This window comes from Lepus europaeus, chromosome 5 (assembly GCF_033115175.1).
Source record: "Lepus europaeus isolate LE1 chromosome 5, mLepTim1.pri, whole genome shotgun sequence".
Classification (NCBI taxonomy): domain Eukaryota; kingdom Metazoa; phylum Chordata; class Mammalia; order Lagomorpha; family Leporidae; genus Lepus; species Lepus europaeus.
Window position 1 is genome coordinate 110,865,873 of NC_084831.1, and position 110,865 is coordinate 110,976,737.

At 46.7% G+C, this 110,865-nt stretch overlaps 2 protein-coding genes and 1 pseudogene across 5 annotated transcripts; 2 read left to right on the forward strand and 1 right to left on the reverse strand.

Moving 5' to 3' along the window:
• The first annotated feature begins 23,825 nt into the window (after positions 1–23,825).
• TTF2 (transcription termination factor 2) lies at positions 23,826–69,278 on the forward strand. 2 transcript variants are annotated; one of them, XM_062192048.1, is made up of 23 exons: positions 23,826–23,872; positions 23,953–24,055; positions 27,333–27,419; positions 39,255–39,321; positions 40,106–41,080; positions 41,966–42,080; positions 42,412–42,564; positions 44,443–44,570; positions 46,104–46,185; positions 48,019–48,138; positions 49,253–49,403; positions 52,279–52,384; positions 54,242–54,423; positions 55,062–55,215; positions 55,518–55,609; positions 56,281–56,363; positions 56,726–56,859; positions 57,593–57,763; positions 61,349–61,407; positions 62,193–62,343; positions 62,916–62,998; positions 64,636–64,710; positions 67,954–69,278. In XM_062192048.1, exons 1-23 carry the CDS (start codon positions 23,845–23,847, stop codon positions 68,096–68,098), a joined length of 3,444 nt encoding a protein of 1,147 aa, XP_062048032.1. In that variant the 5' UTR covers positions 23,826–23,844; the 3' UTR covers positions 68,099–69,278. The 2 variants fall into 2 exon arrangements, with proteins under 2 accessions (XP_062048032.1, XP_062048031.1); XM_062192047.1 differs by having other exon boundaries at positions 42,412–42,579; positions 67,954–69,277.
• Positions 36,252–36,362, forward strand: LOC133761345 (small nucleolar RNA SNORA40; annotated as a pseudogene).
• Positions 69,279–76,455: 7,177 nt separating the features above from the next.
• Positions 76,456–86,065, reverse strand: TRIM45 (tripartite motif containing 45). 3 transcript variants are annotated; one of them, XM_062192050.1, is made up of 7 exons: positions 85,254–86,065; positions 82,945–83,678; positions 81,520–81,649; positions 80,817–80,931; positions 78,295–78,421; positions 77,325–77,392; positions 76,868–76,956 (listed from the first exon to the last, which is right to left on the reverse strand). In XM_062192050.1, the coding sequence occupies exons 1-6, from the start codon at positions 85,763–85,765 to the stop codon at positions 77,370–77,372; spliced, it is 1,641 nt and encodes a 546-aa protein (XP_062048034.1). In that variant the 5' UTR covers positions 85,766–86,065; the 3' UTR covers positions 76,868–76,956; positions 77,325–77,369. The 3 variants fall into 3 exon arrangements, with proteins under 3 accessions (XP_062048033.1, XP_062048034.1, XP_062048035.1); XM_062192051.1 differs by lacking the exon at positions 76,868–76,956 and adding an exon at positions 76,965–77,148; XM_062192049.1 differs by lacking the exon at positions 77,325–77,392 and having other exon boundaries at positions 76,456–76,956.
• Positions 86,066–110,865: the final 24,800 nt, after the last annotated feature.

Here is a 110,865-nt window from a genome sequence, read left to right on the forward strand (position 1 = left end):
TATTGAGCCGCAGCGCCGGCTTCTGCTTCTTAAATATAAGTTATAGAACAGTCACTCCTATTGCTCACATACTGTCTGTGACTGTTTTCATTATCAAATGACAGAGTTCAGCAGTTGTCCTGGAGACCGTATGACCTGCAAGGCCTAAAATGTTTACCATCTAGGGGCCGGCACTGTGGCATAGTGGGTAAAGCCACCGCCTACAGTGCCGGTATCCCATATGGGCGCTGATTCAAGTTCCAGCTGCTCCACTTCCAATCCTGCTCTCTGCTATGGCCTGGGAAAGCAGTAGAAGATGGCTCAAGTCCTTGGACTCCTGCACCCACGTGGGAGACCCGGAAGAAGCTCCTGGTACGTAGCTTTGGATCAGTGCAGCTCTGTCACTTGTGGCCATTTGGGGAGTGAACCAGTGGATGGAAGACACCTCCCACACCCCCCGCCTCTGGCTTTCTGTAACTCTGCCTTTCAAATACTAAATAAATAAATCTTTAAATAAACAAATAAAAATAGGGGCCGGCACTGTGGCGCAGTGCGTTAACACCCTGGCCTGAAGTGCCGGCATCACATATGGGCGCCGGTTCGAGACTCAGCTGCTCCACTTCCGATCCAGCTCTCGACTATGGCCTGGGAAAGCAGTAGAAGATGTTTGGGCCCCTGCACCCATGTGGGAGACCTGGAGGAAGCTCCTGGCTCCTGGCTTCAGATCGGCGCAGCTCCAACCATTGCGGCCAATTTGGGGGTGAACCATCGGATGGAAGACCTCTCTCTCTCTATCTCTGTCTCTCCTCTCTCTGTGTAACTCTTTCAAATAAATAAATAAATATTTTCAAAAAATAAATAAAAATAATATGTTTACCATCTGGCCCTTTCCGGGGAAGGTTTGCCAGCTCCTGTTCGCTCTTGCTTATTCTCCCTCTCTCTCTATCAAAAGATTTATTTTATTTGAAAGGCAGAGCAAAAGAAAGAGAGAGATTGGAAATGAAAGAAAAATCATTCATCTCGGGGTTCACTCCCCATATGCCTGCAACAGCCAGAACTGGGCCAGGATGCAACCAGGAGCCAGGAACTCCATCCAAATATCCCACATGAGTTGCAGGGCTCAAAGCACTTGGGCTATCTCCTGCTGCCTTGCTAGGAGCATTAGCAGGACACCAGACCCGAAGGGGAGCTGCCAGGACTTGAACCAGCACTTTAATACGGAAGGCTGGCATCCCAGGGAGCAGCTTAACCCACAGAGCTACAATGCCAGCCCCCTTGCTCTTTTTTAACGGTTGTATTTAGTCGGTTTGTTCTTAGCAAAACGAAAATACTGGAAACAGGCTAACTTATAAAGGAAAGCTGCTTATTTAGCTCTTATTTAGTTTTGGAGGCTGGAAGTCCGAACAGCATGGCACAAGCCCCCCGTGAGGGCAGTGGGTTGCAAGCAGCCGTGGCTGGAGCAGGTGATCACATCTCCACTCAGGAAGAAGAGAGCAAAGGAGGGGCTGGGCTTGCTCCTTTAGGACAAAGCTCTTACGAGAACCACCAAGGGGTCACAGAAAGCTCTGACTCTGGAGGGCAGGGCCTCCAAGGATCCAGGGACCACCCAGTAGGCTCCGCCTCCCAAAGACTCTTATCACTTCCTAATCCTGCCAGCAGGGGACCAAGCCTCCAACACAGGGGGACCCTTGGGGGACACTCAAACCATGTCCAAACCATAGCAATTGTTCATTTCTGCCAGTCTTGGCCATGTATTACATTCCTGGGAAACTTGATCTGACCTATTGTATTTGATGGTGTTATATACCTGATTACCTTAATAAATGACCTTGCTCTCTTGGGATTGGTGTCTAGTCCAAGCCATTCTGTGGTTTGAACCCTGTTTCATCGCCCCTGTGGCTTTCTGCGCCATCATATTGAGTTCCTACTCCGTGCAAGGCAAGTTGACACAGACAGATGAGGCATGGTTGTTCCTTCATTATTTCTAGTCTATTGAGACATATATGAGAATAACTGACTTACAGCAGGAGATGAATGTAGTGGTAGAAAGTCATGTGCCGTAATAATTTCTCACACTTGTGCAGGGTTTGTTTGTCATTTCAGGGTCACATGGCATCCCTGCGCAGAAGGGGTTGTTATTCCTATTCTACAGGTAAGGAATCAAAGCTGAGGGATTATGATTTATCCATGCTCCTGTAGCCACATGAAGAAGAATTAGAGCTCAAACTGAGAGCTGCCGACAAGTCCGGGAGTCTTTCCACCATAGACACTATGCTCACATCCATCGATGTGGGGAGGATCTGCCAGTAATACCCACCTCACGTGGTTGATACGCTGATCAAATCAGACGTTATTTGGAGATAGGCTTTAAACGATTCCAGGTTGTAAATGAATGTCGATGTAACCCAAATTTCTCCCAGCCTTCATCTTCTGTGCACATAAAAGAAACCAAATCAGCAGTAATAATCCAAATTCTACAGAATTTTTGGCCCTGATTGCTTATATAAGGTCTTGGCCATCTACAACGTCCTGCACATATTCCTGGGAATTCATATGAGCTCACAGGCAAGTCCATCCTCACCTGATTCCCTGCTGCTCTGTCTGCCACACGGGCTCCCACCACAGCTGGAGGATGGAGCACACAAGATGCCAGGCTGGACAGGGCTCAGTGGTAGCAAGACCACACTCTCCCCCTGCCTCTGCACTGTACTCTGATTTAAGGGTACAAACCCAAGCTCATGTGTGTCCCTCTGTCTCTCTAAAGAATCCCTTGTGAAAACAGCTTTCTCTGCTTTTGCTCAACTTCTGTCTCCGTAGAGTCCAGACCCCAGCCTGTCTGTGACCCGCCGGGAGACAGTCTTCATGCTATTTTCCTCATTGTCCATCCTCTGCTCCCAGGAACCTCTGCAGCGACCTCTTCATCACACCGTCCCCCTTCCTTCCAATAGGTGATGTCATGCAGTTGTGCTGTGGGAGGCTCCACCCCTCGACAGGCAGGTCCAGCGAAGTCTGCATTTTGTGTAAGCTCAGGTGGGACTTCTGTTATACTGGTTATTGATTTTTTTAAAAGATTTCTTTTATTTGAAAAGCGGAGAAAGAAAGAGAATGAGCACACACTTTTTGCTGATTTACACCCCAGATGCCTGCAACAGACTAGGCAGGCCTGGAGCCAACGCCAGGAAACAGGAATGGCATCCAGGTCTCCCACGTGGATGGCAGGAGCCTAATTACTTGAGCCAGCACCACTTCTTACCAGAAGCTGAGTTAGTAGGAAGCTTGAGTCAGGAGTTGGAGCTGGGAATAGAACGCAGGTACTCTAACATGGGACACCAGCATCCAACCTGCTAGGCTAAATATCTACTCCCGGGGCTGGTGCTGTGGCACAGTAGGTTAAAACCCTGGCCTGAAGCGCTGGCATCCTATATGGATGCCAGTTCTAGTCCCGGCTGCTCCTCTTCCGATCCAGCTCTCTGCTATGGCCTGGGAAAGCAGTAGAAGATGGCCCAAGTCCTTGGGACCCTGCCCCTGCATGGGAGACCCAGAAGAAGCTCCTGGCTCTTGGCTTTAGATCGGCGCAGCTCCGGCCATTGTGTCCATCTGGGGAGTGAACCAGTGGATGGAAGACCTCTCTCTCTGTCTCTACCTCTCTCTGTAACTCTATCTTTCAAATAAATAAAATAAATCTTTAAAAAATAAATAAATAAATATCTACTCCCTAGCTATTAACTTTTTCCTTCCTAATGAAGGAGAGTGGTATGGACAATAAGAAAGAAGAGAAAAATTCAAGACAGAAATGTCATTTGCATTGGGCTTTAAACAGAACGTGTTTTGACAGGAGAATTTGGGGTGAGCAGCAGTCTGGGCGGAGGGGCCCGGCGTAAAGTACTGTGCAGAGAGGAGCTTCGGTTTGATTCCAGTGTCAGGTTTACAGAGGAGAGCAATGGAGATAAATCTGGAAAGGCAGTTAGAGCAAGATTCTGGGGCGGAGAGAGGCAGTAGAACAACCCTGGACATGCATAGGAACCTGGACTTCATTTGCTTGACAAGGGTGAGCCGTGGGCTGTTATTTAGTAGGGAGGCAGCAGCTCGGCTTCAGGAGACTTGAAAAGCAATCAGCACGGTTGATGGATGGGGTTGAGGTGATACCAAGGTGAGGCAGGTCAGCCAGCTGGAAAATGATCTTCGCTTTCCTGATTTGCATAACACTTGTGAGTATTTCAAGTATAAAATGAAATTATCAGAAAATTCTGAGTCTCACACCTAGTGCTTAGAGATTGTTAATAGATATTTGAGAGATTGCTAATATATATTTGTTAAATACAATGACACACGTTGTGAGAGTCTTCTTCTTGTGTCTTGTTAACTTGTTTTCTACTGTTGAGTGTAAGATAGGAGCGAGTTACATCCAGCACTATCTTAGCTGGCTTTCTGTTCATCTTTTCAATACTTGCTTTATATTTAATTGCATTTGGAGTTTCCTTCATGTGACCTCTGAATTCGAGACTCCTTCCAGGCCAGCTCTGATTGCTAAATAGTGGTGTTTTGGCAACAGTGTAATTATTACATTAAACCATTTGCTGGGACAAAAGACCACACTGGATAAGGACACTGATTAACAAGTTCATATATTATAAGTGACCTATGTATGGAAACCCAAGTTCATTACTTCTTTAAGGTCACAGCAGGCAGGATGTGAAGAGGGTGTGTGCTTCCATTTTAAGTGGCTTTTTCCAGTAATAGGAGCCTTGTGGGCTGCATCGTCATATTTGCTCCCTGGTCCGCTGTGCTCTAGCCACACTGAATCACGTGCTGGCTCCCAAACGTGTCTGATTTGGTGTCTTTCATTTGGAACTCTTCCCTTTCCGCAATCCTACCATACCCACTGAATTTCCCTATTTGTTTATCGCTCAGGATAGCCAGAGGGGAAAACAAACGTGCGTATTCTATTTGCATGTTCTGACCTGCATCATGTCCACAGAGAGAACTGTGATGCCATCCACAATCTCAGAAGGCCTCTGCTGTGCTTACGTCCCTCCCAGGCTTCACGTGTTGGAAACCTGGTCCTGGGGAGGTGGTATCTAAGGAGGTCCTTAGGCCCTGGGGCCCAGGGGGTGCTGCCCTCTGAAGGGAGTACTGGGAGTGCTCAGAAAGGAAGTTGATACAAAAGGAGCAAGCGTGGCTCCCCTCAGCCTATTCTGCTTCCTGGTTCAAGTGTACCACTGCAATCTGTCATGATTCCCGCCAGCGCTGAGCTGATGCAGGCCCTGTGCCCTTAAATCTCCAAAACTGTGGGTTAAATACCCCCCATTTTTTCCTAAGAAGCCTGTATCAGGAATATTGTTAGAGTGATGACAGGCCGATTAATTCAGCCCCCTACCTCTACCCGTGCCCTTTGGTAACGATGAGATTACGAGCTCCTAGACTTTCACTTTGTGTCCTCTTCCTGGGAGACATTTCTCTGGCCTGCTGTGCACACACAGCCCACACAGGGAGACACATGGTAATGAGGAACCTGGCCTGTATCACTGGTGCAATTGCTCAGCCTACTACCTTACCTTTGTTACGTACAAAATAAGAGCATTTTTCAGTGTGAGGGGTTTTCAATGTTTTCTTTGTTATAACAATAATCATTGAGAGTCCCCAGTCAATAGAACAGAGATAAAATGGGACAATTACAATACATTTTCTTTGATGGCACATACAGGTGTATATGCAGTAAGTCTCTAATTAAAAGACATCCCTGTAATAGTTCTTTGAGTACAACGACACTATAGACCAAGGATCACCGACTTACATGTTTCCGAGTCCAGGCAGATTAATGAAAAGAAAATCAATGGGTCTGGGGAGAGTTCTTGAGTGATGAAGACTGGAGCGACTGAAACATGCATTTCTACTTAAATGCACTCAAACGAAACATAAGCTATAAGATACTGTACAAGGTAATTAGAACAATTTAGGGAGGGGAATTCTGTCCTTTGTCATCCCTGTACCACATCTTAAAGCCACCAGTAGAAACAAAAACTCTGCCATCCAAAGTGTCTCGTGGTTATGCCTACATCCCATTTCATGAAGCTGGGGTGTGTGTGTGGGGGGGGAGGGGGTTGTGGCAGGCTAAGCTGCTGCTTGTTATGCCTGCATTCCATTTCAGAGTGCCAATATGAGTCCTGACTCCTCCGTTTCCATACCAACCTCCTGTTAACACACCCAGAGGATAACTCAAGTTCTTGGGCCCGTGCCACACACTTGGGAGATCCAGATTGAGTTCCAGGCTCCTGGCTTCAGCCTAGGCCAGCCCCAGCTGCTACATTTGAACCAGTGGATGGCAGAGCTCTTTCTCTCTTTCATACTATGTGTCTCTTTTGCCTCTCAATTAATAAATGTAGAAATAAAGAGACCATGAAGCTATTTGCCTGTGTTTTCTTCTAGCAACTTCATTGTTTTGCCTTCAAAATAATACATCTCAAATTAATTTTTGCATCAATTTTTGTATAAAATAGGAGGTAGAACCTTCAAGCACTACTGATGGGAATATAAAATGGTGCCGCTGCTGTGGAAAGCAGCACGGCAGTTCTTCAAAACAGAATCACCATGTGGTCCAGCAATTCCTCTTCTGGGTAAAAGCAGGAACAGGAAAAGACACGGGCATAGCTATGTTCCTTGCAGCATTATTCACACTAGACAAAAGGTGAAAGCAGCCGGGGCCCACTGATGGATGAATAAACAGATGTGGTGTGTACAAATAATGGAATTTCATTCAGCTATAAAAAAAATGGGAATTCTGACACATGCTACAACACGGATGAACCGTGAAGACATTATGCTAGGTGGAATAAGCCAGTCACAAATGGATAAATATTGTATTATGTCATTTATATCAAGTGCCTAGAGTGGTCAAATGTAGAGAGTCAGAAAGAATGGTAGTTGTCTGGACTGGAGGAGGGGGAAATAGGAAATTATTGTTTAATGGGTTATGGAGTTTTGATTTGGGGAAATGGAAGACATTCTGGAGATGAGTGATGGTAGTGGTTGCACAACAATGTCACTGGCCTTCACGCCACTGCACTACACAATGGTTGAAATGGTACATTTCATGTTCTGTATGTCTCACTACATTTTAAGCAGTAGAATAAAGGTCAAGGTTTGCTTTACTCCATATGATTATCTCATTGCTCCAGTATTATATATTAAGTCACAACCAAACATGATCTAATTGCTGAGCATGATTTATTACAAGAATGCAAGGTTGTTTTAACATTTAAAATCCAATTTATGTAAATAATTATGAATTAAAAAGAAATAAACACTTGATCATCTCAATAGATGTGGAAAAATAATTTAATAATATTAATTTTTCTTGATATTATTCTTCAGTATAATAGTGATAGAAGGGAACTTTCTAAAGACTATTATAGGGGCCAGCACTGTGGTGTGGCAGGTAAGGCCACCACCTGCATTGCCAGCATCCCATATGGGCGCCAGTTTGAGACCCAGCTGCTCTACTTCCGATCCAGCTCTCTGCTATGGCCTAGGAAAGCAATGGAGGATGGCCCAAGTTCTTGGGTCCCTGCACCCATGTGGGAGACCCAGATGAAGCTCCAGGCTCCGGGCTTCAGATCAGCATAGCTCTGGCTATTGCAGTCATTTGGGAAATGAACCAACAGAAGGAAGATATTTCTCTCTGTCTCTCCCCCTCCACTTCCTCTGCCTCCTGTAACTTTGCCTTTCCAATAAATAAATAAATCTTTAAAAAAATAAAATACAAAATAAAGACTATTGTTTTCAGTGGTGGAATATTCACTGCTTCCACCCCATACTTAGGAATAAGATGAAAATGCCAATTATCTCTATGTCTATTGAACATTATATTGGGAGTCTTGGGTAGTGCAATAAGACAAGAAGTAAAAAGTTAAAACATTGGAACAGAAGAAGTTTAACTGTCTTTACTTGCAGATGATTTGAATATTTGTAGAACATTCACAAATATCTACAACAGGATCACTGGATACAAGATTAATCTACAAAAATGAACTGGGAGGTGGGCATTTAGCCTAATTGTTAAGATGCCTGGATCCCCTATCAGAGCGCAGGGGTTCAATCCCTGGATCCACCTCCTGACTGCAGCTTCTTGCTAATGCAGACCCTGGGAGGCAGGGACAATGGCTCAGGTCCTTGGATTTCTGCCGCCCACATGAGAGACTTGGATTGAATTCCCAGCTCCCATCATCAGCCTGACCCTGTCCCAGCCAGTGGAGGCATCAGGGGAGTGGATGAGCAGATGAGATTGCTCGCTCTCCCTCCCTTTGTCTCTCTGCCTTCAAATAAACAAAATAAATGAAAATTTTATAAAAATAAAGGCTGAATATTATAAAGATGTCAATTTTCTCCAGGTTCACCTGTAGGTTTGTTACGGCTGTCATCAATGGGGAAGAGGTGGCAAACTTGCTTCCCAGAGGACACCAGGCAACTTATGGAGACATTTTTGGTGTCATTACTTAAGGAGGTGCTACCTGCATCTTACAAGTAGAAACAAGAGATGCTGCTAAGCATCTCCCTCCTCACAACAAAGAATTGTCTAGCCCAAACTTTCAATAGTGTCAGGTTGAAAAACCTTGATTTAATGGAATCCTAATTTAAATCTCAGGGGTGTGTGTGTGTATGTGTGTGTATGTGTGTTTTAGAAACTGACAAACTCATTCTAACATTAAATAAAAATACAAATTATCTAGGATAGCCAAGACAATATTTAAGGACAAAAAGTTGGAAGGATTAGACTCTCAGACTCCAGAACATTCCATTAAACTGCAACAATTAAGACCATATGGAAAAGGTGCACTTATGAACAAAGAAACCAATACAGAGTCCAGGAATACTTCTATGCATATACCTAATTTCTATTTATAGATGCTATTGTGCTGGGAAAGGGATACTCTTTCTAATATGTGGTACTGGAGTAAGGGACTAATCATATAAAAAAAATGAATCTTGACATCTTCATTGCATTTTACATGATAAAGGAAAACATTGATAAGTTGGACATGACTACAATTAAAATTTTCCATTTATTAAAAGACAACATTGAGACAGTGATTACACAAGCCACAGATGGGGAAGTGATATTCACAAACATATGTAACAAAGACTTCTATCCAGACTACATACTGAACTCCTATAAATCAATTTAAAAAGGGAGAAGCACACAACTCAATTTAAAAAAATGAGCAAAAGACAACCATGGTTTGAAAAAAAAAAAAGACTTGAACATGAATTTCTTGTGTTAGGATAGTCAGTGCAGGTGGTTTGAGAAGCACACACCAAGATTAGTCATGCAAAGGCTCCGCTGGAGAAAATGACTGTGAAGGTGACATGGGGATGGAGCAATGGGGCAAGAGAAGGCTGGAAGAGCCCTTGATTGTCATGGAGGTTCGATTTGTGTGAAAGGAAAGAGGGAGGGAAGAAGGATTGCATAGGCAGAGCTTCCGCGCACAGCAGTTCTGAGATAATCGGGCCAGGCTGAGAGGAGTCTCTGAACAAAGGCTGCCAATGGGAGGAACATCCCCCCATTAGGAAGAAAAAGCCTATTTTTAGTGTCTCTAGTCTTTGGCTAGAAGCAGCTGGAAGGAAATGTGCCTCAGCGTGAACATCAGGAGAGATCTAAAGATCTGGAAGCTGGAGGTTGTCAATCAGCTCTTCTCTCTGCATCGGGCTCCCTTGAAGGGAGATATTAGGGAAAGATACTCAGCACTGTTGCTCATCAGAAACATGCAAATTACCACAGTGAGATGACTTCATAGACACATGACTAAAATAAAATGTAGAAGACGTACAATATCAAATGCTGGTGAGAATTTGGAACAATGAATACATTGCTGGTGGGAGCGTAAATTTGTTCAACTATTTGGTAAAAAAGTTTTTTGTTTAAAAAACCCCTTATAACAAAGCTAAGCATATATACCCTACCTTATGACCTAGCATTTCCACTACTAGCATTTACTCAAGAGAAAGGAATGCTTGCTATGTTCACCAAATGACATATAATTTATTCATCATCATTAAAGACAAAAAAAAAAAAGCCATTGTTCATCAACAGGTGAGTGGATAAATTATAGTTTCCCTATACCATGGAATCCTACATAGTAATAAGGATGAATAAACTACTGACATACATGACAATATAATGAATCCCATGGCATTTGTTGAGTGAAAGAAGCCTGATACAAAAGGGTATGAAGTTCAAGAACCAAAGAAGCTAATCTGTGATGACAGAAATCAGAATAATGATTTCCTCTGTCAGGGGAGAACCAGGTATGAAGTGGAAGGAAGGAACCTTCCAGGGTAACTGAAATTTTCTGTATCTTGAACTGGATGATGGTTTTGTGAGTGTACTCATATGTAAAAATATTATAAGGCCGGCGCCACAGCTCACTAGGCTAATCCTCTGCCTTGCGGCGCCGGCACACCGGGTTCTAGTCCCGGTCGGGGCACCGATCCTGTCCCGGTTGCCCCTCTTCCAGGCCAGCTCTCTGCTGTGGCCAGGGAGTGCAGTGGAGGATGGCCTGGCTCCTGCCATTGGAACAGCGCGGTACGCCGGCCGCAGCGCGCCTACCGCGGCGGCCATTGGAGGGTGAACCAATGGCAAAAAAGGAAGACCTTTCTCTCTGTCTCTCTCTCACTGTCCACTCTGCCTGTCAAAAATTTAAAAAAAAAAAAAACAATACAAGTAAAAAAAAATTATAAAGTGTCTTCTTAAGATTTAAGTACTTTATTGTATGTAAATAACAATATATAAATGTATATAATAGATATCTTACTATATGCAAATAACTTAAATCTGAGAGCTTTTTAAAAAACATTTTTCTTTCAAAAAGTATTTGAGAACCAGATGACCGATGTGGAATAAGGATATTTTTCTAAAATTTATTTTATTTATTTGAAAGGCAGAGATGGACAGACTGATCTCTCATCCACTGGTCCGCTCTCCAAATGGCCACACTCATTGGAGCTGGGCCAGACTGAAGCCAGGAGCCAGAAATTCAATACAGATTTCCCAGAAGGGTGGCAGAAACCCAAGTAGTTGAGCCATCATCTGCTGCCTCCCAGGGTATGCATTAGCAGGAAGCTGGAATCAGGAACAGAGCCAAGACTCAAATCCAGACACAGATGTGAGATGCAAAATCCCAAGGAATATCTTAACCACTGTGCCAAACGCCCCATCCACTGGACTATTAATGTAGAAGAAAAATTAAAAGATTTGTGTGTTCCCTGGCATTTAGTGTGTGCCAAGACTTATGCTAGGAGCTAAGACATACAGAAATTGTTGCCATTGTCCCCTCCCTCAGCCAGGAAAGGCAAAAGGAGCTAATGTTTACTGAGCAGCCATCATGTGAGGATTGAATCCTTGTGACAATGATGTGATGAAGCCAAAATTAAACCATTGTGTTAGGGTTCCTGTAGAAACAGAAATGAGGGACTTTGAATTCATACATGCGGGGAGATTTATTCTAGAAATTGTCTCATTCAAGTTTATGGACACTGAGAAGTCCCATGACCTGCCTTCTATGCTGGGGAACCAGTAAAGCTGGTGGTATGATCCGGCCTCAGTCTCATGGTCTGAGAATAAGGAGAGCAGGTGCTGTAACTCCCAGCATGAGGCCGGAATCTGGAAGGTGAAACATACAGAAGTGTTAAGTCCCAGAGTCTGAAGGCCCAAGAACCAGGCGCTGTCCTGTCTGAGAGCAGGAGAAGGTAGGTGGCCCACTCAGGAGGAGAGAGAATTCTCCCTTCCTCCACCTTTCTGTTCCATTCAGGCCCTCAACCGATTGGATGATGCCCAGTGGCTGACCAATTCTCAGTCTACTGATTCAAATGTTAATCTCTTCCCAAAACATCCTCCCAGACACACCCAGAAATAATGTTTAATCGGCTACCCGGTGCCTCTTAGATCAGTCAGGTTGACACATAAAAGTGGCCATCACAACTGTGAATCAGGAAAAACCAATTAAGTGTCATGATCTTAAATGGCATTAAGGCTCATGGTCATGAAATCCAGGTGCACTGACTCCAAAGCAATGTTCCTTCCATCACCGTGTGTTCTGCCATCTCATCATGACTCATCCAAGCTCTCTCCAAGTAAGGTAAAGAGAGGACCACTGGGACAGCAAAGGCGATCGGTGCTTGCTTTGTCCCTGAGTCTCTAAGTTTGCTCTGAAAGAGAGAGGTGTATTCAGACTGAAAGAAGAGGGGACCCCTTTGCCCTCTTTGCCCTGGTTCCCAGATTTCCATTCAGCCTGAAGCATACTGATTCGATGGCTACCTTGTGCTGCCTGATGGTGTTGTTCAAACACACACACGAAAGCATGGCTGGTTATGGTCTCCCATGATGGAAGGCAAATGGTACAAATTCTCAAGTCAGTCTTTAGGGAATCTTTGTATTGTTTAGTGGTCTGTTGGACAGCAACTAGTTGTACCACCTGCTGGTAACAGGATATGGAGGGTCTGTCTGCTCTCTGTGCTCACCATTCAACCAGCCCAATAAAAAGGTGCTGGTGCCATGTGGCTGGGATGCCCTAGGCGTGGGCCAGGTACCTTCTATTCCTAAAATGGACCAGTAAGGACACTGTGGAAAAAGTACTATTGACCCAAGGCATTGAATGGTGTCACAGGAGTCTGTAGTGGCTGAGCTCAGCTTCAATGTGGAGTCAAGATTGTTGGCTCCGCCCAGTCAGTTCTAACACGTACAGGTGACATAGCTCCTTTGACACACTTTTTTTGACTGGGGACAAGAATTCAGTGTGGTAATAATGGGGGATCATTAAATTCAGTAAGCCCAGAGGTTTCCCACCACATGACAAAGACAAAATGGCAGCCACCATATCTAGCAGTCCTCACTTATAAAGAAATGGTAGACATATGAGCTCTCATCAAGAAGGAAGTTCCAGGGACCGGCGCTGTGGCACAGTGGGTTAATCCTCTGGCTGCGGCACCGGCATCCCATATGGGCACCAGTTAGAGTCCTGCCTGGCTGCTCCACTTCCAATCCAGCTCTCTGCTATGGCCTGGGAAAGCAGTAGAAGGTGGCCCAAGTCCTTGGGCCCCTGCACCCGCATGGGCGACCTGGAGGAAACTCCTGGCTCCTGACTTCAGATAGATGCAGCTCCAGCCATTGCGGCATGTTGGGGAGTAAAAGTGGATGGAGGACCTCTCTCTCTCTCTCTCTCTCTCTCTGTGTGTGTGTCTAACTCTGACTTTCAAATAAATCTTTCAAAAAAAAAAAAAAAAAAAAAGGAAGCTCCAGCAAGACAAAGCTGAGACCACCAACAGCTCCCTCCTCCTGTCTTCTACTTTGGCTTTTGCTCCTTTTGGGTGGTGCGCTCAGTGATTACATCTGGCAAATTAATAGCCAGGAATGCGAGCTCTAGATTTAGACTGCTTGCTTTCAAATGCTGACCACATCACCCACTGGCCTGTAATCTTTGACAGTTAATCTCGCTGCCTTACTCTCCTCATTCACAAAATGGAAATAATCTTACTTCATGAGATTCACAGGGGAGGGGGGAGGGTTAGAACGCACAATCACCAGGCATCATCATTGTTAGCATTGATAAGGCAGCCATTTAAATCCTTTCTACCTCCAGAAAGGATGGCAGACACCTGCTTTTGACTTCCGAATTCTTAGCACCCTACTGGAGAGAACAGGATGTGGGAATTCAACGCAAGCATGGGCTTTGCCACAAGATGGGATCATTGCTTGGGTTCTCAGACCAAGAGGCTAATTCAGGAAAGGAGAGAGAGAGAGAGAGAGAAAGAGAGAGAGAGAGAGAGAGAGAGAGAGAGAGAGAGAGAATGAGCACTAAGTTTCCAAAAAGGGCCATGATATCAAAGCAATGGGGACAGAAGAACAGAAGAACATTTGGATAAAACCATGAGTGAGTGCTCGCAGTTAAATGAAACGCCAGGGTGGTTTAGCACAGGAGTTCCCAGTGAAGATGTAGAAATCTATGGGAATTAATGAGAAACGGAGTCCCCAGAGACTTCTGTCATGAGCTACTTTATGCCTGTATTAATTGGATAATTCAATTTACATGTAGATTTGAGTGTGTATGGTATATTTGGGAAACAAATGTTAAGGCAGATAGCAGATAATTAGTTTGGGAATTTGTATCGATCAGCTTGGGCTGCCATTGCAAAACACCATGGACCCGGGGGCTGAAACTACAGCAACTCGTTTTGTCACAGCCAGGAAGGCTAGAAGGCCCAGATCAAGGGCCAGATGACCGGGTTTCTGGTAGGGGCACCTGTTCTGGCTTGGAGACAAGCCACCCTCCTACCGTGCCCTCACACAACAGAGAGGGCAAGCTCTCTGACGTGTCTTCTTATAAGGGCACTAACAACACCTTGAGGCCCCCCCCCCTTGGCCTCATCTAAATGTATCTCCCAAAGGCCCCCTCTCCAGATACCATCACATTGTGGGTTACAGCTTCAACATATGCATTACGGGGGTCACAGCTCAGACCGTAGCAGAACTGCCCAATGATGGGTTGCCCTGGAGTTTATCCTGTACCTACACAACGTGTGCTCTTCAAATCCATTAACATGGTTCGGGTGGACTAGGTTATTTGAGTGCTGCATGCTTGGTACGTTCTATTGTGCATGCGCACAGTTAGGGAACATATACAACTTAAAAGCAAAGCCAGTCAAGTGAACTGTGTGGAATATCCCTACCTGCCACTTAGCCGTGCTCGGGCTCTCCTGTCTGAAACAGGTGATTACTGCAGTGGCAGGGCTGGTGTCATTATAAAAAGGTTTAAGGATGAAATGGGATTGCTTAAATGTGCATGCAGAGCGCTGGGTGAGAATTCAAAGAACCTAGGGGACTCCCCCTCCACAGCCCCTCTTTAATGCGGTTTTCATCTACCCTGCACTGAAGGAGAAGTGTTGAAGGCTAGAGGGAAGGGGTAGTGGGGAAAGCAGGAGGGAAAAGAGGAACAGGAGAGAAGAAATGGAGACAATTAGCACACAGGCGTGAGAAAGCAGAAATAAAAGCCAACAAACCAGAGAGAGGAGAGTCGCCCATTCCCTGCCCCACTGAGACTCTGCCCCAGGCTCTAGCTGGGCTCTAGTGGCTGGGTCTGACTCCCACCTGGCCAGCTGTGCTTGAGAGAGGGAAGAAGGCTGCACTTGCAGGAAGAAAGCCTTTAGACACGGGGAGAGGCAGGAAACTGCTGGCTGGCTGGCTGGCATGGTAGACAGAAGCAAGAATACGTTCTGTCTACTGTGTGTCGGTTGAAATACGCCTGCAGTTATGCTTAGAGGAACGTGGATGTTCCATCTTGGAAAGGGAAGGTGAGAAACTAGAGGGGGAACTCAAGAAAAGGGGGGCTCAGTCTTGGGGAGCATGTCCTGGGCTTTTGTACCCTTCTCCGCAGGGAGCTGCCTGGGCTCTTCATCCCAAGAGTTAACGCTTCCTCGTCTCGTCTCATCGCGAAGCCACAGCAAATCCCTCACATGCAACTCAGCACCTCCCTGGCCCCCATCCAAATGCCTGTAAACCCTGAGAGAGGACCAAGAGAGAGAGGAAGGAGGCAGGTTGGATCTGAAGTGAGAAGTGACAGACGTGAAGTGAATCTGCAACACAGAGGTGGTGTGACTGTATGAATCAGTGACCCAGCTGCGGCGAGAGCCTTTGGCCCCCAAAGCCACATCCCCCTGTAGTCTCCAGGCTGCTTCCTGTGCTGTTCACCAAGACAAAGCCGTGCCAGGTTAATCTCACGTCCTTCTCTGCTGGGCTCTGCAGGCTGGCGAGTAAAGGGAGAGCCACAGGTCCATCCCTGAGCTGTAGCAAGGCCTTTGAAAAAGAAAGACAACATGGGCATTATGTGATTCCCTGCCTCTCTGATGGCCAAGGCGCCTTGTTGATAGCTGGGTCACAACAAAGGGCTCCACTTGCTCAGCATTTTTCCTGGAAACTTGGGTGAAGGTAAAGAAAGTGGCCTTGTCAAGTGTTCACTCGACAGTCAGGGGATGGCACTGATAAGTGAGCTGCACCAGATTCAAAGAGCTCTAGACAGGCTAGAGTGATGGATCAAAACTCACAAGATGAAATGTAGAATTCATAGTTAAGTTCCAGCAATTAGAGGTGCCAGGTAGGGGAGATGAGTTCATGTGTGAAAGATGAAAGCAGTGGTTTTGGATGACTGCACACTCCATTTACATTACTAATATGCATATTTGTTTAAAGAGAGAAAAAAAATTTTTGCAGCTTTATATTGCATATATGCAAAAAATTATTATTATTTTAAGAGTTATTTTATTTATTTGAAAGGCAGTCTTACAGAAAGAGAGAGAGACAGAGATCTTCCCTCTCCTGGTTCATTCCCCAAATGGCCACAACGGCCAGGGCTGGGCCAGGCCAAAGCCAGGAGCCGGAGCTTCCTCCAGGTCTCCCACATGGGTGCAGAGGCCCAAGCACTTGGGCCATCTTCTGCTGCTTTCCCAGGACCATTATCAGGGAGCTGGATTGGAAATGGAGCAGCTGGGACTCGAACCAGCCACTCATATGGGATGCCAGTGCTGCAGGCCGTGGTTTTAACCAGCTGTGCCACATCTCTGGCCACAGTCCTGCTATCCTAAATGAGCACAGTTATTATTTTTGGCGTGTTTCCTTTGTTCGTTTTCCCATGTGTTTGCTTTTAATATCTTTATTGGACTCTCTAAATCACAAGGAAGGTACATGCTAATTATGGAAAATAAAAGCTGTATCATCTCTCTACCCAGCCTCCTCAAAAGTCTGCAGGTTGCTGTGGCTAAAAATATTGTTGACATGACTGTAGTCAGAATGCATAAGCAAACTTGTTACTTCACACTATACAAACCATTACTATTTCTTTGATCTCCTTGGGGTAAGAACAATGTCATTTTAGTTCAAGTTCCATACAAACCTTAAAGGAAAAAGACCTTCAGGGCCATTTAAAAAGAGGAAGATGATGACTAAAACGCCCATGGAAAGGAGCATTTGTCAATAATCATTGGCAAAATGCCAATTAAAACAAACATAGAGTGCATTTCACATCTATACTAGAATGACTATAACAACAAGACAGACAATAACAAGGGCTGGTAAGCACGCAGAAAACCAGGAACCTTCACTCATGCACATGAGGATTCAAGATGTATAGCAACTTTGGAAAACGGTTTGGAAGTTTCTTAAAAGTTTGCACATAATCGCACCATGTGAGCCAGAAGGTCCCTCAGTTTCCAAGAGGAATGAGACCACATGCCCACAAAGGGACTGGGTGCTCCCAACGACTCTGCTTCTAACAACCTCAACAGTTAAACAATCCAGATGCTCATCAACAGGCGACCAATCACAGTGGAATACTCTACAGCCATGAAAAGGAGTGGAGCATCACACACGCTGCAGCACGTAAGGACGTCAAAAGCCTTCCGCTCAGTGACAGAAGACAGAGGCAAAGTGGACTACATATTGCAGAACTGATTATACAGAATGTCCGGAAAAGGGGAATTTATAAAGGTAGAAAGCAGATCAGCGGTTGCCTTGGGGCTGGGGGTGGCAGTGGGGACTGACTACACACAGGTTTGAGCAAAGATTTGGAGTGATGGAAATGTTCTGAAACTGTATCTTGATGGTGATGGCACAATTTTATAAATGCACTTTACAAATCCAATGAAGGGGCAGCATTGTGGCGACGTGGATAACACTGCTGCCTGTGACGCCAATATCCCATATAGGCACTGGTTCATGTCCTGGCTGCTTCACTTTGATCCAGCTCCCTGCTAAGGTGCCCGGGAAAGCAGTGGAACATAGCGCAAGTACTTGGGCCCCTGCCATCCACATGGGAGACCTGGCTGAAGCTCCTGGCTCCTGGCTCTGGCTGGCCCCATGCTGGCTGTTGTGGCCATTTGGGGAGTGAACCAGCGGATGGAAGCTTGCTCACTCTCTACCTCTTCCTCTAACTCAGTTTTTAAAAATAAATAAATAAAAACCTTTTTAAAAATCCAGTAAAGTACACACTTACAAAAAGGAAGATGAGAAAGGGCCTGCTTTGAACCACTTTTGGTATAACATTTTAAGAACAAGGAAATTTGGAATCTAGTACAGCAAAATACTGGTACAAGAAAAGAATTTGTGGGGCCGGTACTGTGGCGTAGTGGATAAAGCCACCACCTGCAGTTCTGGCATTCCATATGGGCGCTGGTTCTAGTCCCAGCTGCTCCACTTCCGACCTCCCTCTCATCCATGCCTCTTGGACAAAGATCCTTCTTCGTCTGCCAGCTAACATTAGTTACTCCCTCCTCTCCCCAAACCAAGGCAACAAAGACATCTCCGCTTATGGCCTGGGAAAGCAGGGGAAGATGGCCCAAGTCCTCGGGCCCTTGCACCCACATGGGAGACTTAGAAGAAGCTCCTGGCTTTGGATCAGTGCAGTTCTGGCCATTGTGGCCATGTGGGGAGTGACCAGGAGATGGAAGACCTCTTTCTTTCTGCCTCTCTGTAACTCTACCTCTCAAATAAATGAATAAATAAATATATTAAATATATTAAACAAAAAGAATCTGTGAAGTCTCTTTTCAAATTAAGACCAGCCTCACCTTGCTATGACATCACCCTGACTGTGCCCGTGTTAAAGGACGCATCTCACAAGTCACAGATTTGAAAGACATAACATAAACCAAGTTGAATTGATTACCTGCCTTTAAGCTGGAAGAAGCAAGTGGTGTATCTTTTCTTCGGTTTTGATGCAAATCTACTGCCACCTAGTGATCACTTTTAAAATGGCACGACTCAGGAGGTTGGTTTGCTTTTAGCTTGGATATATTGAGCCGTATGTGTATACCACAACACACACCTAAATGCTTGGCAATCTGTAGGTTAAATATCTGATTAATTTATGCTTTAAAAAAATCTGCAGTGGCAAGAACTGGGTTGGAAGTCTCCAAAATGGCTTCCAGTCCCTCGTCTGCTGTTACCAGTTTTATGGCTTTGAGTCAGAAAAATTAATCTATGGGCCCTTTCTGATTCCAAAGTTCTAGGAGAGACTTTGTAAGGCAGAGGCTGGTACATGGCCTTAGGGCAAGCTCCTCCACTGCTCTGAACTTTAGTATCCTGACAATTAAGAGGAGGAGAAAGGAACACGGGTCAGGTGGTGGCAGTGCATGTAGAGGCAGTTGTCACAGAACACGAGAACTTTCCCTCTCATCCGTGCCTCTTGGACAAAGATCCTTCGTCTGCCAGCTAACATCAATTACTCCCTCCCTTCCCCAAACCAAGGCAACAAAGACATCAGCAGTTCAGAAAGCAAAATACGTTTCTTGGGAGTATCAGCTAAGTGGAACAGTATATTTGAATATTTAATTTAAAAAATGATTAAGATAAAGCTTGCATAAGCAGGGATTTTACAAATTACAAATTATAAATCACTTGAAACTTGGAATTGCTTATTATGTTTTTTAAATTATTTTTTATTTATTTGAAAGAGAGAGATCTTCCACTGCTGGTTCACTCCCCAAGTGCCTATAACAGCCAGGCTGGGCCAGGCTGAAGCCAGGAGCCTGGAACTCCATCTGGATCCCCCAGGTGGGTGGCAGGAACCTGAGTACTGAGCCACCATGGGCTGCATCTCATGGTGCACACTGCCAGGAAACTGGAACTGGAAGAGGAGCCCAGATTTGAACCCAGGCACTCCAAAATGGGATCTGGGTTTCTTAATCACCACCCCTGCTTTTATTTTAAAATGACAAATAGTGACAGGGGTGTCAAGAGTGACTGCTCAGGGACAGTGCTATGGTGTAGCAGGTAAAGCTGCCGCCTGCAGTGCTGGCATGTCATATGGGTGCCAGTTTGAGTCCCGGCTGCTCCACTTCCAATCCAGCTCTCTGCTTTGGCCTGGGAAAGCAGTAGAAGGCCCAAGTGCTTGGGCCCCTGCACATATGTGGCAGAAGCTCCTGGCTCCTGTCTTTGGATCGGCTCAGCTCCTGCTGTGGTAGCGATTTGGGGAGTGAACCAGCAGATGGAAGACCTCTCTCTCTCTCTCTCTGCCTCTCTTTCAAGTAAATAAATAAATATTAAAAAAAAAAAATAGGTGACTCCTCTAAGCGATCCTCTCGCCCCTGGCATCTTACAGGTGTCTGATACACTTAATATATGCCAGCTAGCGCAATGCCAGCCAGAGAAAATATAATTTTCCCATTTTCCCAAAAATTAATATACATGTTTGCACCAACTTTGGTTTTATTGCACAGGTTAGAGAACCAATGTGCCTAGCCAGTGTACACAGATCAATAGCATCTGAAACTAAAGAGTTCCTACTACCACTTTCCTTCTTCACCCATTAGGATATTTCTTTAGGATGTCAACGCATCTGCATGAGCCATTTCAGCCGTCACCGTCCACGCAGATGTTTTGGTATTGCTCACATGTTTTTTTTTTTAAAGTTGTACTGAGGTGTAACTCGGATGTCACAGAACACAGCTGTTAAAGCATACAGTTCTGAGTCTCACCAAATGCACACAGTTGCCCAGCCAATACCACGATCCAGCGTGAGAACAATTCCAGCATACACTTTGCATTTGACCACCGCTGTCTGCAGAGACATGGATGTCTGACCTGTGCATTTTAACCATCCAGACTTGGATCAAGGCGTTCATTCTGAATACATCAAGCTTCCAGGAAAATCAAACTCAAATGCTCAGTTTTACTTAAGACAGGGGTCCATAAAGCACATCTCCAGAGCCATCTTCAGGGGTCTTAGCTAATGAACAAAATACATTTAAAATAAATGTAAGACCCCTGCTAAAAGTAAATAGTAAAATAATATTATAGTAAAGGGTTAAAAAGTTTAGCTGCTGGCAGTAGACATCCCTTAAGATAACTGTGTCTCCACCCGCCTGCAGAATAACCTTGGGAAACTGCCTTGTGTAACTGCTCTGTGTAATTGTCTCATGCGATAGCGCCTGCAGATGTCCGAAAAGAGCTGCAATAAGTTTCTGTAACTTAGTGCCCATTGTATAAACTTACCCCCTCCCAACACAGGCGCCAAATGTACCCTAGATCAGCGAGCAGAACATTTTGGGGCTTTTCCAGGAAAGACCATCACCCCTTCCCTCACCCTTCAAAATAGCTAATCACCAAACGCTCCGCATACATATGTTGATCATGTGGCTATTGTCTTTAAAAACTGCCTGTAACCCCTGCTCCAGGCTCTCTCCACCGCCTGTGGTGCTGGGGAGCGCGTTCGTGCAAACGTTCAATAAACTGCCTCATGTTCTTTGCATCGTCTGGCCTGAGGTCTGGGTCTCTGGGGTCGCCATCCTGATGACCACGAAATTGGGGTCATTCATAAACACACACACATATATACATATGCCTATATTTTGAAAACCATATATTGTAAAATTCATTATAGTTCATGCCAATAAGCAGATGAATTGATTTTAAAAATGTTTCCAACTATGCTTTTTTACTCAATGTAAAACTTCATTTTTTCTGTTTTCATAAATATGGTCCACCGGGATAAGCTGACAAGGACTACACATTTAGATCCAACAGATCTCTGATTTATGGAAGTATTCCCCCTCTCTGTAATTTGGATGTGCACAATTTTGTGGAGTTGGGCCTGGCTGGGGTGAGTAATTGCAAAGGTAGGGCTTCTTCCTTAATGGCATATCTCAAGGCCCTGATTTTGTCTTGTTTCAAAAATCACATTATTCCAGAAAGAATTATCATGCCCATCTTTCAGTAAACCCAGCATTTATGATCCATCTTCCCAGTAGAGTACCTATTAAAGACACACACAAAAAGCTTTCAGTTCAGGACTGGCACTGCCGCATAGCAGATAGAGCCTCTACTGCAGTGTTGGCTTCCCATATGGGCCCTGGTTTGAGTCCCAGCTTTGGGCACCTGCATCCACTAAGAGACCCAGATGAAGCTCCTGGCCGCTGGCCAATGCAGCCATTTGGAAGTGAACCAGTGGATGGAAGGTTTCTCTCTCTGCCTCTTCCTCTAACTCTGCCTTTCAAATAATTTTTAAAAAATCTTTCAATTACAATCTTGGAATAATGAAAAGTGTCTGTTTGTTTTTGCATCTGTCTTGCTTTTTTAAAGATTTATTTATTTATTTGAAAGTCAGAGTTACACAGAGAGAGGCAGAGAGAGGTCTTCCATCCGCTGGTTCACTCCCCAATTGGCAGCAATGGCCGGAGCTGCGCCAATCCGAAGCCAGGAGCCAGAAGCTTCTTCTGGGTCTCCCATGTAGGTGCAGGGGCCCAAGGACCTGAGCCATCTTCTACTGCTTTCCCAGGCCATAGCAGAGAGCTGGATCGGAAGTGGTGCAGCCGAGTCTCGAACCGGTGCCCATATAGGATGCTAGCGCTGCAGGCCAGGGCGTTAACCTGCTGTGTCACCGTGCCAGACCTTACCCACGAGTATTTCAAATGGAGTTATCACCACAAACTAACCGTTTACTTTTGGAAAATTCAGACATATCTTTTTCTAGCTCGACATGGTTTACTGCTACCTCTATTCATTGTGACATCTAAATAGGATCTTATTTGTTGTTCATTTAAGTGTTATTTTAAGAGTTCACGATGTGCTAGTTCAGTGTCCCCCAGATAACTAAGTAAGCTCTCTGTGGTTAGAATAGCTTCACGCAACTGTGAGTAAATTAATTTTATATTTTCAAGCGCCTGCTCCACACTGGCATGTGAAAGCTATCTGTAAGTCCTGTTTAATTAATCAGTGATGCTCAGGTTTGTCTTCCCCGCTCCAGACGCCTGTACATTGACCCCACATAGCCCACAGTTCCTAGACATAGCAAACTTGCTGTCCTACTTGTTTCCCTAAGAACAGTGCCACGAGCCACTCATATATCTGCTACACCTGATCCTTCAATAGCTGTACTATGAAGCCATCTCTATTGCAAGAAGGCTCTGGCATCGATTTCTCCTTTTCTGGTTAATGGATACATTTTAATACAATTTTAAACCGTCTTCTTTTACGCCCATTCTCGGGTCTTACAATTAAGGAAGCATACTAGAGTAAATGTGACGATTCAAAACGCACAGGGCAAAACCAAATTCCCCCTCTGCTGTTCCCAGTCCACACAGGAGGCCCTGAGCCTGTGTACCTGTCCAACCAGCGCCCATCACTAGCCCTCTGGCCCTGGGGGAGTCTGTCAAAGCCCTGCGGGTCTCAGGGGATCGCAGCCCCCAGGGGGTGGAGCGGAGACAGCCGCGCACGTGTGAGCGCCCAGGGGACGCGTCTGCTCCATTACAGACTGTGCTCCCGCCTCCAGCACCGCAGGTTCACCGGTTCCGCCTGCAGGGCTGCTTGTGCAGGCCGCCCCTCGCCAGTGACCGAGCACAAGGCCAGGGGAGCCCAGAGCGCCAGCCCCGGCTGACAGACCGCAGAGTTCGAAGCTCCCAGCAGCTTGGGCCGGGTGCTCCCTCCAGGGCCGGCCTCTAGGTCTCACAGGTAAACCACAGTCGCCCCCTCTCCCTCCCCGCTCAAGACTCGCGAGCGGAAGCTTCCCTTTCCCCGGAAGCCCCGCCAGCCTCCAGCTTGAACCACGCCCCCGCCGGCAGTTTAGATCCAGACAGGTCCTCTACGCCCTCTAGATTTGATTTCGACGCCCGCCAATCCAGCTGGCGGCCGTGATTGGCTGGAGGTGAGCGACTGTCCTATGTGATTGGCTGACAATAGCTAGGGCAGGGACTAAGGCCGTGGGCCGTGAATTATGGAGGCTCCGCCTGCAGGGGGTGAATGATGATTGGCTCCTGGGTGGGGAGGGCGGGGTAAAAGGCGGAAGTAGGGGTTGGGGGTGGGGTTTCGGGGCAGAGCAGAGCAGGGGCGTGATGGAGGTAGTTAAGTGCCCGGAGCACGGTAAGGCACCCAGGGCTTGCGTGCGTCGGGCCCGTGGACCCAGCGCGGCGTAACCGTTGTTGACCTTCTTGTCTCCCCAGGGACTTTGTGCTTTCTGAAGACCGGCGTCCGCGATGGCCCTAATAAGGGAAAGAGCTTCTACGTGTGCCGAACGGACACGTGCGGCTTCGTGCGGGCAACCGAGTAGGTCTCGAGCGGGGCGCCGTTCCCTGCGGTCCCCGGAGCCCCCCCCGGGAGGAGCTGCCAGCCGCTGCCATGCGGGGACTGGGAGTGGCGGCGCCCCTGGTCCGCGGGACCAGGACCATTCAGGCCGTTGGTGACCCCAGGCTGAAGCTGTAGGCTCATCCCGGCCCTGTGGCCGAGGCTGGCTCCTCTCTGGGCCGCGGATTCCCCGTCTGTGAAACGGAGGGTCCCACTGTATTTGGAAGCCCTCGGTCTCTTCCGGTTATGGGTTTCTGTTCACCTGTCAGTCCTGAGCCACGCCCCTCTGGACACCCCCAGCCCATCCCCTTCCCGGAGTGAGGACCTGCGGTGGGCATCGTGGAAGATTATTTGTGCTGTTTTACACTAATTTAAGGGCCGGCCAGCTTTTTGTTTTTCTTTTTTTAATGTTTCAGGTTACAACACTGCTGTTCAGATTGTCAACCTTTTTTGTTTTTTTTTTTTTAGATAGAATGAATCCAAATAGATTAGTAATCCAAGGAAACATTGTCATTTGAGCGGTTAACGTTGAAAGAAGCATCAGAGACCTGATTCAGCACTCTAGTTTTGCAAACTTGAAAGCTAAGACCCAGAAATGATGAAGGTGTTCTTCTTCTTCTTCTTTTTTTTTTTTTTGTAAGATTTATTTAATTTGAAAGGAGGAATTACAGAGGGAGAGAGGCAGAAACAGAGAGAGAGAGATATCTTCCATCTGCTGGTTCACTCCCCACATGGCTGTAACAGCCAGGGCTTGGCCAGGCGGAAGCTGGGAGCCAGGAGCTTCATCTGGGTCGCCCATGTCGGGGCAGGGACCCAAGCACTTGGGCAGTCTTCTGTTGCTGTCCCAGGTGCATTAGTAGCGGGCTGGATTGGAAGTGGAGCAGCCGAGATCAAACTGGCACCCATGTGGGATGCTGGCAGTGCAGGCAGTGGCTGCACCAGAGCGCCAGCCCCAAAACATCTTCTCTACAGTGAGAAAAGGTTTTTTTTTTTTTTTTTTTTGACAGGCAGAGTGGATAGTGAGAGAGAGAGAGAGAGAGAAAGGTCTTCCTTTTTGCCGTTGGTTCACTCTCCAGTGGCCGCTGCGGCCGGCGCATCGCGCTGATCCGAAGCCAGGAGCCAGGTGCTTCTCCTGGTCTCCCATGCGGGTGCAGGGCCCAAGGACTTGGGCCATCCTCCACTGCCTTCCCGGGCCATAGCAGAGAGCTGGCCTGGAAGAGGGGCAACCGGGACTAGAACCTGGTGTGCCGGCACTGCAAGGCGGAGGATTAGCCTGTTAAGCCATGGCGCCGGCCTACAGTGAGAAAAGTTAATACTAGGCTCATCAGCTGTGATATTTTACAGTATCAGCGGCTACATTCTCTGTGTGAAGCTAAAGCTATCACATCAGTAAACATTTTTTTCCTGCTCTCTGTTCAGCTGAGTAGTGATTTGCTCCTTATTATGTGTACAGAACCCACGGATATTAGTACTAGAAGGTAAATATCTTTTCAGTAGGCTTAACTTCTGGTGATTCCTTTATGATTTGTACCTTTGTTTTGCTTTGAAACTGAAGATTTTTGGATCCCCTTTCAGATCTAGAAAATAAGTTTTTAGAGAAAATGTTTTCTTAGACTTTGAATACATTTTTTATTTGGAAAAAATTAAGTGGGGTCCATTTTAATTAAATTCAAGATGATTTTTGAGTAAAGCAGTATCACATCTTAAAAGGGAGAGAGAGAGACAGACAGACATACTCAATGGGGCTGTTGCTGTGACATAGTGCGTAAAGCTGCCACCTGTAGTACTGGCATCCTATACGAGCACCAGTTTAAGACCTGGCTGCTCCACTTCTGATCCAGCTCTCTGCTATGGCCTGAGAAGGCAGTAGAAGATGGCCCAAGCCCTTGGACCCCTGCACCCACTTGGTGGAAGAAGCTCCTGGCTTCAGATCAGCGCACCTCCAGACGTTGTGGCCAATTGGGGAGTGAACCAGCAGATGAAAGATCTCTTTGTTTCTCTGCCTCTCCTTCTCTCTCTGTGTAACTCTGACTTTCAAATAAGTAAATCTTTTTTAAAAAACATACTCAAGCTATCTAGAGCAACAATGTATCAGTGTATCAGGGCTTAGTATCTATTTAAAAAGATTTATTTATTTGAAAGGCAGAGTTACAGAGAGGCAGAGAGAGAGAGAGGCTTTTCATCTGCTGGTTCACTCCCCAAATGGCTGCAATGGCCAGAGCTGCACCGATCCAAAGCCAGGAGCCAGGAGCCAGGAGCTTCTTCCAGGTCTCCCATGTGGGTACAGGGGCCCAAGGACTTGGGCCATCTTCTAGTGCTTTCCCAGGCCATAGCAGAGAGCTGGATCGGAAGTGGAGCAACTGAACTGGAACCAGTGCCAATTTGGGATGCCGGCACTGCAGGCGGCAGCCCCAAGATTTATTTCTAATATTTCTGAGCCTCTTAGCTTCAGTGCCCAGCTCAAGTTTTATGAGATAAGCATGTTCAGGTGCACGGAAAGTAAGCGTTGATGGTGGCATAAGGCTTTTACATCAAGAGAAACATACTGTCAGGGACTTTCTTTCTTCCAAAGATCAGTGTCCCCCTGCCTCTGGTAAAGCATGGCAATATCTTTTTCTTAATGACTCAGACATTTAAAACTACACTGAAATGTGACCTCTACCCAGAGACATTTATGTAAATGTACAGCTATACCAGCATACAGTAGTACTTCATTTGATGGCGATTATTTGATAAACGACTTACTTGGCATATGTCTGGTAAGCAGAATTATATAGACCAAGAAATGCATCCCAGGTTATGGGCAAGCACTCAAACTTCCTCTCCAATGGTCTGCATATGTCAAGTTGGGAGGCAGTAGTTAGAAAGCACCTAAGCCAGGAGCAGGTTATAGCGTATTGTTAGAAGGAGGCAGGAGAATAGCACTGAGCGGCAGCTAAGGGGTCGTGAAGGAGGGAGGGGAGGGGAGGGGCCTGAGGAGAACCATGTGAGGCCTCACAGCAGCCTTGCTGCCAGAGTCATTCCTGGGGGTGTCACTGTGCAGTCTCGAATTCCTGAGTCAATAAGGAAAAGGTGTTTGTTGGTTCTACCTGAGGCAGTGGGAAAGGATGGAAGAGAGGGGCCCTTCCCTCCACAGACACCACTGTGGCACCTGCCAGCCTTACCCTAGGCTCTTGGTTTAAACCCAGAGGGTGTTGAAACCTATCCTCTGCCTCCTAAAACAACATGTTTTCCTTTTTTTTTTTCCTCCCCCTTCTAGCGTTCCTGTTTCTCATTGTTTATTGCATGAGGACTTTGTGGTGGAACTTCAGGGTTTGTTCTCATCACAAGACAAGAAAGACTATAGGTAAGTGTCCAAAGGGATTATCTATACGTGCATTATTTACTTTTTTTTTTTTTTTAATACCCTGGAATATTTGCAGTTGGGGATGTTTTAGGATTTTTCTTCAAAAGTCATTACAAACCAGTGTTTTTACATGTATTGAGTATCTTCTGGACTGTCACTCCCTAGCTTCTGGGCAACTAGTTCATTTGAGAAGCTTGATCTCTGGTTAATTTCTGGGTAAATAGCTCCAGTGTGGTCAACCTCTCAAATAATTAGTAGTGTCAAACCACCAAGAGCAACTAACTTGCCAGCTTTCAAATTCTGGTAATAGAACAGAGGAAATGCGTAAAAAGGTCTAACATATGTTAAGGACTCAGTAAACCTTAGGAGTGGGCATTTGGCACCATGGATTAAGCTACTGCTTGGGGTACCAACATCCTAGGTTGGAGTCTCAGCTGCTCCACTTCAGATCCAGCTTCCTGTTAACGCAATCCCAGGAGGTAGCCTAGATGGCTCAGGTGGCTGGCGGCCCTGTCATCCTCTCAGGGAGACCTGGATGGAGTTCTGGGCTCTTGGCTTTGGCTTGGTGCAGGCCTGGTCATTGTGGGCATTTGAAGAATGAGCTGGCATATGGAAGATCCTCTCTCTCTCTCTCTCTCTCTCTCTCTCTCTCTCTCCCTCTCTCCCTCCCTCTCCCTCTGCCTCTTCCTCCCTTTCCCCTCCTCTCCCCCACCCCCTTTCTGCTTTTCAAATAAAATGAAAACAAATGCAAATTTTAAGAAAACAAAAAGTTGCTTTCCTTTCCTTTATAGGGAACTCAGGGCAGGGAACTGAATATGGATAAACGCAGCTATTTGTCACACGTATGGAAAGATAAGTAGGAAAATCAGTAGGAGTTACAGAAAGATCATCTTGACTTGTACTAATTTGTGTGTGTGCACGTATTTAGTTGTTTTTATATGGGTGGTTTCATGTACCTACCACAGCAGACACTCATTCCCACAGCCCCTGACGCCCCCTCCTCACCCCTGGCACCCATGAATCTGGTTTCTGTTTTTGAACTTTTTGCCATTTCAAAATTGTTACATAAATGGAATCATACAGTATCAATTTTTGGATTTTTACCAATTAAAGATTGGAAGAATCCTTTGTATATTCTCTATACAAGTTGCTCGGCAGATATTTGTATTGTGAATATTTTCTGCCAGTCTGTGGTTTTTCATTTTCTTAACTGGTTTGGAAAAGACGTTTCTAATTTTTATGAAGTCCAAGTTACCATTTTTTTATAGTTTGCAATTTCTTGTTTTCTTTCTGAGAAATCTTTGCCCACCCCAGAGATCGCAGTATCTCCAGTGGATCCCCCAGAAACTTTATAGATTTTTGTGTTTTCAGATGACTTTTTCGTTCAGACTCATGTACCTTGTATTAACTTTGTGTACCATATGAGGTAGAGGATCATTCATTTTCCACATGTTGTCCAATTGTTGCAGCGCTGTATTTTGAAGATCTTTCTTTTCCCTTTGAAATACATGACATCTTTGTAAAAAGGCAGTTGATCGTATATGTGTGTCTGTTTTTGGGGACTGATGATCTGTTCCATTTGATCTGTTTGCCTATCCTTATACAATTAATCAGATAAAATAGTGTGAGTCCTCCAACTTTATTCAAGATTGTGTTGGCTATTCTGGAATTTTTGTTTAAAGATTTATATATTTGTTTGAAAGAGTGACAGAGAAAGAGCGGGGAGAGGGAACAGAGAAAGAGATCTTCATTTTCTGTTTCACTCCCCAAATGTCTGCAATAGCCAGGATAGGGCCATGTGCTAAGCCAGGAGCCTGAAACTCCGTCCAGGTCTCCCACGTGGGTGGCGGAGGCTCAGGTATGGGGACCATCTTCCACTGCCTTCCCAGGCACATTAACAAGGGGCTAGAATGGAAATGGAAATGGAGCGGCCAGGGTTCACACTAGTGTCCACATGGAATGCCCTCATCACAGCTGGAGGCTTAACCTGCTGCACCACAATACTGGCCCCAAATAAATAGACTTTTTTTTTTTTTTAAAGATTTATTTATTTATTTGAAAGGCAGAGTTAGAGAGGAAGAGAGAGATCTTCCATTCACTGGTTCACTCCCCAAATGGCTGCAATAGCTGGAGTTCTGATCTGAAGCCAGGAGCTTCTTCCAGGTCTCCCAAGTGAGTGCAGGGGCCCAAGCACTTGGACCATCTTCTGCTGCTTTCCTTGGTACATTAGCAGGGAGCTGGCTCAGAAGTGGAGTCACCAGGACTCAAACTGGCACCCATATGGGATGCTGGCGTCGCATGCTGCAGCTTTACTCACTACACCACAGTACTGGTCGCCAAATAAATACATTTTTGAAAAAAAATTCTCCATACTAAATATATAAGGCTGAGAGATGATCAGTATCATAAAATAGAAAAAAAAAAAGATATACTAAATATATTTCTTTCATCCCAAACCTAGAACACTTTTAGTAAGAGGTACCTATTGGAGCTTTGAAAACGTTGTTTTAGGGCAAATAAAATGCAGTTCTCAATATTAAAACAAACATGTACCCTGATAGGTGGGGATTTAGATAGAAAAAAATCAGGAATACTCTTCCTGGGCAGACAGTAAGGGCACTCAGCCGGAACCCTTGTACTGTGGACAGTGACCTCAGGGAGCTTATGGGCGTTTGTGGGTTTTTGAATAGTTTTGCATTCTCTAATTAATACTATTATGTTTGGCTGACAGCTAGGAGATGGTGCAGCAGAGTAATGGGGGCGGAGAGGTGTAAATCAAAGCTAAGGCGCCCACTCGTTTAAGCCTTGCTGCATTCACATAGATGCATTCTCCAGCTGGAACACCAGATGGCAGCACTCACCAGCATTTGACCAGCTCTGTCAGACATGGCCCTCTGTGCATGTGCAATGACATAAGCGTGACAGTCTCGGCAGAACCAGAGGGAAGTAACTGACGGGAATGAAGTGCACCCTGGCTGCACATGTTAGGTATCGTCATCCAGTTCCCGAGTTCCTGTTCTCTCTTCTGTCTCAGAGCTCTTGTTTTCTAGATACGGGGCCTATGAATGTTTAAAGCACGTTTTAGTTCTTTTTATCTTTATTTTATTTGAAAAACAGAGACAGACATCCTTTGGCCTGTTTCTCAAATGTCTGCAACAGCTGGGGCTGGGCCGGGCTGTAACCACAAGACTGCAGCTCAGTCCAGGTCTCCCTTGAGGATGGCAGGGACCCAGCGACTCGAGTCTCCCAGGGTGGACGTCTGCAGAGAGCTGAAATTAGGAGCAGGGCCGGCGCTCAAACCCAGGCCCTCCAGAGTGGGATGCAGGCATCCTGAGCCACATCCCTACTGCTGTGCCAGACACCCAGTTCACATTTTAGTCTTCTAAATAGTTGTGGGATATTCAAAATATTTATTTTTAAATTACTGTGTTTTATTTATTTACTTTAAAAGATTTATTTGAAAGTCAGAGTTACAGAGAGAAAGGGAGAGACAGAGAGAGATCTTCCATCTGCTGATTTACTCCCCAGATGGCTGCAATGCCAGGGCTGAGGCAGGCCGAAGCCAGGAGCTTCATGCTGGTCTTCCACTTGGGTGGCAGGGGCCCACACGCTCTGGCCATCCTCCACTGCTTTTCCTAAGCTATTAGCAGGGAGCTGGATCAGAAGTGGAACAGCTGTGGCTTTACCCACTATGTCACAATGCAGCTCCCTTAAATTATTTATTTTTTGAGAAGTAATAAGAAAGGAAAAGGGCAAGGAAGAGAGATCGAGAAAGTGATGGAGAGCCCTGTCCACTGGTTCGCTCCCCAAATGCCCACCAGGCCAAAGCCAGAAACCAGGAACTCAATCCAGGTCTCCCACGTGGGTGGCAAGAACCCAACTACTCGAGTCATCACTATGGCCTCCGACAGTCTGCATTAGCTAGAATTAGGAGCCAGAGCCAGGAACCAGAGTCCAGGTTCTCCATTGTGGGACACAGGCATCCCAGCTGATGTCTTAACCGTTAGGCCCAACTCCCACCCCTAAATAGTTTATTTTTAATAGCACATGAATTCTTGTACGTCTAGAAAACTTGTGTTGTCGCTCACTGGGTGAAATTGGCATGCAGATTATCTAGCCCCAGTGTCATCAGTTGATGATGGAAAGGCATTCGGGCATGAACCAGACCTGTGCAGAAGGTGCTTGGCCCTGCCAAGCTGTGAAGAACTCCAGTTAGTAAAGCCAGGACTTGGTGGTGTGGAGTGTCATGGACTGGGCTGTGAGTGGATGAAATCCTTGTGCATAAGGATGTTAGCCCTTCATCTTGTGTATGGCAGTTACTTCTTCCCAGCTGCATTTTGCCTTATAATTTTGCTTATAGTTTTTTTACTGCATGGACATTTACAACTTTTATGTAGTTAGAATTATCAGATTCCTCATCTTAGCTTCAGAGTTTTATGTCATACTAAGAAAAGCCTTCACTTTAGATTTACAAAAATATTCATCTCATCTCTTTTGTCCCTAGGGTACTTATTTATTTGAAAGGGGGAGGGAGAGAGAGAGAGAGAGGGAGAGAGAGAGAGAGAGAGATCTTCCAGTTAATTGATCCATTCCTCAAATGGCCACGACAACTGGGCCTGGGCCGGGCCAAAGCTGAGAGCCAGGAACTCAGTCCAAGTCTCCCATGTGGAGTGATAGGGACCCAAGTGCTTCAGCCATTGCCTGCTGCCTCTCAGGGTGTGCACTAACAGGAAGCTGGAATTGGAAGCAGACCTAGGACCAGAACCCAGGCACTCGAATACGGGATGTGGGTTCCACTGTGCCAAACACCACGCACCGCCCCCTCCCCAGCACTTAGAGTTTTGCTTCTTCACGTTCACATTTTTATTCTGTCTTGAATATTAGTGTGAAGGACTGGAGTAGAGAGCTAGCTTCTGGTTTTTCTAGTACTGGAGTGTGTAAGACGTGGGCATGTGACTCTAAGGGCCCTTTGACACAGCTGGGGGAAGAGTTAGATGTACCGACATCAGGGAACAGGCTGATCTGCACCTCACCCTGCCAAACTCAGTGTGTATCTGCTTAGTGTATCTGAGAGTCAGTGAGCTCCCGTCTGCTGGTTCACTCCCCAGATGCCTGTAACAGCCAGGTCTGGGCGAGGCTGAAGCCAGGAGCTGGGAACTCAGTCCAGGTCTCCTTCCCTGGTGGCAGGAACCCCAACTGCCCGAGCCAATACCAGCTGCTTCTCTGGAATCGGAATTGGGAGCCCAGGCCCTCCATGGCGAGATGCAGGCGTCCCTAACCAGCTGTTTAGCCCCTAGGCCAACTGCCTGCCTCTGATTGTTTCTATTTTTGCATATGTTAACTTTTTAATCATCATAATGACTGGATGAGGCGCGACTATTATTATTTTACCCTTTTACAGAAAAGGAAATTGCTGTGGGGCTTTTGAGTAAAGTGTGTGATGTATCAGAGCTGTCTCTGTGGTAGGAGTGGGATTAGAACCAAGGGAGGGTAGTGCTAGAGCCTGAAAGAGTCCCAGCCTGCTGCATGGAGTGCCGTTGTGGGTCTGGCACTGGTAACCCTTAGCTGCTTTCTGGGAGCAAGGAGGGTTTGCATTCTGGTAAAGGTTTGGCTTCCTTCTCGTTGTTATTTATAACCTGTGTCCTGGAAAATAATTAATTAGCATCCTGGAGACATTCCGTGCATCTTCATAGCAGAATCAATATTTACTTTCACTGTGAGAATATATTTCCACTGCCTTCTTTGTTGATTTATAATTTAATAAACATAATGGAAACGTTTAATCCTGAAAACAGAGAAGCCCAGCCAGATTGATTTTAATTAAAAATATAAGTAAAAAGCATTTTTAGCCCTTCCCCTAGTACATAGCAGATGCTCGGTATGTGTTGTTGTCTTCTTTCTCCAACTCTTGTACTTCTGAAAATCCCATGACTTTAAAATAGGTATCGCTTATGAAATGTTCTCTCAATACAGCACACTTCCAACAACAGCAGCATTTGTTCTTGATTTATTTTCATAAATAGCAGCACTCCCAATGGTAGCTGGGACTTTGGATTTTATGCATTTAAAGAATTTCAAACATTTTATTTTATTTATTTATTTTAATTTATATGACAGATAGAGTTATAGACAGTGAGAGAGAGAGAGACAGAGAGAAAGGTCTTCCTTCCGTTGGTTCACCCCCAAATGGCCGCTATGGCTGGCACTGCGCTGATCCAAAGCCGGGAGCCAGGTGCTTCCTTCCTCCTGGTCTCCCATGTGGGTGCAGGGGCCCAAGGACTTGGGCCATCCTCCACTGCACTCCCGGGCCACAGCAGAGAGCTGGACTGGAAGAGGAGCAACCGGAAATAGAACCTGGCGCCCATATGGGATGCCAGTGCCGCAGGTGGAGGATTAACCAAGTGAGCCACGGCATCCGTCCCCAAACATTTTATTACATGTGTTCAATATACTTTACTGCACTGAGAAAAATTAAAGAGATAAGTACATTTTTAAAAAATTGTGAGCTTGAACGGGAACATTGTGAGTTTGTACAAGAGGGGGAGTATGGATCTGTTTTCTTTTTGCCTTAGCTTTTACGGAATATAGGAGTGTTTGGGGTAGGATCTTCTTTGCTTTTCTCTCTAGGCTTGGGGAACTTGAGACCCACTCAGGATTAGCTTTGAGTCAGGATGCACACTGTTGTGGTTCATATTGTGCATCACAGGGCATTTAAGAATTTAGAAAATGTAGCTAAAGGAAAGCAGAAAGAATGAATTGATGAAGGTGAAAATTGAGTAAGACAGCTGCAAAAAGACAACCAATAAAATCCAAAGGTTGACCTGATCGAGAGAAGCAGGAAGCACGGATTCACAGTATGAGGAATGAGGAGTCTGCAGTTGTACTGAAACACGTGCAATGGCACGTGCAGAGTTATTCATTTGTTGTGACTTTGCTTTCAAAAGTAAAGTATTAGAACACAATTCTGGATCCAGTTAAAAATAATGCAACACTCATAAGTAGAAAACTGTATCAGTGAGAAGGCTATATAAATGTTCTTACAGAAAAATATCCAAGCATATTGTGTTTTTTTTAGAGATTTATTTTATTTATTTGAAAGACAGAGTTACAGAGAGAGGTAGAGACAGAGAGAGAGGTCTTCCATCCGCTGGTTCACTCCCCAGTTGGCCGCAATGGCCAGAGCTGTGCTGATCCGAAGCCAGAAGCCAGGAGCTTCTTCCAGGTCTCCCATGTGGGTGCAGGGGCCCAAGGACTTGGGCCATCTTCTAGTGCTTTCCTAGGCCATAGCAGAGAGCTGGATCGGAAGTGGAGCAGCCGGGACTAGAACCGGTGCCCATATGGGATGCTGGCGATTCAGGCCAGGGCTTTAACCTGCTGTGCCACAGCGCTGGCCCCCAAGGCATATTGTTAAGTTAAATGGAAACAAAAATTTAAAAAGCAGGGGTCCAGTGTTGCGGCGCAGCGGATTGAGTCACTGCTTTTCACTCTGGCATCCCATATCGGAGTGCCTGTTTGAGTCCCAGCTGCTCCACTTGTGATCCAGCTCTGCTAACGCTCCTGGGAATGCAGCAGAGCTTGGCCCAAGTGCTTGAGCCTCTGCCACCCATGTATGCAGCTGAGTGCAGTTCTGTGCTCCCGACTGTGGCTCGGCCCAGCCCTGGCCATTATGGCTATTTGGGAAGTGAATCAGCAGATGGGATATCTCTCTTAATTTGTCTCTCCCTCTCTCTCTGTCACTCTGCCTTTCAAACAAACAAATATATAAACTTTTTTGTATAAAAGGACAAGAAATTTAATACTGTTTGATCATCCTCTATCCAAAATGCTTGGGATGGAGCTGGCGCTATGGCATAGTGGGTAAAGCTGCCACCTGCAGTGCCGGCATCCCATATGGGTGTTGGTTCAGGTCCCAGCTGTTCCACTTCCAATCCAGCTCTCTGCTATGGTCTGGGAAAGCAGTAGAAGATGGCCCAAGTCCTTGGGCCCCTGCACCCACATGGGAGACCTGGAAGAAGCTCCTGGTTCCTGGCTTTGGATCAGCCAGCTCCAGTCATTGTGGCCGTCTGGGAAACAAACCAGCAGATAAAAGATTCTCTCTCGCTCTCTCTCTCTCTCTTACTTTTCTCTCTCTCTGCCTCTCTGTAATTTTACCTTTCAAATAAATGAATCGTTAAAAAAAGAAAGTTAAAAATAATGCTTGGGGTCAAAAGTGTTTGCGGATTTCAAATTTGGAATATTTTCATATATGAGTACATAATGAGATATCTTGGCTTAGGGATGATATCTAAATCTAAACATGAAATTCATTGTTTCATGTATATTGTATGCACATAGCCCAAAAATAGTTGTACACAATGTTTGTAATAATTTTGTGTAGGAAATAGTTTTGTGGTACTGAATTTTCCAATTTCTGGATCATGTTGATGTGTTGAAGGGTTCAGGTTTGGGAAGTTTGGATTTTGTGTTTTCAGAGTAGGGCTGTTCCACCTATAGTATATATCCTAACTTAACCATTTCCATAGCAGAGGAAGAAATCATGTATATGTATCTCTATTGACCTGAGTATACACTGAAGAATCTAGAGGTAAACAAAAAGAAGATTGATAAGAGTGGCTATGTGTTGAGAGGGAGGTGAGTAGGCAGATACGGAATGGAGGGCGCCTTTCACTGCCTATTGTATACTTTTTGACTACATTGCCTACTTAAAAAAAATGCATTTTAGAAGCTGTTGTTTAACTGATAAAATGTTTTTAGGAACTGTGTTAGGCCATAGAAAAAAATCACTCAATTCTGTTTTATTCCGCAGTGTTTAACCACTGTATACAAAAGGCAAGCATTTAACTGTGGACAAAGACTTGTGGACAGGTGCAAAAGACAAATACTCTTTTACCACTCAGAACTCATTGTTCTGTGTGAATTTTGATACATTTAAGAAGGAGTATGATAAGTAAGACAGGTAAAGGTGATGAGGGTATTGATAACATAAAGATTCAGTCCAGGATTGAGGAGTTGATAATTAAAAAGTACAGGACACAAGGGACATCTCAGTGTATTGAGTTAGCATTCCAATTTTCAGGTTGACATGATAAATTAAGATGGCCCTTTCTTATAAAGGCTTTTATCGTGACAACATGTCCAGTGTTGAAGATCTATCTTAATGTAAGTGTTTGGATCGTATTTGTTTAAATGTAGTAAGTGATGTACTATCAGATTAATTTAAAAATAGCTTCCACAGGTGTCATTAAAAAAAAAGGCAAAACAAAGAGATCTTACGTGGCTATTGTCTTCTAGTTGCTGAAAAGATGGTTGGATAGACAAGCATATGCAAATGTAGTACAAGGAAATACAGCAAAATTACAGAAGGGATTCTGAAGATGACCCATGACGAGCGGGAAGTTCTGCAGAAGAGAGTGACGTGGGCAGGGGCGTCAGGGATTGGTGAGACTTCATCAGCTGCAGTTGGGAGCGAATGAATAGGGATAAAGAGAACATCCTTTGGATCGAGAGAGGCACACATGTGAAGTCTGGTGAGCTGGAGAACAGGTGGCTCACTCAGGGCTCAGAGCAGTGTAGTATTTCTTGCTGGGGTACCAGCTATCTTTGTACAAAACTTGCACTGGGATGCAAGCTTGTATTTTTTTTTTTAATTGAAGATAGTAAATATGTACACAAGTAGACAGGAAAGAATTATACAGCACATGAGCTTGGCAATGACCAACTCTTGACTAATTCTGTTCCATATATACCCTACCTACTTTTGCTATATTTGAAATAAATCCCAAAGAATATTATTGCATCTGCAAATATTTCAGTATGTAGCCCTAAAAGCTATGGCTCCTTTTTAAAAAATATCAGTGCAACAACTACCAGTAGATTCATAAATATCATAAATCTTTTTTGTTAGTTTTAATTTTTATTTGCTTAAATTAATATCCACATATGATTCACAAATTGCAGTTGATTAATATCACTTTGAAGTCTGTTAAGTTTCCTCTCCATATTTTTTCTCTCTTGTCCTTTTTTTTTTTAAACTTTTATTTAGTAGATATAAATTTCCAAAATACAGTTTATGGATTACAATGGCTCCCCCCCCACCCATAACTTCCCACCCACCCACAACCCTCCCATCTCCCGCTCCCTCTTTCATTCCATTCACATCAAGATTCATTTTCAATTATCTTTATATACAGAAGATCAATTTAGTATATATTAAGTAAAGATTTCATCAGTTTGCCCCCACACGGAACACAAATTGCCAAATACTGTTTGAGCACTAGTCATATCATTAATTCACATTGAACTACACATTAAGGACAGCGATCCTACATGGGGAGTAAGTGCACAGTGACTCCTGTTGTTGACTTAACAATTTGACACTTTTGTTTAAGGCGTCAGCAATCTCCCCAGGCTCTAGTAATGAGTTGCCAAGGCCATGGAAGCCCCCTGAGCTCGCCGACTTTGATCTTATTTCAATAAGGCCATAGTCAAAGTGGAAGTTCTCTCCTCCCTTCAGAGAAAGGTACCTCCTTCTTTGATGGCCTGTTCTTTCCACTGGGATCTCACTTGCAGAGATCTTTCATTTAGGTCTTTTTTTTTTTTTTTTTTTGGCCAGAGTGTCTTGGCTTTTCATGCCTAAAATACTCTCATGGGCTCTTCAGCCATATCCGAATGCCTTAAGGGCTGATTCTGAGGCCAGAGTGCTATTTAGGACATCTGCCATTCTATGAGTCTGCTGTGTAGCCCACTTCCCATGTTGGATCGTTCTCTCCCTTTTTAATTCTATCAGTTAGTATTAGCAGACACTAGTCTTGTTTATGTGATCCCTTTGACTCTAAGACCTATCATTATGGTCTACTGTGACCTGAAATTGATCACTTGGACTAGTGAGGTGGCATGGTACATGCCACCTTGATGGGATTGTGTTGGAATCCCCTGGCACATTTCTAACTCCACCACTTGAGGCAAGTCAGCCTTTTTTTCTTGAAGGAGGTAGGTTGTTTGTCTATAGTTCCCACACTGTCAACATTTTGGAGATTGTATTTCCAGTGTTTCAGTTTTCTGTGTTCCTCTGTTTGTATTTTCTATAAACTAGTAATTGGATCTAGAGGTTTGACCAGATTCAGGTTAGCTTTTTTTTGCTTTAGCTTGGCTGGGATTTTTTTGCAACATCACTCTATAGGTAGTATGTAGCCTTCCTTCAGGGACAAACGATGCCTGGTTATTTCTCCCTTTTTGATTTTGGCAGCCATTGCTAATTATCTCTCCATTTCAGTCATTCTGTAAAAGGGTTATTTATTTATTTGAGAGAAACAGAGAGACAAAGATAACTCCCATCTGCTGGTTCACTCCCCAGATGCCTGGAACAACCCCTTGTGAGGGCTGAACCCCAGAACGGGGAGCTCAATTCAGGTCTCCCCTGTAGGTGGCCAGAACCCAGCCACTTTAGCCATCACCATTATCTCCTAGTGTCTCTATTGGCAGGACGCTGGAGTCAGGAGGCAGTGCCTCGTATCAAATCCAGGTGTTTTATTGGGATGCAAGTATGCTAACCAGTATCTTAACTGCTAAGCGAAACACCCCTTGGTCATTCTTCATAGAGCCAAAGGAATGCATGTATACACTCTCTGGTTGCCATGCCATCTTTATTCTATGATTTAGCCCTTATGAATGTTCTGTGCAGCAAGAATTATTTTTTGTACATGTAAGAGTAATTGGTTCCGAATGCTCTCCTGAAGACAGCATCAAGTAGAGGTAAGTCTTCGATTAATAATAAGCATGTCTCTTGCTGTAACGGCTTTTCACAGCCTTGATTACCTGTGTTTTGTGCTTTGTTAGGTTGTTCTTCCGATGCACTAGGAGTAAGGCAGAGGGGAAGCACTGGTGTGGAAATGTCCCCTGGCAGGTAGGAATTGCTCATCTGTTTTCAGATATGTTATGATTTTTTAATATGTGGCATCACCTGGAAAGACCTTGAAGTCCATACGAACTGGTGGGTCTTCATTAGCCTGTATCAGGAAAAGTTTTCTTTAAGCAAACTAGACCTTAGTGGAACTGGTAATTTAGAGGACCAATTATTTGCCTCCTGTTTTTACTTATTTAAATATTTTTCAAGGATTTTAAGGCAGTCAGTATTTAGGAAGAGAGTCTTGACCAACTACAGCATCTTTTTGTAGACCTATATCTAGTTGATATAGGCATGAATTAAGTGTAATTCATTAGCTGCTAGCATGTCAGAACTAGGAGAGGCCCTGCAGATGTCTGGCATATGAAGAACTGAGGGAGGTAGTGGGACTTCTTTGGGCAGAGGTTTCGCCATGAACTTGAGATTCTAGATTCCCTCAATGAAATCTTCCTGAAGCCAAAATCAAAACTAGCATACTAGACAATATTTAGGTTTGGGGAAAAGTTCATTTTGAAAGATTAGTTTTCCTGAAAAGTGTAAATTGTGGCTATTGGGATAGTGAAAGCACTTCGGTTTGCTCTCTGCTTCTCCTCGGGCTTGGAAATCGTGATCATGGACAAAGCAGGAACCAAGAGTAGAAAATATGGTTAAGAAACTAATAATTTGTAAATTGGGCATATAGTATCTTCTAGATGCAGAAATATTGGGCTGCTTTTAGTGTTTCCATTTCCTCTTAAAATATATTCTATTTTATATTAATTCTACTTATTTCCATTGTCTTCAGGATCCTACTTACAAGGAACGTTCTGTAACCAGTACGTCTCAGCATGCAGTGGAGCCATGCCCTCATCCTTACAGCCAACCACGAAACCCATTCAAGGTGCTGGACAAGAATCAAGAACCGGGTCTCTGGAAGCAGTCCCTCAAAGGGGACGCTGAGGAAAAGATGGCTGCCAAGAAGCCGAAGGAAAAGACTGGCGAACTCATGGATCAAAAGAAGGAACAGAAGCCCGGATCTAATTGCCGGTTGGAGAAAGATCTCTCATCTGGCCTGGTGATGAAGACACAACAACCTGTAGTTCAAGGGAAGAAGCCCGAGGAGAGAAAGAAGCAGTTTCAGCACATGGCCAAGGAGACTGAAGGCTCGCACAGCAGAAACTTTTCTGAAATGAAACCCAAGCAGTGTCGGGGAACTGAGCCGAGCAGACCTTCTGTGCCTCCTCGGGAAAAGTCAGCGGGTGAGAGTCAAGGTGTCCAGAAAGAATCAGAGCTTCCAAGGGTAAAGGACCCTCTGAAGGTTCACCATCCGAGCCCAGTGAACCAGCCCCAGGCAGGCGGCTGCCTCGGCAAGGAGCTCCCCAGGAACCCGGAGGCTGGAAGAACAAAGGCTTCCAGCGATCCTCCAGCGCAGTCTCTCCAGGACGGGCTGCCCCTGGGGTGTTCCCAGCCACAGTCCAGCACGCCGGTGCCTGCCCCCAAAGGACAGGCAGCTCCGCGGCTGTCCCCACGAGAGGGGCGCCAAGCTGCCACCAGCAGTGATGACAGCGAGCAAGAGGATGACGTTGTTTTTGTCGGCTCTCATCCAGGCAGCCCCTTACTCTATGACTCGGCTCTGAGCTCAGAGAAGAAGCAGAGCCTTCAACTCCCTGCCCTGAGCGTGGAGAGAAAACTCTCTCCTGCCTCAGTTTCCAAGCAAGTGGAACCCTCCGACCCTGCAGCCCAGCGCGTGCACCTGACAACACAGCTGAGACAGAAGAAGGTAACGTTCATGTGTGTTTCGTGTCAGAGGTCTGAGCACTGCTTGCTGTGGGCAGATATGAGCCCCTCAGGGAAGGCTTAAGTGTGTTCGTGTGAAGCTTTCGCAGGTGGATGTTTAGCTTCTACAGGTTATTTCTAATGCAGAAACCTGAAATTCGAAATCTCTCCCCAATTTTTTGAATACCGATGTGATGCCACAAGTGGAAAATTTCACACCTGACCTCATGTGACAGTTCACAGTCAAAATGCAGGTACCTTAAAAATAGTGTGTATGGTTTGTAGGTTCAGTACCCACCCTGGCTCCTGATTCCAGCCTTCTGCTATGGAGGACCTGGGAAGCAGTAATGATGGCTCAAATGACTGAGCTCCTGCTACCTATGTCTGAGACCTGGATCAAGTTCTATGCTTCCCATTTGAGCCCTGGGCATCTGTTGGCATTTGGGGAGTGAACAAGCAGTCGGAGCTCCTCACCCTCCTCTCTCTCTCTGTGTCTCAGCCTCTCAAATAAATAAATAAATATGTTACAAGTTAAATTACGTCAAGGCTATGTGTAGAAGGTGTATATGAAACATAAGTGAATTTGGTGTTTCCACTTACGTCTCATTCCCAAGATATCTTATACGAGGGGCCTTTTAAAAGTTCATGGAAAATGTACATCATAATTTAATTTTCTATGAATTTTTTGAAACTCCCTCATGTATGCAAATATTCCACAATCTGAAAAAATATCCTGAAATCCTGAACACTTACTTTTCCTGTCATTTGGGATGGCCTGTAGTTAACAGGCCATCGTTTCAGAGTTTTGGCAGTGGAGGCTACTTTGATCCAAAGCTATCCCTCTAACACCTTGAGCGGAGAGATGCATTTTCCTGGGTCTGTTTTTCAGAGCACGCTGGCGTCCGTGAACATCCAGGCTCTTCCAGACAAGGGTCAAAAGTTGTTCAAGCAAATACAGGCGCTGGAGGAAGCACTCAGCGCTCTTGCCCTCACCCTAGAACAAGGTAAAATGAGCTCTGTTCCAGAACGCAGGCTTGCTCTAACTTTTGGGAGGCCACTTTGATGAAGAATGTGTTGATTTATTCACTGTTCCATGTTAGTATCTCCCTCTGAGCTTGCTTTTAAGTTACACTGTGATTTATAAAAACTTTCTCCTGTTTCCTGTGGCGTAAGCTCTCTTTCCCATTAATTAAGCACCTGTTAAAGTACTGTGTTCTCTAGGAAGCCTACCCCAGCTCACTGGAATGGTGATTCCACCCTCTCTTGACCTCTCCTCCACACCTGTAGTCCCTTTTCTTTTCTGAACTTTAACCTCTTCCCTTATTTCTTGAACAGGAACCGATGAGAAGAGCAGCAGTCAAGTACCACAACCGAGTAACTTCACCAAAACTACCACTGACCCTCCCCGCTTGGTGCCTCCCCTACCACTTCCGGGTCGTGATCTCCAACCTGTGGGTTCTCTAGGACTAAACACCGCTGGAGAACCAGGTCAGTGCTGTGGAGGTAAGATCCAAGGGCCTGCTCCTGCCGCGAACACTTGTGATTTCAGTGCTACCTATTGCTGTCTGCCCATGTGAAGGAGAAGCCATTCGTGAGTTGTAAGTTGCCCATATGATGAAGAATGAGATGAGTAGAGCTTTGCACAGTGTTACTCAGCTCTCGGTGAGGGCAGAGACTGCCTGTTCACCACTGAATGCTGATCAGTCAGCCCAGTGGCCAGCACACAGGAGTCATGCAGGCAGTATCTGTAGGTGAAAGCTGTGGTTCCTAGTGTTATGAGGTAGCTAGACCAGTAGATAGTGTGTGTGTGGATTGTGTGTTTGAGTGTGTGTGTGTTCTAAGGCAGAGTAGAGGAGTGACATGAGTGAAGAATGATAATAGACCCACAGAGAGCATTAGCATCCAGTTCAGCTATGTGCTTCCATCCTGAACTTTCCAGACAACTTTGAATTCAGAAGTAACTGCAGAATGGTAGCTGGTGTTGTGGTGCAGCGGGTTAAGCCGCTGGTTGCAACAACACCGGCATCCCATATTGGAGAATTGGTTCAAGTCCCCGCTCCTCTGCATCTGAGAAGGCAGTAGAGGATGACCCAAGTATTTGGATCCCTGCTGCCTATGTGGGAGACCAGGATGGAGTTCCAGGCTCCTGGTTTGGGCTGGCACAAGCCTGGCTGTTGAGGCCATTTGGAGAGTAAACCAGCAGATGGATGATCTCCCTTTCTCTATTGCTCTGCCTTTCAAATCAGTGAATAAATCGAAGGAAAGAAGGAAGGGAGGGAGGGAGGGAGGGAGGGAGGGAAGGAAGGAAGGAGGAAGGAAGGGAGGGAGGGAGGGAGGGAAGGAGGGAGGGAGGGAAGGAAGGAAGGAGAAAAGTAACTGCCGAATGAAGATCCCAAGTAGAGCCTTAAACATGAGTGTTTGTTATGATTGGTTGGTTTGCGGATCGGGAGACAGGAGCACAGGTTGGCCGGCAGTGACTGGAAAAGCCAGAGCTAGTTCCCTCCCAGCTGAGAACTGCTAGGGATGTAGAGTTGAGAGCAGTAGCTACCAAGAGCGATGAGCAGTAGACTCAGTGCCATTTGAAGCTAAGGTCACCGTAAAAGGGAAAAGAGAAAACATACTTCCTCAAGTAGTGTAGCACTCTCAGCTGCTCGGGAGGGATTTTGAGGGCATTGCTCAGTTATTACCATTATTCAACAAACTGGGCCCGAGTCACCTAGGGGAAATTAAGTCATGTTAGATTATTAAAGCAAGGATGTATGTGACTTGTTTTGGAAAGAAGTCCATACAAGTAGTTTTTCATTTTAAAACGTTTTAATATTTTTCATTTGTTTAGAAACCTCTTATTTGGAATACTTCATCCCTAAAATTGTAAGGAGCTGAGGGCCCATAGTTGTTAACTCGTTGCTGTAGATGTTCTCTGTGTGGAATGAGTGGGTTGGCAATGCTGAAGTATTTCCCAGTACACTGTGCAGTGAGCTCGGGGCCCACACGTGGCCTTTTCTGTCGCTGACTTTTCCTTCTTTGCATCCAACTCCAGGGATGTTTCCTTCCTAAAATACCGGATACCATTGCCTTCTTTGCTGCCATTTCTTCAGTGCTAAAAAGAGCCATCAGAAATACCATGGGTTAGCTTGTTCTTGTCCTTATACTTTCTGTTATTTTGCCCTGTAGTGTAATAATAGTTGATGTGATTTTAGAAACAGCAGGTGGGTAGAGAGGAGCCTGTGAGACTAGGTGAGTCTCCAGGTAAGAATTTTTAGACAACTGTGATCCATCACGGGGCCAAGAATTCCACGCCTCTTTGCAGCTCGGGCCAGGACACAGTTCTTGGGACACCTTTGGGTAACACCTCTTTGTATGCAGGCCACAAGAACCAAGACTGCCTTCACGCAGTGTGGAAAATCACCAGTGAAGCCATCGATGAGCTGCATCAATCCCTCGAGTCCCGTCCTGGAGAGACAGCTGAGGCAGAAGATCCGGCTGGGCTGAAGGTGAGCCCGGGCAGACTCAGGCCGAGTGGCCCCCCTGAGGAGATGGCACTGTGAGTGTCCCGGCAGAGCGCCATCTGGATACATCTTTTCCATGGATAGATAGCGACTTTCCTTGTAGTGTTTTCTCCTTTCATGTTGAGCAGTGGGAACAATAGCAAAAAACCCTGTAAAGTAGTTCATAACGTTATACGTTTCTATAGCAGTCAAGGATGCCACAAGCATGCAGAAGAATTGCTGTTGATAGGGACTAGCTGGAGTGAACATGCGTGTACCACATATGTAAAACAGGGAGTGAGGCCGGCGCCGTAGCTTAACAGGCTAATCCTCCACCTTGCGGCGCTGGCACACCAGGTTCTAGTCCTGGTTGGGGTGCCGGATTCTATCCCGGTTGCCCCTCTTCCAGGCCAGCTCTCTGCTATGGCCTGGGAAGGCAGTGGAGGATGGCCCAAGTCCTTGGGCCCTGCACCCTCATGGGAGACCAGGAGAAGCACCTGGCTCCTGGCTTCGGATCAGTGAGATGCGCCGGCCGCAGCGGCCATTGGAGGGTGAACCAACGGCAAAATGGAAGACCTTTCTCTCTGTATCTCTCTCACTATCCACTCTGCCTGTCAAAAAAAAACAGGGAGTGACCTTAGTGTAAGATAAAGTGCATATTGCAGCATACATAGACTGTATACAAAGTACAGAAAGGATTCAAAATAAAGGCAAAGTCCCTCTCTAGGCCACTCGTTATTTGTGGCCTGCCTACTTTGTGCCTGAGAGGAACTATACGCCTTCCAGACAGCAGGGAGGGTAGTAACAAAAGGCTGTAAATAGAGGGAATGGCGGTTAGAGGAGGATACAGAGATGAGATAATAAGTGATGATCAGGTGTCGTCAGTACCCGTGCTGGGAGGGGCAGGTGATGGCACTGAAGAGGGGGACCCCCTCGCTGTGGAGTATGGCATTGGCAAAGGGACTTAGATGTGAATCGCTTGACAACATCGTGGAACCACTGTGACATTTCGAGCAGGGATGTTTTGTGAAGGTTTTCTCAGAGTCCAGGGCTAACTGGACTACAAAGGGCCTGCGAGAGAGACTGCAGCTAGGTTACTGAAATCTGTGACCAGCAGTACAGACGGGGGCGACTACAGAGAGGCGAGCCCAGTTAAAGAGACAATCAGCAAACACCCACGGAATGGCTGCCGAAAGCAGGGCGGCCCGTCAGAGGTCTTGGTCGCGAGCAGTAGAGAGGGACACTGATTCAGCAGACAAACTGGGGATTCTCGCTGCAGAGGGGGCGAGGGCCTCTTAATAGTCCTGCTGGGCATCCGCTGTAAACCAGAACGTAAACGCGAGCAGAGCGACCCGGTCAGAGGGTGCCCTGGATGAGAGGGAGCGGGTGGGAGGACCTCACGGTGGGACGAGCGGCTCGTACGCTGACAGCTAGAATATCGAGGGCAGCGCTTGCAGAAGATGAAGGAGTGGAGGGTTCGTGGAGCCCCCATCTGCCTGGGTAGGAATTTCCCTTCCATCTGGTGTTTTCCCTTGTCAGGTCCCTCTGCTGCTGCACCAGAAGCAGGCATTGGCCTGGTTACTCTGGCGGGAAAGTCAGACGCCACGTGGAGGAATTCTGGGTAAGTCTGCTCTTTGAGGTAAGTGCCCACATTTCATGGAATGCTTGTGTGCTGATACTCTGTGTTGTTTCATTAGATCCTCTCAACAGCCCTGTGTGGCAGGTACAATAATCTCTTATTTCACAGATGGGGAAACAGGTATAGAAATGCTTAGCTTGCTCAGACTCCCACAGCTGTGTGATCAGAGGTGTTGGTTGCAAGCAGCAGCAGCCACGTTTGGCTGAGTAAGCCGAGGAGGTGTCTATTCTGTGGTGGCCCCCAAGTCTCTGGGAGATGTGGCATGCCAGGCTGGAGGCTGCATTTCCAGGAGCAGTGGCCACAGCCACGTCACAAACTGGGTGTCCTAGGAAAGCGGCATGGCTCCTTTGCTCCAAGCAGCAAAGGAAACCATTGTCACCTCAGGGTCAGACATTCCACCCCCACTGCTCCCTGCAGAAAGGACTTCCAGGAGCCTGTTCCCAGTACCACTTACATGGGAGTACCAGTGCCATGTGAGTACACCTGGTATAAAAAGCCGGGCCACGTGGCCATTGCCTTAGTTGCCACAGAAGATAGAAGGGAAGTTTTCCATTCTGCTTGGGGACTTGTCTGGCTAAAGTTCTCCAAGGTGCTCTCTTTAGAAAACATGACAGCGTCCTCATTGGCTGTTAAGTGACTGTGTGGGGGTCCTCAAGTCCACCCCCAGGCTCACTGATTTGCTAGAAAAACTCACAGCATACAGTCATGCTCATGGCTGTCATTTATTACAGTGAAAGGATTCAGAGCCAAGTCAGCACAAAGAGGCACCCAGGGCCCAATCCAGGGGAAGCCAGCACAAGCTTCCGGAGTCCAGAGTAGAGGCACACAGGTCCCGCTTAAGTCTCCCAGTGAAGTGATCCTCACCAGAGAAGCCTGTTAGAGATCTGGTGCCCATGGCTTTTACTGGAGGCTGGGCACATGGCTTTATTTAGCCTGGCATATACCAGAAGCCCAGGAGGAAAGCGGGTGGTCAGCATAAGCTGTATTGTTGGTGCAGTTTCGGCAGAGTGAGCTACTCCCATCAGTTCTTAAACAGTGAGGACTCTCCCTCCATGGCAGCCAAAGCCATCTTAGTGAGCAGGTCCTTCAGAGGACAGCAGACAGGCTTGCCGTGTTAACCTTCAGCACGGTGGCAGAGCCACGATTTGAACAGAGCCCCTGCTCTGGCATTGTACTTGCCTTATGTCAGTGATTATTTTGGGTGAGTTTAGTTTCTTGATGACCAAACCTCAGTGTCATCATCTGTTAAGATGAGCATGCATACATCTATAGGATGTAAATGTTAAATTAGGTAAACTCGGTGACAAGCGCAATGACAGTACCCAAGAAATGTCCCTTTACGTCCTTCTCTGATGGTTACGTTAAGGGGATTGTTTCGAGTTAGCTTAACCCCATGGATGTGCTAGCACCAGTAGAGGTGGGGGTAGGATGTATCTACTGGAGTTTGTTTGCTTTTGCAGTCAACAGAGAAAGACTAAGCAACACTGTCAAACTGGAATAGATATCAATCACTGTGTTAGGTAGGTAACGATATGACATGGAGGCTAGAGAAAGATCCAAATTATTAGTTTCAGATTTTATAGGGGTTATAGTAACTATCTTTGATCTAGATCTCAAAATAAATTTTTAGAGGTAGAGTTCACTTAAGGAATGAGGAGAAAGAATCCATTAGGATAGGCAGAGCGCAGTGACTGGAATGGGACTGACACCACAGAGAAGCAGGGGTGCATGTCTGTCAGTGGTTTCTTCTCTTGTACTTGTGCTGATTCTTGGCCATAAGTAATTAACTCCTTTAATTTTGTTTTTATTTTCCAGCGGATGATATGGGTTTGGGAAAAACCCTGACAATGATTGCCCTCATCCTGACCCAAAATAATCAAGAGACAAAGAAAGAAAAGGACAAAAACGTGGCTTTGACATGGCTTTCTAAAGACGGTAGACAAAAAGCGCCTTGTTCCTCTATCATTTGAACCAGCAGAGAAGAGCAGTTGTTAAGCTACACCTTGGTCATATTTAATTTATCTGCTGGAAAACCAGAATTAGATTACTTTCTTATGATATTATTGCTGATCTGGAGTATGCTAATTATAAGAGATCATTTCTTTTCCTTTTAAAATAAAATTAGATTGGTCTGTGATTAAAATAATTTAGGGAGAAAGCTAAGGCTCTAGAAGACTTAGTTTAAGCATAGTAATTATTATTTTTGTTTGTGTTGAAGATATAACTACAGGGTACATCCAAATTAATTAGTGTATTTTTTTTTTTTTAAGGATCCACCACAAATTCACATTTTAGGCACCATAGCAGAAGCTGTTTTCCATGTTTCTGAAATTTCAGGCTTTTCCAGATTATAGATGATTTCTAAACCTATGTTTTTAAAGTGTAATAATGTTGGAAGTACCTTAAAGGTCACATCTGTTACACATAGATAACGCTGCTAGTAAGTCATCATGTACACAAGGACAGCTCTCAGGGGGTTACACAGATAAAACGCCCATGGCCATGTGCTCTCAGGGCCTCCACTGACCACTGTTGCTGCTGGCTCCTGTCCCCTGTGGGCAGAGGGACGTGTGCACACACAGATGAGGGGCGGTGGCACTAGTGCTCCATCACTCCCTGCTTCCAAAGTAAGGTTTGCACACCTTAGAAAGGGTTTTGTACTTATATTTTAATCCAGAAGGATAATGTTATACTTTTCTGAAAAAAATAACAATACTCGTAAAGAATCAACTCGGGAGGGTTAGGGAACAATCTAGCCTTCTACCTGTGGCCAGGTGAAAGTGAATTGCTGTCTTGGACACTACCCACTGTCTTCTTTAGCTTCCCTCTGTGACAGTTTTATAAGAGAAAATAAATCATTAATTGTTTTGCTTTAAAAGACCACCTCCTGCATATCCTATTCTAGAAAGGCTGTGTGTAGAAATAAGAACAACAGTTAACAGTATTGGTTGTGGGAGCAAAGCCAGTCAAGAGAAAGGGGTAATGCTTTTAAGAAGTTACAGGCTATTTAATGAGTGTGACGAGGTATTGATTTTCCCCTCCTCTCAAGACACCACTGACTTTGTCTCCCATGGGACACTGATCATCTGCCCCGCTTCCCTGATCCATCATTGGAAGAATGAGGTAGAGAAACGTGTGAACAGCAGCAGACTGAGAGTCTACCTCTACCACGGGCCCAACCGGAACCAGCACGCCAAAGTGTAAGTGCAGAAGTGTCACGTGCAGGCTCACAGGTGGTCAGCCCCTTGCCTTAAGGATCCCTGTTGACTTTCCTGCTCTCTGATTTTTCGCTTAGTCAAGCCTCATGATATGTGGGACATTAAACAACCTATACCCTGTACTGGGAAAGCAAGTGGTCTTTTGCTCTGTCCTTTGTCACTGTCCCCCCAAAAAGCTCCCATGTGGGGAGGCCTGAGGTCTCTGGGTTATCAGCCAGGTGGCAGCAGCATTCCCTGGTAAAAGATGTATTGCAAGCATGGTGGCCAAGTTCTGATTCTAAGTTCACATTCTTTTTCTGTTAGTGGGAATGGAACCAGCCCCATCTTACAGAGCATCTTGATATAATACTATAGTGGTCAGTTGCCCCTGGCTGATTATATATGTATTTTTATGGCTGTATTTTTCACACATCTAAGAAGCTTTAGGCTTGTGTGTGGGGTGATTAGACCCAACCGTAAATTCCTGAAGGGGGATGCTCAGGGTAGAAGAAAGGAAATGTTTCCCCAGATGGAATCTGAGTTATTTTTTCTTTCTTTCTTTTTTTTTTTTTTTTTAAGATTTATTTATTTTGAAAGTCAGAGTTACACACAGAGAAGGAGAGGCAGAGAGAGAGAGGGGTCCTCCAACCACTGATTCACTCCCCAAATTGGCCTAAATGGCCAAGCTTCCTCCGGGTTTTCCCAAGGACTTGGGCCATCTTCCACTGCTTTCCCAGGCCATAGCAGAGAGCCAGATAGGAAGTGAAGCCGCCGAGACCCAACCTGGCACCCCCATGGGATGCCGGCAGTGCAGGCTACACCACAGCCCTGGCCCCACTGTGTTTTGGCTTTAGAGGAGTTATTTTCTGTCGTAATTGTGATGTGAGGATCTAGGTTGAATCCTTGCTGCTTGAATCATGGGTGAGAACGTAGTTGTTGCTGCTGCTAAGGAATCCCCGCCCCCAGCCTCTGCTAGTGGCTGTTTTATCTGCTGAAGTACAAGGCAGCAGTCCTGCGGGAGTAAACTACCTGACTGAGGGCCCTCGGCCCAGGAACACTCCCTCTGTCCTGGTGGGCCCCACAGCGGACGAAAGGTACCAGGACAGCCTCTGGGGTGTGCAGGCCTTCCCCAGCGTGGAGTACTATGTGGGGCCTGTCTTGGTTCTGAATTTTTATGGAGAAGTAGATTGGCTCCCACTTAGTTTGTACTTTGAGGATAACTGGTCTGAAATCCAGAATATGCTGCAGGTTGGCTACCCCTTAGCTGATGCCTACGTCCTCAAGTGTTTTGGACTTTGAAATTTTCCAGGTTTTGGAATATTTACATAGATAATTTTGCGGCCAGTGCCGTGGCTTAACAGGCTAATCCTCCGCCTTGTGGCGCCGGCACACCGGGTTCTAGTCCCGGTTGGGGTGCCGGATTCTATCCCGGTTGCCCCTCTTCCAGGCCAGCTCTCTGCTATGGCCCGGGAAGGCAGTGGAGGATGGCCCAAGTCCCTGGGCCCTGCACCCTCATGGGAGACCAGGAGAAGCACCTGGCTCCTGGCTTCAGATCAGCGAGATGCGCCGGCCGCAGTGGCCATTGGAGGGTGAACCAACGGCAAAAAGGAAGACCTTTCTCTCTGTCTCTCTCTCACTATCCACTCTGCCTGTCAAAAAAAAAAAAAAAAAAAAAAATTTGCAATGTTAACACTCAGAAAGTGTCAGTTTTGAGAACATTTTGGGTTTTAGATTTTTTTTTTGACAGGCAGAGTGGATAGTGAGAGAGAGAGACAGAGAGAAAGGTCTTCCTTTGCTGTTGGTTCACCCTCCAATGGCCGCCTTGGCCGGCACACCATGCTGATCTGAAGCCAGGAGCCAGGTGCTTCTCCTGGTCTCCCATGCGGGTGCAGAGCCCAAGCACTTGGTCCATCCTCCACTGCCTTCCCGGGCCATAGCAGAGAGCTGGCCTGGAAGGGGGCAACCAGGACAGAATTCGGCGCCCCAACCAGGACTAGAACCCAGTGTGCCGGCGCCGCAAGGCGGAGGATTAGCCTGTTAAGCCACGGCGCCGGCCTGTGTTTTAGATTTTTGAGTTGGGGTGCTCAACCTGTGGCTGACTGATTGTAATCATTCCTGATTATTCTTGCTTGTTGTGATCCTTAGGCAACTTGTAGACCTTGCTGTCTCATGGAATTAGGCATGTCATTTTTATCAAAAATGTTGACTGAAGTTCTCTGAAATATACAATATTAAGCTTCAATTAAGAATCTTTACATGTAAAGAATATAGGCAAGGTAAACTGAAAGCTTATGTGAAAGCCAAACAAATTGGTTTTCACAAATCCACTGTAGAGGAGTGGGCTGGGGGCATGGAGGTTGGTGGGGTGGGGCTGCGGGAAGCACCAATGGTATAAAGTGAACAGTGCTTTGAGGGTTTCTTTCTTCCCTGAGACTGTAGAGTCATCCATCTCAAATCAGTATTAAATGTGTATTCCCAACCCTATCCTACCTGCTATTGTGGTCAAAGCATGTCCAGCTTAATATGACCCTAGCCAGAGATTTGCAGTCAAGTGCTCTACCACTGAGCTATACCCCCACTAGCCAGAGATTTGCTTTTCTGACTCATTAGATGGGAAGAGGGAGGCTAGTCTAGCTATAGTGAGGTGCATTGATTGTAAAATTGATCAGAAGTGAGAGATAGGGAAGCCAACTGGGGGAATTTAATGTCTCCAACATTGTGTGTGTGTGACAGAGAGAAAGAGAGAGAGAGACAAAAGTTAACGAATGCTGCTCTTTCCAGCCATAGGCATCTTTGTGAAGAGATCATCTCCATCTCTCTAATCATCCCAGGGCGTAGAGGGATTGTTTACCATTTGCTCTATGTTGTATCTATGCAGCCTCTCGACATACGACGTCGTGATCACTACCTATAGCCTTGTGGCCAAGGAGATTCCCACAAAGAAGCAAGAGGGCGAGGTCCCAGGTGCAAAGCTCAGTGTGGAGGTGAGGCTTGGGGAAGGTAGGGAGGTGGAGTCTTCTAAGCCACACACCACGTGATGGGAGTCTTTTTGTAGCCTTGGAGGTGGCAAAGGTACCTTCCTGTGAGGGCAGGAATGCTGCAGCTGTGCTTCCTGTGGAAACGACTGGTTCCTCCCTGTGTCCAATCTCACGTTCTACATAGCCACCTCAGTGATAGGGCTGATACTCGGCACAGTGTTCAGTTATGTTTTAGAATCAGAGATGACTACATTGCAGTGTGGTGGTAGTACATAAATATAGGGAAGCCTCCTGTTGCTGTTTTTATTTTAGAGTGTTTGGGACATAGTCTCATACACTTTTTATCTTGCTATTAAGATATCATTTCCCGCCTCTCCTCTGCTTGCCAGAAAAAGCAGTTGCAAACAGCAGGGCTACCCATGGGCCAGAAGCTGAATGATAGCCACAGACCCCTCAGACTTTGCCAGTGGGTCCCAGGCCATCTCAGCTGTGTGCTGTGAATACTGGGAGGGCTTCCCCCTCCCCCTCCCGAGATTCAGTGACATCCAAGGACTGATCTTCTGTGTGAGCTCTTTAGTACAATAAGGTGTTCAGAGACTTCTGTATTTGGGAAGATCTCTAGAAGGCTTCTCCAGATTATGACCGATCTGACTTCCCCCAGATAAAGAACTTTTCCAGATTTGTCAGGGACTAGCCATTGCTCTCAGGGTAAACTCAGCATTCCTGTACATGCTGCAGTAGGTCCTGATGACCTTGCCTTCCCTGAGGTGCCCTCCCCGCTCCCACACCCTGTGCCCACCGGGAGCTCCCCGCGGGGCTCTGCACACTCTCCTACCCTCATTCTCCCTCTGAGTGCGAGGGCGTCTCCACCCCTCTTCCTAGGGTAGTTTTATGTTTGTTTGTTCTGCTTCAGGATCCTGTCTGGATTACTCTTCCCACCCTACCACAGTTCGAGTGAATGCCTCCTGTAGTACCTTGTGTTTACGCAGGTCGTGGCGCTGCATTTGTTCAGCGAGTACTGAGCGTCCGCAGGGTGTCCGATGCGGTGTCAGCGGTCAGGGACGCAGTGTGGACAAGTGCAGCTGGGTCCCCACTGCTGGAGTCTGAGCTTCTTGAGTCGGAAATGTCCTTTATGTCTGGCTTAGTACCTTACGTCTAGAAGTAGACCTTTAGAGCGGTTGTAGGGACTCTTAGTGAGATTTACTAAATATTTTATTGAATGAGTGAATTTGCAGACTCAGCACAATGTAGTCCTTACCTCGGCTGTTGCTCAAATGTGGCCTGAGAGAATAAATGAAAACTTTCTAGAAAATCCTTTATTCTTTGGCATCTTAAGCTCGAGGACTGAGACTTTCAAGTTATTTATTGATTTGAAACTGTATTCCTACTCTTGGCTTCTTTTTTGTGAAAAAAATAAATAAATAACTAATTTGAAAGCCAGAGAGAGAGAGAGAGAAGAAAGTGAGCTCCATCTGCTGGTTTACCCTCCAGATTCCCATAAAGGTCAGCTGGAACTGGGGCCAGGGCAGGGCTGGAGGTCGGAGCCAGGAACTCAGTCCAAGTTCCCTACATGGGTGGCAGGAATCCAGTTATTGAGCCATCCTGCTGCCTCCCCGGGTCTGCATTAGCAGGAAGTTGGAGTCAGATATCAAACCCAGGCGTTCTGATGTGGTACATGAGTGTCTTAACCGCTAAACACCTGTTCCCTACTCTTGCTTTTTCAGCTCCTATTCAGTGTAGCTGATCTTAGCAAATTTGAAGTTAAAAGGGAATCCTCAATATCTGCTTGTTACTTCTCTTTATCTCCTTGAAGATATGTACATCATCCTTACTGTTCTTGGGTTCCCCTTGTGTTTCTTCCAGGGCATTTCAACACCTTTGCTTGGAGTAGTCTGGGCTCGGATCATATTGGATGAAGCTCACAATGTTAAGAATCCCCGCGTGCAAACATCCATAGCTGTGTGTAAGCTGAAGGCGCATGCCCGTTGGGCTGTCACTGGAACCCCCATTCAGAACAACTTGTTGGACATGTATTCCCTGCTGAAGTGAGTAACTTCCTATCTCATGATGACTCCATTGTGTGCCAGATGATCTCATGGAGCAGATGGCAAGGCTGTCAACCTTTAGAGAGCAGGAGAATTAATATTTATGAGATGGGATCTGTGGATTGACTGCCTGATATAGGACTTTGATTACATCCAGCCCCTACACAGGCAAAAACACAGGACAGGTGGAATTAAGGGAAACAAAAGTCATCTTTCTTTAGTCCAGTGAATGTTTGGGGCTGCCCTCCAGTTTATTTGAAGCAAAGAGAAAAGAATGCTGATTTTAAAATACTTCCTATTATTCAAGTTAGCCCATAACAGGATGTGGAATGTCTTTGCTAACCTTTGAAGCTTTAGGAATAAATTCTAACTACTGGCTATATGTCCTGTTGTGAGGATATAGACATTGTTAATGGGAAATCTTACATTTTTAGAATGTGGTTTTCATTATTGACTAGGATCCTTTTGATCAGGTTAACAGAGAGCTTTGCTGTGAAATGCAGTTTTAAAAACGATCGGATGACAGATGTAACGGAAAATCTGATTTATTTTTCATATTGTATCTCACTTTGAACCTTCACTCTTTTCTCCCCTATTTCCCCTTCCCCACTCTACGCCCTCCGTCCACAACACAAAAGATTTCTTCGTTGTTCTCCATTTGATGATTTCAATCTGTGGAAAAGTCAGGTTGACAATGGTTCAAAGAAAGGAGGAGAACGGTTAAGTATTTTAACCAAGAGCCTTTTGCTGAGGAGAACAAAAGACCAACTGGATTCCTCTGGCAGGCCTTTGGTAATCAGATGTGTTCCTGCCCCCGCAGCGGCCAGGGGAAGGGGGTGCATGACTTGGCTTGGACAGCAGCTGTCTGCTCTGCTTCCGGAACCTGGAGCCCCCAGGTTGTGTCTGGTGCCTCAGTTACAACAGCGCCCTTGTGCTGTGTGTCAGAGTGGGTCTGTGTGTAGGCAAGGGTGGTAGCTGCTCCCCCAGGGTTGGCTAGGTTGCCGGTGTCAATCTGGGGAATTTACTTTGCAAATTTCAGTTAATTTATGTAGCTTTGTGCCAGTTTTTCTTTTTTCTTTTTTTTTCACTTCCAGGTGACCCTGCCCCAGCGTAAATTTCAGTTGCACCATTTAAAGCTTTCCGAAGATGAAGAGACTGTTTACAATGTCTTTTTTGCAAGATCAAGGTATGTGCAATGAAGAAGCCCCTTCTCATTGGTTTTGTTGCTTTATTCCTATCTTTCATGAAAAGTGAATCAAGGGTCAAATTTCCAAAAACTGTATTTTTTTCTGTTATTATTGATAAGTTTTGTATCTGTATTCTTTTATTTTTTCCTTTGGTTCTTCCTCTCTCCCTCCTTCCCCCATTGTGTGTCTATTTTGAGCCTATTCCTCATTGACTTCCTGGCATAGATGTCACGGGGGGTGGGAGGGACAATATACACTGAACCTGACCTTTGACCTGTCATCCAGCATCTCACTGACACTTAAAAAGCTGCCTTGCTATCCTTCATATTGTCTGTTTTTAGCACTTTCTCTAGAGCTCTTGTCCTCCGAATTCTAGCTTTATTCTCTCCCACCTGATACCTCTCATTTCCAATGTAGATGTATTTTTTTTTTTCTGTTTTCTTACCTTATACTTATTAGCTCATTTGGAAAAATGGCTTAGATTTTTAAAATAATTGTTTCTTGGGCGTTACCTTTGGCCAATGCTTGCTATGGGACTGGCAGCATTTAATAAGTCCACTGCTATACTTTGCCAAAGCCCCGGCACAAGCACAGTGGAGGAGTGGCCATTGTAAACCTGTCTGATCTTAGCAAACATTATCCATGGCTTTGCTTTTTTGATGTGAGGCAGGTCAGCTCTGCAGTCCTATCTAAAAAGACATGAGAGTGGAAGCAGCCAATCAGGAAGAAGTCCTGGTAATCCGTTCAGCAGAGGTAAGCTGTGGAATGCTCACAATACGTAAGGCCGATAACAATGGGCAACGTAACCGAAATGGGAGCTATGAATCTTTGGTGTCAGAGATTTGACCTTAGCAAGGAACCTCAAACTGGAGTGAAATATACTTGCCATACCTAGTGATCAAAACTTCTTTTTGATTATCTTGTAAATCTGCCTCATTAAAATACAGTAAGTTTATAAGGAAAACCAGTATTTCACTTGGCTTACTTGGTCTAGAAGTGAGTTATAACTATACTATATTATTGAATACCAACAAGTTTAAAATAGCCTCCATCATTCCCTGTCTTCCCGGTATCTGTCTGTGTTAAATCCTGTGGTTTGTTTTCCCTCCTGGAAGTGGCCCAGGAGTTTGGGTCCAGTGGGCCAGGATCCTCCATGGCAGCAGACTCACCGAGGTCCAGCACCGTCCACATACTGTCCCAGCTGCTGAGACTCCGCCAGTGTTGCTGTCATCTTTCTTTACTGAAGTCGGTAAGAGGAGTCCCTTCCTAGCCCAGAGAAGCCACTGGAGAAACCAGTTTCAGTCTCCCATGCAGGGATCCAGGCTGCTGGGCCAGGGGAAGCGCTGTTCTGGGTTTCTTGGTGGGGCAAAGAGGAGGGGGCATGTATTTATTCTGTCAATCTTATTAATCTTGAGAATTCCCATGGCATGAGAACAGTGTATTCTTATTGTTTCTTTTGTTTTAGACAAACTTTGTTTTAGAATGGAAAATGGCATTTTGTTCAAAAGGAAGCCATTTCTGAATGCTTTTTGGTGTTTCAGAATGTCACCAAGTTAATTTAGCTATTGGTGTTTTCTGCCTTCAGGTAGTATTCAGGTAGGCTTTTATGTGTAAAACCCAAGTAATTACAGAAAGTGAAAAGTTACCTTTGCACTGGAAAGGGAAGTATGTTCCAGGATCCGTGGTGGTGTGTGTTGACTACCAACAGCTTAATTGACTATGTTGCTTTAGGTGGGAAATACAGACTCATGCAATCTGGCAATTCTTTAAAAAAAGTTCCATCGTTTGTTTTATCTGTAATGTGGTTAAAAAAAAAAAACAACAACCTACAGGACCAGGGTTTCTCTGGGGGTTTACTGATAAGGAATTTTGAGACATCTTGCCGTGTGTGATGTCATACGACGAGAACCTCATCAGCAAGCAGCAAGTCTTGCTTCCTCAGCTGCCCAACTGCTCCTGTCCCTGCTCTTCATCCTGCCCAGGCCCTGGACCCGACAGAACTGAAGAGCGAAGGCCTTGTCCTCTCCCTGGAAGAGCAGCTCAGCGCTTTGACCTTGTCCGAACTCCATGATCCAGTCCCATCGCCTACGGTTTCCCTTAATGGCACCTGCTTCAAGGTGGAGCTTTTTGAAGACACACGCGAGAGCACCAAGGTACTTGTGTCACCGAGTTCTGGTAGGGACTTGGAACCCTTGTGCATTTTCCCGTATGAAGGCACTTCAAGTGGCTCACAGCCATTTGATCCCAGCGCTGGAACTCTCAGACTTGGCTGATCAGCTCCTCATGTCATTTCGTGAATAACCCGGAAGCTTTATTGCAGAGTGGGCATTAAGAGAGAGAGATGGGACAGCACCTGCCAGCATGGAGGCAGGTTTTCTGTCATGGATCACTGGAAGAGCCTGCTACGTTTAAGCTAGGGACGGGCCTAAGGGAGTGAGCAATTTGTTTAGGGAAAGCTTGAAAGGAAAACCAAAAAGCCTTGACCCTCGGGACTGTGTAATGCACGTGAGCGCCCATGGCTGTGGCTTGTTGAAAGGCCTCCCTCTGTGCAGGCTGTTTCCCACATGACCTCCCGTCTTCATTAGTCACCCTGTTCTATTTTCATCAGCGCTTTGAAGGCCGCAGAGTTAGGAGGCCTGAGCTCTGCTGAAACCTGAGTCCTGCCCTGCTGTTGGCTTGGAATGTGCGCCATGACCCTGCATGCCCTGAAAGCGGGCTTGTCCATTCCTAGTCTCAGCCTCTCTCTTGAAAGGCTTTTTGAAAAAATTGTAACAGGAAAGGAGGTCACTGCCAGGAGAATGGTATCATTTAAGAAGAGAAATGCCTTTTAATTAAGATTCTGAAGCATTTACCTGGGTCTCTGCTGTGGATAACAGAGAGAAACCTAACAAGCACCGCATGTGGTCGGAGTTCACATTCTGGGGCTTTTAGAGCCAGCTATTGAGTTAAATAATTTAGTGCTCCTTGTTTAATACTCGGGCAGTAACATTCACAAGGCTTCTTACTGTAAGCCCATTAGCGATAGTTCAAACTGCTTAAGGTTGTTTGAAATAGGGAAGGTATCTTCTCACTAGAATCTGACTCCAGGGGCCAGTGCTGTGGCATAGTGGGTAAAGCCGCCGCCTGCAGTGCCAGCATCCCATATGGGCGCTAGTTTGAGTCCCAGCTGCTCCACTTCCGATATAGCTCTCTGCTATGGCCTGGGAGGGTGGTAGAGGAGAGCCCAAGTCCATGGGCCATTGCACCCGTGTGGAAGACCTGGAGGAAGCTCTTGGCTCCCGGCTTTGGATCGGCTTAGCTCTGGCCATTGTGGCTGTTGGGGAATGAATCAGCGGATGGAGGACCTCTCGGTCTCTCTCTGCTTCTCCTTCTCTTTGTGTGTAACTCTGATTTTCAAATAAATAAATAAATAAATCTTAAAATAAATTATTAAAAAAAAAAGAATCTGACCCCATCTCATGAACAATGAATCCAGCCCTCCAGCCTTTTCACGTGCATCACGGCACCTTCCACCACCCAAGTTGGCAAAACACCAGTGTCTTCAGTGTCTGTGCTCTGGCGGGAGCCAAGAGAGAAGTGCACCTGCTCTTCTTCCTGCCTCTTCAGACGGTGCAGTCCTGTGTTGCGCTTTCTGTCCCAGCGTCAGAATGTTGGTTAAGACTGACGCAGCCTCATGCCGTGGAGCTCTCTAGGTTGCCACTCTCTAGGATCCCACAGCCTAACATGTGGGATCCTGGGGGTCCCTCAGAGTTTATCTCCTTATTTCTTAGGAACCTGGGTTCCATGTGGTGGCAGGACATGAACTATACTCATATTTGTCTCCTGATCGATCCTGGTGCAGTTTTTGTCCTCCTCCACCCTTCTGGGGATGCACACCAGGCCCTTTAGAGGCCTTGAAAGGTCATTCATAAGAGCAGTCAGAAGAGTGAACCCTGCTGCCTTCCGAGTCAGGCCCCATGTGGACTTGAATGCGTCCTCGGGTTTTGGTAAATACCCGGAGAGCTGCTTGGGGAGCTTCAGCAGTCTGGTTGGGTCCTCTTCTTCCTCAGCAGTGTTTGGAGTAGGTCTTTTTTTTGTTTGCTTTTTTAAGATTTACCTTATATATTTGAAAGACAGAGTTACAGAGAGAAGTAGAGATAGAAAGAGAGGTCTTCCATCTGCTGGTTCACTCCCCAGATGGAGCTGCGCCCATCCAAAGCCAGGAGCCAGGAGCATCTTGCGGGTCCCTCACATGGGTACAGGGGCGCAAGGACTTGGGCCATCTTCTACTGCTTTCCCAGGCCATAGCAGAGAGCTGGATCAGAAGGGGAGCAGCCAGGACTAGAACTGGCACCCATATGGGATGCCAGTTCTTCAGGCCAGGGCTTTAACCTGCTGCACCACAGCACTGGCCCCTGGAGTAGGTCTTAAAGTAGAAAAAATGCTTTCACCTTCTTCTGCAAATGTTAAGACAATACCTTCTCTGTTCCTGCAAGGTACTGTGGGCAAGGACCCAGACATGTGCTGCCCTTGCTTTCTTGGAGCATCTGAGGTTAGGAAGCAAGACAAGATTAATAAGCAATTAGTATATGGTGTGACAGGAGCCGTGATAATGGAAATAGTACAGAGGCAGTGGGCACCTAATCCATACTTTGGGGTTGGAGAAAACATCCAAGAAGAAGTGACCTTAAGCGGACATGGAGACAGCTGTTCCAGGGAGAGAGAACTGAATGGGCAAAGATGAGATGAGGTGTGGCTTATTGAAAGTAGAATTTGGTATAGTTAAGGTGTCGTTTGAGAAGGGTATAATGGGAGGTGAGCAGGGGTCAGAAAGGAGGGATCTAGCTTTATTTCTTTTCAAAGTGAACAACGTGATTTTATTATTTTTTTCAGTGTCTTTTTTTTCATCTATTTGCAAGGCAGAGTGACAGACAGAGACAGAGAGGTATCTTCCATCCACTGCTTCATTCCCCAAATGCCCACAACAGCTAAGCTGAGCCAGGCCATAGCCAGGAGCCCAGAACTCCATCCAGGCCTTCCACATGGGTGGCAGGAGCTCAGGCACTTAAACCATCATCTGCTGTTTCCCAGGATGCATTCGCAGGTAGCTAGATCAGAAGTAGAGAAGCCATGACTCAAACTGGCGTTCTGATATGGGATGTGGGCATCCTAAGTGGCAGCCTGACCTGCTGTGTCAGCATGCCTGCCCCATGATCCAGCATTTTTTAAGGAGCTCCGGCTTTATCCTCAGCAGGAAGCCATGGAAGGGGCCTCCGCCAGGGAAGTGACTTGACAAACAGTTTAGAAATAGCCTTCTGGATGCAGAGAGGAACGTGAAATAGAGATACATAGAGGAAGGGCATTTAACCTAGCAGTTAAAGCGCCTGCGTCCCACATCCTAATGCTTGGGTTTGATTCCTGGCTCTGCTTCTGACTCCAGCTTCCTGCTAATACACGCCCTGAAGGCAGCAGTGCTGGCTCAAGTGACTGAGCTCCTCTCACCCATGTGGGGGTCTTAGATTAAGTTCCTGGCTCCTGGCTTTGGCCCAAGCCCAGCCTTGGTGGTTTCAGACATTTGGGGAGTGAACCAGTGAATGGGAGCTCTCTCTGTCTCTCTGCCTCTCAAACAAATAAATGCAAAGAAATAAAAACAACCAGACCAGAGCATAGAGGCAATCCAGGAGACTGAGTAATTTAGCTATGAAGATGGAGAAGAATGAATTATTTAAAACTACACTGTCAATGTGACCTTTTCCCAGATAGCATCTCTGTTGGCAGAACTGGAGGCAATCCGAAGCAATTCAAAGTCCCAAAAGAGGTATGTGAATTATTTCATTATCCAGATATTGGTTGTAATTAAGTATGAAAAATTGGTATTGCTGATAGTCACAAATCCTGTCTTTATACATCAAGGACCTGAGTCGTGCTCAGCAGAGAGCGCTGAGGTCATAGCACAAATGCCCTGTGATTTCTAATTAAAATATTTGTGGCACAGATTGAAGAGGCCATCCCTGAGAGTCAGGGTGAGCCAGGCTTCTGCAGAAACTTACAGGAGAGAAGCATGGGAACCAAAGCAGGGGTGTGGCGGGAAAATCAGTGAGGGCGCTCCAGCCGGGCTGGTGACGTCTTGATCGGGGTGCTTGGATGCTTGGGGGTTTGTTTCATCAGTTGTTATGCTTTACCTGGCTGCCTTACATCTGCATGTGTGTATATGAAATACTTACATCTGAAAATGTAAAACTAATGACACCACAGCCTGGGGCCAGGGCAGCACTAGCAGCTTGCTGTTCTGGCTGGTGCAGGGAGGGGCCGATGTCCCTTTCCTGTGGGCCCACAGGTCTCTGCATGAGCACGGGGCCCCCGGATGAAAGGAGGGCTAGGGTTGTCACTTTAGCTACCGCTTTTTTTTTTTTTTTTTTCTTTTCTGATATCAACACAACAAAGCTAGACCTAGAAATAACTAAAAGCATTAGAATCTGATACTGTGACCCCAGTGGATGCCTTTCCCCATGGGCAGCAGAATGCCAAGGGCATTAAAGGCCTGCAGTGGGTTTGTTGAGTGTATTTTGGAGGTGTGGGTTTTAGTTTTGTCCTTCTTTCCAGTGTTATTGTCTCTCAGTGGACCAGCATGCTGAAAGTTGTAGCACTGCACCTCAAGAGGCACGGCCTGACTTACGCCACCATCGATGGCTCCGTCAACCCCAAACAGAGAATGGATTTGGTGGAGGCGTTTAACCGCTCCAGTGGCCCTCAGGTACGAGCTGCTCACATCAGAGCTGTATAATAAGAAACAAATAGCTCGCAGGGAGTGTATAGTAACTCAAAGATATTCACAGCCTAGTGGCTGGCATTGTGGCGCAGCATGTTAGGCCTCCACTTGCAATGGCAGAGTGGCAGTTTGAGTCCTGGCTGCTCTGCTTCTGATCCAGCTCCCTGCTAATGCACCTGGGAAAGCAGTGTAAGATGGCCCAAGTGCTTGGGACCCTGACACCTATGTGGGAGACTAAATTGAAGTTCCTGCCTCCTGGCTTCAGCCTGGCCCAGCCCCAGCTATTGCAACCATTTGGGGAGTGAACTAGCTGATGGAAGACCTTTCTGTCTCTCTCTCTCTCTCTGCAACTCTGCCTCTCAAATAAATAAATAAAATCTTTGGAAAAAAAAAAAAAAAAAGATTTGCCAGTGGTGACATTTAAAAAAAAAGCTGAAGGAAATTTGATATGGAAGACATTGTTCATCTGTATTGATCCTGGACTTGAACCTGAGGCAGAAGAGAGATGTTCGGGAGAACAAGTCTATATAAAGTTAATGGTGTGTTTCCTTTTGAAGGTTATGCTGATCTCTCTCTTGGCTGGAGGTGTTGGTCTAAACCTGACTGGAGGAAACCATCTCTTTCTTTTGGACATGCACTGGTAACCATGCTGGATGTTTCTTGAGTTGTCAGAGCATGGCAGGAAGGCCAGTGGGCTAGAGGGGTGGTGAGGACTACTGATGAGAGTGCTCCTACGGTGAGGGAGCTCTGTGTCATGGAGCTGCCTCAGTGCCTACAGGTCTAGAAGCATTCCTAAGCAGAGTGAAGGCCTAGCTGACCTAAGCAAGCAAGGCTTCAAATGACTACTGAAAATAGTTCATTCACTTTATTGTTAATGTAACAAATCTGTTGCCATGGAAACTGGGGGCACAGCTTTCCTCCTGGCTAGGAGCTGACATCACCTAGCTTTACCTCTTCTCCAGAATCCTGTATTCCAGACATATTTGTTGAGATCCAAGGATACTTAATCTTAAAGAAGAGGGAGAAGCGTTACTTCCAAAGGAAAAAGAATTTTCTAATTATGTTAGAAATCCACTAAATACATAGCCCTTGGCTTTGTTGCATGTATGTCCATACCAGGAGCACAAGACATCCTTCCTGGATAGAGGATGGCTGAGTTCCCGCGTTGCTAGGGGAAAGTCTTCTTAGCACCAGTGTCTGGTTTTTTAATTGGACCATTCAAGGGCTGCAGGCACCACTGCTTGGGATTGTCATTGGTTGAAGTCTCCAGGAAGCCCAAATTGGTACAAACAGGCCAGCCTGGAGAATGTTGTGTCTGACTTGGGTTCCCCTACGTCTGAGAGAGGAGAAAGTATACAGGGATTACATGATTTTGAGTTGGAGAATGTCATCCAGGGTTTTAGAGAGGTGGTGGTTTTTTTTTGGGGGGGGGGGTAATTTCATTTTTTATTACTTTTACGCTGATAGTTAACAGGTGGTAGAAAAGTTATATACAATTTAGCTACACTCTTCAACTAAAGATAACCAAGAAAATGATATCAGTGCCTTTTGAGTTAGCCTGCAACTATCCAACCTTCAAAACAATTTCCCTAAAGACTGACAAATAATTACATATAATTACCTAATAAAAATGATAATATAGCTCATGAAATTATAATTACTCATTATAATTTAGATATTAGATTTCGTAGACTTGGTTAAATTTTAATTTGATATTCTTGTTTATAAGATAGGACAAAATATAAGGGTTCAATAGTAAAATAGCCTGATTTGGAGCGATAATGAGACTCTATAAAGAAGGAAACAAGTTAAGTCTCCTTAGTTGAATTACAGAATACAAAAGTGTGAGAAAGGTGAGTATTCAAGATTCTTTGCCTTCACATTTGCCGGGAGAAATCCAGAGCCTTGTGGTTACGTAACTTGCCCAAGGTCATCCAGCTAACTGGAATACAATAGAACCAGAATTGCATACTGACTTCCCCCTATGTTACTTATTATTGTCAGTTGATGGTAGGTGCTAACAGTTATGCACAGTCTGACTCCAATTTCTTGTTAGAGTCTGAGATGATTTCTCACTAGTCTTACTTGGGCCTATTTAGCCTTTGTAGGCCACATAGTTCTCTGTGACATATTCTTTGTGTTTCGCTTTGGTTTCTTAAGTTCTTAGCTCAAGAATCACACAAAAACTGGCTGTGTGCTGGGTCTGGCCCCTAGGCCATTGTCTGCCACCCCTGGCCTGGGATGTCAGCACCTTTGAGCTTTTACTCTCTCCGACAGGAATCCATCACTGGAGGATCAAGCTTGTGACCGGATTTACCGAGTCGGGCAGCAGAAAGATGTTGTCATTCACAGGCAAGTGAAGGTCCCCACGGCCCCTCCCAGCTCTGCTTTGCTGCAGGTCTTTCTTGGGAAGTGTTGTAATAGATGGTGAGGTCCACCGTGATCACCTTACCGCCGAGGCTCCTGAGGCACCACCTTCAGGCCAGCGGCACTCAGGAGCCAGAGGAGCAACCAGGCCAAGCCTGGAGTTGGTCACTGCCAAAGAACACATCTGTGTGTGATGGCAAACCGTGTCTCGGTCAAGGTGGCCCACGCAAGGATCCTCTTCTCTGTCTTTTTGCTTTGAATTTTTAGTTTCAGACACACAGAAAAGTGACATGAATAGTACAAGAAATTTGCACATTCTGCCTATATGTGCATGTGTGCATAAATTTTTTTCTGGACTACTTGAAAGTAAGTTGTAGACATGATGCCCCTTTATTCCTAAGAACCTTAGTGTGCATTTCCTAAAAATAAAGCCTATCTCTTATATAACCATGAAAAAAGATGACCAAAGTGAAGGTGTTAACATCAACACACTGCTGTTCCCTGGTCTGCAGGCCCGGAGATGTCCTTCACAGTCACAGCAATTGAAAGTCCAGATGTGCGTGTGCAGTGGTCATGACTCTGTCCCCTCGATCCAGGACACTCCCTCAGTCTGTCTGTGTTACGACGCTGACGTTTTTGGGGAGCTGGTTATAGTGCTGGCTATTGTGCAGACCCTTCCTCTGAGACCCTCCTGTCTTTAAATCAACAACAAAACCTGCTGCAGTGCTGTGGTCCACTCTCTCGATGGCCCTCTCTTCCTTCTTCCTTTTCATGACCAAGGTTCCTGGAGAACTGGAAATCACCTCCTGTCTGTACTCGTGTATCTCCCATGCACTCCCAGTCTTCACTGTGGCTCCACTGAAACTGCTCTTGTAAAGGGAGACTGGAGACCCCAAAATTTGCAAATACGGTGACTATGTTAGCTTTCCCGCCTTCACCTCGGCTCATTCTGCGTGCCCTTCCCTTAAAAACTGTCAACTCCAATAAGTCCAAAATCTGTATCTCCAGTTCCAAGGACTCCTAAACTTCAGATATGGATACACAGATCTCTGCCAAATATCTGACTCCGAGTGCCCACGGTCTCATCAATTACTCATTCACTCATTCATGGGTTCAGCTCCTAAGACTCATACCTATTGAGCACCACTATGTAGCAAGTACAATTACATGTTCCAGAGACTCAAACAGAAATTGCTTCTTTCCTCCTAACACCTTGAGTCTGCACGTTCTTCTGGATTTCTTGTTGTTAGGAATAGTATCCCTGTTCCTAGCCAGAAACTAGATCCTGCGTCTTTCTCACTTTTCACATGCCAGACCTATTCACTGTATTTTCTAAGTGTTCCTGATAGCCATCCCCTCCCCACTGCCACCTCCTTTCTCCAGCTGTAGTGACTCCTGTCATCCCACTCTTCACCTTCTTCAGTGGCTCTCGCTCTAGGATAAACTCTGCGTGTCTGAGATGGCATGCACAGCACTCCGTGTTCCCCTCCCAGTCTTCCTTCTGGAAAACCTTTGCTCATCCTACAAGTCACACATTAAGAGTTAACCCTTTACTCTGTAACGGAGCCTTCCCTGACTGCCTTGGGCAGATTTCTTTTCCCTTCATTTGAACGTTGGACATACTTCTGTTATCACGCTAACCAGATCATATTATTCTTGTTTAATTCTCATGTCTGTCTTCAGAGCAAAACCATTCATCTCTCTAGTCTCACACCTCTCACGGTACATGATAAATACCGAGTACTTAATCAGTACTTGGTAAATGATTGAAAGAATGACAACAGTGGCATCTTCTTCATTTGAAAACCCTGTTTTCAGTATGAAACAGCCAAGAAATTAGACACTGTTCTTAAAACCAGCGTGCACATACCTAGCAGAAACTTGGTAACCTTTGAGGCCTTGGCCTATCAAATAGAGCTTATGTGAAAACTGCATCTCGGCCGGCGCCGCGGCTCAATAGGCCAATCCTCCGCCTTGCGGCGCCGGCACACCAGGTTCTAGTCCCGGTTGGGGTGCCGGGTTCTGTCCTGGTTGCCCCTCTTCCAGGCCAGCTCTCTGCTATGGCCCGGGAAGGCAGTGGAGGATGGCCCAAGTGCTTGGGCCCTGCACCCGCATGGGAGACCAGGAGAAGCACCTGGCTCCTGGCTTCGGATCAGCGAGATGCGGCGGCCATTGGAGGGTGAACCAACGGCAAAAAGGAAGACCTTTCTCTCTGTCGCTCTCTCTCTCTCTCACTGTCCACTCTGCCTGTCAAAAAAAAAAAGAAAAAGAAAAAAAAAAGAAAGAAAACTGGATCTCTTTGCTTTTGCATATTTGGATTTTATTAATTAATTTTAGAAAGAAATTAAGGGGCCAGCGTTATGATGTAGCAGGTAAAGCCGCCTGTGATGCTGGTTTGTGTCCTGACTGCTACACTTCTGATCCAGCTCTCTGTTAATGGTCTGGAAAAAAGCAGTGGAAGATGACCCAAGTGTTTGGGCCCTGTCACCCATGTAGGAGACCCTGATGAAGCTTCTGGCTCCTGGCTTTGGCCTGGCCCAGCCCTGGCTGTTGTGGCCATCTGGGTAGTGAACAAGCAGATGACAGATCTCTCTTTGTCACTTCCCCTCTCTCTGGAACTCTGACTTTCAAATAAGTAAATAAGTCTAAGAATGAGAGAAGGAAAGAAAGAAAGAAATTAAAAGTCAGTCTGAGTCCATTAAGTGGACATGTGTTTAATCAAGGTTATTTGGATCCCCTAAACATGGCATTCTTTCTTTAAAAATATTTATTTTATTTATTCGAAAGCCAGAGTTACACAGAGAAAGAGAGGCAGAGAGAGAGAGAGAGGTCTTCCATACACTGGTTCACTCCCCAATTGGCCACAATGGCTGGAGCTGCGCCGATCCGAAGCCAGGAGCCAGGAGCTTCTTCCCAGTCTCCCACGTGGGTGCAGGGGCCCAAGGACTTGGGCCATCTTCTACTGCTTTCCCAGGCCATAGCAGAGAGCTGGCTCGGAAGTGAAGCAGCTGGGTCTCGAACCAGCGCGCATAATGCGATGCTGGCGCTGCAGGCGGTGGCTTTACCCACTATGCCACAGCGCTGGCCCCCAAAACATGACATTCTTACCTAGAAAACTTGAAGTAAGCTCATTTACAAACTAAAGCATAATAGAAGCCTGGATGATATTAGATATGCTGCTTTGGGTTTTTGTTAGTTTACAAAACAAAACCATTGTTTGTTTTGTAGATTCGTGTGTGAGGGAACAGTGGAAGAGAAGATCTTGCAGCTCCAAGAGAAAAAGAAGGATTTGGCCAAACAGGTTCTATCAGGATCTGCAGAATCTGTCACCAAGCTCACCTTGGCGGACCTCAAAGTCCTTTTTGGCATCTAACCTTGTTTTCAGGGCACATAACAATGCTGTTGCTGGCTTGTGTTGGGATCTGGGACTGGCCACCTAACCATGATCCTTGAGTGCTGTTCTTGGCAGCCCATTCACCTTCAGGCCTTACCCCCTCCTCAAAATGAGGCATAATCTTATCCCTAGAACTGAGGGTACCCTATTGGCTAATCAATCAACATGTTTAATGAACTGCATGGGAACCAGTCGGTTTTTAAGGTAGTAAAAAGCACTTTGGAGTTGGGTCATTTTGGAAACCACTGGCAGAAATGTATATAAGGTCCGGTGGAGACCAGAGCATCCCATTTCCTTTTCCTCAGCTGTTGGGAGAGCCGCCGTTGTTACCTGCTCTAACACAGCCTCCGCCCATCTCTTTCAGCTTGCCCAGGACACTGCCCCCAGAACCATCTCCTGGTGAATGGGCAGCGTGGATCGCTGTGGCCAGCTGGCTGTTCCTGTGCAGCTCTCTCAGGCTGAACTGGCTGTGCTTTGCATGAGGGTACTTCAGAAAGCTCATGGAATATGGAATTCATAAAAGATGTTTATTTTGTTGCAAAAATATTTTGAAATCTGCATACTTTTTCATAATATACATTTCTCTGAACTTTCTGAAGTCCCCTCACATATAGACAGATGTTGAGCATAATTGTATCATCCGGGATCAGTGTGTCATTTAGTAATGTATCATCTTGATATCAGTGTGTGTGCCACTTAGTATTGATTATCACTGTGTCATTTAGCATTTGTGTCATTTGGTATCATTGCACCATTGAGTATTTCATATGTAATATTTGTATCATACAATTTAATATTTGTATAATTTTTACAGTATTGTTACAAATTTACAGTATTTGTAGAATTTAGTATCATTTCATTTAGTATTTTCAGCATTTCATTGTATTGTTTAGTAGTTATACCATTGTATCCTTTAGTGTTTGTATTATCATTGATAGGATTTAATAAATGTCTTTGACCAGGCAGCAAAGACAGTGCCATATGTTCACCCCATTTCCTTTTCCTCCTGGCTACTTAATGACTCCGTCTCCCAGTGGTCACTGCCGTCTTCCACGTTACTGTCCTAGTTAGCCTCTAGGCTGCCTTCCAGGTCTTGCCTGTTGTGGCCATTTGGGGAGTAAACCAGTGGATGGAAGCCTTCTCTTTTCCTCTCTCTGTCTCCCCTCCTCCTGCCCTACAATTCTACCGTTCAAGTAAATATATCTTTTAAGAAAAAAAAAGAATCATAATTCTTCCTCGGTAGAAATATTTCCTCCTTTCATTTGGTTTCGGAGAGAAACCCTGAGTTAGCCCAGTCACAGCGTGGACTGAGGGAGGCACTGGGGCCTGTGTAAGCAGAGATTCCCCTGAGGACAAGATGAGCAGGCTTACAACAGGAAGGAGACTGCCATGTGGAGACAGTTCTGGTCTAGAGCTGAGATCTAATTCAAGTTCTGGGGCTGTAACCTTGAAAGAATCGTGAACTCTTCCACAGCTCGGTTTCCTCATTTGTAAGGGGCATTCTTTTCAGAACTCAGCAGCTACAGCATGGACCCTGATAAAATCAGGAGGTGAAGAAAGTACAGTTGCCCTCTTAAATCACGCTGTTAGACCAACACGACATAGAGTCACCTCAGAAGCAGTGGCTCCTAGCCAGGAAGAATGTACAAACCCTCTCAGCCATTTGCTGACTGTACAAGATTAGGCTAGTTACAGATTCCTTGGGCATCTCAGGCCTTCCATCTGTAGGCTGTGTGGGTCTTCAAAAGTTCCTGGAAAACATGTATTATGAAAAAAACTGCACCGATTGCAAAATTCTTTTGTGCCAAAATAACTCTGCTTTTCCATGAACTTTTCAGACAGCCTCCTATCTCATATTCCACAGCACGTGTGCCTACTGTAGCCTGGTTGACCACATAGATATGGATTAGTAATGTCAATCAGAAGTAAGTGAGATGACCATTATCTGTGTCCGTTCCAAAGCACTGTTTAGGGGAGAGGAAGTCTTAACTCTCAGGTTCCAATATTCTGGCTTTGGGTTTGGAACGGTACAGGAATTATAGCCCACAACCTACAATTTCCAGATACTCAGCCCGTTGACAAATGTAACCTCTAGGAAGGCAGATTGCTAGAGGTGTCTTAAACCATGTCTCTAATTTTGTTCTGATTGTAAGTTGGCAGAGCCATATAATTATTGTCTTGAGCAGGTGAGAGGCTGTCGATGTGATGTGGATGCGGAGGAAGTCAGCACCCCTGTCCCAGAAGGGTAGAATATACTGAAAGTGTCTTCTTGGGTCCCGGTCCTGAGATGGAGGCGTCTCATTACGAATGCACAGAAGCGGCATTCTGGTGTGCGTCTCAGGCTCGTGTTCTCTCTAGTCAGTGTGGGGCAGTTTCTGAGGGTCTGGCTGTGACACGGAGGGTCTTCCACCCTAGTCACGGCCAGCCTCCCGGTGCAGCGCCCTCACCGACGTGCTGCACCGAGCCCTGCAGCACCAGCCCGCTTTCCTCATGTGGTACCACTGCTGCCTGCCTGCCTCACCAGATGAGCGTGGATGATACGAGGATTCTGAGCTGTAAAGGGCCGTGCAGGTCCCAGTGTTACTGCTGAGGACAAAGTCCGGGAATAAGAGGATGAGGCAGCAACACGAGCGCAGCTTGAAGAACCAGGTGGCGAACCTCCCTCACCAAACCACAAGCCTCCTGGGTTCCTGTGTGACAGTTACCTTCTCGGAAGGTTTAGAGTCTGGCTCTGCTTTAGCTGTCTTGCTCAAACGAGAGCATGGTGCGTGCCACGGCTGGGAATCCAGGAGCCCTTCAGAGACGCCATCGGGACTCTTACTGCCAGGCAGTCATTAGGAGTAGCAGTACGAAGAATTATTATGTTTCTGTGGGACCCTTTTCCTTAGTGATCATGCATGGCGATTTGATAGGGCTGTTTCTTCTTTCTGATTCCCTCCTGCTCAGTGAAGCGGCGTATAGCTGGGAGGTGAGGCCAGGTCCAGCACTGATAGGGTAACCATGGGGACACCAGTGCCCCCTCGGTGTGGCCTGACATCTTGCTGTCCACCATAAGACCTTGAGAGACTTGGGTTTACAAGGTGGGATGTGGTACTAGCATTTGTCGTGTAGCCTCTAGCCCTTGGAAAAGGCAGAAATAACTAAAGAGCAAACCTGCAGACATAAAAATAATAACAGAAACAGAATTCTTGGGCTTATAACCCGGGTTAAAATGTTTTCATAAATGAAGATGAGATCAGGGTCAGTTACAGCGCAAAGTACTGCAGGAATCAGTAGTTTCAGAATGAAGATGGGGCTGAAAACAGCCCAGCCGCTAGGGGTGGAACTGGGAGATGGGTACGTAGCCATGCAATGTGTTTGCTATCTTGAGTTCTTGCTAAATCTGGCTGTAGGCACATCATGTATGAAAGGAAGGAAGGAAGGAGGGCGAGAATCCCATTTCTGTTGCTTAATTATTCACACAATAGTTCCAAAATATATAAAGACTATTTACTCCGTGCCAGGGACTGTTGGGCCCTGGGGCAAAACCCAGCCCGGTCCTGTGCTCCTGAGGCCTCGTGGCTGGTTGGCAAGACAGGCAGGAATAAAATAGCTACGGAAGGCTTTGAGGCAGGGTGGTGACAAGTGCTACGATGGAGGGTTTGTGGAGCCAGAGCTGACAGACGGGTGTGTCCTAGGCACCAGAGGTCTTTGCGGAAGTGCTAAACTGAAATCAGTAAGTAGGAGCCAACAAGGCAGAGTGCAGTGCCTTTTCCCATATTCTGCATCTACTTAACACTCACTTCATCAAAACCACCTCTTAATGCAATCAAACCTAACACCCAGGTGTGCGTCCTTGGGCAAAGCTGAGCGCCAGCCATATTGTGGAGATCAGAGAGCACGTGGACTGACAGGTTTGCGTGTGTGTTCATCATCCAAGATGGCTGATGGTGTTTATCCCATTAGAACATCCCAGGGGACTGATGCTCTAACCTGTGCCTCTTTTTTCTTACCTGTTACACCAGAGACATACTTACATCAGAACTCAAAGGTGATTGCCGAGGCACACCTTTGAGACAATTCCTAAATCCTCTAGTTCCGCCTTCCTCACCATGCAGCCTTGGGTCCTGTAGATCAATCACACTGATCTCTCAGCTGGCAGGGCAGTTGAAGCCACTCCTTTGTGCGGGCCAAGGAGTGGCAGCGTCCCTGCCCCGCTCCCTGGAACTTCAGATCTTAACAGAAGCGGTACCCCTACTACTGCTTAAAGGCTAAGGCATTAGCCAGACACTAGATGTGTTATGCAAGTTTTCCAGAGTAGTGTTGTCCGGTTACTGAAACAACTGAATGTAAATAGTGAGGTTTTTTCAGCCTGTTCTGAAATCAGGTTCATTAAAAGATGCATGGGAAGATGATGTAATACCAGCAGCTCTTCATGGCAAGCAGTTCCCTGGATGTCTGAGGTAATGGGGAGATGCAAGGCTGGTCCCTCAGGGGCATTCAACTTACCCAAAAGGTTTACGAGAAGGCCTAGCTTGTCTCCCAAGTGGTCTTTGGGTAAGCGACAATTACTGGGGTGTTGGGAGAAGGGAAGTGTGGTTTGTAAAGTCAGATTATCAAGGCGATCCCAACAGCCAATGAGAGGAGAATTGAGAAGAGTGACGCTGCATAAACCGGGTGAGGGAAATGTTTCCTGGAAGGGAAGGCTACCAGGTGTATGAAGGCTGGCAACAGGACAGCTGGCCTGTGCATGCTGTGACTGGACTCCACTGGTCACCTTGACAAGGGCTGTCGTAGTGTACATCTGGGCATGAGAGACTGATGATTAGATCCAGGAAAGAAGATAAGGAGGAAAAGTGAAGGTGGCGAACACTTCTTTTGAGGTGTTTTTACAAAGGAAGCACTGAGAGGTTGCTAAAGGAGATGTAAATTTGTTAGCGACTGGATTATTTTCCCCAAAATTCATAGGTTAGAGCCCTAATCGCCGGTGTGACTGCTTTTAGAGACAGGGCCTTTAAGGAAATAATTAAATAGGGTCGTCAGGGTGGGGCCCTTATCCATAGGGACTGGTGTCCTTGTAAAAGAGGAACAGAGACCAGGAGCACAGGCACGTGGGGAAAGGCCACGTGAGGACTCAGAGGAAGGCTGCCGCCTGCAAGCCAAGGAGCGAGGCCTCACCAGACACATCCCCGCCAGCACCTTCCACGCGGACTTCCAGATTCCAGAACTGTGGATTAAGCTCCGCAGTCTGTGGTGTGGTTATGGGGCCTATGAAGACCAATGCAAAAATCAAGGGAAATTTGCGTTTTTTTTCTTTTAAGATAGAATTCTTGTAGAATGTTTCTTTTTTTAAAGATTTATTTATTTGAGAGGCAGAGAGAGAGAGGTCTTCCATCCTCTGGTTTACTCTCCAAATGGCTGTAATGGCCAGGAACCAGGAGCTTCTTCTGGGTCTCCCATGTGGTTGCAGGGCCCCAAGCACTTGGGCCATCTTCCACTGCTTTCCCAGGCACATTGGCAGGGAGCTGGATCAGAAGTGGAGCAGCTGGGGCTGGCACCGCGGTGCAGGATAATTCTCCACCTGTGGCACCAGCATCCCATATGGGTGCTGGTTCTAGTCCTGGCTGCTCCATTTGCAGTCCAGCTCTCTGCTATAGTCTGGGAAAGCAGTAGAAGATGGTCCAAGTCCTTGGGCCCTTGCACCCACATGGGAGGCCTGGAAGAAGCTCCTGGCTCCTGGCTTTGGATCGGCGCAGCTCTGACTGTTGCAGTGATTTAGGGGGTGAACCAACGGAAGGAAGACCTTTCTCTCTGTCTCTCCTCTCACTGTCTGTAACTCTACCTCTCAATAAATAAATAGGCTGGTGCCACGGCTCAATAGGCTAATCCGCCTGCGGTGCTGGCACCCCGGGTTCTAGTCCTGGTTGCCCCTCTTCTAGTCCAGCTCTCTGCTTTGGCCCGGGAGTGCAGTGAAGGATGGCCCAAGTTCTTGGGCACTGCACCTGCATGGGAGACCAGGAGGAAGCAACTGGTTCCTGGCTTCAGATCAGCACAGCACACCGGCCACCAACGTGCTGGCCGTAGTGGCCACTTGTGGGGTGAACCAATGGAAAAGGAAGACCTTTCTCTCTGTCTCTCTCTCTTACTGTCTAACACTGCCTGTCAACATAAATAAATAAATAAAAATCTTAAAAAAAAAAAAAAGTAGTGGAGCAGCTGGGACTTGAACCGTGCCTATATGGGATGCTGGTCCTGCAGGTGGAAGCTTAACCTGCTAAGCCACAGCGCCAGCCCCCATCATGTTTATTTTCTGAAGTGGGCACTGCAGTGTGCGGAGGTAGCAGGGCGCACTGGAGCAGTGTTCCCAGAATGGAATCTAGTATACAGTGTAGAAGTTGGCTTTTCATAGGAACACAGGCAGACTGGTAGAATTTAGGAGGGCAGGAAAATTGTCTTCTGAATCCTTTTATTTTCTTGGTGGAATATGAAGCAAGGTCTTAAGTGGACAGGAGAGTTGGGTTTGAAATTGGATTGAGGAGAAGAAGTATGAAATGACTGTTTAGGAGAGTGGGAGAGTAAATGGACTAATGAGACGTCAGGCCTTTGGGCAAGGCTAAAAGTCCACTGAAATTAGGCCATATATTTCAGGTGAGACAAGTCAGCAGGTACTGTGTTCTTGTGCAGGGTCACTCCCTGGGGCTACATGGAGAGCTGCAGCTAATCTGGGTTGGCGTTTTGCCAGGCAGGAATGACAGAAGGGGACTATCCCCAAGAGAGTGATAATAGTGATTTTTGAATCAAAGCTGGGAAAAATAGAGAAAAGGATGTGAGGGAGGTGAGGGGAACAATGAGAAGGCAGTGGCGTCACCGCGTTGTGAGGTCTAAGGAGACAGTATTGGTAAAGTCAGGATGTTACAGGGGGCAAGCTGGGAGGATGGGAGGCTGTGATTATAGGATGCTCAAAACTGAACCTGTGCAGAGGGTGCAGCTGGAACTAAGGTCTAGGCTGTGGTTACATGGCTACAGTAAAGCAAAAAACATGGGGAACTGGCCACAAGGCCAAGAATCCCGTGTAACTGCAATTATCCCAAGACTGACAAGGAACAGAACTGCAGATGGCCAGCTAGGTGCCATGCTCTTCAGGGATTGCGGGGGGTCGTTTGGGGCTCTACAGATAGCTGAATCAGGAAGCCATAGTAAGTTATATAGTTTAAAGACATGAGCCTCTAGACAGTCCATTTTTAGAAAGTAGAGATAATGATCTAGAATGGGTTTCCTCAACTGACCTTTTGGACTTAATGGTTCCGTTTGGGGAAGCTGTCCTGAGCACTGTGAAATGTTCAGCAGCACCCTGACCTACCCACGTGCAGCACCTTGCCCCAGCAGTGGCAACCAAGTCTCCCACGAGAGCAGAAGCAATGCTGACTGAGAAGCACTGATGGCCTCCGGGCTCAGTGACTCAGGAGTGTGCCGGAGCAAAGGCTAATCATTTGGAGGCTGACGGGGCAGCAGTGTCTCGTGGGAAGGTCAGATTTTGGTTAGAGAAAGGGGCTTACGGAAATGTTTCCAGAAAAGGGTAAGAATGTAGGGAGGACCCTGGAACGTCCGGCTGCAATGTGCCCACACTGTGGGCCTCAAGGAGGAAATTACTCCACCACGATCGGACAGCACCTAATTACTTCACTCCCTTTGCCTGACCCAGCTCAACATGAGCTGCTCACTTCCTAAGGAACCTTACAATGGAGATTTTAATAATTATATTTAATACATGCTGAGTTTATTTCTGTATAAGAAATAGAGTCCCAAAAGAACACATAACACTGAAGGTGCTGGCAGGGCTGAGGCGCCACACCATGCCTCTCCCCAGCGTTCTCTAGCAGCTAAGAAGGTACGCTATGAGCTTCAAAGCTCTGACATTCCAACCTAGGAGTATGCACGAATTTCCAAATTTTTTTTGCACCAAAATAATTGTTTAATCTCATTTTCCATGAGCTTTTTGAAATCCCCTCATACAGACAAAAACAAAGAGTACTCTGTGATAAATAAAGAGACTGCAGATCTAGATTGCCTGGCATGACCAGAACTGCAGTAAATGGACGGGGTTCTACTTCAACACCGTCACCTTTATTAAGTTCCTACGTGTATGCCCTTGACCAAATAGTAATCTTCCAAGGCTCAGGGTAGGGGTGAGCGCCGCGTAGAGAGGGAAGAGGGGACGCCCACTGAAACAGCAAAATCGCTTGGGAAGTTCACAAAATGTACCAGTCACGCCACTGCAAGGGTACTAACAAGAAGCGCACAGAATCAAAGATTTTATTCTCTGAGAGAAAATAGCTAATATGTAGCTCAGGCAATAAAAAAGTCCTAATGTACCAGAAGTTAGGAAACTGAGTCCCCTCCCCCCGACACACACACACACACACACACACACCATGATCTCTAAATTCCAAAGGCACAGATACCCCCACACTCGTACAAAACAGGAGACTCTTGTGGTTCAGAATAACCGACCCTTCAAGAGAAAGGTCTTTGGCTCGCAACCGTCCACAAAACAAGCAGTGAGTAACTCACAAAAAAGCACTTGGACTCTACTGTACGATAAGGCACTCTGTTTTTAATTTTCTGTCTCTTCGGAAGTAATCAAGGCCTGGGGCCCCTCTGATAAACAATTCACACCGCTGCAGCTCTGAGTCCACAGCCAGGGGGCTGTCAGAGCGCCACGGTCCTGAGCAGACCCCTCGGTGCGGTCTGCCCACCTGCGCACGAGCACTCGGACTTCTCAGCAAACTTTCCACAGCATGACCAGTGGGGACGACCTGGGTGGCCTCTGTGTCCGTGGCCACAGCCTTGGTAGCCACCTGCGTGATGCAAAGAACGGAGAGAAAAACAACCATTGGAACAGAGCCCAGCAGTTACCATGGATGTTAAACCTCCTGGCAGCATGTGGAGCCCTGAGAATGAAGAAGATAAACCTGACGAGGAACAAGCCATCTGACTCCTCTTCTCCCGGGGCTCTCATCATGACGACGACAGCCAAAGTTCTAGAACAGCTGTAAAACGCAGGGCCTGTGTTGTGGTGCAGCGGGCTAAGCTGCTGCCTGTGGTGCCAGCAGCCCATGTGAGCACCGATCTGAGTCCCAGCTGCTCCACTTCCAATCCAGTTTCCTGCTAATACGTGTGGGAAAGCAGCAGCAAATGGCACAAATGCTTGGACCCCTGTACTCACGTGAGAGATCCGGATCAAGCTCCCAGTTCCTGGCTTCACCCTGGCTCAGCTCTCGCCACTGCAGCCATTTGGGGAGAGAACCAGTGGATGGGAGACCTCTGTCTCTCCTCTCTCTGTAACTCTGATTTTCACATAAATAAATAAATCTTGAAAGAAAAATTTGCCAACAGAAAAAGATGAATTATTTTGAACTTGAACTGTAAAATGTTTGAAGAAAAAAAGGAGACTGGTGGAAAAGGGGGGGGGGGACTGAAGTGTACAAGAACCTATTTTATAATATGCCCCCCATGCTAGACTTCATTTTAAAAAAAAAAAGATTTATTTATTTGAAAGGCAGAGTTACAGAGAGAGAGGGAGAGATCGAGAGATCCTCCATCTACTGGTTCACTCCCCAGATGGCCTCAACGGCCAGAGCTGTGCCAATCTGAAGCCCAGAGCCAGGAGCTTCCTCTGGATCTCCCATGTGGGTGCAGGGGCCCAAGCACTTGGGCCATCTTCCACTGCTTTCCCTGGCCATTAGCAGGGAGCTGGATCAGAAGTGGAACAGCTGGGACCTGAACTAGGGTCCTTATGGGATGCCAGTGCCACAGGCAGAGGCTTAACCTACTATGCCACAGTGCCAGCCTCAGACCTAAACTTTTTTTTTTTTTTTTTTTTTTTTTTTTTTAATAATTACATCTCTTGCCTGGGCTGGGCTGGCCTCCTTTCCCTCCTCTCCCACCAGAAGAACCAGACCTGGTTCACTTGGTTTGTTATCCACTCCCCAGTCCCAGCTGCGTTTAGAATTCTGCGAGGCCGGCCACTTCCATTTAGAACAGAGGAGCTTAGTGGAACTTTAGAGCAGTGGTACCTCTGTATACACAGCCTCTACTTCCTAGAGACATTCTAGACATCGTCAACCTCACGGCGGGTGGTAGTGGAGGAGCTGCCACCTGGTTCCCAGCGCCCAGAGGGTAATGACTGTCCTTACCTGGCATGGTCCCGCCACAGGCACAGTGAGCCGTTTTCTGTCCTCCACTGGAGCAGAAGGTACAGCAATGAAATACACCTGGGTGTGGGCGGTGCTTCCTCCTCACCGTCACAGTGAATGGGGAGCCCTTCAGCGGTCGGACCGAGAGCAAAGAACAGCACCGTATGAGTCAACAGGATTTGCTGAGCATCACCATGGGCTAAACAGTCTAAGTCCAAGGCCTTCCCTTGGAGGCACAAGGACAGCAGGAGAGAGATTAGAAGACCAAGAAGACCTCTGCTCAGCTGGGTGGGGGCAGATAAATATGCAGTGAAAGAACCACGGAGTGGGGCCAGCGCTCTGCTGCAGCAAGTTAAGTCGCTGCTTGGGACACGGGCATATCCTATCAGAGTGCTGTTTGAGTCCCAGCTGCTCCACTTAGAATCCAGCTCCCTGCTAATGCCTGGGAGAGTAGCAGATGATGGCTCAAGTACTTGGGTCCCTACCACCCATGTGGGAGACCAGGATGGAATTCCTGGCTCCTGGTTTCAGCCTGGTCCAGTCTCAGCCATTGCAGCCATTCGGGGAGTGAACGAGTGGGTGGAAGCCTGATCGCTCTCTCCCTGTAACTCTGCCTTTCAAATAAATAATCTTAGAAAACAGACAAAAACCCAAAAAGAACCAAGGAATCTGTGCAGCACTCCGATCGTGCCTTTCACTGCAGATGCTAACCACTCGGCAGAGCCACAAATCCCCCCATGCAGCTGGGCACGGGCAGCTGATCACACAGAGGGAGGCTGCACTCGCAGTGACATCTGTCTCGGCTGGGGCTTGTGCTGGCAGGACGGCAGCAGAGCCGAAGCCCGTATCACAGTCGGGTTAACCCTTCTCTTTAATGGATTCTGCCTCACCCTAGCCTTGCATGAAGTGACAGCATGTGGACCCTGGGATACACCAGTCATCTCAATTTGTGCTTTTGATGTGACTGACACTGGACTCCCCGGTTCTCAATTTCAATTTTGAGGAATCTCAGGCACTATGAGTAGAATATTGTGACCAGGGAGTGAGGACAGCCTGTGGTCCTTTCTTCAATTTCGCAGGCTGTGGCTCCTCTCCTCACATACTGAGCTGGCTTCTCTTTCCGCCCCGATCCGGGACTTGACACGTCCGTTTCCCCATCCTCTCAATCTGGGGCCGTGAGGTCACGTGGAAGGGAGAAAGGTTGGGTTTGTACGGCCAGTATTTCTCAGGTTAGTGCTCTTTCATTTGCCTCCTTCCCTTCAGGGTAACTCCTTCTCCAGTCTCCATCCTGTGTTAAACAAAAACTATTTCCTAAGGGTTATAATGTGCCCAGCACGGCGTGACAACCACGTAGTTTGTGAACACACAGAGTAAACAGCCTAGCAGGGATGAGGCACCTTCTTTCTGCCAAGGGCCACTAGGGTATTTACAACATCATTCTCAGACCATACTAAATGATCAACTTAAATGAGCCTGCTATACATTCACTGAATTTCAAGTCCCACATGTGACTGCCTTGGCAGGGCCAGACCATGTGAGTTCGTGGCCCTTATTCAGCCTGTGGGCCAGGAGTTCCTCGCCCCTGGCCCAGAGCTTTAGAAACTTTTCCTGTGTTAAATTTCCCCTCCTTTTAAAGAGTTTACAACCCATTTAAAAAAAAAAAAAAAAAAAAAACTTGGAGTTCAAAGAAATGGGTTCCAATTCCGATTTTGCTAAGGGTTGTGAAAGTTGGACTAAACCTGAGTGGTTTTGAGGAAAATGCAAAGAACTAGTGCAACTTGTTGCTGTTGCTGACGTTGCCACCCAGCAATAAATGGCTACTGAGTGTGCGTCCTCCCAGGGCACAGGCCGTCAGCCAAACACACAGCGATGTGGTATGCTACCATCCTACCCTGTCAGTGTGGACTTCCAGTGTCAGCAGAGAAACACTGCTGCTCATGTATTACCCGATTCTCAAACCTTCACCTCCAAACCAGAAAGTGACACTGGTCTGTGGAGGTGGCACAGTAACCATGGTAACATAAGTATATCCGTAACACAGAGTGCAGAATCATGTGGTTAGGTAGACAGACGACTGGTCAGTGGATAGGAGGGGGCACAACCCTCCCCACTGTGTTCCAGGAAGTTCACGTCCAGTCGCAGTCTGACCAGGACTGGGAGATGCTGAGCCGGATTTTATTTCTTGGATGTGCACAGTTGTCTGCTGACAGACTGCAACCTCAGATCAGAGCATCTTCTCCAAGTTAAGAATTCCAATAAACCAACGAGAGAACTATAAAGTTGAAACGTGATTACCAAGAAGTAAAACAGAAAGAGTTCTTACTGTCACCGGCATCCTCTAACAAGAAAAAAGCGTAGCAAGACCCGGGCCATTTCTATAGTGAAGAGGCTGCATAAGGAAGAGAATCCTATTCAATCTGTTTGCAGCTGACCCCATGATAAAATTTCCAGGTCCTAAGACAAAGAGCCCAGGTGGGCTGGGGAGAAAGGACGGCGGCAGCGCATGCGTGGGGGTTACTCACCTGCACGTGCTGCTCTTTGACACAGACCCACACGGTGTACAGGCCAGGCTCCTTGGGGGTGTAGGAGACGTAGTATGTTCCGTCCTTGTTATCCTGGACCACCGTTCTGACTGCACTGCTCGGAGGTAAGAATACAAAACACCACTCACTCCTCTAGGGCTACGTCAGTTCCCTGCTGTCTTAGGAGGTCAACGCTACACCATCTCATTCAACATTAATGCTGAATGTCCCTCAAACAGGCCGCTTCTTCCCCGTGCCTCTGAAGTTAATTTTATAATAGTAAGTAAGTAGTGTAAGTTCTAATTTAGTCTGACGTTCAGATGAATTCCCTGAGAACGTCACTGTGTGCTTTTCAGGGGTCTCAGGTGTACCCTCTTGTTTTTTGTCATTCCTTCTCCTTACTCCAAATGCAGAGGAATACAGATATGCTCCTGGCACAATGCAGTAGCAAGGGAGGGATGGATTTTGAGGCCATCATTCAGCCTGACAGAGGGTTTTTTTAGTCTGATCCACACTTGGGGTGAACACAATCAGAAGGGCAGACTCCTCTCGGAGAGAACAGAACACAGACACAAAACCCACACAGGACAACCCATTTGGTCCAGTCGGGCATCACAGCAAGGTAAGATGAACCACTGTAGTTGTATCTCCTGCTGCCAGTGTCCACACTGTTGGTGACCCATGACACCTGTGTAATACGCACCTGTCTTTCTTATCCTTCGGGACAACGGCGACATGAATGTCGTCTCCTCCCCTGCCCATGCTCTCTCCTGCAGAGTCCTTACACAGCAGGGTGAAAGAGGCTGTCTGTTTCTCTCGGGCTCTGTGGAGATCTGCAAATGACAAACACTTGTCCTCACCGTGAAGGCAAACTGCAGTGCCCACATCCCCGGACCAGAAGGCTTCGCTGTTTTTCTTCAGAACAAAGGGTTGTGCTTCGTGTTGACTGCTGCCACCCAGCTGCCTTTCTTCTCTCTTCCCCTCTGCCTGCCTCTTGGGAATCCCGCCCCGTAAGTCTGGTCATCTCTCAGCCAGTAGCTGCTCTTGGATCGCACAGGATCCTAGACCTTACCGTCAGCCACAAGGCAGCCTTGCAAATACTCGGAACTTGCCTAGATACAGAGAAGAAAACCTGTAGATAGGCTGCCCCAAAGCTGCCCTCTCCCAGCTCTGGATCTTGCTGGAACAGGCAGGGGTTCAGCAGACCAGCTGGGACCCTGGCTGCCGTGAGATACTCCCCAACTCTGCAGCTCACGCCAAGGTGTTGGGGTAATATCCAATAGCCATGGACTCTTACTGAGCATTCCAATGAAGTAAGGTTCCTTAATTTATGGCTCATGGACCACCACGAGGTCTACAGAGAGGTTTACGGAGGGTCTAAGACTCTCCTGAAACTGTATGTCCATGGTAGTGGGTGTTTCTGGGGAGACATCATTCTCAAAGGGATACATGACCTGCAAACTGTTAAGAATTCCTGTGCGAGAGCCTAGGTGACTCTTCTCACCAGGACTGATTCAGGAAACACACATCTGAATAGCATGCTTGCATTAGGAAGAGAACACTGGCCTTCCCTACTGAATGAAACACCTACCATATCCTTTTAAATGCCAACGATGGGAGGTTTGTATGAATCAAAAGCAGCATAAAGAAGGAAACATCATCTTGTCTGCCTCATTCTTCTGAAAGCCCCTTCAGAACTTGATCCAAGCAACCCAGGGCCTGCCACACTCCCCTCTGAGCAGGCAAGATTCTCCCTGCCCTAGCCAATGCGGTTACCTCCTGTGGGCACCATCTCAGCTCCGTCACCTGATAGAAACAAAGCATGATCCTTGGGTTCCCTGGTGGTTACTGCTTCCCTGAAGTGGGAAAGGGTCAAGCCCCCCATTGCACTGAGTGAGTGACTACTGACTGTCCTCAGACCAGAACAAACCAGAAAGAAACAGGCAAGGTGGCAGCATGGGGCAGGTTCACGTCCTTTAGGCCAGCATGTCTCTCTCCCTTGGCACACTGGCCAGTAGACGAGTACTTCCTAGCTAGGCGAAGGCCTTAGAGGAACAACTGATAATTCTTTATACACCAGGCCCCGGCCCCCTGCCCCTCTCTGTGCCAGTGGGAAAGGCCCTCCTACCTTCTCCCTGAAGAACACATTTGGCTGGATCAACCTCTTTGGTATTAATGGCCCCATAAACTTCGTAGCCACGGCACTGGCCTGCTTTCTCCTGAGGAGAGAAGCAGATCTTATCATTCACTCCGGGCCGGGCGCTATACTCGACTTTGTTCAGCTTCCTGAGCCGTTCTACCACCACGCCCTTGGTGATGAGGACCTCCAAGTCCGAGCCACTGGCTAGCAAGTGCTCGGTGAACTCCACTCCAGTCCGCATATCTGCCAGCAGCTGCTCCAGCTGTGCCTTCTGCAGCTGCAGCGAGTTCTCCTTCTGGACCCGGATGTCATCCAGCTGCTTCAGCAGCTTATCCCGGTGCTCCTCGATGGCCTTGATGTAGCCCTCGGAGAAGGCCCGGACATCAGCTGCCACGGCCTCTACCCGCTCCTGGAGGGCGCTGCTGAGGCCTCTGATCTGGGCCAGCGCTTCCTCCAGGGCCTCCATGTGGGGCTGGGTGCCTCTGAGAAGCTGCCGTACGGAGTGGCCGTGCTTCTGGATGACGTTGCTGGTGAAGTCACAGGGGTGCTCTCGGTGCTCCCCCACCACGCAGTCCCGGCACACCGGCTGGTCACAGAGCTCACAGAACAGCCTCAGCTCCTCGGCAGGGTGGGTGGCGCACGGGATGGGCCTCCCAACCCCGCTGGAGCCTTTCAGGTCCTTCAGATCCACCATGGTGTGGGAGCTTGTTTTCTTCTGCCGCCTGCGGGCAAGCAAAGTCAGAAAAGGAAATTACGGAATAGGTTCAGCGGGAGGCGTTAGGCTGTGGAGTTAAACGAATCTGAATTCAATTCCTTCCCCTAATCTCTAACTGCATGAGGCTCTCTGCTATCCATTCCTTGGGTATACAGTGGGGACAATATTTATGTGAAAGTGGACTAGGGCTGCCTTGGGACAACATCTTTGCAAAATTTGCGACACTCAGACTAAATACATCCCGAGACCCTCCCCAGAGTTAATTTGGCAAGTTTAGACATGAGCTACAGCCTGCTCCCTACAGCAGGCTAGAGCAGACAGCACGATGGAAAACCAGCACCGGGAGATGGAAACTGTGCCAGATGGCATAGCAATAACCCCAGCAATTAAAAAGCAGCTAGCTGGTCCCAACAGGAAAGTGCCATCAGCCGTCATCTAAGAATGTAACGAAGCATTTCCTTAGACCAGTAACTCTACCACCCAAATCAGCGGGCTAGAAGGGCCCTCCAGTCGTTAGCAGTATTAGAAAGTGAACTCAACGGTCGGCTGAATGAGCGCTCTCTTTCAGTTCCCTTTTCTGGAGGCCTCCAGAGATTCAGAGAAGTTCCTACAGAACCGCAGCGACAGTGCAGTGTCTCCGTTAATTTCTTATCAACTGGAGGCTCATAGGCCTATCCAGGCACCAGAGAAATGGCTGCAGAGAAAATGGGGCAGCTGCTCAGCTCGAAGCAAGGCCGTGACAGGGACTATCACATAATTACAAGTTAAAAATAGAGTGAAGACTATTTATTTGTTCTGTTGGTGAGGCCAGAAAACAAATGGAAGTCAGCACTTAAAAACTATTTTAGGCTAATCCTAAACCCTTGGTCATTTTATAATCTGATGTCCTGGAATGGGAGGGGGGCAGGGGTGGAAAAAGAAAGGACAAAGAATGATCCCTCTCATAATTATTCACTAAGTATAATAAAAGACATAATCTGCGCCTTCCGATTAACACCAACCAGCCCACTTACCAGGCTCCACAGTAACTAGGGCATAGTGCAGGCTGCGGCGAGGCCTGCCAGTCAGCCCTATACCAACAGGGCAGCACAGAACAGTCGGAGATCTGGATGTGAGACTCGGTTCTGTTTCACACTGAATACCAGCTCTGTGGGAACCTGGCAAATCACGTAACATACAGAGCTTGTTTCCTCAATTAATAACCGGGAATAAAAATAGTGCCTGCCTTTCTGTAAGAGTTGCAATAATCAGATGAGACAAGGGCAGACCTAAGAGACTGTTCCTCCTCCTGTTTTTCCAGCTCCCACCACAATTGTTCACTACACAAACGGCTGATGACTGAAGGCATCCGTGAGCGCTTTAGGACTATGCAAGCTATTATGGCCATTATTTCTACAGATATTCTACGCGGCTGAGGGAGTAACGTGTTCTCAAGTGTTTGCTATCGCGTTGTATGCTGTTGGTTGACGTTCGACTGTAGCTGAGAAAGCTTTCCTCTCCATCTGCTCACCAAGGGATCTCTGTATCCGCACCTCTTTGCACTCTGCCCTAAGCCACACCCGGTAGGGGATCCCATCTTTACCTATGAGCCTGGCAGCAGAAGTGGCAGAGGTTGGCTTTGCAGGTCTGACACCTCTTCTCCACCTCCCTGTCGCTGCACAGGTCACACACCAGGCCCTGGCCTTCCCCACGCAGGCTCTCCAGCATCACATCATTCATGGCCAGGTGGTCTAGGGTTAAAGCCTTCACTCCACCCACGGGCAGGTCCACCTGGGCATCACATACCGGACAGAGGATGCCAGTCTGCGGCTGCACACTGCGCGGCTTGAGTTCCTGGAACATGGACCCCTCAGAGCTGCTGTCGGAGTCTCCCCCTCGGATATCCACTACCGAGAAGGGTTCCAACTGCTCCAGACACTGGGTGCAGACCGTGTGCAAACAAGGCAAGAGCCTGGGGGCTTTGAAAAGCGCCAAGCACGAAGGGCAGTGGGTCTTGCCCGAGCCCCCAAGTGCAGTCCCGCTGGGAAGTTTGCGCACCAAGCCCATCGGTGGCTTCCCGTGTTCTGACATAGTCCCCACGTTTGTGCCTAGCATCAGAAACAGCCCTGGGCAGTTCTAAAACGGAGTAGCAGCTGAGGAAGCCCACCCAATGAGAAAACTTCCAGAACTTGAACAGAGACCATGGGGACGCTCTCGTTGGCAAATAAAAGGGCACACGGGAGGAGGCTTCCTCAAAGGACCCACCCACAGATCTCGGCAGGATCTGTGGTACGGCCCCCTCCTTTCCACGGCATCCCATACCAGACCCGCCCAAGCCCTTCTCGGCCGCCCAAGCCCTCCTTCCCCAGATGCGCTTCCAGCTCTAAGCCTCAGGCCAGTGGCGCTGCCAGCTCCTCGACCCCTGCATCGCCCGCCCGCCCTCCCGCCCCAATGGCCCCGCGCCCCACACGCGACAAGCGCCACCCCCGCCAGCGCGCAGTGAGGTAGGGAGCCCTCCGGCTCCTGCCCTCCGTGGAGGGCGCGCGGCGGGCGACCGGGCCACCAGTCCCCGCCGGCTCCTCCGGGGCCAACTGTGTCTCGGGCCCTCGGCCCAGGATGCCCGGGGAAGCGCTGCCCTCGTCCCACCAATCCCAGCCCCGTCTAGTCCGGCGAGTCCAATCACCGTCCGAGAGGGGCGGCCCTCGCCGCTCGGGGCCCCGCCATCCTCCAGAGTGACGCGAGCAGCAGCCAGTAAGTTTTGGAAATTCCACATTCTCGCCTGTCCGCTCACGCCGAGGGAAGGGACCAAGCGAAGGGCCTGAGGCTGGGCGGCCAAAGAGCTCGGGGCGGCGAAAGGGGAAGTTAAAGAGAGAGGCAGGGAGTGAACGACATAGTGTAGCCAGCGTCACCATTTCACAGGGACTGTCCCTCTCTCTAGCTCTGAGGCGACCAGAGAGGGCTCAGGCCCGTCGAAGTAGCCGCGCAGGTACACCACACGCACGGCCATCTTTCCGCCTCTGGATTGGCCCCGAGAAGGCAGACTGCACTCTCCCATTGGTCCGTGGCGCTGTCAGTCGCCCTTGGACGTGCTCAGCCCGGGGCTTGCTGGGAGTTGTAGGAGCTGCTTTTCTGGCGGCCTGGTCACGGGTGTTTCTCAGCTGCGGAGTTCCCGCGTGGCCTCGGAGTTTTAGTTCAAGAATCCCTCCGGCCTAGCGTGCGGGTCACAGAAACTCCCGTGGCCTGGTTCTGGGCACGAGTTAGGGAAACCTTTGAACAGCCCGAGGAGCTCGACCTGCATCCCCTGGACTGGAGCTTTGGTTTCACCCACTTGGGAAAAGTGCAGTTGGTCCAAGGGGTGAACTGTGTGCCACCCAGAATCCTGCATCCTGCAGTTGTGTGTAACAGAAGCCGGCCAGCAGAGCAGATTTGGAGCCGACTTTACCCGTCAGTCAAGGAGGCCGCCTGAGCGGTCACAATGGGGTGGTTGGAGGATGATGTCCACTTTGTGGGCTCACGGGCTAATTGGGACATGAACCCGTCTGGCACCCTTAGCTTTCTAATTTTGTCGTCTTTGCGAAGTGCCCTGACCGGGAGTCTCTCGATTCGGCCAAGTCGGGGCTTTGCTACGCCTGGGATCTGAGACCTGTATCTCCAAAACTCCAAAAACGGTAACTGGCTGGCTCCTCACCTTCGGCTTGGGGTCCCCAGCGGCTTAAGCCTGCCTGGAGAACCGCGGTGTCGCCCGGCTTTGCAGCGGGCAGCTGTTCAGCTGATGCCCTCATGACCCGCTTCGGGCATAGTGCCTGGAGCCTTTGAGAAACAGAAGGGGCGGGGCAGAGGTTGACCCCGTAAAACATGAGAACTATTAAGTGAAACAATCGAAGGGTGGCTATTTCAAAAATACAACCTCTCAACGAGTCAAATGCCGCTTTTATATGAACATTACGTGTAATTTCCAAATGTAGGCATGGCTACAAAGGCCTTAAAACACTCCTTACCTAGATCTCTGCAGCCTGTCTTCCTTCTCCACGCTTGTCCTCAGGACCTGCTCTGTCTCCGCTCCAGCATGTTGGAGTGAGTCACACGCTGGGCCTGGTTTGCTATTTATTCTTGCTGAACTTCACCCCCACCCTCTCTGGTGCCAGGCTGCGCTGCGCTTCATCTCTTTTTCATGCAGTATCGCATTGCCTGTGATAGGTGTTCCCACTTCTCTCATTAAGAAGTGCTTTATAATTTACATGTGCCTTATCTCATTTACTCCTCACAACTTGGAGGAAATCAGAGAGGTCTGGTGACCAGCCCGTGAAGCCTGTCTGAGACTTGAACACAGTCTGGGATGTCGTGTCTGCAGTTCTACCTCCGCGACGGCTGCACTTCCCTTTCTCGGCTTCTTAAGCATCCCATCCCTGGCACACTCCGCAGCTGCCTTTAGTGGAGTGGAAAGAGAAGGTTGCCTGGAGGACTCCCTCAGCTTGCTGCTTCAGGATCTGAGTCTTCACACCTCCTGACCAACCTCACTGCTAGTGTTCTCTTCCAGGGTTGGACACTCAAGATCTTCCTTCTTTAATCCCAACCTCTCTCGCCTCCTCAAAACTCTTCTATGTTTTCAGTGAGTCCTCGACTAACATTCTATCAGGAAGTGTGCCCGAGCCCTGCAGGGGCACACAGATCTTCCCTTCGCCCTGCTCCCTTTTGACCAGCTGACTGTGGAGGCTCTCACCACTACCCTGCCCAAAACAGCACTCTCACTGTGTGTTCATCACCATCCGTTTACTCCTCCCCTCTTTCCTATTGAAACTCTTCTCTTGTAGATTACGAGTGACCCTATTGCCGGCCTTTTCTCAGTAATGTCTCCAGCATTCACCATTTTTATGCGTCTCCTCCTCCTTAAAACCTGCTTCCTCCTCGGTGTCTGCTCCCCTGGCCTTCCGACCTCAGGATGCTTCTCCCAAGCCTCCTCTCTAGTCCCCGTTCCTCTTTTCTCTCTTGTGCTGATGATTCCAAGGGTCACATTTTTCTTTCCTTTTTATTTTTTTAAGCAGAATATCAAGCCCCAGTTCTTAATGATAGGTTTCTTTTTGTGTTTAGACTTATTTATTTATTTGAAAGAGTTTCAGAGAGAGGGGGAAAGACAGAGCTTCCAACTGCTGGTTCACTCCCAAGATGGTTGCAACGGCCAGGGCTGGGCCAGGCTGAAGCCAGAAGCCAGGGGCTTGCTCCAGGGCTCTCGCATGGAGAGCAAGGGCCTAAGCACTTGGGCCATCGTCTGCTGTTTTCCCAGGCCATCAGCAGGGAGCTGGATCAGAAGTGGAGCAGCTGGGACACAAACCGCCACCCACATGGGATGCCAGCATCACTGGCGGTAGCTTTACCTGCTACACCACAACACTAGCCCCTTCCTTCCTTCCTTCCTTCCTTCCTTCCTTCCTTCCTTCTTTCCTTCCTTCCTTCCTTCCTTCCTTTTTTTTAGAGATATTTGTTGTGACACAGTGGGTTAAGCCATAGCTTGTGATGCCAACACCCTCTTTAAAAAAAAAAAAAGATTATGATTATTTATTTGAAAGGCAGAGTAATAGAGAGTAAGAGGCAGAAACACACACACACAGAGAGAGAGAGAGAGAGAGAGAGAGAGCTCTTCTTCCCAGATGGCTGTAATGGCCAGAGCTGTGCTGATCTAGCCAGGAACCAGGAGCTTCTTCTAGGTCTCCCACGTGGGTGCAGGGGCCCAAGGACTTGGACCATTGTCTACTGTTTTCCCAGGCCATAGCAGAAAGCTGGATCAGAAGAGGAGCAGCTGGGACTCGAACTGGCGTCCATATGGGATGCCAGCACTGCAAGTGGTGGCTTTACCTGCTACACCACTGCACCAGCCCAAACACTTTCAATACTTACCTATTCCCAGGGGTTTTGTCAATCCCTCTATAGAAAATCTGCATCCAGATGTGTCCCCATCATGTTAGCCCTCTGTGTCTTAATTTTCGCTGGAGCTTGCTTACTGAACTGTGCTGAGTTTTCCCCTTTCATTCTTTCCAGGGTGACCTCAGTCTCCCTCCTCTCCAGCTTGAAACGTTATAGCACTCCTGGCCTACTTTCCCTTTTCCCGTATCCAGGCAGGCACTGTTTTTTTCCATCCCCACTGCCAATATCTTACTGCATAGAACTTTAAAGATGAGACGGAGCTTTATCACCGCACATCAAGTATCACAGGAGTCTCTTATTACCCCGTATGACGTTTTTTTAAAAAAATTGATCTACACAGTTATTCCACATCATGCAAGTCAGTCTTCATTCTGAAAACCTTCAGGAGCTCCCCATCTCTGGAGGATGATATTTGGGTTCCTTAATAGAACCATAAAATTGGCCTCTAAGATGTACCAAGGACATTTGAGGCCAATTTGCCTGCAGTATTCTCTTCTGTTAGTCAATCTACCCTTCCTTCTATGTCAGGCCTGCTTCCCAGGAATTCCTTGAAGCCTTTCTCATCATTTCAAGGCTCCAGATTTGAGCTCTCAAAGCTCTTTAGCCAATATTGTTGACTTTGCAGTTTGTGCTACTTGCAATATGGTTTTTACTTATATATGTATATATATGTATGTTGTATATGTCTGTGTATGCCATAAATATCTACACATGTATGAATGGTATTATCTGTCTCTCTGTTCCCTTGGCAGCCAACCTAGTATCTACACTGTAGGTGTTTACTAAAGACCTGTTATTAACAAGATAAAGAATAGTGAACTCAAATAATAGTAAGACAACAGTCGCACATTGAGGGAAGAGTTTTGTGGCAGTGCCCACCGTAAGTGGTATGGGGTGAGATTACTGGATGAAGGAGGATTTGTTAGGGATGCTTCTTTCTCAGAAGTAATGCAGTGCCTTGTCTCATGCTCACACACAGCTTCATCTGGGGACCTCAGCCAGCACATAGTTACAGGGAGGTGCGTAAGTCATGGGATCAGAGGAACAGGACTGGTGACCAGGGTTGTGTCAAGAGTACAGCCCATTTCCATTGCCCAAAACCGGGGAGGGAAGATGACCCGTCAGGAAATCAGGCAGGCAGGACTGGGCTCTTTGCTTAACCAGTGCCGGCAGACACGGAGTGAATATATGGAAAGGGAACTGAGAGCTCCGTCCGAACCGTCTTTCGCTGTTGCACCTGTCTCTATCAGGCATCATTCTTCCTCCTGTATTTCAGAGGAAAGTGAACCCTCCTGTGACCTGTGCTCGGAACCCCAGCCTCCTTCCTCTCTTCTGATGTCCTCTTCTGCTGTCTGGAGGATCTTTCAGCTCATACCCAAGCATAAGCCACTCCTAGCTTATGCTCCTTTCTGGTTCCAAATTTCTCTTTTCCTGTTATGGCCAAGCTTCTTGCTCCTCTGACTCTTTTTAGTTGTTGTTGCATTTTACTCTGGAACACAGGGAAATCTAGTGTTTGGTCTCAGCTATGCCCTGAAATTGCTTTTGTCAAAGTTACCAAAAGCTTCCTATTGGCTATCTCTGGTGGTTACTTTCCAGTTCTTTTAGAAATGAATTCACTACAGCTTTTGACACTGAAAGCTTTCATCTTGAAACTCTCTTCTCTTGCTTGCTGTCCACTGACCCTGATTAACCTTCCACCTCCTGCCCCTCTGCCCACTCCTCCTTTTCCCTGGTAGTACTTCTTCCACCTAACTCAAATGTTGCTTTATCCCAGGGTCCTTGGCCCTGTTTGAACTTCTTTATCCTTCCTTTGTTGTGGTGTTTGGAGGTGATGTATGTAAAGCACCAGTCCACTTTGCTACCTGGGGCCTCTTTTTGCTGTGTCCTTATTACTTCTCTGAATTCAGTAGCTCCTTTCCATCCCTACTCCCTGCTTTAGCTCTTGTTCTTAGGCTTTGTCTCGGTTCCTAATTGGTGTCCCTATCTCAGGTCCATTCTCTAGTATTCCATCAGTGATCTTTCTGCAATTCATATTTTATCTTTGTGGCTCTTCATGTGTATTTTGACTTAGAATATGTTTTCTCAGGTGTCTTTATGGCCTACTCCCAATGAGACTAGTAAGTTCCATGAGGGCAAGGCGATTTGATTATGTGCCAGGCACCAGAGACAGATACAACACTGTTAGAACAAGCAAAAATTTCTTCTCTCGTGGGACTTGTCTTCTTGTAGGAAAAAGCAGCCAATAAACAATGAGCATAGTAACTACATAAACTGTATAGGGTGTTAGAATGGGATAAGTCCCACGGAGAGAAATTCAGCAGAATGAAGAACATCTGTCAGCCAGGGTAGGGTGTGTTGCAAGTTAAATGGGGTGATCAGAGCTAGTATCACTGAGATGGTGATATTTGAGCAAGGACTTAAAGATGAAAGAATGCCCCATGCAGATGATTGGAGGAATGGTATACAGAAGAGTCAGTGATGTTGGGAGAAGAAATACCTAGTGTGTTAGAGCAGTGGCTAGGAGTCCAGAGTGGCAGGAGCAGCCTGAGCAAGGGGGAGAGGAGTAGAAGTTGGCCATCAGTGTACAACTCCATGGATACATATGTGTTTCCCCTCATTCTACTTCTGCCAGTCCAGCTGACCCCATTTCTTGAATTGCCTTGTGCCAATCCCTTCAGCCTTCTTTTATGATTGTTCAAGCTACTTGCTCTGCTTAGGACACCCCGCCCACTCTTCTTTGACTAATTAAAGTCTAACTGTTCTTTAAAGCACAGTTCAGACATCACCTTCTCTAGGAATCATCTGTTTCCAGATCTTCATTGGGTCCCCCTCTATTCACTACCCATGTAACCATGTGACTCTGTGATGATCTCTATCAAGTCTTTAACTTTTTGCCTTTCACTTTTCCACTTGCTTGTGTAATTCTGACCTCTGCCCTCATTATACTCCCACCCCAGTGCACTAGGAACCATGTCTGCCTGCCTGCTTTTCTTTTTCTTTTTTAAGGATTGACTTATTTAATTGTTAAGTCAGAGGTACAGGGAGAGGGAGAGAAAAAGAGAGAGCTTCTGGTTCATTCCGAGAATTTCATCAGATCTCCCACATGGGTCGCAGGGGCCCAAGCATCTGGGCCGTCTTCTGCTACTGTCCCCAGTGTGTTAGCAGGGAACTGGAATGAAAATGGAGTAGCTGGGACTCAAACTGGCCCTCCTGTGGGTTCAGACACTGCCAGTATTAGAGGCACAGAAAGACATGGTCCCAGGACTGGCGTTGTGGGTTTAACAAATGCGCGATGAGTTAACAAATGGCTGAGATTAATGTGTCATTTCTAAAAAACTGATCTTAATGACAGGACAAGTTTTGCTTCTGATTTTCCTTTTTGAAAAGGGCAAGATTCCTGAAAAAAAAAATCTTTAGTGCCATCTAGTGGAAGTAGCTGCAATGAAAAGATATACTTTGGATCGTGTTTACTTCTCTTATTTTTCATTTGAACTGAGAGAAGGAAGGACATGGTTGCATAGGCTTCAGCACACACTGCCTTATGGGTATTTTGATATTTTAAATTTAAATTTATTTGAAAGGCAGAGAAAGAGACAAAGATCTTCCATCTGTTGGTTTACAACCCAAATGCCCACAACAGCTGGAGCCAGAAGCCTGGAACTTAAACATCCAGAGCTCCCTCGTGGGTGGCAAAGATCCAGATGTTTGACCCATTGCCTGCTGGACCTCCTGGTGCAGCTTAGCAGGAAGTTGGAGTGGAGAACGGAGCTGGGACTCAGACCCAGGCACTCTGATATGGGATGCAGGCGTCCTAAGCAATGTCATAACTGCCACAACAAATACTCATGCTGGGAGTGTTGGTTTTCTGTCTAGAAGTTCACTAGATTCTGAGATGATTCTGCTTGTGATATCTAATAAGTATAAAAATAGTCCTTCCTAACTGATATAATATGTGCTAAGTGGGCAACTCTGCAAGTTGAAGGTGCAGGTGCTATAGCTAGAATAACGTAGCTTTGGAGCTCTTGTGTAACTTTTTTCAGGTCAGACTATAAAAACACAAGACATCAGTTCCATTATTACATAACTACCTACCATTTTAGGAAAAATTTTCCACCGTGTTATCCAAGCTCTTTTAGCTCCCTCATTTTTCGCTCCTAGTTGTCTGCCCAAATGGTTTGCCGTAACTTCAGACATTCCATAGTTGACGTAGTGTGAGAACCGCACCCAATCTCTGTTGGTTTAATGTAGATTTAAGTGGTTCTTAGACCGTGTACCTTAGTCATCTCTTTCTGTGAACTCCCTTTTCTATGTGTATCACAAAATAGAGTTCAGTTTTAACCTCTTTCAAAATGAATGTTTTTGAAAGTACCCGTTATATTAATATATTTTATTAAAAAATAAACGGAAGAGCAGGCATTTGGCTTAGCAGTTAAGTTGCCTGCATCCCACGTCATAATCCCTGGGTTTGAGTCTCTGCTGTGGCTCCTGCCTTCAGCTTCTTGCCAGGCAGACCCTGAGGTAGTGATGGCTGTGGTGTGTGGGTCCCGGCCACCCCTGAGGGAGTCCTGGATTGAGGCCCCAGCTCCAGCCCTGGCCCATCCCAGATCATTGGGAGCATCTGGGCAGTGAACCAGCAGCTGGGAGCTTTCTCTCTCTCTGCCTTTTAAATAGACAGATAAATTATTCAAACATGGGGATAAGTTCTCTTTGATAGTTTATACAGATGTGTTTTCCATGTGAAACATGGGAAAGTGGGTGGTAATAAGGAGAAATGGCACAGTGAGAGACTGGATTTCCTGGTGCACATGCAGCAATGCCCGGGGTTGGAATTAGAGCAGCAGCTGGCACTGCTCACACTGTGTGTGTTAGAGAATCAATCACAAAAGTCATGTTGATAATCATCTTCATAATATTGCGTTACAACTTAGCATGCACTAGTTTTTACTTTAGATTCTTTTATTTAATACACATGTCAACTTTCAAGATTAGCCATGCAAATTTTGGTTTAGCCAAGGGCCATTGGGGAGGGGGTTTATAATGTGTTTGCTCCAGATACCTTCATGGCTTGCTCCTTGCCAGAATGATAAAGCAGCAAGGGCAAGGACTGTTATCTGTTGAATTCTCTCTGCATTCCCAGGATCCAGGTGCATATCCAGCCCATAGTTGGAACTCAGTAAATATTTATTAAATAAGTGTATGAAAAAACTGAGGCATGGTGAGGTAAACGCATTGGCTTTAGGTCTCAGATGAAGCAATTAGGGCAAGAATTCATATCTTCTGACGTCTGTTCCATTGAGTGGTTCAGTGTAGCACCTGTCTCCAATCAGCACAGCTTTTAGTTCCCTCCCCTGTGGCCCCTGGGGCCTTTGCTTGGAAAGGACCCATCCTGGCCCTTCTTCAGCCACACCCATTGTATGGGCCACAGAGTTCCAAGAGCTCTCGGAATGTATTATGCAATTTAAATGTTATCCTTTCATAAGAAGGCTCAGAAGTAACTTAGGGACACACAGTCAGTATCCTCAGGAAGTAATAATTCTATACGTACCAAGTCACTAATGTGTGTATCTGTGTGTAGATGTGTATGTGTATGACACACAGGCTGGTCTGCTGTATATGTCAGCTTGCATCTGTGGATTCAATCGAATGTTGATTTAAAATATAGTTTTAAAATTTAGGCCTATATTGAACATGTACAGACTTATTTACTTATCATTACTTTCTAATACATAACCACTATTTATGTAGCATTTATATTGTATGAATTTTGGGTATTATAAGTAATCTAAAGATGATTAAAGTGTACAAGACAATGGTTATATGCAAACACTATGACATTTTATTTAAGGAACTTGATCATCCATAGATTGGGTGCCTGCTGGGATTCCTGGAACCAATTCCCCATTGATTCCCAAGGACCACTCTATATGTGTGAGTGGTGTGTACACTTGGACATATGCACGTACACATTTTTCATTGAAAACATGTGTTTGATTAAAAGCATGCAAACAATTTTTAAAAGTATAAGTAAACAGTAAATTCCTCATGATAGGCTCCACGTCAAAGACAGAATATTAACTTTTTTTAACTTAAAAGAGCCCATACATTTAAAAAGTTATGAATAATTTTTAAACTTTTTTATTTGGGACACTATACTTATTACATACACGATAGTGTGGAAAAGCGTAAGGTGTTCCCAACTACCCTTTACTGAGCTCCACCACTACACAGAATTCTGTCCTTCCTGTCTAATTACTGCCCCAACTTTCACTTTGATTATTGTCTTTGCTGAAGCGTTCTAAAGCAAATCCCAGATATGAATGTGATGTAATTATATCGAGATTACCTTAAGATACTAATTTGTAAAGGTTTGGATATAAAATTGGAAAATATTTTGCATTTAATTTTTAAAATGTCCTTCATTTCAGAGAAGACTCACTGGGAGTCGGGCCTTTAATAATGGCCTTGTGACTATCAGTAAGACTTCCATGTGTGCACACACGCGGGTGTACTTGTCATGTCCTGCTGTTATGTCAAGCAGCTTCCTTTGCAGGATTCAGTGAGCCTCGTCTCTTTTTATCTCACAGCCAGCCTACTGTCTGTGATTTCCTTTCCCTTGTTTGGGAAGAGCTGTTGAAAATGGTAGGCAAATAAATGCCTTTTTTCCTCTCACTTTTTTGAGTGATGAAATCTGAAAATGATGACTGTAAAAGAGCAGACTGTGATTTAATGTAGGACCTTTTTCTAATTCCAGCACCAGCCTACTTTCCTGAGCTAAAGTGCACTCACGTCCTGGTAATAGCACTAGAGCATGAGTAGGTTATAATATATCATGGCACATACGGAAGTCCATGCATTAGTTCAGGAATGTTGCTAGGAAATAATGCCCCTGGCTGCAAAGAAATATAAATAACCTTCACCTAGAGAGGCAAAGCCTAGTTATTTACTTCTGTATTGACAGTAACTTTTTTTTCTTAAGTACCTATTTTCTCGGTAGCATTTAAGTCTGTACTGCACTTTTATAAAACATTTTTCATTCTTTTTGCACAATGTGCTAGACCTGAAAACCCTTTCCCTAGTTAGTAATGAGGGGAGCATGGTATTTTCAGGAAATTATGGTGTGATAAAGCCCTCTTACTCTTCAATGCCCCATGCTGCTCCCGTTGAGAAAATCCTTGAAGTGGTACCCTCTGAAGCTGGAGTGGGGGCAGCGTGCAGGGACGATGCGCCTGCATATCTGTGGTCCAGGAGCCGAGAGGCAACAATCAGGGCAGGGTGAAAGTTCAGAGATTTATTTAGAAACTCTTTGCAGTGCAAAAGCACATTTTCCTTATGCTTGGATCCAGAGTGGCTTGGAGCGATGCTGATAGAGATTGTGAAGTAGGAAGAATGGAGGGCAGGTCAAGTCTTTCCAGGCTGCCTTGGACACTGTCACATTTTTAGACTTGTGCTGGTCAACATGGGAGCCAGTAGGCATAGGTGGCTTTTTGACCCTTAAAATGTGGTTAGTCCAAATTAAGATAATGCTTTTAGTCTAAGATATATGTTGGTCTTCAAACATTTATTGTGCAAAAAAAAATGAGTATTTCATTAATAATGTTGTGTGTTGATTGCATGTTGAAGTGATAATCTATATTACATTGTTTTTCAAAGATTTACTTATTTGGAAGACAGAGTGACAGAGGGAAAGAGAGACAGAGCAAGAACTCTTCCATCTGTTGGTTCACTGCCAAAATGGCCTGGAGCTGGTTCAGACCGAAGCCAAAGGCCTAGAACTCCATCTGCTCTCCAAAATGGGTAGCAGAAGCCGAAGTACTTGAGCCAGTCTCCTCTGCTTTCCCGTGTGCATTGGTAGGGAGCTGGATCAGAAGGCCATGACTTCACCAATGCCAGCTCTTATTTTTGTTTTTATAATTTTTAAATATAGACTTTATTTTTTAGAGAAGTCTCAGGCTCACAGCAAAATTGCGTGGTAGGTACAGAGCATTCTCACATCCCTCTCCTGCCTACACAGGCCCCGGCTGCCTCACCAAGAACACACTGCACCAAGATGGTAGATGTGTCAGAATCAGCAAGCCCAGGTGCACATACTGTTATTACCCGAAGGTCATAGTTTGCATCAGAAATCACTCTTCATGTTATACCTTTTATGAGCTTTGGCAACTGTATGATGCATATCAACCATCACGAGTAGTTAAAAAGTTTGTGGAAAATGGAATTAAAAGATAAACTTGTTCAGGAGCAAAAAACATGTTGCGATCTGTGCTTAGTATTTCTCATCATTGAAGACCCCAAATGGTATGTAGGGTGTTTCAATGCCTTAAAAAAATCCCTTGGCACCACCTACTAATCCCTCTCTCCCTCCTTCAAGCCTCTGGCAGCCACTGTCTCTCTCATTTCATCTTTTCCAGAGTGTTGTAGGTCAGAATCAGCCAGCACTGAGCCTTCCAGATGACCTCTCTCATTTGGGGATATGCACTGACTTTTCCTCCACATCACTTTGTGGCCCAATGGCTCATTTCTTTTTCAGCACTGAGTAATATTTCATTGTATGGGTATACTAGTTTTTCTAAAAATGATACTATTTTAATAAAAATATAGTAAATAAAACCTATTAGTAAAATTAATTTCCACTTGTTTTTTTTTAAAGGTTATTTTTTATTTTTATTTTTTGACAGGCAGAGTTAGAGAGAGAGAAAGGTCTTCCTTTCGTTGGTTCACCCCCCCAAATGGCTGCTACGGCCGGTGCACTGCACTGATCTGAAGCCAGGAGCCAGGAGCCAGGTGCTTCCTCCTGGTCTCCCATGCGGGTGCTGGGCCCAAGGACCTGGACCATCCTCCACTGCCTTCCTGGGCCATAGCAGAGAGCTGGACTGGAAGAGGAGCAACCGGAACAGAATCCGGCACCCCAACTGGGACTAGAACCCGGTGTGCCGGCGCCACAGGCGGAGGATCAGCCTAGTGAGCCGCGGCGCCGCCCAATTTCCACTTGTTAATTCCTACTTTTAAACTTTTAAAATAAATGTCTATGGGGCCTGCACTGTGACGTAGCGGGTAAAGCCCGCTGCCTGCAGTGCTGGCATCCCATATGGGCACTGGTTCGAGACCCGGCTGCTCCACTTCCGATCCAGCTCCCTGCTATGGCCTGGGAAAGCAGTAGAAGATGGCCCAAGTCCCTGGGTCCCTGCACCTGCGTGGGAGACCCTGAAGAAGCTCCTGGTTCCTGGCTTTAGATCAGCACAGCTCCAGTCATTGTGGCCATTTGAAGAGTGAACCAGTGGATGGAGGACCTCTCTCTCTCTCTCTCTCTCTCTCTGCCTCTCTTCTTCTCTCTCTGACTTTCAAATAAATAAATAAATAAATCTTTTAAAAAATAAATGGCTATTCGAATAAAATTGTATAAATTGCACATAGCACAATTCTATTGGACAACTCTGCTCTAGACCTTATGAAAACAGTGTTATCAGTAGAGTTTATCTTTAGTACACCTTCTCATTCCAACCCCTGCCTAGCTTTTGTTGCCTCCAACAATGGGCACTCTTCTCTAAAACTGCCTACCTTCCTTAGTTTCCTGTGCCATCCCTAAACGGCTTGGGGTCGTCATGCTTCCTCGTACACCATTCCCACCACCATTGGAAGTCACTTCAGTGATTTTGCAGGACTGGATGAAAATTTACTAACTTGGTCTTTTTTTTTTTTTTTTTGACAGAGTTATAGACAGTGAGAGCGAGACAGAGAGAAAGGTCTTCCTTCCATTGGTTCACTCCCCAAATGGCAGCTATGGCCGGCGCTGCGCTGATTTGAAGCCAGGAGCCAGGTACTTCTCCCTGGTCTCCCATGCGGGTGCAGGGGCCCAAGCACTTGGGCCATCCTCCACTGTCCTCCTGGGCCACAGCAGAGAGCTGGACTGGAAGAGGAGCAACCGGGACTAGAACCGGTGCCCATGTGGGATGCTGGTGCCGCAGGCGGAGGATTAACCAAGTGAGCCACGGCACCAGCCCCTAACTTGGTCTTTATTTGAAAGGTAGTTACAGAGACAGAGGGAGAGACACACAGAGAGATCTTCCACCTGTTGGTTCACTCTCCAAGTGGCTGCAATGGCCAGGGCTGGGCCAGGTTGAAGGCAGGAGCATGAACTTCCATCTGGGTCTCCCACATGGGTAGCATCTGCTGGTTCACTCCCCAATTGGCCACAACCGCTGGAGCTGAGCTGATCTGAAGCCAGGAGCCAGGAGCCTCCTCCAGGTCTCCCACATGGGTGCAGGGGCCCAAGAACTTGGGCCATCTTCCGGTGCTTTCCCAGGCCATAGCAGAGAGCTGGATCAAGTGGAGCAGCCAGGACTTGACTGGCACCCATATGGGATGCCAGCACTGCAGGCAGCAGCTCTACACGCAATGCCACAGTGCCGGCCCCTCAGCTGTTTTCTAGGTGTGAACATTTTCAAAATAAAAGTTGGGGTAAAAGGCCATCCTTCTCCAACCCTGTATCTAGCCACCCCTGCATTCCCTTTTTACTCTGGGGCCCTATGGAGCTGCAATCTCTGGCCTTTTGCCTAAGTTGCACCCTCTGCATAGAACACAGCTTGGGGTCTCCCTCCTCTTCCCTCATGCCCAGCCTCTGTATGGATAACTCCTAACAGACTTTGAGAGTTTCTCTTCCTCCAGGAAGCTTTCCATCACCACCCAACTCCACCCAGGTCTAGGTTCCGACTCCCATATATTTTCTCTTTATTGAAATTGTCCTTGTCATATAATACTATATCTGCACACTATATTTATCTGTCTTCACTGGACTATAAGTTCCTTAGAGGAGAGGACAACAACTTGTTTTAGTCATTTCTTTGTCCTCTGTAACTTCACAGGGCTTTTCTCAGTATTTATTAAATAAAGCAAAAATTAATTTTTCTATGAGATGCATAATTATTTTATGTAATTCCATGCAAAATGTAAAAAACAAAAGTAAAATCGAAGCAAACTTGATGTTTTGTTTGACTTGTAAACTTTTACTCCTGATAACAGTATAATTTCAGGTTAAGCTTTTATAAAATATAAAAGCTCCCAGATGCCCATTGTTAAGAGCTCTTGGTGAAGGCCGGCGCCGCAGCTCAATAGCCTAATCCTCCGCCTTGTGGCTCCAGCACACCGGGTTCTAGTCCCGGTTGGGGCTCCGGATTCTATCCCAGTTGCCCCTCTTCCAGGCCAGCTCTCTGCTATGGCCCGGGAGTACAGTGGAGGATGGCCCAAGTGCTTGGGCCCTGCACCCCATGGGAGACCAGGATAAGCACCTGGCTCCTGGCTTCGGATCAGCGCGGTGCGCCGGCCGCAGCGCGCCAACCGCGGCGGCCATTGGAGGGTGAACCAACGGCAAAAGGAAGACCTTTCTCTCTGTCTCTCTCTCACTGTCCACTCTGCCTGTCAAAAAAAAAAAAAAAAAGAGCTCTTGATGAAACATCCCTGACCATCCCATGAACCATCGGCTGGCTGTTGCCCTCAGCTCCTACAGGGCCCTGCTTCTGCCAGTGTGAGACAAACTCTGCAGAAAGGGCCGGGGTAAGAGGGACAGTGCGAATTTACAAAGATAGATGGAATATGCTTTCAGGATTTCAGAGTTTAATGAGAAATACAAACTCGTCAGTGATACTAGGAGTTTTTCCTTACAGCTGTATCCTCTTTTTGGTAGTTTAAAAAGCAATTTCACGTATTTGTCCCTCACAAAAGCCCTATGAAGTAGGCATTCTCACCCTATCTTATGGCTGTTCATATAAGCCAGAATGTACTGGGAAAGGAAGGGGTTCTTTTCTTTTTAAAGATTTTATTTATTTATTTGAGAGGCAGAGTTACAGAAGGAGCACTGATTCACTTCCCAGATGGCTGCAACGGCTGCCGCTGGGCTGATCCAAAGCCAGGAGCCAGGAGCTTCATCCAGGTCTCCCAAGTGAGTGCTGGGGCCTGAGCACTTGGGCCATCCTTCGCTGCTCTCCTAGGTGCATTAGTAGAGAGCTGGATCGGAAGTGGAGCAGCAGGGACTCGAACCAGTACCCATATGGGATGCTGGCACTGCAGGTGGTAGCTTTACCTGATATGTCCCAGCACTGGCCCCCAGGAAGGGGTTCTTTGTTCTCTAGACGTTAGGTATTTTCATCATATCTAGGGTCTGCCAACTTTACATCCATAGCTCCTTACTAAACTGCACACTTTTCCTTCTGCTTAAAATTCTGTAGATTCAACTCAGGTGCAACTTCACCCTTCACTGGCAGGAGGTACTATCTGGAGCATGATGTACTCCACGTGGAAAATTCATCAAGAGAAATGCATAGGACTTGGATTAAGTCATTACTCCCCCCCCCCCCCCAATTTAGCTACTCGATGGCTCTATAATTCTACACATTTACTCAAGACAAAGGTTATCATTGCAGCCACATAAAAATTGTGTGTAAATGAATAATGACTGTACAGGCATGGTAATCATTATTAGGGAGCTGGACTTAGGAACAATTTTTTTTCCTATATAAAAATCAAAACTTGAGGTGGGCATTTGGCCCCATGGTTAAGATGTTGGTTGGGTTGCCACCATCCCATATCAGAGTGCTTGGCTTTGAGTCCTGGCTCTGCTTCTGAATCCAGCGTCCTGCTAATAGGCACCCTGCAAGGCAGCAGGTGACAACCCAAATACTGGGTCCCCGCCGAGGACCTGAGCTGAGGTCTATGCTCCTAGGTTCCACCTGGCCCAGCCCTGACTGTTGTAGGCACTTGAGGAGGGAATCAGCAGATGGAAGATTTTCGTTTTTCTTTGTTTTTGTCTCTGTTCCTTTCAAATAATATAAATAATAAATTGGGGGCAGATGTTTAGCCTTGTGGTTAAGATGCTTCAGTGCCCCATAAGAGTACCTGGGTTCAATTCCTGGCTCTGGCTTCTGATTCTGCCAACACCCAATGCAGACTCAGGGAGGCAGCTGTGATGGCTTAAGTAGTTACGCTTTTTCCACCCACATAGGAGACCTGGATTGATTTCTTGGCTGCTGTCTGAGGTTTGTTCTGGCTGCAAACATTGTGGGCATTTGAGGAGTGCGTTAGCAGTGAATCTATCTTCTCTCTTCCTCTCAAATAAATAAATAAATAAATAAAACTTTGAAAGAAATTAAAAATTGTTAACTTTTAAAAAATTTGAGAGGCAGAGTTAGAGAAAGAGAGAGAGAGAGAGAGAGAACCATTCACTGGCTCTCTTCTCAGATGGCTGCAATGGTCAGGGCTGGGCCAGGCTGAAGCCAGCAGCCTGGAACTCACTCTGGGTCTACCATGTGGGTGGTAGTGACCCAGGTACTTGGACTATCTTCTGCTGCTTTCGCAGGCACATTAGCAAGGAGCTGGATTTGAAGTGGAGCAGGTGGAACTCAAACATGTCCTCATATAGGAGGCCAGTGTTGTAAGCAGTGGCTTAATCTGCTGTGCCATAATGCCAGTCCCCATCAACAATTTTTAGTGTATCTCCAAGTTCTTTTGTACACTCATTAAGCTGAGAGTAACCTATCTTGAGTGCTAATAGATTTGTGGCTTTCTTTTTTTAAACGTCCAATGACATTGATGGATAGGGAGGAGAGCCTGACCCTCCCTGTGAAGGCTGCTAGGCAGGTCTGACTTTTTTTAAAAGATTTATTTTATTTATTTGAAAGGCAGAGTTACAGAGAGGCAGTGGCAGAGGCAGAAAGAGAGAGCTTTTCCATCTTCTGGTTCACTCCCCAAATGGCCGCAATGGCCAGAGCTGGGCCAATCTGAAGCCAGGAGCCAGGAGCTTTTTCTGCATGGCCTACGTAGGTATAGGGGCCCAAGGACTTGGGCCATCAACTGTTTTCCCAGATCATAGTAAAGAGCTGGATTGGAAGTGGAGCAGCCAGGACTTGAACCGGTGCCCATATGGGATGCCGGCAGTGTAGGTGGTGTCTTTGCCTGCTATGCGACTGTGCTGGCCCTGATTCTTGGCTTTTTAAACCCATGTGTTGAGTAGCCAATTTTCCTATGTTTTCCCAGCTCTGCTCAAGAACATACATAGGATTTGTCAGAATTATTGGATCAGACCACAGTGACCTAGGAAAGACTTTTTCTTCTCTTTCTTTCTTTCTTTCTTTCTTTCTTTCTTTCTTTCTTTCTTCCTTCCTTCCTTCCTTCCTTCCTTCCTTCCTTCCTTCCTTCCTCCCTTCCTTCCTTCCTTCCTTTCTTTCTAAGTTGTATTTATTTATTTGATAGGCAGAGTTACAGAGAGGCAGAGGCAGATATAGAAAGAGAGAGAGATTTTCCATCCGCTGGTTCACTCCCCAAATGGCCGCAATGGCTGGAACTGCACCAATCCGAAGCCAGGAGCCAGGAGCTTCTTCCCGGTCTCCAATACGGATTCAGGGACCCAAACACTTGGGCCATCTTCTACTGCTTTCCCAAACCATAGCAGAGAGCTGGATCAGAAGTGGAGCAGCCAGGACTCAAACCGGCACCCATAAGGGATGCTGGCACTGCAGGTGGAGTTTTTACCCTGTATGCCACAGTGCCGGCCCCTCTTCTACTTCTAAGCATCTTCACTCTTCTGTTTCTAACAAGGCCTACTGAATGCTTGCTTTTCCCTTCCTAAATCGCAATGAAGCCGCAGGCAGGAATATTAGTTGAGGGACCGAGGCAATTGTTCACCTAGGAGCTACTGCACATCTGAGCAGAGGCCTGCAGGTCTCTTCTCCCTGCCCCTGACAGGGAGCTTGTTCACTCTGCAGGTGCGGTCACCCCCGCGTGAGAGCTCTTACAGAAAAGTGGTCACCCTGTGTGTTGTCATTCTAACCGACCAACATCCAGTGACATAGATGGATAGTGAGGAGAGCCTGACCCTCCCTGTGAAGGCTGCTAGGCAGGTCTGACTATTCCTTTCTTCTTTTTTTTTTAGAAAGCTTTTATTTAATAAATATGAATTTCATAGGTACAGCTTTTGGAATATAGCCGTTCTTCCCCCCCATAGCTGCCCTCCCACCTCCACTCTCATCCCTCCTCCCACTCCCTCTCCCATCCCATTCTTCATCAAGATTCCTTTTTAATTATCTTTATATACAGAAGATCAACTGTATACTAAGTAAAGATTTAACAGTTTGCACCCACACAGACACCCAACGTATAAAGTACTGTTTGAAGACTGGTTTTACAGTTAATTCTCATAGTACAACACATTAAGGACAGAGGTCAGCTATTCCGTTTCCTTGACTGAGCAGGTACTCACCTAAAGGACCCTGGAAGCCTTTGGCAGAACAACCTAATCTCAGCTCTGAGCTTTGTGGGGTTCCCTTTCTAATAAGACCCTCCCTCAACCGGGGGCTTCCACGGGGCCATACTCATCTGCCCTTCTTTCCCTACAATTATAATACAGATTTTTACTGTTGGGGAGGGTCACTCTTTACTGTAATGGGACTGGGGCGGCCTCTCTATACTTGATCTTAGCCAGAAAACTGAGAGGCAATGGGGAGACCTGTCTATTGGAAAACTTGACCCTGATGAGTCCAGTTGTGTCTGACCTAAGTGCAAAAACAAGAACCCAGAGGGTTGTCCTGCTCCTTTAAACTGATTGTAAGTCTTCCCCGAAATAAGCCGTCTTCTATGTTTGCATTACATGGCACCAGAGGACAGTGTGCCTGTGTCCCTTTAGCACTCTGACCAGCACAACAGATGTTTTCAGTCAGGAAGGGCTGCAGAAAGTTAAGGGTTTTAGTGAGAAGAAAAGAAAAAAAAAGAAAAAATAATTCTGTCCTGAGAGCCCCAGGATAGAAAAGATTGTAACCTGTCTAGCCCAGAGGCAGTCCTAGTACTCAGCAATTTCATTTAGTCCCACTGTGATTCAATTCTCCTTCTTTGAAGATTGGACCCACACTGGTTTTATTTTTCGTCTTTTCATGCTCTGTGGTCCTTTGTAGCATTTAAAATAGTAACCTGTGGTTTGGGGAGGACATTAGGCAATTCAGCCCCCTTAGCAGCATGCACCTGCTGAGTCATTGTGCCCTAGGTTGCAAGTATCCTCTGACACCATTTGAATCAGTGAGCTATTTGGACAGGGCTTTCCATTGTGTCCCAACTGTTCAAACGTTAAGCGTCTGTTCTTGGTCAAACAGAGGAAATGGCAAAATTGTTCGCATCTTTCCTGTTGTGATTCCTTGATATTCATTTGCCCTGTCTGCCCTCTCCGTGTACTTAGGAATAGCTCATTTTTGTCAATTCCTTCACACATGCTCGTGTTAGGGACTGAGTTGTATCTCCCCAGATTTGCAGGTTGAATTCTTAATCCCCAGTACAACTCAGAATGTGACTATGGAGATACGGCCTTTCCAGAGGTCACTGGGCTTAAATGAAGTCATATTTGTGGACCCCAATCCAGTGTCTTTGTAAGAATTGGGAGAGATCCCAGACATGCACAGGTGCAGAAGAAAGACCCCTGAGGACGCAGCAGACACACAGCTGTCTGCAAAACAGAGGATTTTGTTGACTCCTTGATCTTGTACTCCCAGCCTCCAGAACTCAGAAAATAAACTTCTATCATTTAAGCTGCCTGATCTGTGGCATTTCATGATGACAGCCTTGCCAAACTAATATAACCAGGCAGTGTCATAACTGCTTTTATGATTTATTGTTGTTGCTTTATTTGAAAGGCAGAAAGACAGATAAAGTCTTCCACCTGCTGGTTCACTCCGCAAATGCCTGCCATCAGCCTAGACTGGGCCAGGCCCAAGCCAGGAGCCCAAAACTCCATCCAGGTCTCCCCTGTGAGTGTCAGGGACCCAGGTGCTTGAACTATCACTTGCTGCCTCCCACAGTGTACAGCAGCAAGAAGATGGGTTAGAAGTGGAGAAGCCAGAACTCTAACCAGGCACTCCAATACAGGACATGTGTGCCCCAAGAGGCGTTTCAATGGCTGTGCCAAACGCCCACCCCTATGAAGTATTTAATTGTCATGGTTACCAGATGACGCAGGTACGATTTAGGCAGGGCTTCCCAATATAGATTTTTCCCACAGTAGGGGCTCAGGCCTGACTTTGAAAGTAGGTAAGTGGAGTGCTCGGGCTCATAAATGGGTGAGGTGGGGAGAGGGATTGGATGGAGCCGAGTGTTTTCCTGACACGTGCATATTTTGATCTAGACTGCGTGTGCTCCTTGCTCATCACATGTAAGGAACACAAGTTGGTATCCTGGGAGTGCGTTAGGAGGAGGCTCACAGTTTTGCTCTTAGTCTGGTTTCTGTTGCTGCAACAGAATGAATACTCGAGGCTAGGCAAATTACAAAAACGAAGAGGTTTATTTGATTTACGATTCTGGCAGCTGGAGGGTCCGTAGAACTCAGTGCTGGCATCTTAGAGAGGGCCCCCTGCTGTATCACACATGGCAGAGAATGGAAAGGGAATAGGCCCTGCTTTATAACAACACACTCTCGGGCCAGCGCCGTGGCTCACTTGATTAATCCTCCACCTGTGTCACCGGCATCCCATATGGGCGCTGGGTTCTAGTCCCAGTTGCTCCTCTTCCAGTCCAGCTCTCTGCTGTGGCCCGGGAGGGCAGTGGAGGATGGCCCAAATGCTTGGGCCTCTGCACCCGTATGGGAGACCAGGAGGAGGTGCCTGGCTCCTGGCTTCGGATCTGTGCAGTGTGCTGGCCGTGGCGGCCATCTCGGGGGTGAACCAGCAGAGGGCAGACCTTTCTCTCTGTCTCTCTCTCTCACTGTCTGTAACTCTACCTGTCAAATAAATGAAAATCTTAAACACACACACACACACACATTCTCATGGGAACAGACTCACCCAAGACCAACCAGCGCTGCTCTCTAATTGTCATCCGCCAGGTGCCACCTCTTTAAGCTTCCACCCGCCCCCCCCCCCCCCGCCCCTGCCACAGTGGGGCCCAGACCTGCAGCACATGCACCTGTGAGGAATGTACTCAAACCATCTCCAAACCACAGCAGCCGGGGAAGGCCCGAGCACAGGAAGGGGTCATTGCTGTCTCCTCCAGGGAGAGGAGCTGTCCTCCAGGCAGGAGCGGAAGGTCTTCGCCAGCAACCAATTGAAAGCTCCCAGTGAATCCCCCTATGCCAACACAAATAGCACCACAGCCAATACGCATGTAATGTGTTAGCCCCTAGATAGCATTCGTGTATGTGTTTGTACTCTTCCAGAAATGGTGTGGCTTGTGAAGACAGGTGTGGGTTTGAGTTTGGTAAACCAATTGGCTACGGGATCCTGGGTGAGTTATGGAACCTCTCAGAACCTGTTTTGCCTTCTGTCGAATGGTGATGGTGATGGTGCAAGAGCCAAAAATGATAGCCCTCTGGTAGGATAAGGGTGGAGCGGGAGAGGTAGCCAGCAGGACATTTTGCACGCAGGGGACACTCAGTCTCTTCCCTCAAAGAGGCTGTTCTTTGCACCAGTGGACTTCCACAGCAGTTCCGTTCCCTTCAAACAGCTCTCGTTACTGTCCACAGTGATGCTTAACTCCAGCAGGGGCATGGAGCTGGGGATGCCGGCATTATCAGAAAGCACCCCCCACCTCCCTGCTGAGAACTGCCATTGCACTGTGGGACCCCAAGTCTCCTTGACCGGGTTGATGTGTTTGCGATACTTTCTCCTTCACTCTTACTGCTTTCTCTCAGTGGAGTAAGGTGTTAGCTCCATGGGAGGGCCATGCAGTAAGCTAATGAAAAGGTACTTGATACACTGCTTTCTCACATGCAGCTAGATGCCAGGAAACATCGGGGAGAGTTGTGGGAAAACAAGATAAAGAACACACAGGCCTAGAGGAGTTTTGACTGGGCCATTGGGGGAAAATGGATAAAAGGGAAGGTGAGAGGAATTGAAGATTATCATCATTTTTCTCATAGAGCCTCATTTAGCTGTGATTCGGCTTCCTCCGGGGGCACCTGCCACCTCTCACTAGAACCCTGTCCCACATCCAGTCTCACCTGCCCCAGGTCTAAAACCTGGGCTAATGACTCGGGTCAGATAAGTATATGGTTACCTGAACCATCTCATCAGAATCATATTAAATACCAAAAGGCCCTAGAATTTTATCTCTCAGAACCTAAAAATGTTCTCCCTGTAATGATACATGAATGATTCCACATAAAATTTCATAGCCCCAAATATGGAAGACTAGAAAGGGAAGAAATGGTCTGTGTCTCTTGTGAACAGCTGGCACACAGGCTAGATTAACTGAGCGTCATTCTTTGTCTGTTCTAAGGGAAGGGTTATAGGACCAAAGTGTCTGGAAAGTTCTGAGTTGAAGTAATGTTTAGTGTTTTGGGTAAGGGACCTTATAAGTGAAAATACTAAGGATACCTCTTAGGCCAGGCAATTACATCTGAACTGAGGAGTTCAGATCCAGCTCAAGGTCAAAGTCATGGCTTTGAGAAGGGTCAGGCGATGCCATCATCTGCAGCAGCCATGCCTTCCAGCAGCCGGGGCTCCTGCAGTAATGCCAGCCGAGCCTCCTCTCCAGGCAGTGAATTAGCTGCTATGACCCAGTGCAAACCAACAGCAAACAAGTCCTCCTAGGGATCCCCTTGGCCTCTTTCACAGAGCAGATCTCCAAGGACTGTTTGGGTTTCCAAGCTTATTTTGTTATCATCTTCAAGGGAGTGAAAATGCACATCAATGAAAAAAATAACAGTGTGTGATTGTGTGGCAAATTGTGTGTGATCGACTTTGGATCACTCAGAGATAGCTTCACTGGGAAAGAAGACTTTTGGACTTTGAGAGCCGGTAAAATGTAAAGAAAGATGGGAAGGAGAATGGCTGCACTTTTGTTTGTGGGTCTCTGTTTTCACTGGTGATGCCCACATGGGAACTCCGGGGAATGATGCTTGTGAAAGAGGAAGTTAGCCCAGGTTAGAAGGAGAAGGCAGTTCAGCAACGTAGAGAATCCGAATTAGAGCAGTCAGGTGGATACATGAAGACTTCACCAGCTTTAGGGGGATTGGGAATTACAATTGTCATCAACAGAACCAAAGTCCACTACATATTCCACAGGGCAGAGCCTTATTATGTAATAATGACCCCCTGCCTCCCCCTTTTCCTTAATCAACAATGTGCAGATTGAGGTCACTGTGTACTTAAAAACCAAGTTCACATATAACCTAGGACAGGTGGTAGTCTGTACTTGACTTTGTCCCATCGTTTGTTCCCTCAAATGTGTTGTTGGTTCTGAAATGCTTTGGCCTTTTTGGCATCGCTGGATGTCTGGCATATGTCACGTTCTGGTCACTTCACCCGGAGTCTCCGGGTCTTTTTTTTTGACAAGTGAAAGGACTAGAGAGGATGATTTTGAGGTTCTTCTAGCTCAAAGATTTGAGAATTTTGTAATTCCTCCCTATACACTGTAGAAATTCATCTCTCTCTGTGCCTTTTTCCATTTAACTGCCTCAAGTCCCCTGTGCCACTATTTCCTAACTAGAGATGTGCCAGGGGACATTAGTCTGGCGGAGTTTCCTTGAGAAACTACCCAACCACCTGGCCGTTCTCACAGTTCCCACCATTCCCTGCCATTCATTCATCCATTTGTGCAACACAAAGCTTACTGAAGACTTGTCCCATAATTATAAGCCCTAATCTTTCACAACTTCTCTGTGGTATTTGTAACCCATTGTCCACATCACTCACTTTCTTTGACAAACCAGGCCGGCAGAAGTGTAGGAAATGTATATTTAATCATTCTCCTGAACGGTCAGAACTCTGAAATCAAGTTTTCGGTGACACAATGTAATACAGTTGTGATGAGTCCAAGTGCCAGGCAGGCAGTGGTCAACACCCGAAGAGTGTGGGGGAGAAGGGCTGGAAACCAGCGTCCTTTTCCATCCAAAGCTTCCTTCCACAAGGCCTTAGTTCATGTCCTGCTTTCAGAAGTCCCTGTGTGTTTCTAGGAGGATACCTGTATTGCCTTCATTTGAATTTTGGTGAGACAGGGTCCTGAGATCGAAATTCAGAGCGAGAGACCTTGAGCTGGAGTTCCGGCATCTCTCTCTCACAGAACCCAGTTTTCAGGTAGATGGAAGGGAGAGGAACCTGAAGATAATCCCCTCTTGAATTTCCCAGGGCCGTGTGGGTTCAGTTCCTTGGAAGACACTGTCCAGGTTGCCTGACACAGACTTCCAGCTCTCTGTGCTGAGGCAGCAGCCAGAGAGACAGAAACCAGTGCCCAATCCTGGGAAGCAAACAGATATATTCGCATCTACTCTAAGTCAGGGTCTCTAACCTTGGCATGACTGGCGGGGGCTGGCTAATCCCCTCTGGTAGGGTGCTGTC

Coding starts and splice junctions, on each gene's coding strand:
- TTF2 (XM_062192047.1), top strand. CDS start 23,845: ATGGAGGTAGTTAAGTGCCCGGAGCACG. Junction 39,322..40,105: donor GTGGAAATGTCCCCTGGCAG/GTAGGAATTGCT, acceptor CATTGTCTTCAG/GATCCTACTTACAAGGAACG. Junction 55,216..55,517: donor ATTCCTCTGGCAGGCCTTTG/GTAATCAGATGT, acceptor TTTCACTTCCAG/GTGACCCTGCCCCAGCGTAA.
- TRIM45 (XM_062192049.1), bottom strand. CDS start 85,765: ATGCTAGGCACAAACGTGGGGACTATGTCAGAACACGGGAAGCCACCG. Junction 83,679..85,253: donor TTCTGCTGCCAGGCTCATAG/GTAAAGATGGGA, acceptor GCTTGCCCGCAG/GCGGCAGAAGAAAACAAGCT. Junction 76,957..78,294: donor CTGTGGCGGGACCATGCCAG/GTAAGGACAGTC, acceptor TGCATCACGCAG/GTGGCTACCAAGGCTGTGGC.